We start from the raw sequence: 144,179 nt of genomic DNA, 5'->3' as shown, positions 1-144,179 counted from the left end.
AGCCCCTCAGCAAAGCATAGAAGTGGGGGACCCTTCTGAGATGAGAAACCCATTTATTTCTCTGGGGTTTATTTCTAAGTAAAAATATATAGGATTGGGACCAAGGACCCCATGCTAGGAAGTTCTGAAGAAGGATCCTGAAGGAAATCCTAAAAACCCTTTCCACCCAGCATCAGGAAAACATTGTTCTGATGTAGACTGCTCTTGAACATGGAGGTTCTACATCTGAGCCAAACTGTCAGTGAATATGGAAAGTTCATTTGTCCATACTTAAGAAATGAAGTCTTCATACTCACAAGCAGTTTGGCTCTCATGTAGAACCTCCATGTTCAAGGGCAGTCTACATCACAATAATGGTGTGTTGGCACTGAGTGGGAATAGTTTCTGGATTTCCTTCCTGCACTTCTTTGTAGCTTTCTGAAAGCATGTAGCTGAGCACTGTGAGAAAGAGGGTGTTGGGCTGGAGTGCACATGCCTTTTCCAGCAGCATTTTGATAACTGAATTTGCAATTCTACAGTACATGCACGCCCAGAAGGAAGTAAATTCCATTGAACTCAGTGGGACTTGCTTCCAAATAATGAGGGAACAGTTAAACAATCTTTGAAAAATGGTGTTGGGGGAGGGGAGGGGAGGATAATGGAAAGTCCCTTTTAAAAATGTGAGTGGAAACCCAGCACCCAGCCTGATCTCAAAGAATCTGACATTAGCCATAGCATTCCACAGGGCATAAGATCTGTTAGTATATATAAAACAAAAATGAGGAAAATTACTCAAAGTAATCTTACTGAAATTAAAATAACCTGTTCAGGAAAGCCTAATGTCCTTTTAATTTCAGAGAGGCTACTTTGAGTAAGCCATTATCCTATCAGCCATTAACCATTAATTGGAGGCCTGAGGCTTAAAAGGGAGAAATATAGTAACACAGGGACATAGGGAACTGCCATATACTGCGTCAGACCCTTGGTCCATCTAGCTCAGTATTGTCTACACAGACTGGCAGTGGCATCTCCAAGGTTGCAGGCAGAAATCTCTCTTAGCCCCATCTGGAGATGCCAAGGAGGGAATTGGGAACCTTCCTTCATGCAAGCTCTGTCTATACTCAGAGGCTATGTCACTTGTATACAACTTTTAAAATATACTACTTTCAAAACAGAAGGAAAAGAGACAAACACTAATTGCACCCCCAGGCCCCAATAAAGACAAGACACATATAGTTGGATGAACTAGGGCCACTTTATTAATTTAGATAACATTCATCCTGCAGTGACAATTCAGAGTGCAGTTACCCCAACTAAGGGCCAGCCTCACAAGGACGACCGCCCAACCCCGGGCGACAGACTGGGTGTTAATTCCGACTGGAATGAATCTGGACCTCATAACAGCCACGGGGTGAAACCCCACTAAGGGGAGGTCTGGCAGCCCCACCCACCCAGGCCACAAAACACAGAGTGGTGGGTGCCAGCCTGTCCCCGAGTAGGGGTGGATCCCTGCCCAAGGGCCACAAAATTTGCAAGGGCTGTTCCTCGGCTTGCCTACTCACCAGAAACGGTCCTCCAATCAAACACCAATTAATACATTTCAACTAAACCGCACTCATCAGCAAGTGACCAATCAAAAGGTGACAACCCTAAATCAGTTTCAGTGAGAAGTGGGCGGAAAAAAGGCCACACCAAGGCCAATCAGGTGTGATCCATACAATTCCTACTTGGCCCCAGATTGGTGACCGGACTTCCCTCACTGAAATAGGTGTGAGGGAAGGCTGCTCAGTCCAGGAAACTGAAAATGAGTGCTGTGGAGCTGGCTTCTCAAAACACCTCTCCAGATTCCCTACTGGCTGGCCCGTTTCACGTCATGGGTTTTAAACATGGTGGCCTCCATACTTGCCTCAAGGGGACGAAAGCACAACCCCGTCCCCAGAGATCACATAAAAGTGGCAGGGAGCAGCATAGGCATCATTAAAACATGCCACAACTTTATTAAATGAAGAGCCAGGGCCAGAAGAGCTCATATCAGCTCCTGCTGTGCTCAACTGTAGCCACAGAACAGGTCTGGAATGCTGAGGGGAGGGCTGCTGCTCAAGTCCTGTGTGTCCTGAGTGAAGCAAGGAGAAAAAGAAGGAGATATAAGGGATCATATCGGTTTCCATCCCTTAAAAGAACGGGGGTTTCAAGAGTGTGGGGTGTGAAGCACTAGCGGAGCTAGACCAGGGGTGGCCCATGTCTGGCTATGGCGGTGGCCTCGCTCACCTCACCCTCCACATCTGATGTCAGATGCAGGGTTAGCCCATTTGTGCGTCTCCATTCGGGAGTTAGATCCAGGCCAGTGCTGCATTCACAGCACAGTCAAGAGTGGCTCTTCCCTGCCTTAAAGGCAAGGAGAGAAGCTTCTGGCTGCACTGCAAGTGCAGCGCTGGCCATCCAACTCCCAAATGGGGCTGTGCAGCCCCATTTGGGAGCTAGATCAGGGCCAGCGCTGCATTCACAGGAAAGAGCCTTTCAGGCAGGGAAGAACCACTCCTGACTGTGCTGCGAATGCAGTGCCAGTCATTTAACACCCGAAAGGAGTCCCACGACCCCGCTCAGGAGCTAATCCAGCACCCCCCCGTGTCTGACATTAGACACGGGGGCATGTTGGGGCCGCGAGGCAGGGCCCCTGAGGGGCAGTGGCCCAGGTTCTTTGAACCTGGTTGCCCAACGGTGGCTACGCTCCTGGTGTGAAGGAACAAGGCCTAAACCTCTTCATTTTGTACAGAAAATGAATGCAATGCAGTCCTATTTTGTAAATACTTTGCTCCCTGTGTTAAGAAGGGTCACAAGTTCACAGCTCCTGCAAACCTCTTCTGTTGTACATAAGTTTGATGTTGCCATTGCCTTGCTGTACAGGAGGTCAAAAGTTCACAGCTCCTCCTTAGCAGTTTCATGTGATGTGACAGTGATGCAATGGACTGGATTGATTCTGGGGGGAAGGGGAGGATTGATTTCATTGGTTATGTTTTGAAAAATGGAGGGAATGTAAGTTATGCTGATTGGTTTATTTAAAAAAATTCTTGAGGGAAGACAAGTATATAAGGACTCTGGCTTCAGCAGAGTTTTAGTGTTGAAAGGGTTCCATTCAGAAAAGAGACAGATTCAGAAGACTTGTTTTGGTCTGTCTGGAGTGTGCAGTGTCAGAGGAGAGCAGTCAAGTTCAAGTACCAAAAGGAGTGCAGAACTGAAGAATCCAAGGAAAGGGATTGCTAACAGACTGAGGAAATCCGTACTGGGGCTAAAAAGAGCTAGGAAATCACTGACAGAGAGTGAAATCTCTTTGGAGAACTGGAACACTCACCAGTGAAAAGAACCAGCCTGGGTTGAACCCCAGGACTGTGAAGGACTTGAGGCTGCACAAGGGACAAGCCAGGTTTCTGCAAAAGCTGAGGTAACTACAGAGAAATCTGGGTTAGGGACCAGTATTCAATAAGTCAGTTGGATGCGCTTTCCCTACCATTTTATTTCTGCCTGTTTTAAATTGACTATTGACTAAGAAAAAAATATTGTTGTATTTAAAGATTAGAAGGCTCTGTCTGACCCCCCCACCCCACCCCATGCCTAAAGCCTTTCCACTCTACTGGGTTTTTGTTTCACTGCAAAGGTTGAAGGCCAGTAGACACAGCCCAAGAAAAGTAAAGTCTACTTGGTGGCAGCAGTTATGAGAAGAAATTATGGGGTTGGTTTAGTCTGCTCCGTGACAAGTGTTAGCAACAAGGTGGGATAAGCAAGATTCCTCCACAGGGGGCTTTTGCTCTCTAGGGGGTCATAAAACATAGAGGTGATTCTTACAATCAACAAAAAGTGGGCTAAGGGAGCCTAGCCCGCTTTTTGTTGATTGTCTGCTGCCATGGGAGCCACACGGCTCTCAGCAGCAAACTCCCCTAATTCCCCCTCCCCTTAGCCGAGGTTAGCGGAGCGAGTGCTCTGCTAACCCCGTCTTCTTAATTGTGTGTTGCCGTGGCAACTCATGAGGAGACCCCCAGCGGGGAGGCTAAATGCAGCCTCCCAGCTTGAGGGTCTCTCCAGCATGCTTTGCCCGCTCCCAAACCCCATCTCGCAAACCCCACCTCGGCAGTTCCCACTGATCGTGGGAACCACCTCATAGTATGAGTCACTACATATGGTAAAAAGGTGCAATTCAGAGGATTAAGGCCTACCATTTCAGTCAGATTGGTTTAAGGCCTAACACTACCTCAGGAGACAGCATTGTTGATAATACCATCCTGAAAGATATTAAATCAAGCAGGAGAACTGTGAGGTTTTTGGAAACTGTGATGTTTGTGGGGCTCCATTGACCCACACTTTGCCTTGGTCTTTCAGCTGGACATAGGGGCTGGGGAGAGATGCATCCTGGCAGACATTTAACAGGTGCAGCTTCCCTAATCATTTCCTCGAGATGCCCCTGATGAATTTCTGCCTGATGCATCTCTGATCAAGGCAAAGTGTGGGTGCATGGAGCCTCATTTCTAAAGCCATCATCATATACCAGACTGTACAAAGTCTTTAGAGCTTATATGGCGCTGAAGTTAAGATGGGCGCCTACCTTAACTTATTTTCCTTCTTTTTAGAGCACGAGTGAAAATGTGATGCATCTTAACTCTCATCTTAAACCGAAAGTTTTTGTATTACTGAATATATATAATACATAATGGAAAAGATAATCTTTTGTTTTTAATGTCAGTCTTTGATGATTCAACCGCCTGATTATTGTAGCTTACACTTCTGTTGATTTTCATCATCTTAAACTGGTTTATCCTCCAGGGCATCACAGTCTAGACTGATAAGTTTGCCACTAGTGCATAATTTGTGAGAAGAGGTGCTAACAGAAAGTCACCTGGAAATCAGCTGCCTGCTCCCCTCCCCAAGCTAGCTGATACTTCTGTGTTTATTCAGTGTGGGAGAGGAAGTACTCTGTGGATGCTCCAAAGCACACATCCTGAAACACTTTGCATGTTACTGGATCAAGTCCTGGCATTGAGAAGTTGCAGAGTTAGGTTTGGTTGGAAATACAGCTCCAGCAGCACCGACTCTTTACACCTTCTATCCTATTGACCACTAAGAGCATTGGGAATAGAGATAGTCAGCATGGGTCTTCCTCTTTGTTTTCCTCTCTCTTGTTGACCCATTTGCATCCTATAAGTTCCACTAAGCTAAAGCTCAGGTTAAGCCTGCCTTTCCTTTTACCATCTCTGTCCACTTGGTGTGTTTGAAGCTCTGGGTACTGAAAGTTAACACTACAATTAAAAAGTCACTGTGGGTACTCCAAGATGTGAGATGGCATGATCCATCCTCTGCATAGCATCCCTCCAGAGGCTGTTGCTGGTGTATATCTTATGTTTCTTTTTTTAGAGTGTGAGCCATTTGGGGCCATTTTATTTATTTATATCTATGTAAACAGCTTTGGGAACTTTTGTTAAAAAGTGGTATATAAATCTTTGTATTTGTATGGGAGATCCATGTTAGGATTTCCCACAGTATATTTACAATGAACAGCAGTCATTCGGTGATGAAGGAGGTGGGGAATTGATCAGGACTTCAGTGCTGGGGGAGGATTTTAAAAATATCTTTCCCCATGCTGTTTTCCTGATTAAAATGCCCCCTTACAGCTATTTTTCCCACAGGAGACAACTTACAGTTACTAATACGTTACCCATAAATTTTATGATTAGAAGTTTTGGTTGTAATAGCAGGGACGTTTTAATTTAGAAAACAAAGGGAAAGAGACCCTCCAGCACTGCAGACTTTATCCTGTTTTCTCCACCTAACAGCTTTTTTTTTTTTTAAGTGGGAGATCCTAATCATAGATCTCCTGTCATGTCTATTTCTCATCCCATGCCTGTTACCAGGTCACTGAAAAGCAGCCCCAGCATAGCTACACCTCTGGAATATAATTGATAGATCATTGGAATTGTTCTTCTTCATTCAGTGGACAGGGATGATGATGCATGAGAGAACAGGATGAATGTTGTAAAAATTTGGGCATTTCCCAACTCCCAAGTCTTTGAGTAATGTTTATGAGGGCTAGTTGGTCTGTAATTATATATTTACCTGTGTCATACCCAGTACGCTGTTGTGTTAACTCTTCCATGTGTCAGCAGAATGTAATGTGTTAATTAAAGTGTGTAATGGCTGTGTGTGTGTGTGTGTGTGTGTGTGTGTGTGTGTGTTTTGCAGGGGGGGGAGTCCTAGGGGAAAGAGTGCATGGCATATATCAAAGGAAAAATAAACCTTTGATCTGTTGATTTTGAGAAATATGTTGCTTGCTGTGCTACAGCCCAGCATCTTCAAAGGACTTTCTCTCAGCAGAAATTTGGAGCTGTTACTAGTAAGAGGTTAATGATAACTGATTAAGGAAGGCAGGACTGCAATTTGTAGAGTACATATAAAGGGTTGTATCCAGTGTCTAGTTATATGTGTGGTTTTATTTCCCCAACCCACAAAATGGTGGTTGCTTCTTTCCTTGCTACTCCTGTCTCTTAGGTCTCTTAGTCCCAGAGCTGTATTGCCTTCTAGGACGTCTCTATGGCTCAATGGCTGTGCACATGGTTTGCACATGGAAAGTAAGTTCATTCTCCAGCATCTGCACCTAAGATTGATCCTGGGTAGGGGGGCAGGAGATCAGTGTAGACTAGGCCATGAGTTCCCAACCATGGATTCCTAGAGGCCTTGGACCACTTTGGCGGGATGATGGGAGTTGTAGTCCAACAACATTTGGGGCCCCAGGGTTGGGAACTCCTGGACTTCATAATACTTGAATAGATGGACCAATGTTCTTACTCAGAATGAAGCAGCCTGATATATGTTCTTAATACAAACTGCTGGTTTGTATTACCTTTAAAGCCCTGAATGACTTAGGTCGAGTTATCCTAGAGAGTGCCTTCTTCTGCACGATCCCCACTGCACATTAAGGTCATCTGAGGAGGTCTGTCTCCAGTTACCACCAGTTCATCTGCTGGTGACTCAAAGGAGGCCCTTCTTTGTAGCTGCTCCTGGGTTGTGGAATTAACTCCTGGTAGAAATCCGTAATCTGAGTTTATTACTGGCCTTTAGGAGAGCCCTTAAAATCTATTTGTTTGGCTGGCTTTGCAGGGTTTTAAAACTGTTGCAAATGTTCGGTCTGGTTCTCCAGGGCTTTTAACTGTTTCAATGTTTTAACTGTTAATTGGTTTTATGCTGTTTTTAAAGTTTTGATTTTAACTGTTAATTGATTTTAATTGTTTTTGTTTTGATGTAAACTGCCCTGAGCCATTTTTGGAAGGGTGGTATGTAAATCAAATAGGTAAGTAAATAAATAAATAAATAAATAAGGAGAAGCTGAAATAGTCCAGACCTGAATCTTGGCCAGGAAAACTCAGCAGAAGCACTTTCACTTGTGTTTTGGTTTTTAAAAATATTTGCTGTAGCAATGCTACAGTTTAAACTCCACCTCTGCCCTCCTCTTCACTTGTATATGTCATGGCTATGTTAAGATTCTCAAACCAATATGCGGCAAGGAAGTTTGTCTCCTTTGGGTGTTGTTAACTGTCTTCAAGATGGACAAAGTGGACTTTGAAGGGAGCAATGCTTTCAAAGAGTAAAAGCAAGCAAATAATTATTTTTATATATAAAAACAATAAGCTGTGCAAAAGATATTTTGAACTAAATAAAGGGATTCTAACTCACCTTTGGGGAATAAACTATTATTCAGTATAATTTGTGACAAGAAAAATATCTTTGCAAGTTTTCACACAAACTATGTTGCACTGTACAAAACCAGAAGTAACTGTTCTTATCAGCCTAACTTGATCTTAAATCTTATAAGCAACAGTTTTGTCCGCATGAAGATGAATTGCAATAAGGGTAAGAACAGGAGTGTGTGATAGATAGATAGAGAGATAGACAGATAGCCTGGACAATTTCAGCTTCTCTTTATGAGCATATATAAAGCTGTCCATCTGTTTAAATCAGGTAATGAAAGCACTTCCTTTCCACTTGTCCATTGTCCATTCCACGGAGAACGACTGCTTCCTCTTTAGAAAGCAGAGCAGAGAGATCAAAATATCTTCACAGAGCTTCACCAGATGTAAATTGATGCTCCTGTGAGGAAGAAGTGTGAAATGTGCACCTGTACAAGGGAGTGTGTGGCCAATAGAGAAGACAGGTATCTGTTTGTAGAATTCAAAAGGAAAAACAACCCCAAATAATGAAGCATGCTTCACATGCTTGAATCTGTTCTCCACTAAGTCTTAGCATGGTATATCCTGTCCATACTTGCTCTCTGTTTGTGGTACAAAGATTATGCACAGTGCAGAGAAAGTGGTCAGTGATAACTTTGTCTCCCTAATAATAGATAACTGAAGATTTATTCTAACATGCAGCTGAACACATTTTGGGCAGTGCAAAAACAACAGCAGTGCAATGGAAACTATGTTTTTGTGCAGTTGAGCATAACAAGAAAGTAGGTTGTTTCTTAAAAAGAAATAGAGGAGAAAAGAAAAAGAGAAAAAGAAACAGAACATAAAAATGCATAGTGGCTCCCACAGCTCCCCATACTGTGGAAAGTTCCATGCACGTTGTAATGGAACATGCGTACAGTAGTGCATGAGCGCTCTTTGTGCAGATGCAAAAATTGCACAGCATGACAGTGAAGCCATTATATATAATGGCCACTCTGTGCAAATTTGCATTTGCTCAAAGAGTTCTCTTGCATTACTGTACGCATGTTCTGTTACAACATGCCCGGAACTTTGCACAGTACATGAGCCACCATTTCCTTTCAATCATCATAATCTTATATGATATTAACAGTATATCAAAGCCTTCCTTTATTCTTTCCCATTCTTTGAAAGGGGCTTTCATTTTTCTTACTTCCTCTTTTGTCTTCCTCCTTCCTTCCCTTTTCCTCTCTCCCTGTTTCTTTCTTTTTCTGTCCATTCTCATTTCCCCTTCCTTTCTTTCTGTTTGAAAATTCTTGTGCTGTAGGAAACAAACCTAAGAATAAGCTTTGAGGGCCATCCAATGAAATTGATTGGCAGGAGAATAAGGGTAGGCTAAAGAAAACACTTCTTCATACAATGCATCATTAAATTATTGAATTAACTGCCAAAGATGTCACGGTGGTCACTAGTTTAGGTGTCTTTCAAAGGTGAATAGCCAAATTCATGGATAGTAGTCCTGAGTGGAATCTATATGAAATCTCCATGTTCAAAGTCAATTTGCCATGGAGTACAAGCTATTGGGGGACACTGGGGCAAAAAAACGGACTTTAAGCCTGTGATCTTCACTATTTTTCAAGCAGGGGGCACTTTGGCAAACACACAGACACAAACACACCTTGAATGGGAGAGCCAAAGCATAGCTTTGCATGGTGGGGATGTCATCTTCACATGGTTCCAGGGGGACTGTGCAGAATATTCAACTTTGGCCAATGCATCACACAGATTATTCAGGGGCCACCAGTGGCCCCCAGGCCTTACAGTGAAAAAGACTGCTTTATGCAGTCCTTCCTGGAAGCATCTGATTAGTTACTATGGGAAGGAGAATGCTGGAATAGATGGACTTTTGGTCTTTTCGATTGTGGGTTGAATTGCAGAGACCCTGCTTTGTAGCAGAGGAGGAGGGTGGGGGATGCAAGCAATTTTCATTTTATGAATAAAGTCCTGGCACTGGCAAATATGCTGAGTTTAGCTGACAAATCCATGTGGCTTCCTTCCCTTCAAACTGTATAATTCCTATCTTGGACAGGGAAATTATGTCCTCATCTTTGAATATGAGATGTGCACAGCAATGCAAATTTTTGAGGCATCTCTTGCAAAAGAAACTACCCATGGACATGAAGGTAACTGTTTCTCTTCTCTGTGTATTTTGGTGCAGCTTCAGGGAATCAGTGGCAAGGCACATCTTGTGATAAAGATGGTGTGAGTGGGCAGGAAATCATGACAAAGCCTTTACAACACAGTCTGAACTTGTGGTTTGGATGAAACCTCTTGGAAGCTTTAATATCTGCATCTAGTCCCTTAATGTACCCAAGTTACCAAATGTATCCAGATGTTTCTCATGAAAGGGCTAAATATGAGAAGTATGTGGGAAGAGGCGCAACTAGGTAGTTTTGGTGCCCGGACCTGAAGGGCTTCAGAGCCCCGCCCCCATGCTGTGAGTTAAAATTGAGAAGTTAATTTTTTAAAAAGAATTAAACCTATACCTGCCTCCAAAGACCCAGGGGGGGTCTCCTGCCACCACCCCATCCTGCCGCTGCCCCGTGGCGCTCAACGGCAGCACCAAAAACTTCAAGGATTCTAGCTGTGTCATGTGCGCAGGTGTGGGGTGAGCCGAGCAGGCCTCCCCCACCCACGTGGTGGAGGTGGCATTGGCGGGCGGAGTGGAAGAGGCCACTGGGATGAACGGTCAAACCCAGTGGCCACTCCCGCTCCACCTTCTGATGACTGCTTGGCTCACCCCCACACCCTGGCCACACACATGGCATGGCTAGAATGCTTGAAGTTTTTGGCTGCGGTTTGGTGCCGTGTGGCAGCAGCACGGTGAGGTGGCGGCAGGACCTTGGAGGCCATGGACCGGGTCCCCAAGGTCCAGGGTAAGAGTGCCTCTATATGCGGGACACCATGGATTGATTGATTGATTAATCACATTTTAAGACCATCCAAAATGCGAGTTCTCTGGGTGGTTTACAAGATGGTAAAAACCAATAAAAATATTAACACATTAAAATTTTAAATGTTAAAACTATTAAAACACAATTAAAACAGTTAAAACAATGTGTAATGAAAAGCCTGGGTGAACAAATGCATCTTGACTGACTTCTTTAAAATTGTAAGAGATGGGGAGGCTCTTATTTCAGCAGGAAGTGTGTTCCAAAGCCTCAGGGCAGCAACAGAAAAGGCCCGTCCCTGAGTAGCCACCAGATGAGCTGCTGGCAATTGCAGACAAACCTCTCCAGATGATCTCAATGAGCAAAGAAGGCGTTCTCTTAAATACCCGGGGCACAAGCTGTTTAGGACTTTATAGGTTATAACCAAAACCTTGTACTTTGCCCAGACACCAGTGTAGATCTTTTAAGATGGGAGTGATATGGTCTCTCTGAGATGACCCAGAGACCAATCAGGCTGCTGCTAACTGCAGTTTCCGGACTATGTACAAAGGCAGCCCTACATAGAGTGCATTTCAGTAGTCAAGTTTGGAGGTGATCAGCAGATGTACTACTGTTCTGAGGTCATTTATCTCAAGAAATGGATGCAGCTGGCGTATCAGCCAAAGCTGATAAAAGGCACCTCTGGCCACTGCCTCAACCTGGGACACCAGGGAGAGCTTTGTGTCCAGAAGCACTCCCAGACTCTGTACCTGTTCCTTCTGGGGAAGTGTGACCCCATCCAGAACTGGCAGATCAAAATCATCTCCTGAGTTCAGACCCCACACAATAAGTACCTCCGTCTTATCTGAATTCAGCCTCAGCTTGTTACCTCTCGTCCAGCCCATCACTGCCTCCAGGCAGGCATTTAGGGAGGTTATGCCTTCTCCTGATGATGCTGACATGGAGAAATAGATATGGGTGTCATCAGCATACTAATAACACCCTGCAACAAATCTCCTGATGATCTTTCCCAGCGGTTTCATGTAGATGTTAAACAACATTGGAGACAATACAAAGCCCTGATGGACACCATATCGAAGTACATTTTTTGAAGAATAACAGTCTCTGAGGGACACCATCTGGAATCTGCCCGAGAGATAAGAGTGGAACCACTGCAAAGCAGTGCCTCCCACCCCCAACCCCCTAAGAGTCTCCAGAAGGATACTATGGTCAGTAGTATCGAAAGCCGCTGAGAAGTCCAAAAGGACAAACAGAGTCCTTCCTCTGTCAATTCCCAATTAGAGATCATCTAATTGCAGTAGTCAATTACTTCCTCTGTCAATTCCCAATTAGAGATCATCCATCAGGCCGACCAAGGCAGTCTCCACCCCATAGCCTACCCAAAAGCCGGTCTGAAACGGGTCTAGATAATCAGTTTCATCCAAGACTGCCTGGAGTTGGGAGGCCACCACCCTCTCAATTACCTTGCCCCACCACGGAAGGTTGGAGACGGGCCTATAGTTGCTCAACTCTGAGGAATCCAAGGCAGGCTTCTTCAGAAGTGGTCTAATAATTGCCTCCTTAAGGCAAGGAGGCATCCTGCCCTCCCTCAGAGAAGCATTTATGATCTCTACTAGGCCTTCTACAACAACCTCCCTGCCAGATTGTATTAGCCATGTCGGGCAAGGGTCAAGAGAACCAGTGGTAGACTGCATCGCTCCAAGCAGCTTGTCCACATCCTCACGAGTCACAAACAGAAACTGATCCAGCCTAACCACATAGGAGTAGTTACTGGACACCTCTGATCCAGACATTGCAGTAATTGTGGGGTCTAAATCCAAGTTGGCCTGAACACGAGAGATTTTTATCCTGTATTAGGCAATTAGGTGTATTTAGACTGTATTAGGTAGGGTTGTATTTCTTCTCTTTTGATTTGTACCAAATCTGAATCAACCCTATTTTGTATTTTGTCCAAAATTAAGCCTTCCGAATCACCCCAGTTTTGTTTTGTATCCAAATCTGAATCTGAATTAATTCAGATTAAAAATGGGTCACATGGTCAAAAGAGTGGGTGGGGGTTATAGTGCCCAATGAGTGGAAGCTACCAGAAAAATTTCAAAGGAATTGGGCAAACTGCTGATTTTGGGTGAATTTTTGAAGTTTGCGCATCTTTCAGATTTTCCCCATAGGGTATAATGGAGGTTTCAGGAAAAGTATAGTTTTATGTGGGGGCAGGGGAACTGTGGCCCAGAGTGGAGTGTGGTGGGTGGTAGTGCCCAGTTGATACAAGGAAGCTACCACATTTTTTTCAGAGGAATTTGTCAAAGGGCTGATTTTTAAAGAATTAATGAAGTTACACATCTTTCAGATCTTCCTCGTAGGGTATAATGGAGGTTTCTGCAGTCCCATAACTCCACTTGAGGGGCATTGGGGTGGCCCAGAGCAAGTGGAAGTGTAGTGCACATAGGGTGCCAACCACCCACATGGGTTGCCAACCCATGAAGTACAGGGTTTTTTTGTTCTAGAGGTGTTCTAAGAGTAGATTCTCTTGTAGCATATGAGAATGGATTCATGGTTTTTCATTAAAAATCTCATTTGCTACCAGAGAATCTAAACTCAACACCTCAGAAACAACAAAGCCCAGTACTCCAATGGGCTAGCAATCCAGGAGGGTGGTTGGCACCCTCTGTGGACTACACCACCACTCACTTCGGGCCATCCCAGTGCCCCCCCAGGTGGAGTTATGGGGCTGCTGAAACCTCCATTATTCCCTATGGGAAAAAATCTTAAAGATGCGTAAACCTCAAAAATTCCTAAGAAATCAGCCCTTTGTCCTATTTGGAATCTGGGTGCACCACCCTTGGGGCACTGCCACCCAACCCACAGTTTTGCCCCTGAAGCCCCACATAAGCAAGTTGAAAGAGTGAAGAGAATGATGAACAACGACACTTAATTTTTTGGCACAGTTATTTGAGAATTTTGCAGCGGGCGTGATCCTGTCCCTGTGGCACTAGCACAGCAGCACAACCCATTTGTGGATTCAAGCAATCTTTCAATAAAAACACTCCCTCCCCATGGAACAGTGACCACAGGTTATTTGAGATAGCAAGATAGACCAACGAGCCAGCGTGGTGTAGTGGTTAGAGTGCCGGACTAGGACCAGAGAGACCCGAGTTCAAATTCCCATTCAGCCATGGTACTAGCTGGGTGACTCTGGGCCATTCACTTCTCTCAGCCTAACCTACTTCACAGGGTTGTTGTGAGGAGAAACCTAAGTATGTAGTACACTGCTCTGGGCTCCTTGGAGGAAGAGCGGAATATAAAATGTAAAAAAATACATAGAAATAAAATAAAACTGCCTTGGTACAATGGAACAGCTTCAAATGTTCATTTAACTGAAGTGGAGTGAGCTGTAGCCCAAACAAATCAGCCTACTGCTCAGAATTGTTGAGATTTATCATCACTGCATTTAAGAAAGTGCAAAACCATGCATCATGGTTACAAGAAAGAGAGACGTAACTAAGATTCCTGGGGATGTCAATAAATTGGGATATTCCCCACCCCCCTCCTTTTGTCTCCTGTAGTCCCATGTGGATGACCTGTCCCTGCAATGGCAAAAGTTGTGAAACACTGGCTTAGACATCATGTCCCACCAAATTACAAATTACATTAGACTGCTCATCTTGGGCAACAAAACTTAGACACCACTATAACTCATAAAAATCAGAAGAAAAACAAAAAAGCTCTTCAAAAGACCCCTGAACAAGTCAAGAGATCCTTTCTAAACCTTTGGAAAGAATAACCTGTGTAACTTCAGAACTTTCCTAACCAGCTTCTCGAAAAGCTTCTCCACACAATTTATACCATGGCTCTTAGCAAGAGCTTTGGAATTGCATTGAGCTCCCAAAGATATTTGGATATTTCTGTCTCAAAATGCTGTCTTCCAAATCCCTTTGCAAGGTCAGTTTGCATTTCAATCACACTGAATACAACACATACTTAACTAAACCATTCAAGCTCAAAAGCTTTTTGCATATCTTATCTTCTGCTAATCACTCAGTGCCTCAGCTGGAGAGGGAGAGTCAGAGAAGTCAATTTCAATTGCAATGCTTTTCCAAAGAACAAAGCATTCTGTCCGAAACACAGTCATTTTGGTTTGGAAACAAAAATCTCTGTTTTTTAATTCTTGATTTTGTTTTGGTTACAAAACCTCCAAAATTGCCATTTTCGGGCACAAAACAGTTTGTACCCAAATCAAAATGCACAAGCCTAGTATTCGGCAATGAAACAACAATAAAGGTAATTCATATGACCCTCTGCTGGGCCAGAATGGGTGGGCAGAAGGGGGGAAGGCAGGAGAGCACCTACCTTCCCCAAGACGATCTAGCGGTGATCACAGCTGCATGGCCTGCACACCTACACAACTGGACCTGTTGCAAGCTGCATGGAATTCTGGAGACTGGGAGAATGCATCCTGGCCTCCAGATGTCCCACAATGCACTGCACAATGAGCGCAGTGCATTGAGGGATTCCGCCATGAGTTGGGCACTCTAGACACTCTATGTCTGCTTGGGCTGCATGCAGTTAGGATGAGAAAAGTATAGGTACCAAAGTAGTTCTTTGGTGTGGTTGCTGTTTCTTGCTGCACTTGTAGCTGCCCATTTCTTTTGAAGCTGCTGTTTCAAGTGGAGTGACCATTTCAAGTAGGCTGCCCCCCCTTTAGATTTAATAACACAGTAATGGCCTGTAAACACAATACCACTCACTTATTGAAACCATATTCACCAAGGCTGAGCTCCCACATGGGGGAGGGCATATGTGTTCAATTGCCGCAAACCCTTGGTAAATATGTTTTTAATAAGGCACTGGTATTATTTAATGCTTGGGGAGTAACAACTACTGAAACCCAGAGCCAAGACTGAACACTAATAAGATGGGGTTTTGAAGATTACACAAAGCAGTTCATTCCTTTGCAGCTGAAATGACCCCACCCTGGGTTTATTTTAAGTCCTGTGGCTCATCAGAGCTTAGCCTGGGATCAGCACTGGAACATGTGAAGCAATCACAATACCAGAGAGGGCTTCTAAGCTCTGTTCCTGGAGGCCCAAGTGCCTTCTGTGGCCAAAGATACCAGCATACCTGCCTTGGTGACCTCTTGATTGGATTAGACCAAGTCTGGTTGCTTTTGAAAAGTATTCTGAAAATGCAACTGGTCATATGAATGCCATTGGTCTGTCCATCTAGCTCAGTTTGCAGAGGCTAGCTCTCTAGGGTTACATGCAGGGGTCTTTCTCAGCCCTATTTAGGATGGCAGTGACTGAACTTAAAACTGTTTACATGCAGAGCAACATAAGCTTTACCATTGAATTACAGCCTCTCCCATAAATGCAGTCCCTTCCCTAAATGGTCCAAGGTGCCACAGGTTTTAACAAGATCTAGCAGAACAGAACATGTAGATGCTCTGCTCTGAGAGTTTCATTGGCTCCCTACTAGTTTTTACTGAGTTCAAAATGCTGATCTTGACCTTTAAAGTCTAGTGTGTGGTCTGTGGCAGAACCTAAAAAAAAATCAAAATCATCCCATATGTATCCCCTTGGACTCTGAGATATTTCAATGTGCTCCAGCTCTAGGCCTCTTTGAGCTACATGGTGAAGTGGAGTAGGGACTTCTCCATGGTAGCTCCCTCCTGCTGGAAGTTACTCCCTGCTTTGGGATGCTTATCTTGATGGTTCTTTGTGGACTTTTAAAAGGCTAGTAAAGAGGTTCTTATCTGAGAAGACTGTTAATGCATGCGTGTGGTGTTTGCTGGACTGGTGGAGTTCTTTCTATGCTTTTTGAATTTTTTATGAAGATTATTTACGATATATTTGTTTGCTGCCATCAGAGCCTACTGTTAACTAGTCTGGTGGGATATAAACAAAGATAAACAAAAAGAGAAAGCATGTGCAGAGAGCATTTCCCTTACCAATAAATAACCAGAACCTGCTTTACATGTTCTTGTAATTAAAGGGCATTATTTCCATGTCGAAGCAAACCTGACATCCTGAGTTCCTTTCTCCTATCTCATGAATACCTGTAGAAAATTACATTCTGCATAGCACCCTGCCAGTCCAAGAGTGGGGCATGTGCGTTGGTTCCATGAGATTCCAAAGCCCATCCATGCTGCCAGTGAAGGCGGAGAGGCTTTGTGGCTAATAAAGATTGAGTCCTTGTTGTAGCAAGTGTTTTGGGGGGGTTCAAAAGTGCCTTCAAGCAATTTGGGGTTTGTTTTTTCCGAAATTTCCCGGAGGTTCAATTTGCTCACTCCTCTTGCTTATTCTTGGTGATTTTAAGGGATTTCAGGTGATTTTTGGTAATTTTTTGGTATTTTTTCCTTTGGGTTTTTGGTCTTTTTGCAACCGCAGTTCCTCTAACCCCCTGATTCCCGTTGATTTCAATTGCTCGCCAACCATGACTTTACCAATGGCGAGGCTTTTCCAGAACAGAACCCTCGCAGTTGTACTCTGGTGCAAATTTGGAATAATGAACTCACTAGAGCAGGCCTGCTCAACTTTGGGCCCTCAGCTGTTTTGGGACTACAACTCCCATAATCACCAGCCTCAGTGGCTAATAGCCAAGGACTATGGGAACTGTAGGCCAACATCTGCAGGAGAGCCAAAGTTGAACAGGCCTGCACTAGAGCAGTAGACACAATTGCTCCTAAGCATCCTCTCTGACCTACTTCAGAATTAGCCCCATTGGTATTCAGAAGAATTACGGGAGCTAAAGTGGCGAGGTTGATGACTAGAGCCCAAATGGAGAAAGTCTCAACTTGAATCCTCCAAGTCAAAGCACAGAGCATATCTGAAGATCTATGCTGTGGCAATACGTGTGACAAGAAGCAATTCTTTTTGGTTCACATTGCATTCGCAAGTTCACATCCAGTGGAGTTGTCTAGGGTTGTGAGAAGGCCTAGGGTTGTGAGAAGGTTTAGGGTTGTGAGAAGGCCCCCTTCTCCTTATATCCTTATTTAGAACCACTGGTTACCTGCAGTGATGCTTTTAATTATTTTTTCTCTTTGACAAAATCTCTCGTATTTGAGCTGAAATGGATTCTACAATTAGGGCAGAGTCTGTTATGAAGGTATCTAGCAAGTCTTATGTGGTCAGACTGGATCGCTTTCAGTTGATTTAACTTTCAGAGAATTTCAGGAGAAATCAGGGACATTGGATAAAGAATTAGAAACCCAATATAAGGAACTCAAAGAGGTTAAATACAACGAATTTATTAGAGATCTAAGGGATTATGAAAATGATCGAGTGTATTAATGGCAGAAAGAAAAGAACAGTCGGAGTAGCTAAAGGAAATCAGTTTTATCTTACTTCAGATATGAGTACAGATATGGAAGACCCTGTGGAAGACAATGAGGCACATAATTCTATGGGCAATGATAGACCACGGCATCAGGATAATAGATTCTCCAGACCATTTTTAGGCAAACCCAGAGCCAGGATACAAGACAAAGGACTCAGAATGAAGGAGTACAGAACATTCTACAAACAGAGAATGCCACGATAGTCCAGTTATCAATTAAAGGATGTGGAAATTGAAGTCTTGAACAAGGACTTATCATTTATCCCTACGCCTAGAAACAATTCATTTGACACTGTGTTGGAACTTCAACAATTGTTTCGTAAAATCAGATTGAAGGATTTTTAAAAGAATAACCCACGATCACGCTCCAGAAATAATGGATTTCAAACCTATATCCACTTTTAATCCTTCAACGAATAATGCACATATTAAAGTTTTTCAAGATATAGTCATGGGGGAGGTTTGGTTTCAAAATTAGGGGACCATAATTATAGGACATGGTACAATCTTACTAGAGAGAAAAGGGCAGTGTTGAATCACCTCAACAGGAGGACATTATTTTCAAACCAGCAGACAAAGGAGGTACATTGGTGATTTCTCTTTCACCTCCATTGAGAAACCTTCAGCACATTCAACTTCTTCCAACTTCTATAGAGACTATTTTAGTATCATGTTATATATATATATGTGATTGTGATGGTAACAATTGAGTTTTTAACATCCTATCTGGGCTGTGTCCCTTGGATATCCAACTAATTGGATAGTTAAATCTTATTTTCATTGTAATTAAAGGAGATACACACACAGAGTAAGACACATCTGTTTTCTCAGGCTTTAAATTAGAATTAATTTTAAATGGTTTAACTCTTTTTATCTTGTGAACTTACTTTGTTTCACTCTGAGAGTAGTTTTTAATTGTTTTGTTTAAACTGTTTGTTTTATTTTTTTATATTGTAATTTGGATTGTGTACACTGCCTGGACCACCTTAAGTGGTGCAGCGGGGAAATGCTTGACTAATAAGCAGAAGGTTGCCAGTTCGAATCCCCGCTGGTATGTTTCCCAGACTATGGGAAACACCTTTATCGGGCAGCAGCAATATAGGAAGATGCTGAAAGGCATCATCTCATACTGTGTGGGAGGAGGCAATGGTAAACCTCTCCTGTATTCTACCAAAGACAACCACATGGCTCTGTGGGCACCAGGAGTCGAAATTGACTTGATGGCACACTTTACCTTTACGCTGCCTGGAGATGTATATGTCATTTTATATGGTATATAAAAATGATAGATAAAAAATAAATAAATAAATAAATAAATAGTAGCCATGGAGTCTCTGCTTTTCCTAGCAGCGTGGATGGGCTATGGAGTTGCACAGAATCACCGCGTGCACCCCACTCTGGGATCAGTGGGCTGCTGCCTGCACAGAATGTAAGCTCAAGTTCTATCTGCTCAGCTTATGAGGCAGCTTTGATTCTCTGTCTTATGTCATTCAGGCCCAACGTATCTCAGGCCCAATTTAAACATGCTTCTGCCACACAAAAAGCATTTCTCTTTATATTTAGTCCATGTGGTCATCATCATGTTTTAGGCCAGCTCATTCTCAAGCATTGTTTGTATGCTGTTGATCTGGTGCCCCATTGGATGCCAGCCTGATGTGCAGATATAGCATGCAGATGGGCATGCAAATGAATACCCTTTTAGTGTGGTGGTGGTGGTGGTGATGTGGAGCATCTACACTGGAGGCCTTTCACGTAGCAATGTGTCATAGGTTGCTCGTAGAGGGCTCTTTCTTATAGCTGCTTTAGCCTGGCATTGAAAAGTGCTACAAGTCTGTCTACATACCGCTGTATAAGTGCAGCTGTGTCCTAAACTGGAATGCTAACACTCTTCCACTGTAACAGAGCAAATCTTCTCTCCATTCCACACCTGGATCAATAACATTCTAAACTTGAGGATCCACCCTGCTCTGCATCTGTTCAGTCTACTGTTTGACTAGATCCTACACACAAACTGTATACACATAGGCTCTATTGTGAACTCTGCTTTTTGGCCAGGGAATAGAAGCTTAGTTATTTCCTTTTGCCATTAAGACAAAGAAAAGAGAAAAGAGGATTTTTCTTCCCACCAAAAGGCTTAGGTCATAAAATGAAACAGCCTTTAAGAATGGAAACTATTCTTTCTCTGGTTTGAATACTGGTCCATATTACCATATCATTTGCAGGCTCTGAAGACCCTTACTGTGCTGCTGGTTCTTTAACTCAATTGTGGGATGCAGATGGCCGGGTGCTTCAGAAAGCTAGTGGACCTTATTCAGCAGACAACAAAATTTGATGAATAAAAACTGCTATCAAATTTTTAGACCAAGGTCCGCAAAGGTCTTCCTAAATGTACATTCCAAACTCAAATAAGCTCAAGATTTCCACTTCCTGCATAATGTTTGCAGTTCACATTACGATTGCAAGATATGATCAGAAAATTTGTCTTTTATAATAATCTGGCCTAATTATGAAGCAATGTAAGAAGTGATATAAACATAACCTTTTGAACCTCATATTAATTTGTCTAAATAAAAAAACGTACATAGAATTTACCTTAAATAGTTAGGACAGGAGGTTTCAGCTTGTTAACATATGTCCTGTAGTTGGAGAATAATGCAGATTAGCTCATCTATAGATAGAATGTAGCACTTTTCCAGATACAGGTTCATTCATCATTTTAATTTTCTGGTGCATAGTTCTGTTGAGAAAAGTGAAGATGATGCATTAACAGAACTGCACAACTTGAGAATGCACAACTTGGGAGCTCACAGGGTAAATGCAGCCCACCAGCTATGGACAGTGATTCAGCAGGGCTTTAATAAAGCCAAGCTGGGATTGCAGAAGGAAGGAAGGAAGGGCGGGGAGTGGGGGAGTTTGCATCAAGCAGTTGTAAGACCACAATGGTTAGTTTACTACATTCAGTTTGATGCCTCATAAGTTATGCAGACCTGCATTAAAAGTTGAGGAGCTGTTTAAAACAAATTGGGAACAGACAATGGCTGACATGTGGTGCAGCCTTCATGGGGATGGGAGGATATTATGGCACTGCTGCTGTGGGCACAAAAGCAGTGGTGCCACTGGGGAGGATGGCGGTTTCACTATCAGCATTACCATAGTTCCCCCCCACTTGCCACAATGGGAGAAACTACGGTAACACTATTGACACAACTGATGTCTAGTGCTTCCATGTCACAGCAGCAGTGCCACAATACCCTCTTGTCCCCATTGAGGCTGCACATCAAGTCAGCGACTTACGTTTTGCAATAATCTGCTTGAATTGAGTTGGTGCAGTGCCTTTTGTGGTAATTGCACAAACCACCAAAAGTACAGGGCTGAGGCAGCCTTACGGATATTTTGCTGGTTAAGAGGCAGTCTTGGAGGAAATAGAAGACAATAATTCAGTGGAAGGGGAAACTGCTCTGGGCTAGGTATCTGTGCTCAGCAGTGGGTCTAGCATACTACACTCAGGGGCCTTCAGTATGATAGGAACATAGGAGCATAGGAAGCTGCCATATACTAAGTCAGACCATTGGTCTATCTAGCTCAGTATAGTCTTCACAGACTGGCAGGAGCTTCTCCAAGGTTGCAGGCAGGAATCTCTCTCTGCCCTATCTTGGAGATGCCAGGGAGGGAACTTGGAACCTTCTGCTCTTCCCAGTGGCTCCATCCCTGAGGGAATATCTTACAGCACTCACACTTCTAGTCTCCCATTCATATGCAACCAGGGTGGACCTTGCTTAGCTAAAGGGACAATTCATGATTGGGTGGGGTGCGGGAGGCAAGGTTAAGCCTACCTTCCCTACAGACAATCCTAGACTGGCCTCAATCGTGCTGTTCTGTCACACACATGATCACTGCAGCAGCAACCAGCAAGGTGTTGCTGAGGCTGGGGGAACCCCACAATGCACTGCGTGATGAGCAGGATGCATTGGGGGATTCCCTGGGGGACAAGTGCTCTAGGCACCCATCTCTGTGTCAATGCAGGTTGCAAGCCCTTGCTTGCAACCCATGCTTGCTCTGTTAAAGCCAGGTTTGGAGCAGGATGTGGATCCTGGTGGTTCTCATGGGCAGCCAAACCCAGGCTTGTCTGCCTAAGCCTGGGCTTGGCTGCTTGTGAAAACAGCCTCCCGTTGAATGTATCCTGCAAAATGGCACAAGACATGTAAGGACCCCTGTTAAGGGCCGACAGGGTGTTCATGCATTCTCAGTGTACAGCATTCACCCCACTGTCATGAACACTAGACTAAAAATGCAGTCACCATCACCACATGATGCCTTCTCATGCATCTAGGCACTATGATAAATTTTGAATTCTTTATTGGAATTTAGAAGAGCCCTAAAGACCTACCTGTTCGGCCTGGCCTTCCAGTGCTCTTAAATTGTTTTAAAGGGTCTTTGATGTTTGTGAACCACCCTGAGCTATTTTGTAAGGGCAGTCTAAAAATCAATCAAACAAACAAACAAATAAATAAATATGATAGCTCATGCATTTGCACCAATAGCAAGAATAGCTCTGCAGGACCTCTTTCTTTTCTGGCTTTGCATCCTTCAGTTTTGGCAGCACACCAAGATGGTACTAGTCAGTCTGGACCACTAACATTCTGTCCAGATGGTAGCCCTATCAGGTAAGCATAAATGTTCATTAGGGGTACTACTGCCCACATGTTCTGGAACAAAAGCAAAGTTCCTGTCTGGACAAAGATATGAGAGATGGAAAATATAAACTTAGGCTTCCTAGTGAAGACATATTTCTTCAGGCAACTCCCCTATGAAGTATTTCAGTCAGTGTTGAATTAACATTTCCTTCTTGGGGCTATCATGATATCTGCCAGGATTCCTGCAGCCATAGGTTCTGAACCCAGCTATAAGACACCAGGAATACTCCTGTTGAACTTAGATATTATTTGAATTTTTTTTTAAAAATGACAAGGGAATTTCCGAAGAATTATGTGGCCTTTTGAATGTGCTAGGATCCTTTGTTGTTGAAGCTCTTCTGTTATTTCCTGCTAACTGAGCAAAGAGGCACCTTTTAAAAGTAGCGATTCTCTTTAATTAGCATGGGGAGAGCAACTGGCCTTAATCATCCCCAACACAGCATCCCTCCAGTGGCTGTTGCTGGTGTCTGTCTTGTGTGTTTGCTTGTTTTTTAGATTGTGAGCCCTTTGGGGTTAGGGAGCCGTTTTAAAAATTTATTAATTTATATCTATGGAAACCACTTTGGGAACTTTTGTTGAAAAGTGGTAGATAAATATCCATCATATTTGTAATCCTCTCCTCAGTCCTCTTCTCCAATTGAACTAGCATATCTGCTAGCCACCTGATTGATCTCAGTTTTCAAATGTATTTGGATTTTTATGGAATCATATGAGTGATTGCAATCATGGAGACAAACAGAAGCCTTCCTCACAGGGTATGATCCACACTGTCTACAGAGTAGGCTCAGCTAAGAATGTTATGCCAAAGACCACCTAGTGAACTTGTTTCCTCCAACACTTTAAAATAAAAAATTGACAAGCTTGCAATACCACAATTCTCATATGCAGAATCAGTACTTGAATGTGCCCCTCCCCACTATTACACAATACTGAAAGCTCTACTCTACCTTCTGGATCCTGTATAAATTTTTTCTGCAATTGCCCGTCCTCTATCAATGTAAAAGCCAGGTTCTTTAGGTTATACTAGAAAAAAGTAATTATTCAACAATAATTTTTCAGCAGTTCAAAATATACACAGCATAAGAACAGCCCTGCTGGACTAGGCCCAAGGTCCATCTAGTTCAGCATCCTATCTCTCACAGTGGCCTATCAGATACCTCTGGGAAGCCCACAAATGGTAGATGAAGGCATGCCCTCTCTGATGTTGTTTCCACTGGTATTTAGAGGCATCTTGCCTTTGAGGCTGGCGGTGGCCTAGTAGCTACTGACAGACCTGGCCATCACCATATCCCGTGACAGAGAGTTCGACATTAATTATGTGCTGCATGAAGAAGTACTTCCTTTTGTCAGTCCTTCCAATCAGTATCATGGGATGACACCTGGTTCTAGTTTTGTGAGAGAGGGAATAAACATTCTCTCTTCCACGACATGCATAATTTTATAGACCTTTATCATATCTCCCTAATTCAGCTTTTTTCTGAACTAGCCTGTTCTCAAATTGAAGGTGCTCTTGGCCACTGATCATCTTGGTTGCACTCTTCTGCACTTTTCCCAGTTCTATAATGCCCTTTTTGAGATACAGTGACCAGAACTGTACACAGCACTCCAAATGTGGCCATGCTATAGATCTGTATAAAGGCGTTATAGTATTAGCAGTTTTATTTTCAATCCCCTTCCTAATGATTCCTAGCATGGAATTGGCCTTTTTCACAGTTGCCACATGCTGAGTCATCCAGAACCCCAAGATCCTTGAACTGATTAGTCACCAACAGTTGAGACCCCAACAGTGTATATGTGAAGCTGGGTCTTTTTGTCCCCATGTGCATCATTTTACACTTATTTAACTACATTTGCCATTTTTTTGCCTACTCACCTGGTTTGGAGTGATCCTTGGGAACTCCTCATAATCTGATTTCACTACCCTAAATAGTTTTGTGTCATCTGCTAACTGGGCAAAGAGGCATCGTTTACCATGGTGATTCTCTTTATTTAGCAGGGGGAGAGTAACTGGCCCTATCCACTCCCAGCACAGTACCTCCAGTGACTGTTGCTGGTGTGTGTCTTATGTTTCTTTTTTAGATTGTGAGCCCTTTGGGGACAGGGAGCCATCTTATTTGTTTGTTATTTTTCTTTGTAAACCGCCCTGACCCATTTTTGGAAGGGCGGTATAGAAATTGAATTAATAATCATCATCATCATCATCATCATCATCATCATCATCATCATCTGCTAATTTGGCCACCTTGCTGCTTACCCCAACTTCTAGATCATTTATTAACAAGTTAAAGAGCACTGGTCCCAGTACAGATCCCTGGGAGACCCCACTTCTTCCCTCCCTCCATTGTGAAAGCTGTCTGTCTATTCACACCCTCTGTTTCCTGTTCTTTAACCAGTTACCAATACAGACATTAACCTTCCCCATTACAGTATGGAATGGATGGTTGTGTAGTGCACAGTGTGTTAGTATTCATTGATAGTAGGGACTATGCATCTGTTCTTCACTATAAAATGTAACTTCTAGAGATTCTGGGGAGTCAACCGAATTATACATTTAGTGTGAGTTGCTGGAGTTAACAAGGAATCCTCAAAAGGCAAAAAGAGGGACCAAAGAGAGATAGTAATTCAGCAGGAATAGGTGAAATAAAATAGTCCATCATAAATAGAGACAGTTTGAGAATATGGTGAGTTTCATGGCTGGGCATGTCTTTAAACGGGGAGAAGTCATAGCTCAGTGGTAGAGCACATTACATGCAATGTTAATGGAACTGCCCCGGGGAGATTGGTAAACACCCCAAAAACTGTGTTCAGGCTTTGTGTGGGGAAATTAGCTCAGAGTGGAGCAGTTCCATGTCAGAATAAATGTAATGCAAAGTGTTGGTTACAGGAAAATGACTGGCTGAGAAAAAGATGTTCAAAAACAGAGGTTTTATTTGAGGGTAAGGGGTATAATGGAATAAGAGAGTCACTATGAGTAATATTATTACCAACAATACACTACAAGATTAACCATACAATTGCTAAGAAGAAATGTAGCTTAATGTCCAAATTAAAGCTTCTAGGCTGACCAGAGAAAGGAGGCTCAGAGGAACAGGCTCTTGTATTTAAAAAGAGAGAGACAGGGATAGAGGGAGCCCAGATGGGGACACAACAGTTATCATACAACCTCGTTTCTTCCTTCAGTAGCAGATGAACCCTTGTGGCTCGGGAGCGATTGGTGGACCTCTTTCCTTGGGGGTAGACCAAGGAGCAGCAAGTAGCAAAGAATCAAGGGAATTAGATAGCAGGGATGGATCCAAAAGGCGTCTGTTCTCGTGAAGCCAGCTCCCGGTGTTAGCGAGGAGGACAGTGCAGATCGGATCTGGCAATGGAAACAATCTAGGACCTGGAATCAAGGGTGGCCCACAGAGCAAAACACAGCAAAGTAGTATAGCATGTGTCCGCTGCAGCATCAAAGTAATGGGTGACTCCACAAGGTGGTAACCAAGTGTGGGTAGCACTGGGGACCAAGGGGAGCACACTGGCTCATGAATCCAGGGGCAGATATAGCCCAAAATGTGTCCTGAAGAGACATTTTTTACTTTTCCTTTTTTTTACATTTTTTATATTCCAGTTGATCTTTCTTGGCTAGGAAAGTTTCAGGGAATCTCAAAAGATCCCATTGTTTTGTCTGTTGTGCTGCACTACTACACAATGTGTGCATAGGATAATGCAAATGGAGTGGTTGGAACATGAAAAAAAATGGGACCTCTTTTCAGTTGGAACCCCCAAGTACACTAATCAGCATTTTAATGGGTACATCTCTGAGTTCCTATTGCCCACTCCAACCTTCTTTTGCTGAGGGAATGTGCATTTGGGAAGCCATATCTGACTTCCTTGCTGAGATAATTGGCTTTTAGCTTGTTTGAGGCATCTATGGAGGGAAGGTAAACCGAAGGAGGCTCAATTGTGCAGAGAGACCTTGAATGGAGAGTCAACGTTGTGAGTTAACTTCAGGATTCTACTCAGGTATCCCAGCATGGGGAAGGCGCGAGGTGAGCTCCCTTTCAATTTGGCTCTTTTGCAGCTGCTAAATCTAGGAGTAACTGTCCCACTGCCTACTGAGTGACTGTTCCCCAATATGCCAACAAACAGAGAACTCATGATGCTGTGAGGCTCCTGAGCATGTCCAAAGTGAGACCCATATGCTGGCAGTTTCAAACACAGGCAGAGAGGCTTCTGGGAGCCAGAAGAAAAGCAGTACTAGTAACTGCAAAGACCCTGGAGGGCTGCTGCCAGTTAGTATAAACAGTACTGAGTCTGATGGGCCTGTGGTCTGAATCTGTGGAGCTTCAGTCCACATTCACCGGACAGCATTCTGTGCATTAGAGTGCATTCACCCACTCATGAAGGAGAACCATTACAGACACGATTGTAGAACAAGACATCATTTAGTAACCCACTCCCAGATTGGATCAGCTGGCAAACAGAAATATATACTGCAAAGCAGTGTTGAAAAATCCTCAGAATCACTAGTGAATCTGTTGGATAATTTCCCCCCTAACCCAAATAGAGTTATCCAGAATGGATTACATGCTCCAGTCACCACATGTCCTGAAGTCTACTGGCTTTTTAGACCACACTCTGGTTACCTGCCAGAATGTGGCTTTACTGGTTGGGCTAATAAAAAGAATGGCTAGTTGACAACTGCACATATCTTTAAAAATCCTTAGTGTAATATTTCCAACATCTCCCTCCCCCTGCCACTCCAGTTTTTAGAAAACTGAAATGTGATAGTACATCGTGAACAATTAAAATGGCTTCCCCTTGGAGTGTCAGGCAGCAAGAGAACAGGCCTCAGTGTAGATTAGATTGGCTAAGAAAAATGATGAGGTCTTTGCCTTTTTGTACCAAGGTCAGCTTTGGTTTGCTCTGTCAGGAAGAACACTGAATTCAGCAAATGTTCTCTGGCTCATCCACCAACAAATGTCTCAGCTTCACAATCATTTCATTATTAAATTTGCGTCTTCACCAGTGGGCCTTTAAATCAGAGTAAAGGTTCCAGTCTGATGCCACTGCAGCTCAACTCAGGCTCCTATTCTTGCTTCTCTCAGAACACCCTAACATGGTAACTTCTCGCATATGTGAGGCGATATATACCTGTGGGCTGCAGGTATATATATATATATATATACTTCAAATTGCAGATATGGGCTCACAGGACTGAATGCTCCTCCATACAATGGCTGACATGTATGCACCCTTATGAGGTCAGAGCAAGGCTTGACCCACAGGGCAGCAAGTGAGGAAGGGGATGTAGACATGATTTTTGCTTCTCTCCCCTGCCCGCAAAGCCTTGTTCAAGGCATATTTGTAGAAATATGTTCCTCAGGGCTGCACATCCCTTAGGAACATATTCCTACAAGCAAACTGGGCTTTTGTGGGGAGGGGAGAAAAGTGAAAAGTGTACCCACATGTGCTAGTTTACTTGCTCCTTATGTAAGGTGCTTAGCATGTAATCCAGTGTATATAGGGTTCTAGCCTAATCTTCTTCATGACATGTTACTTTTCTTTGTGGATGGATTAAAAAAAAAGTAGGAACATTCCACCATGAGAGCCTCCACCTTGAATATGAAGTGGTACAGCCCCCAGTCACAGGTTTATTACCTCACTGAGAACTAGGCCTTAGACGTATCTACTAGCAAAGAAATATTGCTGAGGGTCAGCTTGTGCTGTCAGAAGGGGCCAGCCATTGTTTTAAAGAATGTATTTCACACAGGCCAGATGTTAAAATAATCTTCCTTGCCTGCGCCGTCTCCCCAATTTTTAATTGATCTCAGTATTTGTCTGAGCTCCCCAAGAAAGGACTGGAGGACTTTTCTCATATTAATGAATCCCAGAGCAGTCCTTTCATTCCTACAGCTGGAGAGTGTTACTAACTGTTATGGTTTCTTAATCAGCAAAACTCCCTTGTCCCATCTCCTCCACATTTAAAGGGGACTTGGTGTTGCTGGTTGTCTTTCTCCCTTTCCTTTTTGTACCCCCTTCACTTCCATCATTTCTATTCTGTCTGACCCTTGCTTGAATAACACTTATGTTCCCCATCTCTGTCCAACTGTATTCTTGTTGGTCAGTGTGCAAAGGGGGAAATACAGTTGGGAAATCAAATGCTTGGAGCAGCTGGTTAATATGCCTAGAGATCCATATATCAGGTGGTATGATAGATAGATAGATAGATAGATAGATAGATAGATAGATAGATAGATTCCCTGTGTTGCTTGCTTGATAATTTCCATTTTTGCCTTTGGTTTTTATTTTGTTATGTTCCAAGGTTTCTATTGTTATTTTGTTCTATTCCTAGGTTCCTAACAACCTGTGACCTCATTCCAACCTCTGATTTGTTTACATACTCAACAAATGATTAGATGTTTTTAAAAGTTGAGCTTTCTAACTTTATAAGATTAGAATGTTGGGACTTAATGTGATACATTCCTTCTGTACAATGGAACAAGAGGGTATCCTTGAACAGGTTGCTCCCCCTACTCACTCCATGAGACAGAGCCAATCAGGTTAAAGATCTTTCCCCCTATACCTGGGAGTTATTTGCACATGGCTTCGTGCTGAGGGGGTAAATGTTGAGTGAAGCCACTTTGAAGTACACTCAAGGCATTGAGGGAAGCAGCCCCTCCCCTCTGCTCTTGGGTTTGCTTTTTAATGCAAATTCAGATGTTTTTCTTCTAGCCAATGGTGGTGGCAGGACGGGGAGAGTACTGAAAAGCTACATCTGCATTTGTAAAGAGAGTTTCCTTCTGATCATGCTAATGATTCTATGTCCGTGCCTCTCCCTATTTACTCCAGCGTCTTCAGAAAAAGTAGCTTAAAAAACCAGCATTTAAAAAAAACCAGAAATACCTTGAGATAAGCTAGAATTCTCAAGACAAAGCCCAACTTGTGTGTGGAGTGGGTCCAAGGACCTTGAAGGGACTTCGGGGTAAATTTGGCTGGTGTGTGAACACACACAATCTCTCCCAAAGGAGATTTGGGATAGAAGCCCTGTGTGTAAAGCCTCCAGGGGAAAGCTGGTCATGCCTCTCTAATGGATGTAGACAACAATAAGGTATAAAACATCAAACACAAGCAAACAGCCAAATATAATCAAACAAGTAACGAAGAAAAAAAAAAACCCACCCTGGAATATAGTGGTAATTGAAGAAGAAAAAAAGTAGGAGAACAAAGCCTACCCAGAAAAGACCCACCCAAAAGTAGAGGACTCAGCAGAAACCCACTTAAGGAACACTTCAGGTAAGGATGACCAGAGATTGCTAGATTCTTTATTACCTAGCATGGTAGATAGAGCTGCTGCTAGCCAATATACTGCTGTAAAGAATTTGTCAAAATCTCTTTTTCTTTAGCCAAGGAAGGACTCTGCTTCTTTTTTGTCTTCTCTTTGGAAAAATTCCCAAGTGGACACATATGCTATAGCTCAATTCTCTTTCAGTTTCAAATCTAGTTGAAACTAGTAAAGTATATTGTCTATAGTAGAATTTGGTTTGCATATCTGTGAGTTCTATGGTCAGGCCCTGCACATAGTTCTACTGGACACCCAAGGAGTGCTTAGATGCTACACCCTGCTGAACAACAAATATTGATTTATTCATTCATTTATTTTCAGTCATTGTATCCCACTCTTCCATCTTAAAAATCATCAAAGCAGCTAACAAACATTCATAAAACATCAGTAAGTACAATCAGAATTAATTAAAACACAAACATAAAACAGCATTTGTTGTGGATCCTTGACTTAGAAAGTTTTCCTGCAATTAGGAGGCATTTAATTATTCTTCTCTTGGTAGCATCTACATTTTAAATAGCATTAAAATGGAAACATTAGGCCACCCTCAGTGCCAGGATGATACAACAAGATACAGGATATATTTAACAAAGATAAAAACTCGATCCAACTGAAAGCAACAGCTAATCCTAAATATAAAGACAGCGGCTGACATGATGTGCACACTAAAAGAGCTGAAGATGCAGCATTACGGCACCTATCCCCATTCACAACAATGGGGAAACATACAGCAACACAGCTTGTGCAGCTGCTGGTTTTTAAAAGAGTCATGACTATCTTTTGGCTTCACGGCAGTCCTGCCCTGGAAGCTTATGACGCCATGACTGTGCATATCATGCTAACCAATCTTCTCGAAAAATGGTTCCCTTTCCTAACAAAAGCAGATCTGGCAGACTAGAAATAAAAATGATGAACCAGGTGTTCTGAAATAGCTACTTAGTGACACTGTTCACACAGCCAAAGATGGGGTAGGAGAAGTGTCCTAGCCCTGTTTGGGAGTTGTGCATGCTCCCAATTTTCAGTTGTGTGGGAGCAAACAACTAAGTAGGAGGAGGGAGACAACAGCTGAGTAGGACAGCATCGTCCTACTTATCTTTCATACCCAGTATTTTACCAGGGTAGGAGGACAAGCTGTCCTACCTAGCTCCTGTCTCTCACACAATCACTTCTCCCTCCTCCCACTTGGTTCTTTGCTCCAACACAACCAAAAATCGGGAGCATACACAGTGCCCAAACCTGGGTAGGACACTTGTCCCATCACATTTTTGGTTGTGCAAAACAACCTCACTGACTAGGCCTGTTCAACTTGGGCCCTCCTGCAGTTGTTGGCATACAACTCCCATAATCTCTGGATTTGGCCATTATGGCTGGGGATTATGGGAGTTGTAGTCCAAAAACAGCTGGAGGAACCAAAGCCGAGCAGGCCTGTGACTATAATTTGAGTTATAGCTCCCCTTTAATATTATGTATGCACTCAGCCTTCAGTCAAGATGTCAAAAAAATCTGTACCATCACATCTAACCTCATCAATTGCTATGCTTATGAGCATAAATATTGTATTATTAAAATGTTCAAAATCAAGTTTTCAAAATTTGAGGACAGCTCAGAACTTAAAATGTTCCATTAAAATATCTGAACTCCTGCTGAAGTAAGTAACAATTTTGACTACCCATTGGAAGGCAAGCAAAGATGGAGCCAGGCAGATCCTCCCCAGGACAGATACCAAAAATGTATTTATGATGGCTGTGTTAAAGCAAAGGGGTTCCTTTCTTTTTGTCTGAAGCCCTTGCCAGGATAAAGATACTCCTACAGTGAAAAAGGGTATCCTTGAATCAATTTTTAAAATGAGTCTTTTTCATGAAGGGTTGACACACAGGAAATCAGCAATCATATAAAATTTATATCCACAGCTGGACAGGGAATTTCCCACTAGTCTTTTCCACCAACTGGTCATCCAGTTTGTCACTCTCACAGGTATAACTTGTATCTTTTCAATGCTATATGAATCCACCATTAATCTCTAATTGAAACTCATTCCTTAGAAAATCTCCACATCCCTGGCTCACCAGACCCGATTCAGACATTATGACATATGAGTGTGTCTGTGCACTCATACATGTGTGTTTGTGTGAATGACTATACCTGTGTTCATTTTAAAAATGATACAGGCCATTCAAATGCATTATACAGATAGGAAATGTACTTCTGTACCTGCGATCAACATAACATGTGACTGTATTTCTGTACAGATCTGTACATGTACAATGTACACTCGTATGAGTGTTGCATATGTGTGTGAATGAGCCTCCTATTTTATTTGTTTCTGCTAGTTCAGTTGTTCTTGCCTTCTTAATTGTCCAACTACCTTGTGTCACTCTCTTCTTTAGCAAAAACTCTCTAAATTCTTTACTGACTGAGAATGATTCCTCATTGGCTGATGAAGACATTCTATTAAAACCAGTGGCCATAGAGTTAACTGTATTATAAAGCTCATATTGGATGTTCCATTGACATCCACTGCACTTAGCCCAAGGAAGTGCTCAACATCCAGAGCAATACACTGCATGTGGGAGGACTGCACTAGTGCAAAGCTGTACTAGTGCAAAGCTGTACACTAGTGCAAAGCTACTTGTGCTATTTCTGGAGCCTGCTTTCCAGGCTAGTGTTATGCAACCACAAGTCAGACTAGTTTGCACAAACATTACACTGCTGCAGCATGCCTCATTTGTTTTAATGGGAACGTTTGTGAGAGAGCACCATAGTGCATTTCTGCAAATCCTCGTTTTAGCGTAATGGAGCCATCCTCTTGCACTCATGCAACTTTGCTTGTTTTGCAAGCAGTTAATTGTTTTGGATGTCAACTAGTGCATGGGTTCTCAGCCTTGGGTCCCCAGATGTTCTTGGACTTCAACTCCCATAATCCCCAACAAAAGGCCATTGGGGCTGGGGATTATGGGAGATGAAGTCCAATAACATCTGGAGACCCAAGGCTGAGAATCCCTGAACGAGTGTGTTTAGAAGTGTGGTATAAATATCTCATGTAAGCCATTGGCCCTGAAATTATCTGTTTATGAACCTTTGGAAAACTCCTTGCCATGTCACACTGACATCATTTTTTTATTTTTGACCTCATCAAAACCGCCTAGAGATACACATATCAGGTGGTATACAAATATGGTAAATAAAATAATAAATAAAATGCAAAACATTCTTTAACACATGCAGACATTCCTCTAACACACACAAACTGCAGCTGCCACAAGCTTTTGCGGCAATGAACCACAATTAGTTTCTGCTCACACTTGGTTACTCTTAGAGTTCCTACCACTTAACTGCCCTGCCCATAGTTGGCAACCTCATCCTTTTGTCTGTCTTTAGTTGCTGTATTTCATCTGTGCTGTAGTAATTAAAAGCAGAATATTTTGTTTAAAGAGGGTAGCGATATCTGTCTCAGTCCTACACATTCTCACTGCTGCAAGGGAGTTGCATTGATATTCCTCACTCCAAGACCAACAATCAGGATGCCGTGTAATGTGCCACCACTATTTCTGTAGTGAAAGAAGTCCTTTGTGCAATTTAGCAGGACAATGCAAGAGTGGGAGAACTGGTAGATAAGCACCAATGGCTGCTTTGGATTGGGGCCAGATCCCAGAACCCTCCCAAGAGACAAGATAGGGTCTGTACATTTATCCTATGAACTGTTGCTTCAATCAAAGATGCTTTACAGTCAGTCCATTTAATTGCCTTTTGTTGAGCGGTACTATCATCTTCCGCATATATTAATAGGCAAGCAGTCAATTATCAAAAAGTATGGCCACATGGGCTAATGATGCACTATTACATTTTCCCAAAGAAAATCTTGGCAGAAAGATAGGGAATTGTTCGACTGATCCCAGCACCAACCGTTAGAACAAATGAAGATGCACACAACTACAGTACTGGGGTGGACAGAGCCTTACATTATTCTTCACTGTTCTATCAAGATATGCACAAAAACATGGGTTTGGGAGGAAAAGAAGTGGTTGTTAACAGGAGAGGCAGAATTAAGCTCAACCATATACAAACCTAATGACACTAAACTAAATTGAAGATTAGATCCCGGCTGATAAAAAAAGAGGATTTGTTCAGTATACAATGAAATTCTACCCTTTTCAGCATTAATTGCACACACATTGCTCTTTGCCTGTTGAACTGCTTTCGATGATTCATGCTGTTTGGTTGCCCACTTGACATTTCCAAACCCAGTCTTACAAAAACAGCATTTTAGAAATTAGTTTCCTCCTGGGTTGGGGAGATGTGTTTTGAGTCAATGATAAATCCTTCTTGGTTTGTGGAAAGGTCAAAGCAGTAAAGCCAAATTGTTTTTAAGAAAAATATATGCTTATTTTATTAACAGAGGGAGATGAAAATTTATGAGGGTGAAATTCACACTGGTTATTTAAAGGATTCTGAAATAACAGCTTCCCACCCACTCACATGGGAGGGGGAAAAACAGTGCTAGGAAAGAAAAGATACACTTTCAGGCTTCAGAGGGTTTCAAAAATTTGTGTGCAAAAGGACAACAAAGCTCATGTAATCAGAGTGTAATGGATAGTAGTTAGTTCAAGCATAAGACTAGTGTTTTGCTTACCTCTGAGACCATTAAAAAGATGACTAGATAGTGATTACTGGGTCTACTAATCACCCATTACAAACTTTTAAAAAGTATTTTAAAAAAGACTTTTTAAAAAGGGAGGGAGGGAGGAATGAGGCCTGTTAATTTAGTTTGCTTTGCTATTCCTACCATCTCAAGATATTTCTCCACAGCTGGTTTAATGGTCCAAAACTTCCAGTTCTTAACAAACAACTTCTTTACCTAGGGAAGAAGACTTCCTTCCAAAATTGGAAGGCCTGTCCAAATGAAGAGAACAGAAAGGAACACAAACGCTGGCAAAAGAAATGCAAGGTGGCAATAAGGGAGGCAAAAAGAGAGTTTGAGGAACATTTAGCCAAAAGTATCAAGGGGAAGAACAAAAACTTCTTTAAGTACATCAGAAGCAGGAAACCTGCCAGGGAGGTGGTTGGGCCATTAGACAATGAGGGAGTGAAAGGGATTATTAAGGAGGATATGGAGGTTGCAGAGAAGCTAAATGAGTTCTTTGCATCTGTCTTCATGGCAGAGGATACTGAGCACATACCTGTTCCTGAACCAGGCTTTTTAGGGATGGAGGCTAAAGAACTGAGTCAGATAGAAGTGACAAGAGATGATGTTCTAAACTGTCTGGAAAAACTGAAAGCTAACAAATCACCAGGGCCGGATGGCATCCATCCAAGAGTCCTCAAAGAACTCAAATGTGAAATTGCCGACCTCCTTGCTAAAATTTTCAACTTATCCCTGAAATCGGGCTCTGTACCAGAGGACTGGAGAGTAGCAAATGTAACACCGATTTTCAAAAAGGGATCCAGGGGCGATCCGGGAAATTACAGGCCAGTTAGCCTAACATCCGTTCCAGGCAAATTGATGGAAAGCATCCTCAAGGATAAAATTGTAAAGCACCTAGAAGAACAGGCCCTGCTGGGAGTGAGCCAGCATGGCTTCCGCAAAGGTAAATCTTGCCTTACCAACCTTTTGGACTTCTTTGAGGGTGTCAACGAGTGTGTGGATCAAGGTGATCCAGTTGACATTGTATACCTGGACTTCCAAAAAGCTTTTGACAAAGTTCCTCATCAAAGACTCCTGAGGAAACTTAGCAGTCATGGGATAAGGGGACAGGTACATGTGTGGATTGCTAACTGGCTGAAAGACAGGAAACAGAGGTTAGGTATAAATGGAGAGTTTTCACAATGGAGGGAAGTAAGAAGTGAGGTCCCCCAGGGATCTGTACTGGGACCGGTGCTTTTTAATTTATTCATAAGTGATTTAGATGCAGGGGTAAGTATCGAGGTGGCCAAATTCGCAGATGATACCAAACTCTTCTGGATAGTGAAATCTAAAACAGATTGTGAGGAGCTCCAAAAGGATCTCTCGACTGGGGGAGTGGGCGACAAAATGGCAAATGCGGTTCAATGTTAGCAAGTGTAAGGTGATGTACATTGGGACAAAAAACCCCAACTTCGTTTATATGCTGATGGGATCCGAGCTGTCGGTGACTGACCAGGAGAGGGATCTTGGGGTCGTGGTGGACAGCTCATTGAAAGTGTCGACTCAATGTGCAGCAGCTGTGAAAAAGGCCAATTCCATGCTAGGGATCATTAGGAAGGGGGTTGAAAATAAAACGGCTAATATTATAATGCCCTTATACAAAACTATGGTGTGACTACACTTGGAGTACTGCATACAATTCTGGTCACCACATCTTAAAAAGAACATTGTAGAACTGGAAAAGGTACAGAAGAGGGCAAGCAAGATGATCAGGGGCCTAGAGCACCTTTCTTATGAGGCAAGACTACAACACCTGGAGCTTTTTAGTTTACAAAAAAGACGACTGCGGGGAGACATGATAGAGGTCTATAAAATCATGCATGGTATGGAGAAAGTGGAGAGAGAAATTCTTTTCCCTCTCACACAACACTAGAATCAGGGGTCACTCCATGAAATTGATTGCCAGGAGGTCTATGACCAACAAACGGAAGTACTTTTTCACACAACGCGTGATCCACTTGTGGAACTCTCTGCCACAGGATGTGGACAGCCAACAACCTGGATGACTTTAAGAGGGGTTTGGATGACTTCATGGAGGAGAGGTCTATCAATGGCTACCAGTGGGAAGGCTGTGGGCCACCTCCAGTCTCAAAGGCAGGATTCCTCTGAGTACCAGTTGCAGGTAAGCAATGGCAGGAGAGAGGGCACACCCTCAACTCCTGCCTGTGGCTTCCAGCAGCATCTGGTGGGCCACTATGCGAAACGGGATGCTGGACTAGATGGGCCTTGGGCCTGATGTTCTTATGTTCTTGACATCTATCTGCTACAGCCTGACTAATAATTTAATCAAGCACCTTTCTCAATGTACATCCTAATCTGTCATCTTTCTCACTACACAATGAGGTCATTCACACAATTGAAAACTGTGTCTTACCCAGCTTTGGAAGCTGTAAAGATAAAGTGTATCATTGAGTTGGTTTCAACTCCCAGCGACCACAGAGGCCTGTGGTTGTCTTTGGAGAGGTTTACGATTGCCTCCTCCTGCGCAGTGTGTGATGATGCCTTTCATCATCTTCCTATATCGCTGCTGCCCAATATAGGTGTTTTCCATAGTCTGGGGAAAATGCCAGCGGGGATTCAAATCGGCAACCTCTGGCTTGCTAATCAAGTCATTTCCCTGCTGTGCCATTAGGTGGCTACTTGGGAGCTGTATGTGGTTCCGATTTTCAGTTATATGGGTGTAAACAACTAGGTAGTAGGAGGGAGAAGTGATTGTGTGGAATCAAGGTAGGAAGAAAAGATGGGCCATGCCTGACTTCGTCTTCAGGACTCGCTCCTGAAGCCAGAACAGGCATCGAAGATTGCCTTTTGATGGTGATGTGCTATTTGGCTCTAAAATAGATGGAACAATGGGAGAAGGTTCACAAACTTTGCAAGGCCCGTTCCATGAGTTTCCAATCAATCCAAGCTCAATCCAAGCAAACTAAGCCCTACAAGTAGAATAGACCTGCCACTTCTAAGCCGTCATCCTATTCTCAAAACTTGGGTAGTTCCTTTCACAACCAGTGACAAAACACTTACAGAAAGCCTAACCAGTTCTCCAATCAGAAGCAAAACTAGACCAGATCCAAGACCATTTATTACACTAAATGTGCCTGACATTCTCACCTTAGGGATTGGTTCGTGATTCTGACCTTACCTGGATGCCTGGGAGGATATCATATCTGACCAGTGGGCAAAGAATATCCTCCCCAAGCATCTCATGTCTGCCCTACTCCCCCAACAGTAACCTTCTTGGAGAAGATGGATGTTCTCAAAAAGGATGCCATAGAGCTGGTGCTGCCATGTTCAACCATAGGCTTCTATTCCCCGAGGTTTACTATCCCCACACATGACGGGGGACTATGTCCCATCCTCAATCTATGCAGTTTGAATCTCTGACACCCGTACAAATTTTTTTGTATGCGCACTGTAAGAGACATCATGACCCTCCTGTCCAAAAACACTTGGTTTGTCTCCATAGACCTCAAAGACGCCTACTATCAGATCTCAATCCATCCTCAGCATCACAAATTCCTCCACTTCCAGATAGGACTGAACACATACCAGTTCAAAGCCCTGCCATTTGGACTTGCTTTTGCTCTCTGTGTTTTCACCAAATGTATGACTATTGTCATACCATACCTTCAAGAGAGAGATATGTTTGCAATTACCATTCAGCAAAGATAATCAAAACAATGCTGGTCCTTAATGACCTCAGCAACCTCAGTGTTACCCAACACGAGACTGAGGATGTGCATTCTCCAGTGGTGGTTCATTGACCACTTCAATCTACAATCAGATCTCCAGTCAAAAGCTCTGCTTCTGCTGAAGTCCATTTGGGCATCTTCCAGATGGTGGACCCTTCAAAGACACCTGGAGAGGGGAACTCCTTTTGATTCTCGCCTCTCACTCAGGACTATCACCTTGGAGGCTGAGTGGGGAGCTGACTTCTCTTCCCTAGAGCTCAGGGAACTTTGATCCCATTCCAAGGCAGCCCATTACATCAATTACCTGGAACTCCTTGCAATCTTAAAAGCCCTGAAGGGATTTCTGCCTCACATTCGCCGCTGCCAGGTATAGATCCAGACGGACAATACCATTGTGAAGGTTTATGTGAACAGGCAGGGAAGGACAGGCTACAGATCTCTCTTGGTCCTAGTCCTCCAATTGTGGGAATGGGCTTTCTTCCATAGAATGGAGCTCTCCGTGATACACATCCAGGGGCATGGAAATGTGCTCAGAGACACCTTTAGCAGGAGGACTGCAGATTCTCACGATTGGCAGATTGACAGGGACTGCTTACAGGGTCTTTTTCATCGTTGAGGCACTCTAGGGGTGGACCTCTTCACCTCACAGGACAATCACCAATGTCCTCGCTTTTGCACCAGGGAAGGCAAAGGGAAAGACTCCTTTGCCCTTGACTGGAGCACCTGGCTCCTCTACAGGTTTCCACCCATTCCTCTTCTTCCAAGAATAATACAAAAGATAAGGCGAGAACCCTTACAGGTCTTGGATGGAGCACATTATTCCTATCGTGTTGTGTTCACTGGTTCTCTGCTTGCCTGGGGGTATTTCAAGGTCTTAGTTATTTCCTTTAAAGCCATGAATGGGTTATACATCTCTCTATGGATCCTAGATATCTCTAGAATTATATATCTCCCATATAATTCTACATTCTTTTTACGATTGTCAGAAAAGGCTTGGATCTGGACGGCAAGATCTGCTGAAGTTTGCCTTGGTGAGCATACAAGATAGGATGGTTTTTAGGGCAGCTGCCAGATTTTGGAACTTCTTCCCCCTGGAAGTTGTTCCCTTTTAGCCTTAATATTGCATTTATTGCTATCTTTCTTTATTATATTTTTAAGTGTGTTAGCAACTTTGAGGTCTCGAGGCAAAAAAAGATTCTAAAGTTACTTCCCAATTGTGGACCTCGCTTCACTATGTGATTCACCAAAGGAAGAGCCTATCTTTTGCAAGTTGTATCAATAACTTGTTTTTACTGCAATTTGGTGGATTGGGCTTGCTTGATACTTTAATGATTTCAGTCTGCCTTGAAATATTCAGCCATAAGAAATCCTCAAGCTTATCTGTAATGCAGACTGAAGTCTGCCAATACACTGGAATGGTCCAGGTCACATAGTATATACTAACAGTTGTAAGGTGGCTGAAGAATGCTTTGCTAAATGATTTTGCTAAATGATTTTGCAGTACTTTAAAGTGCAAAAGCCCTCTTCTATTAAAGTCCGATGTTGCTCAGTCTGGGGTGGGATGGGGAGAACTACAAATCCTAACTTATTAGTTATGAACTTCTGGAGACAAAGACATTTTTTGTACTGTATAGCATGAACCTAGAGCACCTGATGTTTGAGGCAAAAGAACAAAAGAGAACATTTATAGGAGTCTGACATGACTTTTGAAGGGAAAACGACAACATAATATTACCTGGTTTTAACTAGCTCCATCTACAGGTCACTATCTGCAATTGTGTTTGAGGGAACCTGGAAGTGCAACAATGATGTGTGTAGTTGAGTGAACTCTCTGTAATCACCTAGTGTACATGTTCAAAAATACATGTACGTAAGATTGTACTGTGTGACAACACATTATTTCCTATACCTAAGTGTTTTCTCTGTAGGAAGCCCATAATACATGTAGCAGCTCTGTGAGCTTCTTGGCTGAAGCAGGAGTTTGGACTTCATCTCTTCAATTTATTGGTTTTTTCAAAATACCATTAATGAAAAGAAAAGTACTAGGTTTCTTAATGTTTATTGTACAAAACCAACCTTTCTGTACATACAGTTTGTAAATACATGGTTTTCACCGCTATATACAAGGGAAAGACAAGTTTAATGTATCTTGATGCACAATACCCACACATTCACGCCTAGTGGGGAGACAGTTTTTGGACAATGCTTAGGATTCGGTAAAAGGTGTTTTAAAATAGTGAGCAACTATTTCAGCTGCTGGCCATTTCGGCAAAAGTCTTCTACAGTGTAGTGATTGCTGTGCCTTGGTCCTTCACTTCCCAAAGTCACCATCTGCATTTTAATAGCCATATTTTGCATTCAGATGAGTTCTGCCATCACCACTTTGACCTGGTTCAACAAAGAGGAAAAGTGATGTATGTACTTCTTCCCACATCAAGAAGAGAAAATGTATCTACAGAGAAACAAGTGAACAGGTAGCAAGACACAGTCGCCTACTTAGGCTTTGCATACTGCAAAACTAGTTTCCTGTTAATAAGTACTTATTCACAGTGTGGAAGTGAAGCAAGCACAGTGCAAAAACCTTCCTGACACAGGGCCTCTACGGAGCCCAGTATTCGAGCTAGGCTACAGGTCAGACCGCTGAAAGTTTCTTTTCAAAGAAGCTTGCTGGACATCATCTAGATATGATTGTTCCATATTGAATGAACCAGGTATGGTTCATTCAATATAAAACAATCACACCTAGATGATGTCCAGAGTGTACAGAGTTATCTGACAAAGGTTCTGCAGTTAGGGAATTTTAAGGATCAGTAACTTGTTAATTCATTTATTCATCAAGATTTCTACACCACTTTTGTGAAGTATCCAAAGTGGATACTTATGTATCCAACATAAAAGCTTAAAGAATAGAACAGGAAGAAAGAGTTAAATTGGCAGCTTTAGAATCCCAAGGGTGTTTATTGAGAATGGTGCTATTAAACCATTTGTAATTGCATCTGAACTGGTTGATGATCCAAAAAAGAATCATGAGTTGTGATGGGACAACTTCCGATAATGCTAACTCAAAACCACTTCACACATTATATGTTTGGTGTACTCTTACAACGTTTGAAAACATACATCTTAAAACTATATAAGTATGAATGAGGTAAACATATGTATACTACAGACACACTCATTTGATTCAAAACCAGGCCTGAAGTCAGACTAATAAAGGACGGCAATTGCCTTAGTTACCCTGATCAACTATCTACCTTGGGTGGTAAGGGGCGGGTGGGGGGGGGGAATGACCTCATTGATGCTCTTGGCCCTTGTGGCTGCTTTTGATACTAGGGATGTGCACGGAACCAGTTTGGAGGCCCTCTATGGGCCTTTGAACTGGTTCAAATGCCGGCGGTTCGGCTGGTTCAAAGGCTGGGGGCATACCTTTAAGGGTGGGGGAGGGTGCCTTTACCTCTCCCGCCGCATTTCCCCTGCTAGCGCTCCATTCAAAAAGTGTCCATCGGGACAGCAGCATACCTCCCTGCCGCCCTGGTATCCTCTAGGGACGTGCATGGACCTGTACGGCATTATATTCTTAGCATGCCAAACAGGTTCAGAACCCCCGCGTTCAAACCGGTTTGAATGCACGGGGTGTGTGTGTGTGGTATTAGATGGGGGTGGGTGAACTCCTCCCCCACCGTGGTCCCCCCTCCAGCGCTCTGTGTATAAATAGTCCAGTGGGACGGCACTGTATTTACATGGTGTATAAATCGTCTGTGCACACGCATGGCACTTCCAGTCAGTGATAACAACAGGGTGTCGAGGTACACCGCTGCCCTGCTGGACTACTGATACACAGAGCGCCAGAGGGGGAAGCGCAGTGCAGGGGGGAGGGAGGATTGCACCTTCCCCCTTCCTTAAAGCCACCCCTGCCCCACCATCGGCTCAAAGGGAGCTGGTTCCATGCACATCCCTAGTGTCCTCTTTGGACGGAAGTGATTGGCGTGTGCATGTTCACCGGGTACGTCTGGCCAATGAGGAGACCAGGGCAGAAGGGAGGTATGCTGTCGCCCCAACGGGCACTTTTTGAATGGAGTGCTGGCAGGGGAAATGCGGTGGGAAAGGTAAAGGCACTGTCTCCCATCCTTAAAAAGGTATGCCACCCCCTCAAAGCTCCCCCCGCCAGTTCCGTGCACATCCCTATTTGATAGCAGTGGCTATGATTCCCATCTGGTATGCTTAGCTAGGAGAGGAGTTGGAAGGACTGTTTCACCATGGTTCTACTCTTGCCTGTCGGGTAGATCAGAGGTGGTGGTGTCTGGGGAGGGAGGGCAAGGATGGAGACTGTTACTCTATTTTGTAGGATTGGATGTACTGAAAGCTGCAAGGTTCAATCTCATATCCCATCCCTTTTTTATATCTTCATGAGCCAATGGGGAGAGACCACTTGGAGGTTTGGGTGGTATTGGATGTGAGCTCTTGAAGGGTGCTCTCTGTCACTCTTAGGAACATAGGAAACTGCCATATACTGAGTCAGACCATTGGTCTATCTAGCTCAGTATTGTCTTCACAGACTGGCAGTGACTTCTCCAAGGTTGCAGGCAGGAATCTCTCTCAGCCCTCTCTTGGAGAAGCCAGGGAGGGAACTTTGAAACCTTCTGCTCTTCCCAGAGCGGCTTCATCCCCTGAGGGGAATATCTTGCAGTGCTCACACATCAAGTCTCCCATTCAGATGCAACCAGGGCAGACCCTGCTTAGCTATGGGGACAAGTCATGCTTGCTACCACAAGACCAGCTCTCCTCTCTGTTGCTGCCTTTGTTCTTTGGCACAGTGTGCAGTAATGCTGCTGCGGCCAAAGGTAAAGCATACTTTGAACCAAATGGTAATCCAGTGTGGCGGAGGAAAGTCATGTGAGATAAAGAGCTAGGGAGGAGGGGTTAGGAGAAGGGAGACATCGCTGGGGAGGCAGCAGTAGTAGTATCATAGAGGAGAGTTCTGGGATCTGGATGACAAAGCCATGCTTTATTCAGACAGCCCAAGCTTAGATTCTTACTTTGCAAAAAAAAATTTCCCATCTGTTATAAGCTGCCTGAATATACTTGGGTAACTTGTAGCTGAACATAGGACCACTCCCAATAACAGTTTGTTTGTTCTGTTTCAAGTAGGTGGGATTAGAAAGTGAATGTTACAGTAGTAGCCAGGCCAGACTATACTGTACCATACGGAAAGTTACATTTCATCTCTAGGTTCCCATTAAGAGCACACACACACACAACTCAGCAAAACAGGTCCACTAGTTCCCATGGACTTAAAGCATATCAGATCAGTTTTGATAAAGGAGACTAAGGACAACACATTACCTTCAGGTGGCATCCACACACAGTAGTCGGGGTCATTTTCTGGATATTTTGAGGACAGTGTTTGTTGAACCTACAGGATAGAATTAAATTATTTAGACAGTGAGACAAAAAGACAGACAGACACTAAAAGAATAAAAGAGTCCCTTCATAACTGGTGAGTATCAGGCACAAGTGAATAAGCCAAAGGCAATGACAGTGATTAGAGAGTCCTAAACTAACTACTCCCCATCAAGTCCACACAATTTACAGAGACAGCATTAGGCCAGTTCACATGAAATTCCAAACTATGGAATTAATGTGAGCAAGCCTTGTGTGCACTGCTTCTTCCTCTTGTGTTCTCTGATTCTCTACCTGACTTCCTGGTTCATGGTAAACTATAGTCTGCTGTTCCAAATCTAGGGAAGTTACGGTTTGGGGAAGCCATAGCTTGCAAGAAAATTAAACTGAGAGCAGTCCTTAGCAACATATTTATGCAAGTGTATAGGGTTTTTGGAGGGAAGGGAGAAAAGTGAAAATTGTTCTCCCCGACTGCTGTGCAATGTGTCATCGTTTCTGGTGACTTCTTTAAGCAGCTCTAACATTCCTGACACAGCAGCACAGCTGAGAACTGTGTCTTGTATAGCAGCTGTAGGCTACAAGACCAGCTTGACACAATGAAGACATGACTGTCAATATATTTTCTCTCTACATAAGCATGGTATACTGTAAGTCAGTGATTCCCAGCCAGGGGTATGTGTCTCTCTAGGGGTACTTGAAGGGCTCCTAGGGGGTCCACAGAGCCCTCCTGCTTCCCCACAGCACTGCTGCATTACTGCCTGAGGATCAGAGGATTGTCTGCCTGAAGCAGCTGAGACCTCCACAATGTGTTCTCCGCAGGAGGGGAAGTGGGTTGTGTTGGGGAGAATCAGGCAACATTCCTATCTCCCTCTCTGCTCCCAAATGATTAGCTATATACTGAGGCTCAGCCCATTCCTCCCTTAACCTAACTGACAGGGTCAGCAGCCAGGGAAATGCTGTCGCTGAGCATCAGCCACAGCATCACTAAAAGTTTCTAGGGCGGGTACCTAAGCTGCAGCTTTGCAAGAGAAGGGGCAGGCTTGTTTTAAAAGTTCGGGAAACCGGCTGTAAGCCGTGGAGAGTGTATTCCCATTTATTTGCTTTAGTTCTCAGAACTCACCTTGCTCCCACCATGAGCTCTCTTGTTCTTGGGTTCCTCTGCAGGCTTTTCACATCCTACTTCAGATGCTTGGAAAAAAGAACAATCACCAGTAAGTCATTTTCTTACTCATTATTTAGGAAAACCAGTTAAATGAATGTGCACCGTGAGGAAGTGACCGGTAAAGAAGCTGTTTCATGAAAGCTTGTAAGCTCCCCTGTCCCCAACCACATGGAGGGTTTACATCCAAAGTGTACACATGCCAGAAATGTAGTGCGAGAAGGAGGCAGTACTGCCACACTGTCTTTTACTCTCTCAGAACCAATGCTTTAAAGGTACCGAAATTGGCTGTGCACTACTGAATGAAGCATCACTATTTCCTCTCCAAAACACACACACACACACACACACACACACACACACACACACACACACACTTACACTTCTATACACATCGATTAAAGGCATATTTACATCTCATCTATTCTTCTTAGTTTTGCAATCAAGTTCTATTTTTGAATGAAAAGGATCTAAAGTGTTTAAACAGAATCAGCATTAAACATAAAATCCCTCCCCCCGTTTGTCTAAAATTCAAAGAAACATAGGAAGCTGCCTTATACCGAATCAGTCCACTGGTTCATCTAGCACAGTATTGTCTACAAAGACTGGCAGTAGCTTTCCAAGGTTCCAAGAAGCCTTGGAAAATCCTATCTAGAGATGCCAGAGATTGAACCTGGACCTTTTGCATGCAAAGCATATGCTATGGCCCCATCTCCAAATATAAAGGAGGGAACTGACTTTGCCTTGTTCTTTAAAGAATTTGTTTAGAGATGTGAAGGAATGAGACCTGAACGTTGTGTGTGTGTGTGTGTGTGTGTGTGTGTGTGTATGTATACACACACACACACACACACACACACGTATATATTTTATTTTATTTTATTTACTACATTTCTATACCACCTTTCTGCCTTGACAAAGGCACTCAAAGTGGTTTACAATATTAAAAGGTGTGCCTTGGAATGTGTGTTCCAGCGCCCAGCTGATTGGTTGGGTAGCAGATGGGCCTAATTGGCTGAGGTGCACCCAGGAGGATTGGTTGCCGCGGCAGCGGCAGGCCTGGACACAGAGGCCAGCGGCAGGTCCTGCCCAGCCGTGGAGGCAAGGCCCAGGAGCGGGGGGGGAGTGGGGGGGAGCAGAAGTGGCAGTGGGGAGGAGAGGTGGCTGGGCCTGGAAGTGGAGACTGGGGCAGAAGGTGGTTGGGAAGAGGTAACTGCTGGCCCCAAAGAGCGCACAGATGCTCTGTGCGGGGTTGGCTAGTACTATTTAATTTTCAGAGGGAAAGGGGAGTTTGAATCAATTTGCTATATTTTTTTTTAAATAAAGGGAACGTGAGTTTGTTTTGATTGGTTTGTTTGGAAAGTCTGGAGAGAAAAGGGTGAATAAAAGGAAGCTTGACGGCGGCAGAGAAGTCAGGAGGAGCAAGGAGTAAGAGTCAGAGAGACATCTCAGAGACAGGAGCAGAGCTGGAACCATGAAGAGACAAGCAGACTGCAGAAGAAAGCTGACCAGGGGCAGTCAGAGGCAGAGAGCTTGAAATCGCTGAGCTGGAATCACTGCAGCATAGCAGAGGCAGAAACTACTAGGTTGTAGTAGTCAAGAAGCCAGGTCTACTGCGGGGAAAGAGGGAAGCTTTGGGATAAGCTATTCTTTGCACTACTTTGAGACTGTTTCTGGGCCTAGTTTGCATAGGCTATTGGACTTCGCTATTTCAATGCTTTTCTTGTACTTTTGCGCAACTGAACATTTTTTCTATTTTTACTCAATATTACTGCACTATTATAAAACTAAGAAGATTTTGAACCAAGTAAAACTTTTCCCTGTTTTCTGGAACTGTTTCAATAGTGTCTCTATTAATTTTTCTATCCCATGCCTACTTGCCTAAATGGCCTTTTTGAAAAGCTAAGGGACTTAGGCTTCATTGCCTAAGAGGCTTCATTGCTAAGGGGTGGGGGTGGGGGATAGAACCAGTCAAAAGAATTCTAGCTGGAGGAGTCAGTTGTTTATGTGCAGGGCCCACTGAGATTGTACTCTACACAATAGCATTTTACCAAAAGGCATATATCACAACATGATTAAAATTTTATTCAAGAATTGGGAGTTTTTAAAAAAGCTCTCCATCACAAAAGTTTAAATACACATACAATCTGAGACTACTGCCTTCCTATATTATAATATGTTATAGTGTTGAAGCTTTGTCCTTTTAACTACCAATGGGATTATCCATTTTTACTTCCAAATGAAGAGAACAGAAAGGAACAAACTCTGGCAAAAGAAATGCAAGGAGATAATAAGGGATGCAAAACGTTTGAGGAGCATATAGCTAGAAGTGTCAAGGGGAATAACAAAAACTTATTTAAATATATCAGAAGCAGAAAACCTGCCAGGGAGGCAGTTGGACCCTTAAATGATGGGGGTGTGAAAGGAGGATAAGGAGATTGCAGAGAAGCTGAATAGGTTCTTTGCATCTGTCTTCATGGTGGAGGACACTGACCATATACCTGCTCTGGAACTGAGCTTCTCAGACATCAGGGTTGAAGTACTGGGCCAATATAAGGTGACGAGAGAGGATGTTCTAAACTTTCCTGAAAAACTTTCTTGAAAATTTAACACATTGTCAGGGCCAGATGTCATCCACCCAAGAGTTCTGAAGGAATTCAAATGTAAAATTGCTGATCTGCTAGCAAAAATATGTAAATTGTCCCTACAGTCAGGCTCTGTACCCGAGGACTGGAAAGTAGCTAATGTAACTCCTGTTTTCTAAAAGGGATCCCGGGGGATCTGGGAAACTACAGGCCAGTTAGCTTAGCGTCTGTGCTTGGTAAATTGATGGAGAGCATACTTAAGGAGAAACCTGTTAATCATATAGAAGAACAGGCCTTGCTGAACCAGCATGACTTCTGCAAGGACCAGTCTTGCCTCACTAACCTTTTGGAGTCCTTTGAGAGTGTCAACAGGCATGTGGATAAAGGTGATCCAGTTGACATAGTATACTTGGACTTCCAAAAAGCTTTTGACAAAGTTCCCCACCAAAGGCTCTTGAGTAAATTTAGCAGTCTTGAGTTAAGGGGACAGGTTCATGTGTGGATTGGTAACTGATTGAAGGACAGGAAACAGGGGGTAGGAATAAATGGACAGTTTTCACAATGGAAGGAAGAAAGAAGTGGGGTCCACCAAGGATCTGTACTGGGACCAGTCTCTTTAACGTATTCATAAATTATCTAGAAGTTAGGGTAAGCAGCAAACTGGCCAAATGTGTAGACGACATTAAACTATATAGAGTAGTGAAATCCACAACAGATTGTGAGGAGCTCCAAAAGGATCTCTCAAATGGGTGAGTGGGCAACAAAATGGCAAATGCAGTTCATTGTAAGCAAGTGTAAAGTGATGCATATTGGGGCAAAAAAAATCCAACTTCACATATACATTGATGGGGTCTGAGCTGTCAGTAACTGACTAGGCGAGAGATCTTGGGGTCGTAGTGGACACTTTATTGAAAGTGTCAACTTGGTGTGCGGCAGCTGTGAAAAAGGCAAATTCCATGCTAGGGATTATTAGGAAGAGGACTGAAAATAAAAATGCCAATATCACAATACCCTTATAAAAATCTATGGTGTGGCCACATTTGGAGTACTGCGTACAGTTTTCATCACCATATCTTAAGGAGGACATTGTAGAACTGGAAAAGACGCAGAAGAGAGCAACCAAGATGGTCCTTATGAAGCAAAGCTACAGCACCTGGGGCTGTTTAGTATGGAAAAGAGGAAACTACAGGGAAACATGGTAGAGGTGTATAAAATTAAGCATGGAGTAGAGAGAGTGGACAAAGAGAATTTTTTCTCCCTTTCTCAAAACACTAGACCAGGGGTTGTCCCATGAAACTGAAGGCCGGGAAATTTAGGACCAACAAAATGAAATACTTTCCCACACAGTGCATAATTAATCTAGAGAATTCTTTGCCATTGGTTGGGGTGATGGCCACTAGCTTGGATGGCTTTAACAGGAGCTTGGACAAGTTCATGGAGGATACGTCTATCAATGGCTACTAGTCTGGTGGTCCAGCGTTGGAGGCAAGATGCCTCTGAATACCAGTTGCAGGGGAACAGCAGGAGAGAGGGCGGGCCCTCACCTCCTGCCTGTGGGCTTCTCAGAGGTATCAGGTGGGCCACTGTGTGAAACAGGATCTGGACTAGAAAGGCTTTCGACCTGATCCAGCAGGGCTATTCCTATGTTAGTGGCTACAGGATCAGGTTGCTCAAGGGATCAGTGTCTCTCCAACACTGCTCACCTTGTGGCTTTTTTGGCAGTTTTTTTACTGACGAGATGCCCTCTGGTGCTATTGCATCTTTATTCAAAGGTTCTAACTGTGTCTCAGTTCCTGAAAAAGCAAAGTAGAACTGAAGTTTAACTAATCAGATCTGTTAAAGAGTACAGGGCTAGTATATTAAAACCTAAGCAAATTCTATGAAATCAGTTTTAACACACTGCTTTATAGTCCAGCTTCTCCACAATGCTGCAAAATGTCACAGGGCATTACAGGTGTTCAGGGTGTCCTGCAACATCTCTTGCTTGGAGCTGCAAGGCAGAGGGCAACCTACAAATCCTATGCAAATATTGCATTCGGTCCTATCTAGTGCAAGCAGAGAGCTCATTCATGGAAAGATTACTATAGAGTCATAATAGAGCCCTGTTCCCTTCAGCATGTACAGAGGCACCACACCAGGTTGTCACAGCAAATGCGAAGTCTCTCAGATCTTGCAGTAGCATAGTACAGTCCCCGTGCACATGCAGAAAGCGACTGGGAGAAACAGGGCTCCATCAGACCATAAGGCAACACCCCCACACCCCGACAGGCACTGTACCCACAAATTGAACTCAAGGTTAATTATTTAAGAAATTTTACTGAGCAATGTATGCCAATGACTTGCACTAGATTATGACGGTACAATCACTAATTTATGTAATGTCCAGGGTGGGGTGGGGAAGAAACGTTTATACAGACCACCATCTTGTTAAGGTTGGACTCAGTCACATCCCACCTTCGCAGGGGCAAGGGGCCCATTAGAATGGTCAGTCCGAGAAGGTTATTGGATCCGATAGGATTCCAAGAAGCCTTGGAGGGATTTAGTGTTGGCTCTGCTGGTGATCATGTTGATGCCCTGGTGGAGAACTGGAACAGCAAGCTCACCAGGGCAACAGACATGATCGCACCTAAGTGTCCTCTCCGACCCACTTCAAAATTGGCCCCTTGGTATACGGAAGAACTACAGGGGCTGAAGCAGTGAGGTAGAAGACTGGAGCGCAAGTGGAGAAAGACTCGACTCGAATCTGACAGATTACAACATAGAGTACATTTGAAGATCTATGCTCTGACAATATGGGCGGCAAAGAAGCGAACTTTACTGTTTGTATTGCATCTGCAGATTCACGTCTGACGGAGTTGTTCAGGGTTGTGAGAAGGCTAGTGAGTGCCCATCCTCCCTTGAATCAGAATTTGGAACCATCAATTACCCGCTGTGAAGTGTTTAATGATTTCTTTGTGGATAAAATCTCTCATATTCGGGCCGACTTGGGTTCAAACTCCACAATTACTGCAATGTCTGAATCGGAGGTGTCCAGCGACTCCTCTTATGTGGTTAGCCTGGATCAGTTTCAGTTTGTGACTCGTGAGGATGTGGACAAGCTGCTTGGAGCGATGTGGCCTACCACCTGTTCTCTTGACCCTTGCCCGACTTGGCTAATACTATCTGGCAGGGAGATTGTTGTAGAAGGCCTGGTAGAGATCATAAATGCTTCTCCGAGGGAGAGCAGGATGCCTCCTTGCCTTAAGGAGGCAATTATTAGACCACTTCTGAAGAAGCCTGCCTCGGATTCCTCAGAGTTGAGCAACTATAGGCCTGTCTCCAACCTTCCGTGGCTGGGCAAGGTAACTGAGAGGGTGGTGGCCTCCCAACTCCAGGCAGTCTTGGATGAAACTGATTATCTAGACCCGTTTCAGACCGGCTTTCGGGTGGGCTATGGGGTGGAGACTGCCTTGGTCGGCCTGATGGATGATCTCTAATTGGGAATTGACAGGGGAAGTGTGACTCTGTTGGTCCTTTTGGAACTCTCGGCAGCTTTCAGTAATATCCACTATAGTATCCTTCTGGAGCCTCTGAGGGGGAGGGGGGTGGGAGGCACTGCTTTGCAGTGGTTGCACTCTTATCTCTCGGGCAGATTCCAGATGATTTCCAGATTATTTCTCTCAGGGACTGTTCTTAAAAAACTGAACTTTGGTATGGTGTCCATCAGGGCTCCATACTGTCTAGTGATGTGCATGGTCCGGAGCAGTCCGGACCAGCACCAAAGGGGAGCCTATCTTTTAGGGCGGGGAGGGCTTGTTTACCCCTCCCGCGCCTCTTTGCCCCCGCCAGTGGCCGTAATCTATTGTAAAATTGGGGCGCTGGAAACCAGCCGCCTCAGCCGCCGCCGCTTCCGCCGCGCCCCCCGCGAGCAGATTAGAGAAAAAAAGGCTACTGCCTACAAGGAAAGGCTACTGCCGCCCGGCTTCTTCCCGGCGGGTAGACCGGGCCTCCGGCAAAAGCTCTATAGGATAAAGAGCTCTAGCGCGCGTGCGCATGTGCCCAAGGCCCCGGTTGGGCCGGAGGCTTCGATAAGAGAGGAGCTCTGTTCGCGAGCTCCTCTCTAAGTTCTTCTAACTTGGTGAGCACTCGTGGGGGGGTGGCGGGTGGCGGGTGGGGGGGCGGCAGGGCGGCAGTAGCCTTTCCTTGTAGGCAGTAGCCTTTTTTTCTCTAATCTGCTCGCGGGGGGGGGGGGGCGTGGCGGAAGCGGCGGTGGCTGGTTTCCAGCGCCCCAATTTTACAGTAGATTACGGCCACTGGCGGGGGCAAAGAGGCGCGGGAGGGGTAAACAAGCCCTCCCGCCCTTAAAGCAATACCCCCCCACCCGGACCCGGACCAACCAGGGCAGAACCGGTCCGGCAGTTCGGCCATTCTATAGAATGGCCGCCGGACCGGTTCGGACACACCCCTAATACTGTCTCTGATGTTGTTTAACATCTACATGAAACCGCTGGGAGAGATCATCAGGAGATATGGTGCAGGGTGTTATCAGTATGCTGATGACACCCAAATCTATTTCTCCATGTCAGCATCATCAGGAGAAGGCATAACCTCCCTAAATGCCTGCCTGGAGGCAGTGATGGGCTGCATGAGAGGTAGTAAGCTGAGACTGAATCCAGATAAGACGGAGGTACTTATTGTACAGGGTCGGAACTTGGGAGATGGTTTTGATCTGCCAGTCCTGGATGAGGTCACACTTCCCCTGAAGAAACAGGTACACAGTCTGGGGGTGCTTCTGGACACAAACCTCTCCCTGGTGTCCCAGGTTGAGGCAGTGGCCAGAGGTGCCTTTTCTCAGCTTCAGCCGATATACCAGCTGCATTCATTTCTTGAGTTAAATGACCTCAGAACAGTAGTGCATCCGCTGGTCACCTCCAGACTTGACTACTGCAATGCACTCTATGTGGGGCTGCCTTTCTATGTAGCCCGGAAACTGCAGTTAGTCCAGAATGCGGCGGCCAGACTGGTCTCTGGGTCATCTTGGAAAGACCATATCACTCCTATCTTAAAACATCTACACTGGCTGCCGGTAAGTTTGCAGGCAAGTACAAGGTTTTGGTTATAACCTATGAAGCCCTAAACAGTTTGGGGCCTGGGTATTTAAGAGAACATCTACTTTGCTATGAACCACACCACCCATTGAGATCATCTGGAGAGGTTCGTCTGCAGTTGCCACTGGCTCATCTGGTGACTACTCAGGGACGGGCCTTCTCCATTGCTGCCCGAAAGGCTTTGGAACACATTTCCTGCTGAAATAAGAGCCTCCTCATCACTTAAAATTTTTTAAAGGGCAGTCAAGACGCATTTGTTCACCCAGGCTTTTAATTAGATACTGTTTTAATTATGTTTTAGTAGTTTTAACTTTTAATTTTAATTGTTGAAATGTTTTAATCTTTTATTGGCTGTTTTTATTGTTTTGTAAACCACCCAGAGAACTTGCGTTTTGAGCAGTATAGAAATGTATAAAAATAAATAAATAAATATATATATATATTTCTTTGCAACTGAGTAAGAAACAGTTTGCTGACTGGTGAATTTAAATGACCGTTACATGCAACATTCCCACTCACAATAAATGCAATTTAAAACTAAAAGAACTGAAATGCAGCAAAACTACTTTATGATCTATATACTAATAGCAACTAATTATTTGAGGGATGGAGTAGAGCAGCCAAAGGTCCTTCATTAGCAGAGACCTCCTAAGCTTTTTGCAATGGTGGTAATGGGCATTCTTTAGTGCACAGGCAACATTTGTGCATTAGCCACAGAGAACATTCTCAGCAGATAAGATTTGCACACACAGACTAGATATTGGCCACCAGGGGACTAAGGGAGCTGGTTAAGTTAGGCTGGGAAGGAGACAACTTCTGCAACCTAGTTCCTTTCCTTCCAACAAATCAATCTGTTCCAAACTTAGAACGTTTAGATACGAGAGAAAGTTTTCCACATGCAATGTGCAGCTCTGTAAAAGACCTTTGCAGTGCTCTTAAATCAATCTTGCCTGAGATTTTTTAAGTTAGTAGTGGGCGATCTTACAGTCCCATTCCTACTTTTTGAGCCTCAAATAATTAAAATGAAGATGAACAGAAGACAAAAGATTGCAATTTACCCTCATGGTTGAATTCCATATCTTTGCTGCTGTGGGAATAAGAATCAGCAGGGAGATTCTTTTGTTTAAGTGTTCCTTGTGCTGCAGTTTCCATCTTTGAGTTGTGTGCTCCTTGATTTCCAGTCTTCATCTTGGTTACTGTCATCAATGCCTCTTCTTCTTCTTCTTCTTCTTCTTCTTCTTCTTCCTCCTCCTCCTCCTCCTCCTCCGGTCCCTCATCTTTCATATTTAATAGGTTTGCTGGGATATCTGGACGCTTCACAGGCAACTTCTATGTGGCAAACAGAGATAGTAATGGAAGTAGGTAAATAGAATATTCTGTGCTATGCAACAGTGCACTTTTGGAAGAGCAGTGAACCTGAAGAGTCTGTTTTTGTTTTTACGAGTTTGTAAACTCCTAAAAAGTCATCTTATTTATTTATTAAGCCATCTTATTTATTTATTATTTCTCTGTGTAAGCCATTTTTGGAAGGGCAGTATAGAAATTGAATTAATAATAATAATAATAATAATAAATAAATAAACAAGATAAGGTACCTAGCATGTCCAGTCAAAGGCTGGACAATTCCTATAGGAGGGACACATTTTTGATGGAAATAAAACAATATTATTCATGTGCTTAAACATATAGTTAACACAACACAAGGTTAACATTGACAGGCCTGGAGGCTTGCAACCCACAAGGCAGACAGAAGTGATGTGATTTATCTCCCTTTGATTCCATAGACCACAAACAAGCTTCTAAATACAACCGAGCATGCCTTCAGTGGCTCTGCAAGGCAAGATTCAATCCTACGGCTTCCCTCCCAACCCGCTTCCAGCTTACCCCTACAGTCCCAGTTTTCAGTCTAAATTTGCTGCCTCCTTTCATGGCACCAAACAGTGGTAAGGTTAGCTTTTTAGTCTTCTTTTCTGCTTCCAGATCTTGACTCTCAAGCCTATGGAAGATATTAGAGGGTGGGGGGAGCCAGACAAAGCACACAGCAAAGTTTAGTAACAGACCTTAAGAGCTAGTGCATTGCAGTAGTTCACATGCTGGTCCTTCATGTGGAGATCCACGTTCAAATTCCTACTAAGTTTATGCAGCTCAGAGTGGCCTTGGGCAAGGTTCTCTATTGCTCAAGCCTGGTGCAGGTCCAATACAGTCCACCAGGAACACAGCCCAGGTCTGAACACACCCTCCTTTCCCTCTGCAGCATGAACTCCCACCCCTACCATTAAGGCTAATGTTAGTTAGCACTGTCATTAACCATGATTAATGGTTAAAAGCTTCGGAGTGCTCCTGGACCCAAAGCTCTCCCTGATTTCTCAGGTTGAGGCAGTGGCCAGGAGTGCTTTTTATCAGATTTGGCTGATACAGCAGCTACAACATAACCCCTGCTAACTTGGCAAAGAGGCACCTTTTAATGTGTTGATTCTCTTTATTTAGCAGGGGGAGAGTAACTGGCCCTTTCCACCCCCAGCACAGTACCTCCAGTGACTGTTGCTGGTGTCTGTCTTATGTTTCTTTTTAGACTGCGAGCCCTTTGGGGACAGGGATCCATCTTATTTATGTATTATTTCTCTGTGTAAACCACCCTGAGCCATTTTTGGAGGGGCAGTAACAGAAATCCAATAAAATAAATAAATAAATCCATCCATCCATCCAAGGAGGTAAATGCAAAGGGAAAGTGTGCCATTGAGTAGGTGTTGACTCCTGGTGACCACAGAGCCCTGTGGTTGTCTTTGGTAGAATAGAATACAGGAGGGGTTTACCATTGCTATCTCCCGTGCAGTAGGAGACGATGCCTTTTAGCATCTTCCTATATCACTGCTGCTCAATACAGGTGTTTCCCACTAGCAGAGATTCAAACCGGCAACCTCTGGCTTGCTAGTCAAGTCATTTCCCCACTGCGGAGTTAAATGACCTTAACACAGTGGTACATATGCTGGTAACCTCCAGGCTTGGCTATTGCAATGTGCTCTATGTGGGGCTGCCTTCATATTTTGTCTGTAAATTACAATTGGTACAGAATGCGGCAGCCAGATTGGTCTCTGGGACAACTCGAAGGGACCATATAACACTGATTCTAAAAGAACTGCACTGGCTGCTGATATGTTTCCGGGTGAAATACAAAGTGGAGAGGAGAGCTGGTCTTGTGGTAGCAAGCATGACTTGTCCCCATAGCTAAGCAGGGTCTGCCCTGGTTGCATATGAATGGGAGACTTGATGTGTTAGCACTGTAAGATATTCCCCTCAGAGGATGGAGCCGCTCTGGGAAGAGCAGAAGGTTTCAAAGTTCCCTCCCTGGCTTCTCCAGGAGAGGGCTGAGAGAGATTCCTGCCTGCAACCTTGGAGAAGTCACTGCCAGTCTGTGAAGACAATACTGAGCTAGATAGACCAATGGTCTGACTCAGTATATGGCAGTTTCATATGTTCCTAAAGTGCTGGGTATTACCTATAAAGCCCTTAATGGCTTGGGTCCAGGATATTTAAGAGAGTATCTACTTTGTCATAACCCTGCCGCCTGTTACGATCTTCTGGAGAGGTCCATTTACAGTTGTCACCGGCTTGTTAGGTGGCAACCCAGGACTGGGCTTTCTCTGTGGCTGCCCCAGGGCTTTGGAATATGTTCCCTGTTGAAATAAGAGCATATGCTTCTCTGTTTGTTTTCAGGAAGACCCTCAAGACTCACCTGTTCTCACAGGCTTTTAATTAGAATTAATTTTAATAACTTTTTTCTGCCACTGCTGTTTTTCTGCCACTGCTTTAATTGTTTTGTATGTTAATCTGTGCTGATTTTAAATATTGTTTTAATTTTTTTAGACTGCCTAGAGATGTAAACCACCCAGGGACGTGAGTTTGGGGGGGGGGTATATAAAATATGTTAAATAAAATAAAAAACCTATCAGGCAGTATAGAAATATGATCAACTAACTGACCTAGTGCAGAGCATCTGCACCCCAAGTTCTCCCTATCCCTCTGCCATCCTCATTTCATACCCCCAGGCAGCCGGCCGGCCTGGCTGCCGCTTCTCCCCCTGCCAGGCGGCCGGCTGGTGTGGCCAGCAGTTTCTTTCTGCCTGTCCCTGTTGCAAATTGGTAGCTTACTCGGGAACTCACGCGAGAGCTGCCACGCATGGGATTAGCGACGGGTACATTTAGGAGAATGTGTGTGTGTGTCTGTGTGTGTATTTATATATATATATATATAAAACTAAATGCCAAACAAGGTTCAATGGGAGATGAAACAGTTCTTTTGAAATGAGAGTATTCATATCTATTGTCACCCCTTTGCTCCATTCCATGTACATTTCGTAGTTAAAATGCCAGAGGAGTCTATTTCTCAAAGACACCACCACCAAGGACCACCAATTACTGCTCTGTACAATTGAGACTCACTGGGATTTCAGCTCAGGCATTGATGCAGGTGTAACGATCTTAATTAACCCTTTCAATCGCTGCTGTTCTTTTCTCAGTTCAAAGGTTCGCAAGTGAAGCTTTTTACGTGCCACGCTGTCTAAGGTACTTCCTGATTTAATTTCAGTCATGAATTCATCCAAGGAATCATTTGCAGCTGACTGAGGCTGAGCTATAAGAAATGATATAGAAAAATAATGTCAAATAAAAGTATTTATGGATAAAATTTACTAGACCAGAAGACATCAATGGATGGCAAGACAACATTTTGAGCTGGACATTATTAACTAGAAGTATTTTGAAGACGTCATTGGCTGACATCTTGACTAATGAAGCGTGGGACTGTGGAGACATGACTGGGGCCCATGGGTAACTCTCCAAACACATCTACATGCATGTGCATGCTGTTGCACATGCAGGAACAATATTTGCCCATGCTCTGGAAGAGAGGAAACAAGTTGTTGCTCTACAGGCTTTCACCATCTTTAAAAATAATTAAATCATAATTTCTTTGTAGATTTATTACAGGCCTTGTAATGCATAGCTTTATCATTTTAAATAAGAGATATAGCTGTAAATTAAAGCAATCTGCTGCACCTACCTTATAAAGAAATATTAGATTAAATAAATGCACTGACGGGGAATAATTTATACATCCTCTGCATACTCACTTTCTCAAATCAGAACATGCATTGTAAAAACACAAGTGGCATGGGGTTCTCATTAAAATCCTCTCTCTTTCTCCATAACAAAGAAAGAAGGGGTGCTTATCGAGTCTGCAGATGATATGAAGCTGAGGGGGATATGCACGCACACATACATTCTGCTCCCCCCCCCCGGCATACTACTCACCCCCATCTTTCGATCAAGAGTGTGGACTTACCTGCCCTTGAAGATTTCAGCTTCTCTGCTATTTCAGCAAGCTCCCTCTCAGCTGCATTTAATTTCACAACCTACAGAAAGAGATAGTTGCAGAGATGTATGCTTCTATGATGGCTTTTCAAAAATATCTGAAAATAAAAATGCAGCTGTATTTTTGCCCCACTATGCCAAATGCAAGGGAAAGGCAGAATATAGAAACAAGAGACATTTATTGCTATTTCTCAAATTTGTGTGGCACTTTAGCCCCACTGTGTATGCTTTTACCCTCTGTACTCTCCTAACAGGAGGTCACTATCCTCCTGACAAAGTGGACTCTAGCCCACAGAAGCGTTTCATTTTGTATTCCCTGTATCGCTTATTCTTTACAGTGGAACAAGACGTTTTGTAGTTTTGGCTACAATAGATCGATATAGCTGCCTCTCTAAAATCCATCACTAAACAGACAAAGCAGAGTCCTCATTTTGTCCTCTTTAGCAGCACATTTATGATGGATGGATGATTTACCTAAATATTATTAAGTTGTAAATTATCCATCAGAAATGAACTGCTATACAGAAGAAAATGAGAACTTTTGTTACTTTTAAGTTAGGTGACTACATTTATTCTGGCAAGATCTGCCACCCTTCTCCTGGGCCTGCCAATCTGCCAGATTTTGTACTGACTTTGGAGAGGACCAGAAGGCAGTGACTGGCTGCCTTCTGAGCCCCTTTGAGGTTCAAACACAAGGCCTAAGTGATCCCTGCCCATTCTTCAGGCTCTTCCCTTCCCCTTCTCCTAGTGCAAGGCCAGTTAGATCTGGCCTTGCACTAGGCAGCAAGACATCTCATGGATTTCTAAGCTCTCTCCATAGGTCAGGGACTTGGATGAGTTGCAACATTTGCCCATGAAATTGCACTGAGTGCTGGAAGCACTTAAAGCACACGCAGAGTTCAGTGTGATGTAATCATCAAAACCCTACATCTCTGCCACAAGAGAGGACCAGCACAAATTTTAGCTGGCTGTGAAGGCCAGCCAGTATTTGTGGTTCTTGGCTGAAGTTGTTCATACCAGTGTGTCATAAGTTTCTGGCTTCTCATCTATTTTCCCAGCTTTCTTCATTCTGTTCAGCCGCTTCTGCTCAATAACTCCTGTCCGATCAAGGAATGTATCATCATCACTATCGTAGAAGTCTTCCTCTTCCCAATTTTTTGCTCTTCTTTTTCGGGATACTAAGAAGAATGAAGACAACATTTACTTATTTATTCGTTCGATTTTTAGACTGCCCTTACAAAATAGCTCAGGGTGGTTCACAAACATCAAAGACACTTTAAAAGAATTTAAGAGCACTGGAAGACCAGGCTGAACAGGTAGGTCTTTAGGGCTCTCCTAAATTCCAATAAAGAATTCAAATTATGGATGTCTGCAGGGAGCGCATTCCACAGTCCAGGAGCGGCTACAGAGAAGGCCCGCCTCTGAGTCGTCACCAGACAAGCTGGTGGCAACTGGAACTGGACCTCTTCAGATGATCTTAGCATGCGGTGGGGATCAGACCGAAGGAGGCGCTCTCTAAGGTAACCTGGACCTAAGCCGTTCAGGGCTTTAAAGGTAATAACCAGCCCTTTGTATTTTGCTTGGAAACATATCGGCAGCCAGTGCAGCTGTTTCAAAACAGGCATAATATGGTCTCTCCGGGTTGCCCCGGAGACCAGCCATACTGCCGCATTTTGAACTAACTGAAGTTTCCGAACTACGTACAAAGGCAGCCCCATGTAGAGCATATTACAGTAGTCAAGCCTGGAGGTTACCAAGAGATTTACCACTGTTTTGAGGTCACTGATCTTGAGAAAGGGGCGCAGATGGTGTATCAGCCGGAACTGATAGAAGGCACTCCTGGCCAGCGCCTCAACCTGAGAAACCAGGAAGAGGTGTGAATCCAGAAGTACTCCCAGACTGCGAACCTGTTCCTTTTGGGGAAGTGTGACCCCATCTAGAACAGGTAGATCAAAATCGTCTCTGGAGTTCTGACCATGCACAATAAGTACCTCCGTCTTATCTGGATTCAGCTTCAGTTTATTCTCTCTCATCCAGCCCATTACTGCTTCCAGGCAGGCATTTAGGGAGGATATGCCAGCTCCTGAAGAAGTTGACATGGAGAAGTAGATCTGGGTGTCACCAGCGTACTGTAACACCCAGCTCCAAATCCCCTGATGATCTCTCCCAGCAGTTTCATGTAGATGTTAAAAAGCACTGGAGTACGGAGCCTTGAGGGACACCATACTTAAGCTCAGATTTCGAAGAGCAACAATCTCCAATCGAAACCATCTGGAATCTGTCTGAGAGGTAGGAGGAGAACCACTATAAAACAGTGCCTCCCACCCCCAACTTCACAACAAAGCATTTGCCCAGTTAATCTACCTGCTTCTTGCCGTAGCACACCCCGAGCGTCCAGTATCCTGCAAGCTTCTAGAGCACACTGGATCATGGTTTCTTTTTTCTTCCCTGAGTGAATAGCCTCTGCCACAAGCTGTTTTCCTGAAGCATCATCTATAGGCAACCTGATCAGTTCAGAAGATACAGTACAAAGCAGGTCAATAATAGCCTCTGTTTCATTGACTATAAAACATCTCAACATTAGTTTTGTAAAAGTCAAGAAACATGCCATTTTAATTGGCTAAGCTTAAAACAGGACAGTTAGGAGTAGGGGCTTTTAAAAAACGTTTTCAACAGCATCAAGAAACATCATTCCCTTCTCAGTTATTTTTTGTCAAGTCAAAAGAAGGAGACATTGTTTGCCTATTCAGAGCAAGGACAATACTTTCTGAATTGGCTTTGTTAACTCTCAGTGACACTTATGTGGTCAGATTTGACTGGATACATAGTGTTTTCTCATTCCCAACATGATCCTCATTTGGTTGGGATTGTCCATGTGACCAACAGAGAAAAAAGATGCAGTTGTGAGAAGGGGGGAAAATGGTATCAGATCAGAATGCCACCCAACTGAACCTCTGAAACAGAGGCAATGCACATGCATCCCTGAAATATGAATACTATTACTACTGTTAAAATGTTGAATGGCAGTGGCATATAAATACTGGGTGGCATCCAGAATTTCAGCACAACACTACTGATGGAAGGTCCTTCCGTAAATAGGAGAGTTGTGCTTGGAGTTGATCTCCAAGTTCATGGAAGGAGCTTCTACTGGAAGTACTGTGCCATGCTGCAGGTCTGGATGCTGTCCACAGAACTGAAATGGCATAAGCCAAGCACACATTTCTCTTTTTCAAAAGGTTCAAATTGCACAGTCCTTTCAAAATTATTTTTCCATTCTTAATGCTCTCAGTGTAGGGACAAATGCAGTCAATATCAGTGTCTGATAGGACAGAAGAGTGTGGACAATAAATGGAGTTGTGATCAATACTAGGGATGTGCTTGAAATGCGATTTGGCTTCTGAATAGCAGCACAATCCCTTTAAAACTGAGGGCTTAACCACAGTCCTTTAACACAGAGGATTGCTTCCGCATGTGCAGAGGCCATGTGCATGCTGGTGCTGCGCTACCGACGGTGCGGGCCATAGCTGGGGAGGGGGGGGGCACTGTGACCACAGCAATGGCAGTGAGTGAAGGAGGAGCAGGGATGGACCAGCTCCCCTCCATATTAAAGGGACTGTGGAAGCCCTCATTTTTAAAGCAATTGTGCTGCAATTCGGAAGCCAAATTGCATATCGCACACATCCCTAATCAATACAATTCGATTTCAGTGCTCAAATCCAATTTTAGATGTACCACTTTCCTCAGTCACTCTAGCAGACATGAAGACATAACTGTCAAAAGTTACTGCATAACATACATACTTCACCCTACAAAGCCAGGTACCAGTTCCATGGGCATCAAATTCATATTCTAATTCTTCACCTAGAAAGAAGACAAAGGGGGAAGAGCCACTTTACTTACACACATTAGCAGAAATCACTTTTCTCCAGTGAAATGGACAGCCTAAATTACATCAAATAGCTGGACTTCTTCAAAAAGTATTTCATGACTTGATTTAAAATTAAATGCAAACTTAAAGTTGAAATAACTGTAACTGCTGAAATAAGAGCCTCCTCATCTCTGACAACTTACACATCTATTCACCCAGGCTTTTAACTAAATATAGTTTTAATAGTTTTAACACTGTTTAAAATGTTTTAAGGTTTGAATTGTAATGTTTTAATTTTTGTTATTTATTTTAACTAATGTTTTAACTTTTTCTGTTTGTTTGCTTTGTTGTAAATCACCTAGAGATGTGAGTTTGGGGCAGTAGAAAAATATGTTAAATAAATAAAATAAAGTGCCTGAGGCATTAATGATTCCAAATATAGTAGACTAGCCTCAAAACACTACCTAAACAAGCTGCTATGAATTTATATTGAAGAATTTATCAAATAATTTCAAATTCTTGAAATTATCTACTATCAGCACCACAAATATTCACACAGAGATCTGAACTTGTGAAATTATTCAAGCAGATCTCTCTGTTCAGATGCTTTCAGAGAAATCTACATTAGTTAATATATAATGCTGGATCAAAGTTTTATGAACAACCCAGACATTTCCAAGACGTTCTATGGCTCTAAGGATATCGCCCTGAGATGGAAGTTTTGGGGCAGTATACAAATTTGACAAATAATAAATGGATAATGTAGCAGCTAATATTGGCTATGTTAAATGGAGCTTTAATTAACAAACTATTTCAATCTGGGCCACGTTGTGGCTATCAGTGGTCTTGTCATTACCACTGAAGCTGAATGGTTTTGTTACTCACACATTATAAATTAATTATTATTTAAAATATTTATACCCTGCCCCTCCAATGCACTACTGCTCAGGGCGGCTCACAACAATTAGACAGACACAGATACAATAAGAGTAATAAAATTAACTAATTTTTTTAAAAGTCAGATTAAAAACCACAATTATTACGTTCAAATTAAAACTGAAAATTATAAAAAGCTAAAGAAGCTAAAGAACCTACCAGATATAACAAAACAATAATGGAGCATTAAAAAGCCTCCTTAAAAAGGTGCATTCTGAGATGTTTTTTAAAAACATTGAGGGAGGGAGCATGGTGAAGATCTTTGTTACTGTTTTAGAGTTGCAGCAGCTTGTAGAACAATCAAAGTTTCATTACAGTATAAAATCCCATGATCTACAAACATCCTCATGTAAAAAAGAGGACTTGCATACTGAAGTTATTTAACTCAAATGGGCTGGATCCTAAGTTGTACAAACAGAAGGTGCTTCCATTTGCATGGGGGTGGTGGTGTACTTTGCCAGTCTCTCTTTTCCTCTGCAGCCCCTTAACTCCCAAGGGTCCTGTTAGTAGACCCTCTGAAACAGAATGGCACGTGGTATGGGAAGGTGCAGGAGGAGGGAAATAATCAAAAATGACCTCTCCCCCTTTTACAAATGGAAGTTCCTTCTGTTTGCATAAATATTTTTGATCCAGATCAAAGTATTGGGCGATTGATTACATTCTGGCTATGACTGCAGGTGTGGAAAGGCCAAGAGTTGCCACTGGCCAACAGTGATGACTTTCACAGGGACAGATCCCTTCAACAGGATACAGCTATGCAAAATCTTTCCGACTACCTGCTGTGCATATGAAGTACTAATCTCTCTACCATGTTGCCCGTTTTCTCATTCTTGCTGCAAAAGGGGGTAGGGGATGACTGTAGGTAACAGAGAGAAGAAACTGAAAGATCTATCTGCATACTATCCTCCCAGTGCTGGAAATGATTGACTATCAAGTACTGGTAGGAAGAACCAAATTTATATTCCTGTTATTTCTTTACACTTCCGTCATTACTGTGCAATGCCAACATTCAACAGCATAGTATCTACTAAGGTCACTAAAGCACTGTAATACTATTACTACAAATATTTATATACCACTCTTCAACAAATTTTTCAAAGCAGTTTACACAGAAAAATAAATATTGGGTATCTTTTTCAGGAGGAATTCTAGAAGACGGACAACCTCAGCATGACTAGACATCACAGGTGATCTGCTCAGCAGACAAAGACCATAGGTAACACACATACCTTCTCTGTCAAAAAAACCTTGCAATGCCTTCTTGGGGTCTTTCAAATAAAAGGCTTCAGGCTCCTCTTGAAACTCAATGGCAATTGGGTTTTCTTCACCCTCCTCTTCCTCTGCATCTTCCCCTGGAAGATAAATGCAGGTATAATTAGGAACAAGTGTTGGGAATGGAGGACAGTTGCATAGAGCCCTTTAAAATACTGTAGCCAAAATAAAATATTACTGCATGACAACTGAATTTGAAAGCCAAGCAGATGTTCCTCCTCAGGTTCACTTGTGAGGTTCTATACTTACACACCATGAGCACAATCTATTCCCATAAAGCTTTGGGGAGGAAATGGATGGCTGGTTAAGTGCATAGGAGGCATGCCTAACCTCAAATCACAACTAATGGCTGGTACTCCAGAGAGGGTATGTGCCCAATAACCACTGGGAAGTAAGGGAAGAGGGCCCTCTTGAACCCTATATCAACCTGCTCCAACAGAGAGGAAACTAGGCCTGCATATCATGACATTATAGTTGCATCAAAATAAAAGGGAGATGAAAGTATTTAGGATCATGATTTTTAGGACAGCATTACTGTCCTAAAGTCCCAGTTTTCTTTATTCTGTCAGCTACCTCAAAAACTGAAGTGTAAGAGTAATTTCAAATAAATTATGTGGAACAGAAGTTAATGAAATGTGCTAAAACTGAAATACTGAATTTCCTGTGGTATAAAGGATTGTGGGTGATGTTTCTTTTTTAAAGAAGCAATTATATCACAGAGACTAAACATGATGTATTTGTTGGATGTCTGAAAACTCCATACATTCAATTTCAAAATCACAAATCAGATTCTAAGAACTTAAAAATTAATATTTTATATGCCTCTGTTTTTTAGTACAACTTGGCATAATTTGTAAATAAATGGCCACATTTATAGAGATATTTCATAATTTAAAAATATTTTCTAAACAAAAATTTAAAGAAACAACATATAGCAACTACACTATTCATTCTGGAGTTAAAGCACTTGGTTACCATAGGTGAGCACCTGGAATTTATTTAATACACAGTTGAGCTAAACTGAAGACATCTACAAATTGCTGTGCCATGAGAAATTCATTTGTAGCTTCCCTGGGCTTTCTTCCATATTGCCCTGGTCTAGTACCTTAGCACAGAAGGCCATGCACGTGTCCAGATGTTTCCCACTCAGTTCCTACAATTGTACAGATTTACATTATGACTATACTTTTTTTTTTTAATGTTGGGAGCATGAAAAATGTCAAATAGAATATGATTTAGGAGGGTATCAGACTAGTCTTACCTATGTGTCTATAGGTAACAGACATATGCACAAAGTCTTGAGACAGTCTTTATCTTGGTGTGCAATAACTAAAGAAAATGCTATAAATTACTGTGGTCCATCACAGATATTTGGTATTTCCCTTGTATCATGATTTTTGCAATAATGTTTACAATGCTTCTTCATGTTCAATGTATTAAGCTTGTTTTCTTGCTTTATGGTGGATTTTGTAAAATGGCAAAATACTGAATTATAGTAAACAGACTTGACATGGTATGCAATAAGCCCATTGCTGAGTAAACATAGAACTCACATAAAACTTCACTACAATTCAAGTCTAAGGTAAAAATGCAGAGGAGGTTTCATGGACACCCCACAAGTTTCAAAAGTTGTAGATAAAGTTTAGAATCATTTCCACAATACAATATACCTTACCCATTCCCCAGGAACAACTCAAATCAGTAATCCGACTGTTTTCGTTGCTCTGTTCACCCTTTTGCTTTCGATCTTCTTCATCAGAATCATCGCCCAGCATTGTTTTTTCCAACTTGGCTTGTTGCTGCTTACGCAGTTCTTTCAACTGGGTTACAGTCAGTTCTGATTCAGGCTCTTGATCCTCTTCTGGGCCCTGCAGAGTAAATAACAGCCTTCAAAATGGCACACTCTTGGGAGATATGATTTTGATAGTCTTGTCAAAGAGACTTACTGTACTTACCTGAATCCAAGATTAGGTTTTTTCCAAGTTCTTTGATATTAGAATTCAGGAGGTCATCTTAAATTCAGAGTTCAGTTCTTTTTGAGTAAATGCAGATATAAGTGTATTTAACCTCTACTTTTTAAGGGGGTCATCTTCAATTCAGTTAAATATGGTACTCAGAAGTTGCTTACTTACACAGAAGCAAGCATACAAAGCATTATAGCCAGTGTTCCTTAAATGTAAAATTGTAGGCACACACCAGCTGCTAGAAAGGCTGTTTACTTCTTTTTTTAACTTAAATTGGATGCTTTAAAATAGTGTATACTTCTCTGCTAAAATGAAAAATTAAGTTTGCTTCTATTACAACAAATTTCTATTTCCATTTGAAAACATGTGAGAATGTGGGCTGAAGACACATGCTTTTATGACAAATGCAACTGAGATGCAAGAATCTCCTAGGAGCTTTGAGAAATGCAGAGCTCTTGCTTTAACTTGCCTGATTTTAAACAGGCACAACTTCTATTATTTTCTGCCTGCTTCCTTACATGCCTTTTAAAGGTTACAAGCAGGGAAATAATCAGCTTGCATATATTCCCTGAGCTCAACATAGAAGAGTCTCTGTTCATCAACATTTGTCACTTCTGCTAGTCAGACCTTTCCATTTGTAGGTGCAACGCAGCACCTTTCATCTGAATGGTAAAACGTTTAGCAAATAGCAGATAGCATTGCTATTTAGAAACATACTACCATGATATTGCCTCGACAATGCATATGCCAGTTAAATACTCAAAATAGGCTGAGATTCTAATCTAATTCTGAGATTAAAGTGTGCTTGGAATTACACAGCACATCCCTTGTACAGTCAATCACAGGCTGACTGTACAACATGATTGACCTAGAACATAATTGCCACACTTAGTCAGATCAACATCCTTCCTTTTAACAGCCAGGAAAGTCTCCTAGACTGGAAAAGGAACAATCCTTTCAATTTTCTGAAAAGCTGAATCACTACTATTGTTGAACTGAAAATTGAGCAAAGCACCTTTTTCATGGTGGAGACACTTGTCTATTGTCATGTATATGTGAAATACATTATGCTAAACCCTCCTGAATGAATGAATAAAATAAATGAAGCCTATAGGTAACAAACCCAAAGGGCCAATGCATTTCATCTACAAAGCAGGATCATCAGCATAGCTCTTCCTTTGTGGGTAATAGCTCCTTCAATATATTTAACTCCCATAGAACACTTCAGCCAATGTGGATCCTTTTCCAGTCTACCTGCATGAGAAGATAACTGTGTAGCCCAACATAGACTGCAATCTGTTTGATTGGTGTCCTATTTTGAACATGAATGTCTCAGAGGAAAAAAATTATTTTCCTTCTAGGCTCTCTGACATATCCCTGGCTATATGTGACAGCAAAATACACTCATAAGTTTTGCTACATGGGGAAGTACCTCTTTTGGTTGCCACATATAACAGCACCCAACTGATAGAGACGACAGTTATAATCTGCACTTAGATCTACTACTAAACTAGCACTTTCCATTAACGTTCGTATGTGTTGCTAAAAGCATCACTTAGCCTGTAAAAGGTAGTATTTGTATTACTGAGTGATAACAAAGGGAAGGTAGTCATTTAAATACCAACATACATTCTAATGGATATATCTGTTCCATTCATATCCCAACACAAATTTGCAGAGACAAAACAAAAGCCAGTATAGGTGAACCACAGCACTCTGAAACAGCAGAGGAATCAGATTCAAACTAAGCCTGTTTCCTAGAGCAAAAGGCTTCCAGAAAAGTCGTTTTTTGTCCTTGACAGCGACGAATGAATGACCAAAAGTTATGTAGCACCTATGAACGGCCAGCCCAACAGATAAGACTCTCTCTGGGGCAGGTCCTCCACAGGCGAAATCGGCTCTCTCACCTGCAAGACAAAGAGACGACTGCTGCCCCCGAAGCGCAGGACGTGGCCCACCCGTACGCGGCAGTAGGTGCGGGGCGGGATCCGCGCTTTGTTGAGGAACGTGCCGTGTGCGCTGTCCAGGTCGTAGACGTAGAGGCCAGGCTCGGGGCCCTTCTCAGTCTCTTGGGCTTGCTCGTCGTCTCCTGCGGCACGGGGCGGGCGGTGCTGGAGCACAGCGTGGTGCCGAGACACCGACGGGTGCGCCTGGGAGAGGTCGCAGCCAGGAGCACGCCCCACCAGCCACCAGCTCCGGCCCGCGAGACTTAGGCTACCCACTACCGCGCCGCCCTTCACCGTCTCCAGGCTGTAGCCAGAAGAGCCTTCCTCTTGTGCGGGGCAGCCTCCCCAGGGCGGCTCCTGGTACCTAAGGGGCAGCTCAGGTAGGCAGGGGCCTGGAGCAGGCCCTCGCGGGAGCTTCGGAACCAAGACTGGAGCCGCCGCCGCTCCCTCAGTCTCCTTCCCCCGCGATGGCGGAGGAGGAACCATAGTAGACGGGAGGATCGGCTTCTTAAAATTCTCCGTCATTTTGCTCTCCTCCGCGGACTCCGCCATCTTTGTGCGTCCCTTGTCCAAACTGGGTCCCCTCGGAAACCGCTTCCCCCGGCAGTTTGGTTCCGGGAAGCGAGTTGCTGGCTAGAAGGGCTAGGCCTCACTCCGGTCCCACACAGGGCTAAGTGAGAGCAGATGGGGCAAGAGCAACCCTGATGGGGGCGCAGAAGGCGTGCTAGCCTGTTGCGGCAAAAGCAACCGCGGGGTACCTTAAAGATCTGTGATAGGAAGAGCGGAGGCGAGGCGGTGCTCCGCACTCCCCAAGAACGGCGAGGGAGGGAAGCGGAGCGCCGCCACCCGCGAAGGGCTCCCCGGCTACAGGTTTGTCAAAGGGGGGGGGGGATCTTTCTCCTACCGAGTGAAGAGGGAGCGGGTGCTGCTTTTCGCTGGCCAAGGAAGACCCCTGATGATGTCGGGGATCCGAAGCCCCACCACATCTTTTCCTCGAGAGAGTCTTTGGCCAGGGAGTCTGGCGCGCCTGTAAGGGTGCATACGTACGAGGGCACCTTCTTTTGCCTTCTCCGGTGCAAGAATTCCCACCCTGGCCCACCAGGGCAAATGATCACTTCGCTTCGCACATCTTTTTGGAGCCTTAACAATCTTACTGCCCCACACTGTGCTCATGTTTGCTCGGGACGGAAGGAAATCCCATTGAGTTCAATGAGACTTACTCCCAAGCAAGTGTGCAGAGTACGGCGGCGGCGACGCACCGTGTTTAGTTGGTAGTAAATCCCATTAAGTTTAGTGCGGTTTACTCAGGTAAACAGAATTGCAGCGAGAGTCCCTCTTTTAACCTGTTAGAGGTTTCAATCAAATGGAAAAGAAAGCACTTGTGCTGCACAGGAGAGCCGCCTAAGCTGGTTTCACTGCTGAACAGATACGATCAGGTTAATTTTCTCACGAGCGGTATTGAAAGGCTAATCCTTTCAATCTTTAATCCTTCCTATTTTATTTACAGAGGAGCTGTTGGTACAGAATGGCTTGCTTAAAAAACTACATGGAATTTGTTCTTGAACATGTTTAAGAAGTCCCGGACTTCTATGTGAGTTCATGTAAGGAGACCCTGTCCACCTAATGGTACAGCGGGGAAGTACCGTTACTTGCCTAGGGAGCAAGAGGTTTCTGTTTCAAATTTCCGCTCGTATGTTTCCCAGACTATGGAAATATAGGAAACGCCTATATCGGGCAGCAGTGATATAGGAAGATTCTGAAAGGTTTCCTCTCATACTGTGTGGGAGATGGCAATGGTAAACCTCTCCTGTATTCTACCAAAGAAAACCACAGGGCCCTGGGGGTGCCAGGAATTGATACTGACTTGATGGCACAACTTTGCTTTTAAGGAGACCCTGCTCCAAGTTTTCCTGGTGAGATTAGGCAAGTGGTGACTGGAGATAGGATATCTTTGGTTATTATTATTATTATTATTTACATTTATATCCCGCTCTTCCTCCAAGGAGCCCAGAGCGGTGTACTACACACTTGAGTTTCTCTTTCACAACAACTGATGAGATTAGATTGAAGTAGGTTAGGTTGAGAGTGAAGTGACTGGCCCAGAGTCACCCAGCTAGTTTTATGGCTGAATGGGGATTTGAACTCCGGTCTCCCCGGTCCTAGTCCGGCACTCTAACCACTACACCACGCTGGCTCACATATCCACGCTGGCTCACATACCATGTGAGTATGTTATGGCATCTTGTATTTGGAATGTCCTCCCTAGAGAAGCTCTCCTGGTGCCATCTCTGATGTTGTTTTGGCACCAAAGCCTTTCCTATTTGTCCAAGCCTTTCAACATAAGTAGTAGCTGTTTTTTTAAATTAGCATTTTATGGTTCTCCTGGATGTTTATCACTTGGAGATGGCTGCCGTTTCTGTGATTTTTATATTATGTAGTTAGTTTAGTTTATTACAGCCACAGACCAGATTAACTATTACATATTTTTACATATTTTACATGATTTATTGTATTGTATTGTATTATTCAGGAGCTTAATATGGAAGTGGGGCTTGCAAATTTTCAAAATGAATAAAGAGTAAGTGTGTCTGGGATTGCAACCCTAGTGAGGCTGTGAGCAGTATTGAGAAACAACTCTATGGGCTCCATCCCATGATTTAGTTGTTTTCCCCAGTAAACAAAACATTGAGCCAATTCAGACATTTGTTTCTGAGATGTTGAGCTCCTCTGAAATGTCATTATTGCCTCAGTTTTCAATTGGGAACCACTTGAGAAATAATCTGTGGTTTGAAGAAGGCAACTTTCCATACCAGAGAGAACACTTCAAAAATGGTATATCCCTGGAGACAAAGTAAATGTTTTTGCACATTAGGGTTATCTCACACAACTGGCTGTGCATGAGAAGCTGTGATAGTAAAGTCCATGTCAGGATTTTACTGCCTAAGAAATAAATGTCTGAGTTGGGACCTCTATACTGCAGTTGATGTTACATTACTGATAACATTCTTGTGCTTATGCATAGTTTAAATGGTTTATATACTGATTCCTTTCAGTTCAGAACTGAAGCTGTGGTAGAGTGTGGAACTACACACACAGAAAAGTAGGGAGAAAATATTTCATCCATGTGGACAAAATCAGAAAGACAGCATGGAGGAAATATGAAGGTAAGACTGACAATGTTGTGTTTGCATTGTTGCATACTCTCTCATATTCCTTAAGATTGTCCTGGATAATGGATAAATCTGTTGAAGGTTACAAGTTCGATCCTGACCAGGGGCTCAAGGTTGACTCAGCCTTCCATCCTTCCGAGATCGGTAAAATGAGTACCCAGAATGTTGGGGGGCAATATGCTAAAATCATTGTAAACCGCTTAGAGAGCTTCCAGCTATAGAGCGTTATATAAATGTAAATGCTATTGCTATACTGTCCAGACTTGTCTTCAACACTGATGATTCAAAATTAATCTGCACTGGAATTTTCTCCTTCCCATTTAGGTTCTTCTCTTCCACAGAGGAGATTGTATCCTAATCTGTCTAGTGGGACTATCTTATGCACATGTACTTGAAAGTAAATGCCATTGAACAAGAGTGAGGTTTTCTTCTAAGTAAGCATGAGATTGGGCTGTAAGATAGATGAATATTTTGAAGAGAAACCAGTCATGTAAATTATTGATCATTTGGCCATTAACAGCTTGATATCCATTGTATGTTAAATCTGTTTCTCTTTCTTATGACTGCTACACATTTGTGTGCCTGCTGCTTTCTCTAGAAAGCATAAGAGCCATATTTGCTTTTGTAAAACTATACATACTTTGCATGTAAGTGCTATGTGAAGCCACAATGGTCGCTGAGTTCCTTACAGAGTTTATAGGCAGTGTTCATCCACTACAGAAGAGAGGAGAATAGAATAGTGCTCTTAGATTACAGGGAGTGCTGTGTCTATGGTCTGCAGGTATGAACTTATTAATTTGCATAGTATATGCAGTATTGACAGATATGTATTTACTAATTTGCACACTATATGGTATTTGTCTTTAGTATAATATGATATGATATGATATGATATGATAAATAATAAATAGTACACTCATAGTATGACTTTGGACACCTTTTCCCAGGTTGAATGCCTTCTGTAAAACTGAGTAATAGTGACCTAATTCACAGAGTTGTGAGGGTGAGAACAGTTTAGATTGTAAAGCGTGTTGCAAATGAGAGCCAGCGTGGTGTAGTGGTTAGAGTGCTGGACTAGGACCGGGGAGACCCGAGTTCAGATCCCCATTCAACCATGATATTAGCTGGATGACTCTGGGCCAGTCACTTCTCTCTCAACCTAACCTACTTCACAGGATTTTTGTGAGAAGACACTCAAGTATGTAGTACACCGCTCTGGGCTCCTTGGAGGAAGAGTGGGATATAAATGTAATAAATAAAAAAAATAAAATTAAATTAAAAAATGATGATGGTATGCAATTATCTTTGGGACCAAAGAGCAACAGTAGCAAAATAACTTGATGAGGCCCCACTAAAACACACAAAGTCAAGCTTTCAGGTTCATCTTGAATTTTTTACAGGCTGATGTTAAGCAAATAAATCGCGTACATTTTTAAAAATTGAAGAGGGGAGAGGGATGGGAAGGATGAAAAGACTAAGCTCCAGTTTATAATAGTCTTAAGAGGGAATGGGTGAGGTGTTGCACAAGATGTGCAGTACAATTCTGTGCACGTTTACTTGGAAGTAATTCCCACTGAGTTCACTGGGGCTTACTTGTAACTAAGTATGTATAGGATTGCAGCCTTAAGGTTAGGCCATGCTTGGTGCAAAAAATACCTCGGGTGCCACTAAAGGCTATTAGGTCAAACAAGTAATGACTGCTATTCCTTTGAAAAAAATAAAAGTTAGCAATTATTTGGATCTGTCTCTAGCACTAAATGGATCACACAAGTCCGTTGCAAGGTGAAGGGCTTAATTCTCGGCTGTCTTCCCCCTCCCCCTGTTTTTCCTAGGGACAGCGACTGTATAATTGCTTTCACAATGTCACTCAACTGCTCTTATGAAGACTGCATTACTGCGTGCTGCCTTCAGCTGTGAATGAGAACTCTTGATAACATTGTTTTGGATTTTTCTTCTGTGCTTCAAACCAGATCAACAAGTTTTGTCTCCTTCAGTGGCAAAGGAGAGCTGGAGAGTCACTATCTTGCTGGGAGAGTCTCTTTATGAGCTTGATGTCTGAACTCTTTTTAGTGCAATAGACCTTTTTCGGAAAAGATGCTGCGCTACTGGGGTGAGATCCCCGTCTCAGCCATTCAGGCCAACCGCAGCTCCTTTGACTTGCTTCAGCGGGAATTTCGCACCGTGGAGGTCCAGGACCCTCCCCTGCATCAGCCTTCCGCCAACAAGCCCAGGCCTACCACCATGCTGGACATCCCCTCAGAGCCATGTAGCCTCACCATTCACACCATCCAGCTCATCCAACACAACAGACGACTGCGCAGTCTCATTGCTATGGCTCAGAATCAGAACCAGCAGCAAGCGGAGGGTATAAAACTGGAAGAGAGTGAGCCTTTGCCAACCTGTCCTGGTTCCCCGCCTCTCCCGGATGACTTGCTTCCTTTGGATAGTAAAATGCCCAAAATGCCATTTCAGTTGCGGCACAGTGACCCAGAGAGTGACTTTTACAGGTATGTGGTGGGGCTGTTTGGGGTTAATGATCTGCTGTGTTTGGCTGGGGCCACACAGAGCAGTCGTGGGCATGCTTATTCAAAAGTAAGTCCCATAAAAGTTTCTAGTGGAGATAAATCTGCCATATGAAGAGCCCCAATAATTGATCCATTATACCTGCATGTGCACACCCACATACAGTGAGGCTGTTCTCACGCACAGCCTAACTCAGACTAGGGAAGCCCAGCCTGGGTTAGGCTGTATGTGAGCTGCCGGGATCAGGCCCAATCCCAGAGGGGCAGTGCCGCCTACCCCAGGTTTTTACCCCAGCTTTTCGCTGGGGTTAAGGACACCAGTGTGCCCTTGATCCCAGCTCTGGGATTGTGTGTTTGCTCGGGCTGCATTCAGCCTGAGCAGACACAGAGATGGGTGCCTAGAGTGCCCGTCTCCTGCAGGATCCCATCAATGAACCGTGTTTGTGGCGTGGTGCATTGTGGGCTATCCAGGGACTGGGGAAACTTCATCCCAGCCTATGGAGCTCCGCACTGCATGGTTCAGCGCAGATCATGTGGGAGCTCAGTCCGCACTCCCAGCAACATTTCTGTGATTGATGGGGGCGGGGGAAGGTGAGTTGGACCAGCCTCTCCACTGCCCACCATGTGAATGACCCCAGAGTCTTGTAACCTGTGATAAACGAAAATTCTCTTTTAAAATGCCTCTTCTTTTCCTCCTTGGGTATGGAGAGGAACTCTTTAAGTATAACGAACAGAGATGAGTGGATAAGAGTGGGGAGGCTGCCCATTCACTCTTCCAGGTGATTCAGGAGTTTCCAAAGAACTAGGAAAAAGGAATGTTTCCCCTTGTTTTTCTGCACCAGTGGGCTTAGTTTTGATCTAGCTCTTCAGTCTGTCTGCTCAGGACATCTTCTTTGATTGTATTTCACTTTGGTGAACTTTCCAGGCTGGAAGCCAGATTTGCTAATTTCACTAGATAACTTTAGCAAACAGGGACACCTGCACAGTAGGAGGGAGGAGGTAAGTTTCCTTGTATGCTGTGACATCTGTTCTAGCACTGTGCAGGTATTGTACATAAGCCATAAAATGTACCTCAGGATCCACTGTGCCAATGTATAGGATTCTGAATTGCAGTCCTTGCCTCATCTAGTTGTTCTTTTAAAAGCTCAAAGAACAATAAGGCTACACTCTCCTCCTCCAACATTTTAATTACTGTTTACATAGGAAGCTGCCATATACTGAGTCAGACCATTGGTCCATCTAGCTCAGTACTGTCTACATAGACTGGCAGCAGCTTCTACTGGTTGCAGGCAGGAGTCTCTCTCAGCCCTGTCTTGGAGATGCCAGGGAGGGAACCTAGAACTTAAGATGCTTTCCCCAGAGTGGCCCCATCCCTTAAGGGGAATATCCTAGACAGTTCACATGTCTCCCATTCAAATGCAAACCAAGGTGGACCCTGCTTAGCAAAGGGGACAATTCATGCTTGCTACCACAAGACCAGCTCTCCGCCCATGAGAGTTTACCTACTTCCCAGGAAGCATGCCTAGGATTGTAGCCTGAAAGTGACAATGGTCTATGGAGAGGAGAGGGCATTTCTTTGGGGCTGGCATACACTCCAAGTGCCCCACTGACTCAGCAGGGATAAGGCCTATTTTTTGGCCAATACCCTAAGTTAAAAATTCTGGGTCCGTTAACAGAGCAGGGGGAAGGGGATTGACCAGTAACAGTAACAAACTGCTTTCATTGATATTTGTAATAATAATTTTAATGTAATAGTTAATGTGCTGAAAATTGACCTTGGTCCCCACGCACCAAGTCATGGTTGGGCATTTGAGTTGTACACCCCTGTTTTAAAAAGTAAATAGTAAATGAAATGTTGGAGGAGGAGAGATAGCCTTAGTGCTTTTTGAGCATTCTTTGAGCTTTTTTTTTTTTTTTTTTTAAGAGTGTGCTTCTTGCTGTGTACTGGAGTGCTTACCCAGCCTCATTTAAAAACAAACATAAGCACAGCCCTGCTGGATCAGGCCCCAAGGCCCATCTAGTCCAGCATCCTGTTTCACACAGTGGCCCTCCAGATGCCTCCAGGGAGCCCACAGGCAGGAGTTGAGGGCAGGTGCCTCAAACAAATTACAGCCATCCCTAGCTGCAAAGCTACACTCTATGTTGCATTCCTCATGCTGTGTTGAGAAGAGTACAGCAGTTTAGGTATAATCTGTTTATTCTGATCACTTAGATTTACAAAAGTTAAGGTAAAGTTGTGACCTCAAGCCAGTGTCAACTCCTGGCGCCCACAGAGCCCTGTGGCTGTCTTTGGTAGAGTTCAGGAGGGGCTTAGCATTGCCTCCTCCCATGCAGTATGAGATGCCTTTCAGCACTTTCCTGTACCACTGCTGCCTGATATAGTACCAGCAGGGATTTGAACTGGCAACCTCTTGCTCGCTGGGCCCGCTGCCCCTGTTAATTCTGGATACTTTGCTGCGTTCTTTCAAGTCATAGGACAGCCTGTATTAGAAAGGCCTGTTGTTTTGTCTCAGGGAGTTGTTTTCTCGTGGATTAGTGTTCCCTCTAATCTTAATGTGTGGAGGACAATGTTCCCTCTAATCTTTTTTTCATTTGTGTACAGAATGAGTTTTATTCGGGGTGTGTGCATGTGCATTCAGAGTGGGGGCCTTCCTGATTCAAACTGAGCAGGATCTAAAATTAACTGAGTGGACATATGAAAACAACAAAACGCTTGAGCATGCCTTAGAGGGAACACTGGTGGAGAATATAATATTCTCCATTCTGAGGCTAATATTGTAAATAAGGTTTCCACCCCTTGCTCTCTGGACACTGTGCATGGGCTTTTGTATCTCCCACTGAATCAAGGGACCAGGCAGCTGTAGGGATCCCCTCTCCAGTCCTGTCATCTTTCTCACTCCTTCATCTGTAGTGGTGAACAGGGTTTCAGGCATGCCACACAGCTAGTGAAGGAAAAAGAAAATGGGTGTGGGTGGAGGGGAAGCATGGGACCAGGGAGGGAATGGACCAGAGAGGTTTTGGCTTTCTTGTCTTCTGTTCAGCAGGCAATTTATTTATTTTTATTTATTTACCATATTTTTATACTGCCCAAAACTTGTGTCTCTCAGTTTAAAGGCCTCTGTCTGGTATCTGGGTTGCAAGGTGGCTATGCTAATGGCCAGGCCTGCTCAGGTATTATGAGCAACGCTTTGCTAGAAACTCTCCATTTGACATGAGTGCTAATGGTTAAAGCCCAGCGGATGAGTGCTGCTGCTTTTCCACAGGCCACAGGGTGTGCCCAGGAGAAATGCGTCCCGGCAGCCCAGCTGATTGGCTGGGCTGCAGGGGGCGCCTGATTGGCTGGCAGCACACCCAGGAGAATTTGCTTGCTGGGCGGCTGCGGAGGCAAGGCGGCGGGCCCAGGGCCGCGGTGGCGGAGCCCAGTGAGGCGGTGGGCCCAGCAAGGTGGCGGTGGCCCCGGCCGTGAGGTGGGGCGAGGCGAGGCGGCGGGCCCAGCGCGATGGCGGCGGGCCAGGCCGTGGTGGCGGGGCCCAGCGAGGTGGGGCAAGGCGGAGGGGCCCAGCGAGGTGGCGGGGCCGGGCCCGGTCGCGGAAGCGAGGCGGCGGGACTGGCCGGGCTGGGCCCGGCCGCGGAGGCAAGGTGGCGGGCCTGATGGCGGCACTCTGGGGCCGGCCACGGCATCGGTGGCGGCACTCTGGGCCGGCCAGGCCTGCTGGCGGCGGCCGCCACACTCTGCTCCGCCGGAGACGGGGGGGCGGGAGGAGAGAGAGAGGTAGCCTGGCCTCGCCGGGCCCGGCCGCGGAAGCGAGGCGGCGGGACTGGCCAGGCCCAGCCGCGGAGGCGAGGCGGTGGCGGTTGCACTCAGCCCCCGCAGGGCGGCGGCGGCCGCACGGGTCAGCTAGTAAGGAAATAAAACACAGAGGTGTGTCCAGGATTATTAGAAGGGCTGTTGGTACAGCTGGGCCAACATCAGAAAAAGGAGGGGAAAAGTGTCTCTATTTCTCGAATCGTGTCACTACCATGATCTGTAACTAATTCAATCTTGTTTTTAATTTACTGGAATCATTCTTTATTTTATTTGGAAGGACAATTTTGTCAAATGATGGAATTATTTTGCACTTCGTTTGTTAGAAAATACAGCTCAGCAGCTAATGTTTCATAAAATTGAAGCAATTTTGAGAAGGCAATCTGTGTCCCCAAACGTGCTCCGAGCTTAGTGTTCGCCTTCAGAAAGGTCTATCATTTCAGCCCATTATTTTACTTGAATGAACTTCAGCTGTTTCTGTGCATATGAAACGTGCTCAGATCCCTTCACCTTAACATGCTAGTTAAACAGGAAATGATCCACCAGGTTATTCCCACTTATAACAGGAAAGGCCTTGTGTTGTGTCAAGGAAGTTTCTCATCCCTTCAGATGGGGGCATTTCACTGCTGGAGGCCTGTCGTTTTCAGTGATCAAAACAGAAAATGTCCCAGTTTATGATGCCTGAACCCTCATTAACCCTGAAAGCCAAGTTTGATTTATCTGGCTTGACAGATTTTGCTACTACTATGAATAGAAAGAAAGTCTGTACATTGCAGACTCGGGAGGCAATAGGTGTCAGCCCAGAACTTTCTAGTATGTTCCCAACTAGTCAAACACCCACTATCTGGAATTCTCTCTTTGCCTTTCATTGTAATCCTCGGTAAATTGTAGTTTTGTTGATCAAAACCTAGAGATGTGAACTGGAAACTAGAGCTGCCAATTAACTACACATTTTTAGGCTATGTACAACTCTAGGTTATTCTTATTGGCTGCTAGTCTGGTGACTATAGGCCACCTCCAGCCTCAAAGGCACGATACTTCTAAATATCATTGCAGGGGAGCAACAGCAGGAGAGAGGGTATGCCCTCACCTCTTGCCTGTGGGCTTCCCAGAGGCATCTGGTGGGCCATTGTGTGAAATAGGATGCTGGACTAAATAGGCCTTGGGCCTGATCCAGCAGGTCTGTTCTTATGTTCGTATTTTATGAAGCTATGAGGCTTGCAGCAATTCGTGCTGGCCATCTGCTTTTCGGCAGGCATATTTGAACTGACACATAGAATAGTTCAGAACACTATTTTAGAATTTCATTTCATTGCTTTAAAATAACAATGAAGGAACTCTGTTGTTTTATATTTAATCTTCAGTAGGATAGATGCTCCTGTAGAGTCATCTTGTCATTTTGATGAATGTATGCTTTCGAGTAGCTCAGCCAAATATTTTGGGCTGGTCAAATACCTTAGCAGCTATATTTTAAAAAACAGACAAACATTTGGCTCTCTGAATGTTTTGAATGTCTCCCAAGCCATTTCAGGTAATAAGCTTGCATAGTACAGATTTTCAGTGTGAACAGATAAGTTTCCATCCAACTCTAGGCAGACGGCTTGACCTTGAGGCTAGCTCTGCCAGCCTGTAAATGTTTAGGATGTGGCATGTGAGAAATCTTGGCCACTACATCACCTCAAATTGCAAAGCTGCTCTAGTGACTTGGATATTACGCAGAAGTGTAATAATCTTTTTATTTTAACAGCTAAAATGGCTTTGCTCTAGAAATACTTTGGATTGAGATGTACAAATAATTCATTGCCTTAGGCTCTTGATCTGTGCAGATCACAACTCCCTTAAATAGCTGGACATTTTTACCTCAGTGTAATTAATTTGAGTGTCTTTCCTTGAGGTAATGTTGTTACAGCTATCTATGGTATGGCAAAGCAAACGTTTTACTTTGAACGCTGTGAAAATTGCTGCGTATTTTTACTTCAAGAAAACTAACTTTCAAGTAAGACCATGTTTTTCTCAGTGTAGATATGCTGTAGCCACCTAATGATGCAGTGGGGAAGTAACTTGCTTAGGGAGCAAGAGGTTGTTGGTTCAAATCCCCGCTGGTATGGGAAACACCTATATCGGGCAGTAGCAATATAGGAAGATGTTGAAAGGCATCATCTCATACTGCACAGGAGATGGCAGTGGTAAACCCCTCCTGTATTCTACCAAAGAAAACCACAGGGCTCTGTGGTTGCCAGGAGTCGACACTGACTCCACAGCACAACTTTACAACTTTAGATGAGCTTGTAAGAAAAGTTATTTCCTTGATTTCACGCAAGCTGTCTCAATACAAATATGAATACGATAAATATTTATATACCGCTTTTCAATAAAATTCCCAAAGTGATATAAGTTTTACATAGATATAAATAAATAAGATGGATCCCTGTCCCGAAAGGGCTCACAACCTTAAAAAGAAACATAAGATAGACACCAGCAACAGCCACTGGAAGGGTGCTGTGCTGGGGATGGATAGGGCCAGTTGCTCTCCCCCTGCTAAATAAAGGGAATCACCACTTTTAAAAGGTGCTTCTTTGCTCAGTTAGCAGGGGACAAGCTAACCAAGACATTAGGCCTATGTGAAATCTTTGTCACGCATCATGCTAGTACTCAGTAATATCTTCCTCTATTTTCACTGAGGCCTTTGTATGCTGTCTTTCTGCTTTCAGAGGCAAAGGGGAACCAGTAACTGAGCTGAGTTGGACCTCTTGCCGCCAGCTTCTTTACCAGTCGATAGCCACCATTTTGGCTCATGCAGGCTTTGAGTGTGCCAATGAAAATGTCTTGGAGACTCTGACAGACATAGCTCATGAATACTGCTTGAAGTTCACTAAGCTCCTGCGTTTTGCTGTGGACCGAGAAGCTCGGCTTGGACAGACCCCTTTCCCAGATGTCATGGAACAGGTGTTCCATGAAGTGGGCATTGGTAGTGTGCTCTCTCTGCAGAAGTTCTGGCAACACCGGATTAAAGATTATCACAGCTATATGCTACAGGTGAGAACAGAAGGAAAGGGTCTGGTCTGAGCGAAGTAGTTAAGTGAATTCTCATGAGAACTGTGGTAAACGGAAACTTGGTATGAATTTTCTACCTGTAGTGCATTTAAAACTGTTCAGTGTTCAGCCACTCTTCCTGCTCCTTAAAGGTAAGCCCCTGCCACTGAACCAGCTGAACGCTGGACCATGCACATCTCTACTTGGGTATGGCTACTTTGTACATTTGTTAGAACTGCTCTCCATAAGGGTAATGGAGGTAAGTAGGGGCTGGTCTTGGATGGCAGTGGAGTGTCGGGCCCATACCCAGCTGTCGCTGGCAGTGTGTGCAGCAGGGACTACGCTGTGGTGGGCCTGGGTGTTGCTGATCCAGGTCCAAAGAGGAGAGCTGGTCTTGTGGTAGCAAGCATGACTTGTCCCCTTAGCTAAGCAGGGTCTTCCCTGGTTGCATATGAATGGTAGACTTGATGTGTGAGCACTGGGAGATATTCCCTTTAGGGAATGGAGCCACTCTGGGAAGAGCAGAAGGTTCCAAGTTCCCTCCCTGACATCTCCAAGATAGGGCTGAGAGAGACTCCTGTCTGAAATCTTGGAGAAACCGTTGCCAGTCTGTGTAGACTGTGTAGACAGACTGAGCTAGATGGACTCAGTATATGGCAGCTTCCTATGTTCCTCCTCATTACGTCAAGTCAGAGAGGGACTTTCCTACAGATTGAAACATCCTCTTTTCAGAGGTTCAGGGCGATTATGTATTTCCATTGTAGTTTTGTGAGAACATCCGTCCTTGCACAGTCTGTTGCTGCCATTCACTTTCCACTGTCTCTGCACAAGACTGCTGATGGCTATCTCCATCTCCTCCCTGCCAAATGATTACTGACAGGTCAGCAAGCAACTCTCTGAAGAGTATGAAAAGCTTGTCAATCCTGAGAAAGCAGCAGAGGACACAAAACCTGTGAAGATCAAGGAGGAGCCAGTCAGTGACATCACATTTCCCATGAGTGAGGAGCTGGAGGGGGATCTAGCATCTGGGGACCAGTCTTTGCCTGTGGGAGTACTTGGAGCTCAGAGTGAGCGCTTTTCAGCTCACCTGGAAGCAGAAGGGTCTCCACAAGCTTCAGGTACGTAGTATCCTCACCAGAAAGGTGCTTTAAGTAATAAAATAGTAGTGTTGGTACTTGCTGCATAGCATGGCTTGCTTACTCTAAATTCTTCAGATCTATCAGCACTATTACATAGGCACCGTCTTTAACAGTGCTGATGGATCTGGTGGACATATGATCTACCATCTGTCACATTTTCAATTGTCCAGAATTTTTTTTTGGTGTGCTTTAAAAAAAAAAAGTGGGTGATGTAAAGTTAGAGAATGAAGCAACGCCTGTAACAAACTGCTGGAAAAATTGCTACAGTAGTCATAGAAATTGCTGCTGAGATTGTTGTGTGAACTGACCCTTATGTGCCTGAGAATTCCAGCTTTCATAAAAACATATTGTCTGTTTCTAGCTAGTTCAAAAATAGGATATTGCTCTTTTCAAAGGGTAAGTAAACACAAAGCAAAGTCCCATTCTTACAAAGCCCATCTTATTTTTCCGAGAGTGTGATTTGTCCCGTCCCCCACCACCCCTCCACATGTGAGATCATGGTTGCAAATTGACAATATCTCAAAAGAAATGCAACATGTCTACTAGCTGTATTTGACATATGCCATTTTTGTGTAAACAGTATGCAACATAAATTAACTTAATGTTTCCAATATGGCATTAAATCCCATGGTATTCTTTGTGGGACTTGAAAAGGCCAGCTGGCCTTCGGCTTTTGAAAAAAACCCATATGTTCAAATAATTAGATAGTTGAGATTTCTACTTCCTGTTAGAGAGTCAAGGGGAAAAGCTGATGGTAAGGAACTGAAGGTTCAAACTATGTGGGACTTTTCACTTCAGATAAATATAAACAGTTATGTATTGTCTGCCAGCAAGTGCTTAGTTGGTTATGTGACAAAGGCTGCTGTGTCCTTTGTATTCTGTGAATATTGTCATTGGAACTTGGATGTATTCATAAGTACCTGTATGTTTGGCTGTTTTTAAGCAGAGGGCTCACGGACTGAATAAACTCTTGAGATGGATTTTTTCCTGCTTCCAAAAGCTCTCCTTTCAGGCCAAGGCATAATAGTGAATGTGGGTGGAGAGGCTTGTTGGTATAAAAATGTCCAGCTCTTCAGCAACTATATATTTTAAAACCTCTTCCCTCTGCCACCAAGGGATTGTTTTTTTGTGGGGGGGAGGGGTTAAATTTTTTATCTGCTGAACTTCTCCACGAAACATTCCTTATTGTAGAAAGCAATAAGGGCTTTCTGCATAAGCAACGGCTTTCTACAATAAGGAATGTTTCATCTATAAGCCCAGTTTTAAAACGACAGCAACAAAGCCTTCAAGGTCTCTTCTGTTAACCTTAATCTTAACTGCATGTATAGCAAAGAAAGCCTGAATCTCAGCCTCTATTATCACTACTACTACTTCTTCTTCTTTAAAAAGTCCGGCCTTTGAAAATACAAATCTGTTTGATGTTCTGCTAGAACTCATTGTTTTTCTACAATGCCTCTGAAATGTGAAATGCTCTTATTCTGGGGGAAAGGATGCAGCAAGCTATTCCTAGATCATTTGGGGATGCAAGTGATTCATTTAAGAAGTTCGATATGAGTGTTTTAGTGCTTGAGACCAAGAGGCTAACATTCTGGCAGTATACTAAGTGTGCTATGCTTCTCTGAGAGTGGATTCATGTTTACTAATTACAAATGAAGACATTTTGTTCCTTCTTGACAACGGTTGTTTTCTTCACAAGGGCCTCTGTGTGCTGGCAGTACATGAGTGTCCCACTCATTGTAGTTTTATGCAATGAGTTAAAGAGAGAGGACTTAGGGAAAAATGCTTTTAGAGGTTTTCCCTCTGAGTATTCCATTTGTTTCCCCATCTGTAGCCAACCCCTCTTGAGTACACTGGTTTAGTATGGTTCACTTTTCTCCCTCTTTAGTATTCGTTGACCTTCTTTGTAATGATCAAAAAGGGTGTGTGGCAGGGTATGAAATCTCTCCTCTATATGTGAGGATTCCTGGGTAGGCTGCCACCATCTGCTTTTTTAATATGAGCAAATTCACCCTTCCAAGGGAATATTCTGAGAGAGAAAAGTGGAAAACCCCTTTCTATAAGAAAGGCTTTAGCAGTCTTAGGCCTTCAGGAGTGTGTGACTAGGGCAGGACCCAATAAGGAGTGACACTCTTTAACAACAAGGATTTATTAATAATTGGATGAAAAGGGAAATTATAGCGGAATCAACAATTGCTGCTTCCATTCAAGCAAAACCCTTCTCCAGGAACTACACGAACCATGCAGCCAGATCCAAGCACTTAAACAAAAATAAATTCCCTGGCGTGTCTAGCTGAACTGGTCCCTATCCTTCCTACTTACTTCCAGGTAATGAACTCCCAGTTCATTCCCAGTCCAAGGCTGTTAGACCCCTTTTTTCCTATAATAGTTGCTGATCAGACCTCACTCCAAGGCCTCCAGGGAAGAAGTGATCTCCAACACACCCCTCCCTCCTCTATGGGCTGTTATCCAGTCTATAGACCCTGCCCCTCACTCTGGATTGGGCTACAGGGATTTGATTCTCCTGGGCTTTCTTCCTTATTTGGAGAGGCCTACCCTCCAAGCAGTTACTCTAATTGAAGCCTAGTCCTCCCTGAAGTCTAACTATCGCTACACTCTTTTGGAAATTAATTCAAATTTCCATATAAAGTATGTCAGTGTGGAAGATACTCAACATGTAAACAGTGTTTATATGCCATTTCTCTGATCCTCAGATTTTCTCCCACCCCACCCCCGACTGGCTAGTTCACTAGTTGCCCTACTTCCCCCATCCCTCTGCCAATATTCATATCTATATTGTGTCTTTTGCTCATTGATTTAGTAAGCTCTCTGCCTCCAGGTGGTGAGGTGAACACTTCCCCTCTTTGGAATTTGGCCCCGGTGAAGATGGAGCCTCAGGAGAGTGAGGAGGGCAACGTCCATGGGCACCATGGCGTCTTGGGCAGTGATGTGTTTGAGGAGCCAATGTCAGGCATAAGTGAAGCTGGCATGCCACAGAGCAATGACTCGGAAAGCAGTTATGGGTCTCATTCTGCGGATAGCCTAATGGGGTCTTCACCAGTCTTCAACCAGCGCAGCAAGAAGAAGATGAAGAAAATGTAAATTTGGCCTGTTGGTCGTGACAGTATGGACTGATTCAACAAACAGCCCAGAACAACACTGGACTCCAAGCAAGAAGTCAGCCTGTGAGTTGATGGAGTCATTGATTGAATTTTTTATGTGGTGTTTTGTCCTTTACTCTGCCTGCCTGTAATCTGCCTTGAATATGAATATGCTTTATGCTCCCCATTTGCTAGATTACCAGGCAGCTTAAAGTGAACCTGTACTGCATCAAACCTAGTCCTATCTTCAGGTGGCTGGGCAAAGGGCAAAGATTAGATTGTGACCCTTGCTGAAGTGACTGCAAGAGCAGTCACTCTTGCCCAAAGCTAGTTGTGGTAGTAAAATAATGCTAGTTCATTTCATTGGAATTCCACATGGAAAGTTGCTACTCCACTGAGTTCTCAGCAAATTAAACATGGATTCTTATCACAACTTGAAGCAAGATAACTTCTATATTGGTACTTGGTTTCCTTTGAATAAAGATAATAATTCCATTAGTTCTATGACTACAATGATTGGTTGATCGAATCTTGAATCTGTAAGATTTGTATTTTTTTTAATGGAAAAAATGGAAGGGACATGAATTCCTGTTTAATCTGTGTTGGAAACCACAATCTATCCAAGAACTGAACTAGAATGTGTAGATTTTCTGTTTGAACTAGCCTGAATTTGTATTTTAGAAAAATGAGCGCATGGTTTAGTATTTCTGTTTGCCTTTATAATGGTCACTGTTACTCTTCTTATTTGTATTTTTGTTCCTAATCATGTTTTGTTTCATTGTGCAGGAGGCAGATAAATAAAACTTGACTTGCATGCAGGTCTGTGTACATTCTTCCCTCTAAAAAATATGTCTGAAACAAGGTAACCTAAACTCTGCACCAATAAGAGTTGAATTCCGTAAACTATATTAATTATGCAACAAATGCAATTGTTTTGCATTTTTAATCCTGCTTCTGCTCGTCATTGGAATGGTCAATAAAGTGTACAGGGTACTGGTCCATTCCAGACAACTGGCAATCTTTACCACCTTAATTATGTTGTGGCCACCCTGGTTACCACATTGTCCCTGGAGTTATCCATCCAGAATTATGTGAAATCAAGGCCTGTGTCTGATTCAACTTTATTAAACAATCAATTGATGCCTGAACTCTGAGTGAACTAAACTATTGTATGAGACAGGCAAGAATGGCTTATCCTCTGTTCGAGGTTTTACAGCCTTGAAAGACACAAGGGATACACTCGTATTTCCTCTGAATCAGTATTTACAATGGTATTCCTGGTCTGTGTTCTGAGGCTGTACAACTCTAAAGAGTGTCTGAGATAAACTTGCATTTCCTCTTCCTCTCTTCACAACCTTTTTGCTTTTGGGGACACTTGATCTGTGAATCTTTGTATCTACTGTCAAACACTTTAGGATGTTGCAAATTTGAACACACACATGCTGTTAAGCAGACGTCTCTCACATATAGGATTTAGTATTTTCTCTTGCCTTACTAACAATCACTGGAGCCAGAGGCTCCCCCATGTCTGGTTACACAAAAGCCAGAAGTCTGCCAATTTCAGAGATTCAGATTTGTTTTTGGAATGTCTGTACAACAGCTTCTTCCTGGTAACAGCTAATGACAACAGGAGATGGAATTCAGATCCTGCTATAACAGCAATTGACACTTTAGAGATTCATGACATCTTGAATGAACTTGATGCCAGATCAAAAGGAGCAGACTGTATAAAAGAAGCCACCTCAGACATGGCCAGTCAGTAAGCTTTGTCCAACAAGCAGAGCTGCTCATTCCTGAAATTGTTGCTAAAACCGCAAGGCTGAAGCAAAAGTTTTTCCTAGACAAGAAATCCCATGGGGCTAGAGATCATAGTAATTTCTATCCAGCAATATCCAGCATGATCTGTGAATCTTTGTATCTACTGTCAAACACTTTAGGATGTTGCAAATTACTGACCTTACATACTGACCTTACATGCATCCACACACACATGATAGTTAGGAAGACTGCTTTGTTATTACTAGTAGCTATGATTGATTGTTTTTATTTCCTGCCCAGTTAAATTGATGCTGTTGCTCTGACAATCTTTTATACTCAAAAAAGCCCATTGAATTATGTAAGAGTATTTGGTCTTCTTTCTAGCTTCTAGCCTAGAACATACATGGTCACCGTATAAAGAACTGGTCACTTGGTTACACTGGTGAAACAAGCCTGATTTCCTATGCTAGCTCCGTATACAAATCAGGGTTGGCTCACAACAATGACTGGAAAATTTAAAGAATGTCAGAACAGATTCTCAGGATGTTGAATTCTGAATTTGTGTTATGTTTCCCTAGTACCTCAAAACTTGCACAGCCTTGTATATATGGAGGCGGGTCTCACAATCAACGAGACCTGCCTCCAGAGGGTTAGCGGGGAGAGCAGGCTTAGCCCGCTCTCCCCACAGACAACCAGCCAGTCTGCTCGGGGCGGCCAGATCGGCCGCCCACACGACTGCTGTCTCCATTACAGAGCCGGCTGGGGTTGGGAGGATTGGAAGCCATGCGGCCCCTGGACGTTCCAGTATGCTCTGCGCAAGTGCGCAAGGTATGCTGAAGAGACCCTCGAGCTGGGAGGCTGATTTTAAGCCTCCTGGTCGGGGGTCTACTTGTGAGTTGCCGTGGTGCAGAGCTGCGCCGCAGCAACACACGAGCGTAAAGCCCGGGTTAGCGGAGCACTCACTCCGCTAACCTGGGCTTAGGGGAGGGATACTTAAGCAGGTGACCTGCTTGAAAGCAACCGGGCTTGCCTGCGAGTCTGGTGGTTCTCACGGTAGCCAGAAAGTGGGCTAGGTTTCCTTAGCCTGCTTTTTGGCGATCGTAAGAATTGCCTCATGGCGAGGTTCAGACACAACATAAAAGTATGGTTTGTGCTAAGCAAATTAAAAATCTCTACCATGGTTGCAGCTAGCAAGTCATGGTTTTAAACTATGTGAGGATGTTCTCACGCGCAGTCTAACCTGGGCTAGGGATGCCCAGTCTGGGTCATGCTGTGCGTGAGAACTGCCGGGATTGTGCCCAATCCTAGTGGGGCAGCACTGCCTAGCCCTGCTGTTAACCCTGGCTGTTAGCCAAGGTTAAGGGAGGGAGTGCTGGTCTTGTGGTAGCAAGCATGACTTGTCCCCTTAGCTAAGCAGGGTCCACCCTGGTTGCATATGAATGGGAGACGATTTGTGAGCACTGTAAGATAGTTCTCTTAGGGGATGGACCCGCTCTGGAAGGAGCAGAAGGTTTCAAGTTCCCTCCCTGGCTTCTCTAAGACAGGGCTGAGAGAGATTCCTGCCTGCAACCTTGGAGAAGCCACTGCCAGTCTGTGTAGACAATACTGAGCTAGATAGACCAATGGTCTGACTCAGTTTATGTCATCTTCCTACCCTTGGCTAACTACTCGTATGTTTGCTGGGGTTGTATTTAGCCCCAGAGAACACAGTGATGGGGGGCCTAGCTTACCTGTCTCTTGGGGGAATCCCCCCAGTGTCACACATTGCATTCATGGAGGCTGGAAAACAAGCCCCAGCCCCAGATCCCTTGACCCTGCTCCGTGCTTGTGTGGGAGTGCACTTCCACTACCAATCCCTCGATTATCTGTGATAGTGAGAGTCACCCCTGAGTCTGCTTCACGCCTTCCTCCACGGTGCAACAGCCTCTTGAAGCAGAAGAATGACCTTAATTGTGATTTATCATTGATCTGTGAATTCACGCATAAGGCAAACCACAGTTAGCATAAACTGTGGTTTGCAAAACACCTGTGGTTTTAGATCCTGGTTTCTTGGTCCCAAGCAAATCATGGCTTGTGGATAGGCTCATGTTCAGATGTAGCATAAAACTATAGCTCAGCTGAACAACCTATAGTTTTGTGTTAAGACTCAATGGCCTCTTAATATTTTGTACCAGTTTAGACTATACCCTTCAGATTTTATTGAACGATTTTTACATCTTAAATAACTGGTTAGAAGCATTGAAAGGTAAGATGTTCATAGCTGATGTGATAAAAGATTTTCAAATATTTTATTGTCAGACTTGTTTGTATATATTTATATACTTTACATTTACACCAATGGGATCTGAGCTGTCGGTGACTGACCAGGAGAGAGATCTTGGGGTTGTGGTGGGACAACTTGTTGAAAATGTTGACTCCCTGTGTGCGGCATCTGTGAAAAAGGCAAATCCCATTCTAGGGATCATTATTAAGGACAGTGTAGAACTAGAAAAGGTACAGAAGAGAGCAACCATGATGAACGGGGCCTGGAGCATCTTATGAGGTAGGCAACAGCATCTGAGCACAGAGCCAGCATAGCATAGTGGTTAGAGTGGTGGACTAGGACCAGGAAGACCTGAGTTCAAATCCCCATCCAACCATGAAACTCACTGGGTGACTCTGGGCCGGTCATGTATCTCTCAGCCTAACCTACCTCACAGGGTTGTGAGGATAAAAATAACCATGTACTCCACTCTGAGCTCCTCAGAGGAAGAGTGGGATATAAATGTAAATAATAAATAAAATCTGGGGCTTCTTAGTATGGAAAAGAAGTGACTATGGGGAGACAAGATAGAGGTCTATAAAATTATGCATAAAGTAGAAAAAGTGGACAGAGATAATTCCCCCCCCCCCAATAACACTAGAATCAGGTATCATCCCATGAAACTGAAGGCTGGGAAATTTAGGACCAAAAAAAGGAAGTACTTTTTCACACAGCACACAATCTATGGAATTCTCTGACACGGGATGTGGTGATGGCCACCAGCTTGGATGGCTTTAAAATGGGCTTGGACATGGATGGCAGGTCTATCAATGGCTACTAGTTCGTGGCTATAGGTCACCTCCAGCCTCAGAGGCAAGTTGCCTCTCAATACCAGTTGCAGGGGAACAACAGCAAGAGAGAGGGCATGCCTTCACCTCCTGCCTGTGGGCTTCCCAGAGGCATCTGGTGGGCTACTGTGTGAAACAGGATGCTGGACTAGATGGGCCTTGGGCCTGCTAAAGAAGGGCTGTTCTAATGTTCTTATATAATAAAAGCTGTGATTCTTTTTTCTCTTTTTTTTAATGCTTCTAGAAAAATCCTGTGGGCATGAGGATTTCAGACAATTTTTCACGCTACTTGTGTTTTAAAACATGGTTAGTATTTAAAAACAGAATTGAAAAGTGGGAACCTTGCTGTTGTTTTTTTTAAAAATGGCAAACTCTTAGTTAATTAAAAACAACAACACACCAGTAAATATGCACCTGTGATACTGTGAACATAGTTAATATCCTTGGATTCTGGAACATTTGAATTCAAAGGTAATTTTATTTATTTATTTGTTTGTTTGTTTATTTATTTATTTATTTGACATTTTTAATACCACCCAAAACTTACGTCTCTGGGTGGTTTGCGTTTTAAAAAGTAGTAATCAGGGTAGGCAGATAAGTTGCAATCATAGGATATGTCAGAGAACAACAGGAATCTCACTGAAACATTGTGCTGAAGTTACACTACCATCATCTTGGTAGCCCCCCAGAATTCCTAAATTGCAGAAATTCCAGCTGCTACTCTTCTAAAAGGAGGTTCACTTGCTGATTATCTCTCACCAAAATAATTTATCTCCTTTGTCGTTCAGAACAGGTGATGCTGTTCCTCAAATTTCTGTATTGACTTCTCATCTCCTTCCATATCCAGTGGATTCATCCTACAGTAATCCCTCAACCTACGAACTACTCAACTTACGTTGTTTTCGAGTTATGAGCGACAAAAAGACCGGAAGTAGTTGCTTACCGGAAGTAGTTGCTTACTCGACCTATGAATGTTTAGATGCGGCTTCCTCGAATTACGAGTGCTTTGAGACTTCCGTGGTGCGCTCTTCGACTTACGAAAATTTCAACCTCCGAACGTGCGTTCGGAATGGATTATTTACGTAAGTCGAGGGACCACTGTATAACCTTCAGCTCCCCCAAAGTCTTCTGCTCTCTTAAAATGACTTTGTCCAGGGGTTCTCAAACTTGGGGCTGCAGGTGTTGTGGACTTCAACTCTCATAATCCCCAGCCACAATGGCATTATGGGAGTTGAGTTGAAGTCCCAACATCTGGGGACCCAAGTTTGAGAACTCCTAACTTTGTTGATTCACCCTTGCTGCTCTGCATGCCTTGAATAGCCAAGTCTAGCTCAACCAGGCACATGATGTTTGACATGCCTTTCACAGGCTCTTTACTGCCCCAGGCATCGCTGCAAGCAATGATAAACAATTGATATCATGGTTAATGAGGGGCTCTACAGCAGGGCTGCACAACTTTAGCCCTCCAGCAGTTTTTGGACTATAACTCTCATAATCCCCAGCCACAGTGACCAATAGTCAGAGATTATGGGACCTGTAGGTCAACATCTTCATGAGGGCCAAAATTGTTCAGGCCTACTCTACAGCTTGTCAAGACTGTGGTCCATCTCCTGTTGCCACTGGTACATCTGGTGGTGACTTTGAACCGGGCCTTTTCTGTAGCTGCTCCTGGCCTATGGAATGCACTCCTGGCAGATATCCGCAGTTTAGGCTCACTGTCGGCCTTTAAGAGAGCCCTAAATCTTTCTTGTTTGGCTTGGCCTTCCAAGATTTGTAAATTGTTTTTAAAAGTATTTTAATTAGTTTAAAATGGTTTTTAAAATTGTGTTTGAATTGTTTTTATATTGTTTTTAGCACTGTGTTTCAAATGGAGTGTGTTTTAGGTCTTTCTAAATTTGCTGTACACCACCCAGAGCCTTTGGATGAGGCAGTTTATAAATGTAATAAATAAATAACCAACACATGCCTTCTTCAGGACTTGTCCATATCTGCACTACAGACCTGTATCAGTTTTATACTACTTTTACATGTCATAGTTTCCTCCAAATCCTGGGAATTGTTATTTTTTGAGGCAGTGGGAATTATTTCTTAGTTATCCGTAAGCCTCCATTCACAGAACTACAATTTCCATGGTTCCCTAGGAAGAGGTTTGAGGTACGTGCCCCTCGGAATAGAGGGGTAAGGTGGAGGTTTCTGGCTACGGCTTGTCATGCTAAAAATACTGCTGTAGCTTTTTTGGCATTTCTGGATCTCTGTGTAAGTCTGTAGGGCAGATATGCCCTATGCCTTCAGTTCTTGCTTATTGTTCTTTTTCCTGTCATAGCTACCCATATAAAACACGCTTTTCAACTAGCCAAGTTCGTATACCTCAGTTTTACATTTAAATACAGTGGAAAATTCAACCTCTATTGATTCTAAAATGTAGCTGCTGTGTAAGTGGGAGATACAATATTGATTCTCTTTTTCAAAGGGCTGTTTATGCTGAGAGATTGGAAATGCATCAGCCCAGCTTGTATATTGTTTTTTAAAATGATGCTAAAGTAAAACCTTTACCTCCCTTCCTCCCCTCTGCTAAGTGCCATTTCTGACATTTGTATGCTTGGTGCTTCTTTTGTTTTTGCACATGGAAGCTTTTAAATTATTTGCAATGTTCCATAAATTGCCAGTGGCATTTATCATGAGCAAAAGTGACATTTCAAGCCTGATTTAGCAAGTCCCAGGGGATGATTTTTAGGGAACAAGCTAGAATTCGCTTAGTTGATCATATAGGTAAAAAGCTTTAACCAATAGTACTTGAGAAAGATAGCTTGCTTTACATACTTAATCCAAAAGTTATGCTATCTTTACGACTTTGCCCATGTGGTAAAGGGGTTATAGAATCCACCTCGCATGTTACCCTTCATTGTGATTTTTATAGTGAACCCCGTTTAAGACTTATATCTCCCATGTTAGATAACTTGCCTGGCTGGTCTGATGAAATTTATTTAAATTATCTTTTAACTAATGTGGATAATGATACTATCTCTGTCATGGTCAGATTCTGTTATATTATTTATAAAATGCGTACTATTTTATTGTAAGTGTTTGCTGGTCAATGACTGAATAAACTTATTTTTCTTTCTTTCTTCTACTTAATCCAAAAAATAATCCTGTATACCCTACAGCTGTTGTGTTAGTGCCATGGACCAAAGAAGAACTGCAGGATATAGATTTGCAAGCTATGTGGTCATCTGTAGCACCCTAGGCTATAGAATCATTCACTAGTGTATAACAACAACAAAAATATTTATATATGGCTTTTCAACAAAAGTTTCCAAAGCAGTTTACATAGGGAAATAATAAACAAATAAGATGGATCTCTGTCCCCAAAGGGCTCACAATCTAAAAAGCTCATAAGGCCCAAATCTTTTCGAGCTGTATAGGTAAAAAGCAGCACATTTTGACTAGGATCCCAATAGGAAACTGGTGCAAGCTTTAGATTATAAATCTAATGAGTTGTCATTGGTATATCCCCTTCAGCAGAACGGCTTTCTGAGATTTTTTTATTAGCTGTAACCTCCAAAGAGTCTTCAAGGGCAGCCTTCGACTCATTACAATAGTCATGCTGAGGTTGTGAAGATAAGAATCTAGGGAGCTGCCTTATACCGAGTCAGACCACTGGTGCATATAGCTCAGTATTGTCCATGCTGCCTGGCAGCAGATCTCCAAGCAGGGGAGTAACAAGACTGGAGTGGGCCCAGAGACAAAATTTTAAAATGGGCCCCTTGCTGAGATACATACACACACACACACACACACACACACACACACACACACTTCACAATATAAAGTCATGTGACTTGCCTCTGGGGGGCCCCTCGAGGTGTGGGGGCCCCCAGGCCTCCCTTTGCCTAATAGTAGTTACGCCCCTGTCTCCAAGGTTTCAGGAAGGAGTCTCCAAGCATTACCTGAAGATGCCAGGGAGTGAACTTGGGACCTTCAGCATGCAAGAATGCAGATGCTCTTCCACTGAGCTTTGGCCCCATCCCCTAAGAGGAATATCTTATATAGCTCACAAGTAGTCCCTCATCTAAATGTAAATCAAGGTAGACCTTGCTTAGCAAAGAGGATAATTCATGCTTGCTAGCACAAGACCGGCTCTTGTTCACAAGATGAGAATAAGGGTCCAACAATGTAGCTTTTGAGCTAGGTGGTTGATAAATAAATGTATGTAAACCATATGTTGCTTACCAGGGGCATAACTATAATAGGGCAAGGGAAGACAGTTGTTTGGGGGCCAACTGCCTTGCCCCCCCCGAGGCAAGTCACATGACTGACTCACCCAGTCGCGCACCCACCTGGGCTTCCTTCAGTTGTATTCCTCCTCCAAAATTGATGTGAGTGTTAAGATCTGGAGCTACCAGAACAACATGTCTTTCTCTAGTACAATTAAATGACTTGCATCATCCACAATTTACAAAACCTTAAAAAAAAAATTAGAATGATGTTCTATTGTGCCACATAGGATAGACAGACAGACAGACAGACAGACAGACAGATAGAAATTTCACTATGCTTTTTGTTACCACTATTCAGCCTCATTTAAGATTTCTTTACTTCATGAGCTGAGCTTCAGTGGGGGGCCCCATTTTAAAATCTTGTCTCTGGGCCCACTCCAACCTTGCTACGCTTCTGTTGCTTACCTTTCCAGTGTTTAAGGCAATGTACAGTGACAAATAGAAATAACGCAGCCCTGTTTGCCTACAGCCTTTCCGTTGGTGTCATGCCCCAAAGCAGAACTGGAGAAGTTGCTGAACAATAATCCTAAACTTTATTTCTGTAGTAGTGCAAAGTAGTGCTTTGCAGAGTTAATACCAAGCAAACAAACAAAAAATGCCAGGTCCCTGATTTGAGGAGTGAATGCTCTAGAGCAGGCCTGCTCAACTTTGGCCCTCCAGCTGTTTTTGGACTCCAACTCCCATAATCCCCAGACACAGTGCCTAATAGCCAGGGATTATGGGAGTTGTAGGCTAACATCTGCAGGAGGGCCAAAGTTGAGCAGCCCTGCTCTAGAGATAACAACACAGGGAGGGATTTGGATGCAGAGAAAGTGGAACTATTGCTGCAAGCTGGTGATCCAAGGGCCGCTATTGAGCTACTACTGTCTTAGGGCTGCAAAACATGGTAGACAGATAAGGCTGGGATGTAAATGAGAAGCATTCTACATTCTCTGGGTCACAAGGTTTCCAAGCCATTATTGCTTCTTCTGAGACCTCAATGCCAGGAAGAATTCCGTGAAGACCTCTTCAGGTTTTTTTAGTTGGGTGAGGGACATTTTGTCAACAGTGGCCAACATGTAATGCCATGCTGGTGTTGTCCATCAGCCAGCATGGGACAGGCAGCCCCGTGGTGTTGCTCAAGTGGACAGTTGTGTAACTTCTTAAAACTGTGCACCTGCAGTTGTGTTGCACCACAGTGGGCATGCATTTTTAAGTATGCTTGCTTAAGCAACTTCCTTGAGGGTGCCTGTCTCGTCCACAGGAGCCCCAGTTGATGGGCAGTGCTGGTGTTTATTGCCCATCGTGTTGGCCAATATCAACAGCTATGAAAAGAGAAGAAAGCCAACTAAGAACACATTTTTCTAGCGCTCATAGACATCTATGACCTCATGTAAAAATTCAGGACACACTCTGGGCCTTAGTGACAATTTAGTACCAATCATACTTGCCTGGAGTTCCAAGGTGATCCCAATCCCTTCTTGTTCAACTTTACACAGGTTACATAGGAAGTTGCCTTATACCAAGTCAGAACATTGGTCCATCTAGCTCAGTATTGCCCATGCTGACTGGCTATGGCTATTTTCCTGCTTCTCCTGGAGATGTCAGGAATTGAAATATTTTCCTGCTTCTCCTGGAGATGTCAGGAATTGAGCCTGGGACCTTCTGCACACAAAGCATGTGCTCTTCCACTGAGTTGTGCCCCATTGGGTAGAGCACCTTACCTTAGACTGGAAGGCTGGAGGCAGCTGTTGGCTGAGGAATCTGAGTTAAGAGTTTGAGGCTATTCTCACAACCTCCCAAAAGTGGGCTAAGAGAGCCCAGCCCACTTTTAGGAGGTCATGTGCTGCAACAGGAGCCACATGGCTCCCTGGCAGCAAACGTCCTTAATTGCCCCCACCCTTAAACAAGGTAAGTTAACCCTGTTTGTTTGATCGTGGGTTGAGATGGTGCAGCTCCGTGTCGCAGCAACTCACGAGGAGAGACTACCACAGGCCTCCCATGTTGGGGGTCCTCCCAGCATGCTCTGTGCACTTGCACGGGGGATCCTGGGACTTCCAGGGGCCAGGCAGTTCCCAATCCCCGCTGCCCCTCCCAGCTCTGTGACAAAGCCGGTAACTGTGTGGGAGGCCGGTCCAAGGTTTAGAGTCAGCGGTCCAAGGTTTTAGCCACAAGGTGCGGCGAGCGGCGACACCAGCTGCTAGTGCCCTAGAAGAGTGTTGGATACAGTCCAAGCTCGAATCGGGTGTCAGGGCCGATGCCTTGGCAATCTTGTTTATGCCTTGGCGGAGCTTGGGGAGTTCTGGGGGAACTAGCTTGACCAGTTCCTTCGCCCATAAAAGCGATGCTCAAGCGAAAATAGAGTTAGTGGTAGCCATTTTAATTGCTGATGCAGAGGCATCATGAACCTTCCTTAGAAGCGTATCGCAGCGCCTATCCTCCTGAGATTTTAGTTGTTCTTGCCCTTCGGCCAGCACCAAGGCGCCCGAGGCCATTTGTGCCATGGGGGATCTACCTTAGGGACATTCAATAACTTGGTCACTTCCGTGGGCAAGTTGTAATGCTTTTTAGGGAGGTTGCCCACAGGTCTGGTAGAAGCAGGGCACTGCCACTCCGCGCACATAACTTTATTAAACAGTGGGGGGAAGGGCACCACTGGCACAGGAGGTTCGGATGGCGGAAATACCTGGAGGTCCAGGGTATCTGATGGGTGGGTGGGTGGGTGGGGGAGCCGTAACATCATTGATGGTGCGTCTGGCTTTTGACAGGAGAACTTCAAAATCTGTTGAAGAAAAAAGTCTAACAGAGTTAGAAATAGGAGGAGGCACTTCTTCTTCGGAAAGTTCGCCATCCTCCTTAGCAGAATCTATGGGACCAATAGGGTCCAGAGGGATGTAGTTTCCCGTGTCACTCCCCGAAGGTATATTGGGAACATCTGGGCCAGGTGAAACGGGTAATTGGGGAGGAGGGGGAAAGGAGGCGAGGTCTGCAGGAAGGGGATGTGGGGAGGGTCTTTTGTCCCCATGTCTTTTACGTCTCCTGGGAGGAGGTGAAGGAGAAGAAGAGGAAGAGGAGACCCTGCTCCTTCTTTTATGCCTGTGTGCTAGGCGCCTGGGCATGAACAAACCCCTTTCAGCCAGTGGGATAGCCCTATGGCAGGGGCTGGAGTCAGGGGAGGAGGAGGAGAGTCTGTCCGCCCCCCTGTTTCTATGGGGATGCCTGCCCCTCGATGATGAAGGGGCTAAGGGGTGAGGTTGATCTTTCCCCGGAATCCCAAACCCAGAAATCGGAGCCGCAGGTGGCTCAAGAGTAAACTCCCTCCTAAAAAATTCTCGAAGCCACTGGGTGGCCTTAGGGGAGAAAGGATCCTTACTTACAGGAGCAATAGGAGGATCCGGTCCAGCGGGGGTGTGTGTGTGTTCCGACAGTGGGGAAGGACTGCGCGGGCAAGCCGCTTCCTCCTCAACCACTGAGCCCTCTTGGGGCAGAGGCATGGTTGCCAGGATAGTGCCCACCGGGCTCCGGTCAACCACCTCCAAAGCGGGTCTTTTCAGTTTGGCCGTTGCTGCAGGCTTGGCGCCATTTTCCCCCACTTTCGATTTCGAGCGCCTGCAAACCGCTTGAATCAGTAGCCTCTCACTTAAGCGTTTTCCCGCCTCCGCCTTAAAATACGATTCTTTTGACTTCTTTTTGCGCTTTTTGGGAGGATCCCCAATATGCTTGGTCTTCTTGTGCACCTTAGAAGGCAGGGGATCAGGAGCTTGTGCAACTGCAGCTCCGGACGCTGAGGCACGGGCGGGAGGAAGCGCCGCCGCAGAGCAGAGCTTAGCGAGCGCAGTTTGCAAGATGCAAGAAGAGGAATCTAAGCTACCCAGGACCTGCGGTAGCGGGGTTCCCTCCGAGAGGGACCCCTGGAGCAACTCCTCGGCATGTGCCAGCTCCATAGGCAAGGCAAACAAGAAACAATAACTGGTGCGATAATTTGGAAAACTGCCAATTAAACCGAATCGGAAAGGAAAAAGAATGCAATTTATAACTCACAATCTGTAGCCAAATGAAGCATGACTCTCTTCCCCCCCTCGCACAATTGAGATATAGAGAGAAGAAACAGTAGAAAGAATACTCGGAGTAGTAGTAGCAAAAAAACTAGCAGAGCTCTCTCCTACGTCCTGTCCCGAGCGAGACAGAACTGGAACTGGGGCTAGGAGGCGGATCCGCCTACTTACAAGTCACATGGTCCAGTTCTGTCTCTGGGCATGCGCAGTCCGATACCCTCACTGAGGATCTCCTACTCAGGGGAAAAAGCCTGTTTTCTGGAATAGAAGCATTAACAGCCCCAGTCAACAAGGGTGTCACCCTCTTCCAGATGCCTTATTCAGCCAGAATAAACCTGGGCTTTATTTGCTAATGGTGGCCTCTTTTCCTCCAAGTGCATCAGCCACATCAAGGTATATGTAAGATACTAACTAGAATTTCTTAGTAAAAGTAGGACCAGCTTAGCCTCAAAAAAACCCCATTTCAGACTCTGCTCCTCCAACAAATTTCCAACATGGTGGTGTTTTGTCTTAACTTTATAACTTCATCTCTGAAACCAGAGTTTATTATAAATGATCTCCCGTGTTCATGTTCATCCACATCAGTTTCTCAAATTGTCACCTCTAAAGAGGCTTTTATTTAAGAGGTGACTTTAGAGGTGTTTTTATTGGTGTCACTGCATTGTTGTCTTGGTTTTATACGAGCCACAATTCAGTGCTCAGTTACATGCTCATGAATGAAGTGTAGCTGCATTTAACCTTGCACTGAATTATGCCAATAGTGTTTAGTGTTATTACCCACACAAGGTTTTCAGGATGGAGTTATTTAGAAACCTATGTAAATAAGTCCTCAGCTCTAAGCGTACTTATTCATGAGGTATGTTTTGCTGAACTCAATTGAACTTCTCAGTAGATAGGTTTAGGATTAAGGTGTCAATCATGGGGGAAATTGCTACAAGATTCAGTTCTATGGAGATTTGGACACCAATGCAGGAACAGTGATTGCTGGGGGCTTAGCTATCTGATTGACAAATCAATTCTGAACTACTATCAAAGTGGTTTACTCAATCCAGGCTAACTCCACACAGCATGAAAGGGTGGTATCCTTACTGCAGAGGGGAGAACAGGCTTGCTGGGTTGGGCATTTTATTGGAAAGAAGGAAGGAAGGAAAGGCTCCGTCACTGAGAACAGGCCTTCAAAAGTAAAGAAGGAAAACCAAGGATTCACAAAAAACCAATTTATTCATACAAAATGAAACAAAACTAACATTTGGAAAAGGTCACAAAGTGGTATGGGAAAGGGACTTGTCTTGGGGATGGTGGAGTTGTAACTCAATGGCAGAACATCAGCTTTGCATGCAGCAGGTCCCAGGTTAGTCATGCCAAGTTAGTCATGACCAACTTGTCCTATTAATCTCAATGGTATTCCCATCAAGTAATTTAGTCCAGATGTCAGCCCTTGTATTTGAGTGCTGGAAAAATGTGACATCTACTGTAAGGGAAGATGGTTGCATCCCCTGCAATAAATTAGCAAAGAATGAACATTTATTGCAAGAATATATGGTCAGGTCCTTGATCTCCTCGGTCTCATGGAGATGAACCTTGATTTTAGCCCTAGTCAACTTAGGCAACTAATATGAAAAAGACTACATTAAATTAAATTTGGAGCTGATATTTCTTGAAACTGGGGTGAAATTGTTACTTTGGCCACACAGTGGTGCTAGTGATACAGATTAGAACAAATTGAAGACAGCATTCCTAGCAGGTATTTCTGTGTGCGTGTATGTGTGTCTTCATTTTTAATTACAAAGAAGCCATTTTCAATGGAGGTTTTAAATTAAGGATTAGAATTGGTTCCACTTGTTACTATGGAAACATCCTATAGAATGAGAAGGCTGTCTTATATTATTGATACTGATGAAGTTTCCTCAAGGACCTCCCCTGCACTGGATTCCTATCATTACTATAGATGAGGAGAAGGTGCAATCAGTGTGAAGAAAATGTGAGGGTCAATTCATACTTTGGTTGTACAGTTATGCTTTTGTTGGGTCTTTTAGGTTGGTCTTACTGGTGGGCCATGCAGCTTTTGCGGCATGGTGAACCATCTTATCAACACAGTGGCTGACCTCCAGAGCAGCCTACCAGTACCTCTCCTGGAATTTGTACCTGCATGGCAGAGAGCTTCTCCACTGCGTCTGCCTCAGGTGCTCAGCAACGAGGAGTGAATTTTGACAATTCATTCTAGAAGTGGCCTGTGTCACCTGAAAATATGTCCCTATGCACCGTGCAGCCCTCAAAGGCATTTTTAAAGGTGACATACAGTGCTTGCCCCCTCCCTGCTGTGTGTGCAGCTGCAGCACAGATAGGAAAGCTCTCCATCACATGGACCGGCTTCCAGATGTGCGACCAGTAGGCTGCTCTGGATGTCTGCCAGTGCAACAGCACCTCTTCATCTCCTGCCTCAACCTGCATCTCAGCCATGAAACTTACTGGGTGACTCTGGGCCAGTCATGTCTCTCTCAGCCTAACCTACCTCACAGGGTTGTTGTGAGGATAAAAATAGCCATGTACATGGCTCTGAGCTCCTCGGAGGAAGAGCAGGATATAAGTGTAAAAATTAAATTACATTAAATTAAAATTAATCAGGTAAAGTGGTGGAGCGAGGACACTAGCAGCCCCTGACCATCCCACCACGAGTGCCCCCCTGGCCAAACCATGCCCCCTGCATCTGATGTCAGATGCACCTGCATCTGACATCAGATATAAGGGGTGGGCCACGTTAGCAAATGGGGCTGCATGCCCCATTGACACCTCTCCCTGCTTGGAAAAGCAGAGAGACGCATTCCCAGCCAGGCTGGGAGACCAGCACCGACTGAAGCTTTTCAAAAACGGTTTGCTAACATGGCCACGCCCCCTGCATCTGACATAAGATGCAGAGGGTGTGGTGGGGTGCCAGGCACAACCCCTAAGCATAGCAGCCCAGGTTCTTTGAACACACCCCGCCCACCCAGGTGCAATGGTAGCTCCGCCTGAATAATTTAGTGTTCTCCCTTTCCGGCCTTTAGCTGTCTCTGGAAGTCCCAGCTGTTCCAGGAGGCCTAGGTTAGATAGAGGAAGGACTGTGTTTTTATTTTGGTGGAGAGATGTTGCTGTTTCAGGATGCAATGCCCACAGTTTTAGCATTTATATTTATTCTATGGAGTTGTCTTAAACTGATGCTGTGAGCTGTACTAAGCAATTGTGGGAATGTGGGATATAAACCAAACCAAACTAAACCAAACCAAACCAATCTAATCTTTATTACGGTCATAGACTAGCACAAAGTATAAAACAAGGTTGATTTCAAACAGTAAAAGAGGGTGTGTTTGTGGGGTAGGTTTTTTTTGGGGGGGGCATAATAGACATAGGAGACATAAAAGTCATGGGAGATAAACTGCAAAACTGCAAATACTAAACTGGAAGCCTTGTAGCTATAAAATTATAAAATTGCAAAAAATGTAAGGGCTGTGAGAGTATGGAGCCATAAAAGCACAAAAGGCATAGAAGGCATAAAACTGCAGGACTTCAAAACAATGAAGCTATCAAATTGTAAAAATACAAAATGATAAAAACTGTATTGATTAAAACAGTAAAAGTGAGGTATGGACAATAGTGCAGGATGGCTGGAGGAATGCAAGTCTTTCAAGAGTTGCACTGGGCTGGCAGGTGACAAGCACGTTGGAGCTATGCTGGAGATTGGGGGTCAGGTTATAGCTGTTAGCTCCCTTCGCCCGCTTTCCAGTGATTGTGAGAATAGCATCCTTATGTGATAGCGGGCTTAGTGTCAGAAAGCAGGAAGGAGATGTAAAATTGGCTCATACGTCCTGGATACTTGTCTAGCAATGGTAAGATGAGGGAGGAGTGAATGTCTCTGTATTATGAACAGTGCACAAGGACATGCTCAGTTGTTTCAATCTGCCTGGAGTTGCAGGGGCATTGTTGCTCTGAGAGTGGAATATTTCTGTAACAGTCTTCAAGCTGTTAATGGCTGAGGGGTGGGTATGGCAGCGTGCTAGGGTAAAGGCCCTCCTGTGCTTGGGGACTTCTGATTGTGTAACGTGTGCTGCTGGGGAGAAAGAGTATCCAAGTCCTTCATTGATGAGAAAGTTCAGGGCCCTATTTAGATCAATTTGGTGCTCTATGTTGCTTATGTGCTGTTTGATGAAAGCTTTGGCCTGGTTGTAGCCCATGTTAAGTAAGATGGAGGTGGAGAGGCCCAAATATGCTATTTTTGTCTCAGCTGTCCATTTCCAGTTGGATTGGAAGTCATCTCCTAGGGGGCAAGATTTAGTGGGCAGAACGATAGTCTGAGCCAGTAGCTGAGTATGGCCACCCACACTCTAGCCTCCACTTTGATTAGGCCTGTCTCCAGATGCAGGGTGGCATTAGAGACACATCTTGGGAGTTGGAGAGCTGCACACAGGAACTTGGATTGCACAAGTTCCAATGGGGTGAAGTTGGAGAAGGGGCCCAGCTGGGCTAGAGAAGCTGAGATAATGGCTTGGATTCAAGCAGTTTAAGGGCTGCGGGTATGTAATGGTCTCCTCTCGCCTGTAGGAATTTAAGGATGGTGCAGGAGCTCCTCTGTGCATTTTGGGCGACATCGTCCATGTGGGCTTTCCGAGAGCTGGCAGAGTGAAGGACTGCCCCCAGATAATTGAAACATGCAAGCTGTTTGATTTTTGTGTCCATCTATCCACCAAGAGTGCATCTTGGGCCTTTTGGAAGGTGGGATAGAAATATTCTAAATAGATAAAATGCACAAAACTGGTTACCTTTTCAAAAGGTGCCTCTTGGGGGTGAAGAGGAACCTTTTAAAATGCTAACTTTCATAAATTTAGCAGGGGGAGAGCAACCGTCCCTATCCAGCCACTGCACAGTATCCCTCCAGTGGCTGCTGGTAGTGCCTGTTGTGTGTGTTGTGTGTGGTGTTCCTTTTAGATTTTGAGCCCCTTGGGGACAGGGAACCATCTTATTCCTTTTGCTATGGAAACCACTTGGATAATGTTTTTTGTAGTTGAAAGTGATATACAATATTCTAATAATAATGATAATAATAATAAATAATGTGAAGCCACAATGATTGTCTGAATGCTGAATTCTGTACCCAATACCAGTTTCCTTATTTGTGCTATACAACTACAGAATTGTCAAATACTTATGGGCCAAGGCTATAGATATGCTATATGGCTAATCTTGATGTTCGCATGCAATAGACTCTATCTGCATTGCTGGAAGACAGCAGATTGATGTTACAGGAGGTGGGAGGATCCTGAGATAAAGTTCTTAAATGAGAAATTCTATGAAATAGGTCAAGGGGGCAGGGCCAAACCTTTCCCCGACACTATGCTGATGCTAATGTTTGTGATGGCTGGGATCCAAAGAGGTACTTCTTGCATTTCCAAGAGCTTGTGCATGCCTAATAGGATTTTAAAAAAACCCTTCAAACAGCAGGCCTTCATGGCATATCATAAACTTTAGAAACTCCTCTCAGTTTCAGCAGTATTATGATGTGATCTGGAGGGTTACTGTTAGAACCACACATATCCAAAGCTGCCATGGAAATGCAGAACTAGTTTCATTGGTTCTTTGGATCCCAGCAAGGATCTGCATTGGAAGAAAGTGGGGAGTGACTATGAGGCTCTTTGAGAATGACACTGCCTGGTATATTCTGTATGGGCTTTTGCAGGCATGAGTTCATGAGTTGCTTTTTAAAGGTTCCAGAGTAGTTAGTTATGAGCCCTTATGGACAGGCCAGACACTTATGCAGATGTTTGTAGAGTTTCATTCTCCCTCTTGGTGAGGTTTGGCCACACACTGAGCACAGCCCTCCAGTATTTTTACAGCACTACCTGCTGGCCAGCACTCACAAACACTACTTTTAAGTAGTAATGAAAAGGAATGAATTTGCAAGTGTTGGCCAGCAGGTGGCGCTGTTAAAATAGTGCAAGGGCTGTACTCAGCATGTGGCCAAGGCACTGCCATTTGCTAGGAGGGAGCATGAGAATCTACAAAATTCTATGCAAGTATCTGGCCTGTGTGCAAAGGCCTGTCAGTAACGACTGTGGAAGCATTAAAAAGTCCACAATAAAGATACATCTGCAAAAGCCTTATGTATGTGTAAGCATATATATGTGTGGAGAGGGGCAATTGGCAGGAGGAGGGGGTTCATTCAGTGTTGAAAGAGGATATAGGAGAGACTCCCAATTTCAGTCTAATATTGATTTATAGTTAGATTTTTATACCACTTTCATTAAAGCAATCTCACGGCGATTGAACAATCTCATTATCATCTACTACTACTACTTATATACCGCCGTTGGGATCTCTCTCTCTCTCTCTCTGCTGCCATGATACCTTTCTTTCCTCTTGCTTTCAGGCCAGAAAATATTGTCCACACCAATAAGGTCACAATTTCTCTTGGGGATAAAATGTCCAGCAAAGCTGTTCACTAGTTTAGTGGAACACACAGAACTGTGCAACTAAGGAAAGCACTAGATGATGAAAAAAGTACTAGATTGTAAGCAAAACATCATGAAGAATTCTAAAATGACAATGGAATCCATAGATTTGCAGCAGCAGCACCAACAACAGCAACAACAACAAGAAGAACTGAAAACGATAGTACAGAAATGAATGGGAAATGTGGTAATGCTCACAAATCACAAGCTGCAGCCAGAGATGCATCGAAGAAAGGCAAGATGATTGTTTTTCTCTATCACTGCATTAGGATTCCCCAACTCAGGCTGGGCACAGCATGAAGCCTATTGGTGGATGTGTTAGGAAAGCAGAGGTCATGACTGCAGCCCTTGAAACTTCATTGCCTGGGCCTGAGGACATTGTTCACACTGTAATGAAAGAAAACAAGCAAATTGCCTTCTCAATTGGATAAGCAGGATACCAGACAGCATACACAGAATCTGTGGTTACACAGAATCCCAGAGGGAGTGGGAAGAGGGGACAGGAAGCTTTCCTTTGCTGATGCTCTGATTATTAAATGCTGCTTTCAAGGGAATCTTCTGTGGAGAAAATGCTCCTCATTTGCTTTGGGCCTCCCTTACAATAGTTAAAGAAATGAGCCTCTTGAGTCACAGCCTGGTTTCTGTTCTGATATTGAAGGAATGTTGGGGGGCGGGGCGGGTGGGAATATTTAAAAGTGACTAAAAGTAAGAGGGGTTATGGATGAGAGAGTGGAAAGATGTATTTTTAATTTACCTGAAAAATTTGCAATTTGGTATTGTCTTATCTGGTTAAACCATCTCTCGTACCCATTGTTTCCCACCTCTGGTGCCTTATTTTTCTGTGACAGAATCAAAGGTTTTCCAGAATCACTGTGTGGAGTTCACACACCAGTTATGAAACCGAGTCATTCATTGAATTAATTTCACGTGTGCACACTCAGAGGCTTGAAATCGGCCTGTCTGCCTCATTTGGGAGGAAGTGGGACCAAGTAAGGGACTCATTCGCTGTCTTCTCCACATCCCTCCTGCAGTCAGTCAGTGGCAGTGAGTGCTTTCAGTTCAGCCGTGGCACGCCTGTCGCCAGTGTGTCTGCCCTGAGTGAGCCCTGCCCCATCCAGAGCCATTCCCATAATTTGGGAGGTAGGAGAGCTCCCACCGCTGTCCCTGCTCTGCCATCACTCAGCAGCAGCATTAAATTTTTTTTAAAAGGATTTACAAACAGGTAAAAAAGCGGGAGAAATTGAGTCCTGAATGGGGCGAGCATTTCCCCGCAGGAAGTAAGGACATCCCGTGTAGTGTGCGACAGTTGGCAACCCTACTTAACATGTAGCTCTGATACTGAAAGCAGCTTCTGGGTCTGAATCCTCAGTGAGTCCTGTTTCAGATTATGTCTTGGTCGCTTGCTTCTCACCTGAGGAAGAGATAAGGTCCGGGTGGCTTTGGATGTTACATACAAGTGACTACAAAAATGGGAGAGGCCTCTCGCTTTTTTTGCACTTCCTGTGTAAAATGCAAAGTGAAAACTTTTGCTTCTTCCCCACAATGTGTCAGATGTGTATGGATCTTTCATTGTGAACACAGTTTTTTAAGTCCTCAAATTGAACCTTCAAAAATGGAACTTTCCACTACTCTCACTTCAAAACATAAGTTTGAGCAGATGCAGAAATTCTTTCTTTAATGTAAGCTCCCAGTGAAACACTTTTTTGGAAGTTACTGTGCACTGTGAAGTAATATGGCCAGACCACTTGCTCAAGCAGCCTTTTGTTAAATGGCTGATGTCCAAACTAGCACTGTGTTGCCACAAAAATATTTCCCATTGCATTGTGTGTGTGTGTGTGTGTGTGGTGATGTTCAGCAATCTCCCCTTTCTCCTGCAGCCACCCATATAACCTGAAAATAAGTCAGGTTATCTATCCCAACCCTCAGGGATATATTTTTTTGGAGATTCAGAGGGCTGCAGAAGGAAGGGAGCCCAACAAAAATTACCCGCTTCCTTGTGCAAAGAAAAGTTTTCTTGGCCAATATCTTCTCTATTTGTGTTAGTTCTCTCTTTTGTTCTTGCTGTCCCTAATCCATAACTAAAACTCATCCATGTTCATAAATATGCTCTGGAAGTCTTTTTGTGTTGAATACTACAATTCCCAGAGGGCAATGTGATAAGGCACATGGGTGTGGCTCCATGAGTGTTCATACACCAACATTATGAGATGGAAGAAAACTCTTGGGGAAATATGGTATTCGTCCCTCTGCCCTGCAGAGTTCAAAATATGAGCTTTTTCTAAGAGATCTCATGGAAAGTTCATAATTACCAAGCTGTTATTGAACTGAGCTAAGGAGAGTTTACCCATCACTAATAATCACATCTCATACCATGAGGATATTTTTAAGTGAAATAGTCACCACACAAGTGGCACATGGTAAAATCAGCTGGTGGTGGCCATTACATAAAAAGTATTGGCTCTGTGGCTCTGCTCACACAGTATAGCATCAAACCTCACTGATTTCCAGCATTTGACAGTCTAATGTGTTTTCATACAAAGATGAGTGACACAACCATTTATCCTCAACAAATCCTATCTTGTAGCTAAAGGGGAAACATTACAAAGAAATGTAAAACTACAAATCCTTCCAAAGAAAATAGCTTGCTTTAATTGTTTTTAATCCAAATGGCTCTTGTCGCCTATAGGGATGTGCAAACCAGCTTGAACCCAAGCCCCCGCCGCATGAGCTGGCTCGATGGTATACTTGTAACGTGGAATCCAGCAAGGATTCCCCTTTACAAGCAAAGGGGTGGTGGGAGTGGGCAGGAAAAAGTTATTTCTTCCTTTTCACCTTGAAAAATTCCTGCTGCATGGTGGGATGGCAGCAGTGGCGGCTGCAGAGGTGGAGATGGTGGCGGTGGGGAGTCCTTTCACCATCCTGCTTGCCTCCTAAATGACAGCCCTGGCTGGCTGTGGCCTGTTTCAGTCAGTGGTCTGTTTTTGTGGTCTGTGCGCACAGAGGCCTGAAATGGGCCACAGCTGGCCAGGACTGACATTTGTGAGGCAGGCAGGAGGGTGGAAGGAGCCCTCACTGCCTCCTCCACCATCCAGGGGACAGCAGAGCGAAGCGGTGAGCCCATTTCGGGCCTCTGTGCGTGCACAGAGAGGCCCAAAATGGCCCACAGACAGCCAGGGCTGTTTTTTGGGAGGGAGGTGGGAGGGTGGAAGGAGCCCCCACCGCTGCCATCCCTGCCGCTGCGCCTGCTGCGCAGTGGTGATTTTTCAAGGCGAAAAGAAAGAAACAGCTTTTCCTTGCCCCCATGCCCTCCGCAGCCATTTATTTGTAAAGGGGAATCCTTGCTGGATGCCCCTTTACAAGTATAGCCATAGAGCCCCTCAAATGGCTCAACAGTGAAGCTGGACCGGGCCAGTCTCAATTGAGCCCCTGGACTGGCCCGGCCAGCTAGTTCCGTGCACATCCCTAGTAGCGTAAAGTGCCAGCAGTTTTGCCTGACTTGATTTCGACTGTTGCTGCTGTTGTTTTTAATTTGGGGTGAGTTTTTAGCTTTTGTATAAATGAGCAATGCAAAATAGGTCAGCAGGGGATAATAGAGTTTTTTCATTGTTGCAACCTGTTCCAATACAATTCCTTCGCCTTTCCTTTAAACGCCTTGTAATTGGTTTGAATTCTCCAGGCTTTTGCGTCCTTAAATGATTGCAGTTTGAGTTTTAAATATGAATTTTCTCACATAGCTTCCCCTCGTTTAGAATTCTTTTAGTGTGAAGTGGGTCTGATCCTGTTAAATTCCAAGCAGACGTGCAACTTATGAGTGGGAAATGATACAAACACAACCCAAAAGACAGCAGCATGCCTTACCTCTGTCAACAAACACATCACCTTTTGCTTTCTCATCTTTGCCCTGTTCAGTCTACACTCCCCCTATGTCTGTAGTCAATTTGTCCACATGAACAGATCTAAGAACCACCAGTCAAAACTGACAACATTGGTTTAGAGAGATCTTTGGTCTGACTCCGTGGGCAGCTTCACACAATCTGCCACAATTCTGGTTCCTGGGAACCTCCCGAGGGTCGTGTGCTCCCAGTGGGCATGTCATCTGAACTTGCCAGTGTCTGGTTGCTGAGCTGGGCTGCCGACATTCTCTGTCCAGCATCAAACCCCTGCAGACTTGGCAAAGAGGCACCTTTTAACATGGTGATTCTCTTTATTTAGCAGGGGGAGAGTAACGGGCCCTATCCACCCCCAGCATAGTACCTCCAGTGACTGTTGCTGGTATCTACCTTATGTTAGATTGTGAGCTCTTTGGGGACAGGGATCCATCTTATTATTATTCCTCTGTGTAAACCGCCCTGAGCCATTTTTGGAAGGGCGGTATAGAAATGGAATGAATGAATGAATGATAGAGTGAACATTGGCAGCCCCTCTTGGGAGTTGGACTTTGGTGTGTCCAAACAATACATCCACTAGGAGCTCATTCTCCTGGAACTGGACTTGTGGAGGACCATGTGAAGCCACCCTCTTTATAGTGCTGCTCTTTATAACCTTCTTTATAGGCTGCTCTTTATAGGCTGCTCTTTATAACCTTCATCCCACAAAGGTTTTTTGTAAGAGATTGATGCACTCATTGGCAGGGATACTTGGACTATTAGCTTGATACCCTGTAGAAGAAGTGAAGATATACCCAGTTTCTCCTGTTTGTGGGTAGAAGATTAATTATGTTAACTTCAGTGAGAAATGAAGTAGAAGTATATAGTTTTGATTTTCCCCATGTGTATTGAAAGCTTACAACAGAATAAGCAAAAGTTGGCTTGTGTCTCCAGACATCCATGTGGGGCAGTTGAGACTGCCTTGGTTTGCCTGAGGATAATAATCTCCAATTGGTAATCAACAGAGGGAGTGTGACTCTGCTGATCCTTTTGGATCTCTCAGCGGCTTTCAATACTATCGACCATGATATTCTTTTGCTTTGCTTGAGGGAGGGGGGATTGGGTGGCACTGTTTTACGGTAGGGAAACCTCTGCCCCATGCAACTCTGGTTCCGCATTACATGCATATTCGGCCAGTGTGTGCTTGTGAATTCAGAATGGTTTCTGTGCATGCATTCCTGATTTAACGTGAGCGAAATCTAAAATTAACTGAGCAGACATCATCCCCAGCCATAGGGGCCAATAGTCAGGGATGATGAGTCATAGTTCAACAGTAGCCAGAGGGCTGATGTGCATCTCTACAACACCAAATATTTACATACCACTTTTCAACAAAAGTTTCCAAGCAGTTTACATAGAGAAATAATACATAAACTAGCTGACCCCGCACAGAGCATCAGTGCAGTTGTGCAGTGAGCCTGTGGCATCCCCCCGCAGCACTCTCGCTCGTCTGCTTCCCCCCGCAGCTCACTTGCTCGCCCCCGCAGTGTGCTCGCTCACCCCGCAGCATGCTCACTCCCCCGCAGCGCGCTCATTCCCCCACAGCATGCTCGCTCCCCCTGCAGCACGCTCGCCTCCCCCGCAGCTCTCCCACTCACCCCCGCAGCGCACTCGCTCGCCTCCGCAGCGCACTCGTTCGCTCCCCCCGCAGCTCTCCCGCTTGCCCCCGCAGCTCACTTGCTTGCCGACCGCAGCACATTCGCTTGCTCCCCCCCACAGCGCGTGCGCTCCCTCCCTCCCCCGCAGCACGCTCGCTCCCTCCCCCGCAGCACGCTCACTCGCTCGCTCCCCCGCAGCACGCTCGCTCGCTCCCCCGCAGCACGCTCGCTCGCTCCCTCTGCAGCGCACTTGCTCCTCCTGCAGCTCGCTCGCTCCCACCCGCTTGCCCCCTGCAGCTTGCTTGCTCGCTCCCTGCAGCTCGCTTGCTCACCCACTGCAGCTCGCTTGCTTGCTCACCCCCTGCAGTTTGCTCGCTCGCTTGCTCCCCTCCCGCAGCTCTCTTGCTCGCTCTCTCTCCCCCCGCAGCTCTCTTGCTCGCTTGCTCTCTCCCCCCGCAGCTCTCTTGCTCTCTCTCTCTCCCCCCCGCAGCTCTCTGGCTCACTCACTCTCCCCCCGCAGCTGTCTCTCTCACTCTCCCCCCGCAGCTGTCTCTCTCTCTCTCTTCCCCCACAGATGGCTCGCTCGCTCTCCCCCTCGCAGCTCGCTTGCTCGCACTCCCCCCTCAACTCGCTCGCTTGCTCTTTCTCTCTCTCCAACCCACAGCTCTCTCCCGCCTGCAGCTCTCCCCATTGGGCAGGACAGGTCCAGGCCATCCCGCCGCCGCCTCCCACCTCCTCCTCCTGGCTGGTAGGGCTTTGCCTGCCATCTGCCCACCTCCTCGCCACCACCATCATTTCTTCCCACCACCGGGAGCAGCAGCAGTGGTTGACTGGGCTGTTCCTCTCTGCTGCCACCACCATGGCTGCTCGTTCCCCTCAGGCCGCTGACAGGCCTGGGCCCATCCCTTGCCTGCCTGCCTCCCTCTGACAATGGCCTCGGTAGCCCCAAACAGCAGAGGTGGTTGACTGGGTTCTTCCTTGCTCCTAGTGCTGCCATGTCCACTCATTCCCCTCAGGCTGCTGACAGGCTTGGGCCCATCCCTTGCTCTTCCTTCTGTCTCTCTCCCCCCTTCTTTTTCTCTCTTTCTCTCTCCCCCACTCACTCTTTCCCTCTGTCTTTCTTCTCCTCCCTTTTTTCTTTCTTTCTCTTTCCCTCCCCGAGTTAACAGATTTTGTTCATCTTGTTTCCTCATCCTCCTTCATGACCCATCTTTTTGCAGACCCCTGCCTGCTATCCTTTTATATATATAGATTCCTCTCCTCTACAGTCAAGAACATCTTCCGACCAGTAACAGTTGCATTCCAACTGACCTTAAACATCACAGGCTCCTCCTCCTTATCTGCACAGGGAATCCCAACTGCCCAATCACCACAGTGCCACAGGCTCCTCCTCCCTATCTGCATATGAAATCCCCACTGCCCAATCACCATGGTGCTTCTGCTCTCACAGGCTCCTTCCCTCTATCTGCATATGGAATCCCCATTGCCCAATCAGGTGCTCCTGCTTGCAAACTCTGTCAGCCAATTGCCTCCTTTCTACCACATCCCCACGCATGGCCCATCTTGGAGAATTAATAATATAGATAAGTAAGATGGATCCCTGTCCCCAAAGGGCTCATAATCTAAGCTCTGTTCCAGACAATACCTTTTCCCCTTCTTCCATGCTCCTTATCTTCTTATCTATGTGCACTGACTAACAACCATTGTTCTTTTCAAGTATCATTGCAGAGCCACCTTTTTCCCCCTTTTCAGGTTGAGGGGCTTGGATGAAAAGTAGGATCCCCTCCCCACCATAAAACCAAGGTCTTCTGGTGGCGCAGTGGTAAAACTGCCGCCCTGTAACCAGAAGGTTACAAGTTCAATCCTGACCAGGGGCTCAAGGTTGACTCAGCCTTCCATCCTTCCGAGGTCGGTAAAATGAGTACCCAGAATGTTGGGGGCAATATGCTAAATCATTGTAAACCGCTTAGAGAGCCCCGGCTATAAAGCGGTATATAAATGTAAGTGCTATTGCTATTGCTATTGCTATTCTTGAATACTTCAGGGAGGTTTCTTTGGTCTGCAGGGATCTGTTCCTGCCTCCATCTGTTTCTCTACCTACCACAGCTGCATATCCACTCTACTGCAATCTACATGAAAGAGACTGATTATATATCAGAGTTGGAGTATCAATACATCAAAAAAGGAGGAACAAACAAGTTAAACCTACCAGCTACTATTGTAATGGGAGAGATTGGAATGCTGACATATTTGTCTAATTTTCTGTATAATCATGAACATTTGCAGAATAAAAAGGGTAAATTCAGATGGATATCAGATTGCTTTACAGGTCCTCACCTGATTCTTTACAGCTTGAGGAGAGCTGTGGTAAGATTCTCAAATTAAGAACTAAGCTTATTGGAATTAACTTTCATATAAAGCCCCTTGTAATCAATTTTTGACGTCTTATTCTTTGTCTATGATTTGTTTGGGAATTAGGGAATTGCCAACTCAAAATTTCTCAACTGAAGAAGAAGAAACTGTGATATCTTTTTGGTGAAATCTTAAGTGGCAGTCTATATTATGAATAGAGGGACAGTTTATAATCCTTTCTAATAGGAAAGGCAAATTGAGATAAAGGAATAGAAGCTAGGCATCAGGCAAGCTCCTTAAAGACCACACAAGTTCCAGAACCAATTATTTGATGTTTTGGCTGGAAATGACATCAAAGGGATTCCAAATTTTCTAGTTTCTGGCCCCAGGTACTGACTCAATACCAGGACCAAGATTCAAGTGAAAAGTAGAGCTGGTGTCACCACCACACTGATAGCACCACACCTCTGATCTCCAGATCTTCCCCAAGGGTTTCACACAGTCATTAAGGCAGGTTCACACGGTCCACTGCAAGTAACAAAGGTGGTGAAATGTTGGGAACTGACAGCATGTACTGCCAGCGAGCATGTTGTGCAAACTCACCCAAGTCCTGTTACTGGGTCCTCTGCCTGACATTCTCCTGATTTCTGCCCAACTTCCATAAACAAGATATGAAGTCAGGCAGAGAATCCTGGCAGAATGTTGAGTGGAGGACTCGGGACCTGGACGGGTCCGTATGACACTCCCAACAGGAGTGCACGCTGCAGGTTCCTGACATTTCATTAACATTTCCCTGCCTTCCTTACTTGTGGCGGATTGTGTGAACACACCTGGAGTCATGGATAGGCAACAGGTCTACCCATGACTTTGGCTGATTTCTGTCCTTTCAGAGGCTGCTCTACTTCTTATACCGTGGTCTAGAGGCAAGTAGTATATTTGCTACACAATCTTACTTTGTGGGTGATCAGGCCCCATAAAATAGGTACTGTCTATTAGTCAGGTTTAACAATTATGGAGCACATATAATAATTATATTGGGAGTATGATCTGTACAAAATCAAACAAGAGATGTGACATTATAGTGTGGAATATTTTTCTCACAACTTTTGATAGCTATGTTTGTTCATTACAATACAGATAAAATAGTGGCAAAACCTGTTGCCATATCCTGATAAACATCTGGTAGTGTTATCAGGGGCTGGGGAAAAGTTCATTATTTGGTCCTTGGATGCCAATTGATCATCTTATTTTAAACAAAACTGGAGATAAGATGTGTTAGTGTGGCACTAAGCTCTCATGAAACTGAAGGAAAAAGAGATCACGCAACCTATAAAAGAGTGTTTGAAGGATTGGGATAGGACAAATTCATGGCTATGTGGAGCCTATTCATGGGAATAACAGCATGAAGGATGAGAATTTGACAGTTGAAAGTTTTCCTTTTTGTAGATTGAAACAAGTAATATTAAGTATTTTAGAGGCCTGTTTAAGAACTATTAAAACCATTTAAGAACTATTCTCTTTTAACATTTTGTAGGTATTAGTAAATTTGGAACTATATTTTGTTAGTGGCTGACAGGAAAAGCAAGGGCGCGCCAGTGCAGTCAGAAAGCAATTTAATAGAACTTCTGATCTAGCTGCACTGATGCAATGGGAAAGTGGCTGTATTTGATACCCTCCCCTTCTCCCAGGAGCCCTCTGTGCCACTCAAAAATATGTCCCCAAGGGTTGTACAGCTCCCAGAGACCTATTTTTGGGTGGCACAGAGGGCTTCCTGGGGAATGGGAAGATGCCAAAAATTGCCGCTTCCCTGCTGCACTGGTGCTGTTAGGATGTTTTGTTAGCTTGCTCTCTTGCTGCACTAGTGCTTCCTTGCTCTGTATGTCCCTTAAGTAATGATAATGAAAATGGTAATTATATGGGTTCTGCTTTGATAGTTATGTATAATTAATAAAATGATTTTTAAAAATGACACAACCCCACTTTCTATGACAGGCTGAAGAAGAAGTACCTTGGAACCACCTAAGCCAGCACTCTTGTATCCCTTTGAATCCCAAAGCTAGTTTAAGAGCTTTGCCAATGGTTACAAAAGGCCAAAATAATGAATAGAGTTGTACTTATCTGGCCACACACCATCCAGTAGGGCCATCAAAGCAACCTCAGTCTTAAAACTATGCCTACAGCCTGGCTGAAGTGGGAAGTAAGGGGAAAACTATATTTCCTACTGGAGAAACCAGCAACATGAATAATTAAGGAAGCAATATGATGTATTTACTGTTTGTGTGTGCGTACAAAGTCTGTTGAAAGTCCCATGTTTAATATAGATAATCAACAGACACACATGTGCTGCTCTGCTTTAAGATGCTCTTCATCACTAATTAATAACTTAAGCACAATTATGTTTGCTGGATAAGATTCCATCATTTCCTCTAACAATCCAATTTTATTTTATTCATTCATTCATTCATTCATTCATTCATTTATCAAATTTGTATGCCATCCCAAACTTCTGTCTGTGGGCAGCTTACAACAACATCCAGTACTAAATTTGTATCCACTGCTAACATTGTGTTTCTTCATAGCTTGAAAAAATAGGAGGATTCTATTATAAATATATAAATTTCTTTAAAAAGATAATGCTAATGCATATCAGCAACAATAAACATAATAACAAAGTCTTCATAGTAATGGTGATTACTTACATTTGTACTCCAATTTGCTACTTCCCTCTGACATATTTGCATTTTTTATGAAGATAGGAACTAATTTGTTCATTTGATAGATTTTTCAACCCTCAGACTTTTAACGCCTAATTCTGCCAACATACTTTTTAATAGAACTATATTGGTATGGTAGGTGTGGTGTTTTTGGTTAATCCATTCCTTGATCCAGGCCGGCTTTTGAATGGGGGCTTTAGTTACTTGTATTCCAGTCCTAGAGTAGAGGCTGGGCTATCAAACAGGCAGGAGCAAGAGCACTGAAGGCAGATTGCACTTGCCTCTCTGTATACAGTGGTCCCTCTACTTACGAAATTAATCCGTTCTGAATGCACATTTGTAAGTCGAAAAGTTCGTAAGTCGAAAAGCGGTTTCCCATAGGAATGCATTGGGAACGGATTAATGCGTTCCGGAGCCTAGAAAAAAGACCCAGACCCCCAGTAAGGCTTGCAAACTGCACAGGAACATTTCTTTTCAAGAATAAACAGGCAGTAAACAGGCAGGCAAGTCAAGGAAACCGCATGTAAAATTCGTAAGTCGAGGAAACCCCATCTAAAAATTTGTAAGTCGAAAAAACCGCATCTAAAACCAGATCTAAAACTGCCGTTTGTAACTCGAAAAATACTTATGTTGAGTAGTTCGTAAGTCGAGGGACCACTGTATATCTATTTCATTAAACTGTTAATAGTCCTGATTCCACTCCACTGCCTTGTCCTTGCATACCACAACTCTTTCCCTTGGATTCTACAGTAGGGACTAAAAATGTTGGAAGGATCCAGTAGTTATGCATTAGGAACAGCATGCTCTATGTATGCACAAACAGGACAGAACGGGGTGCTGGAAATAAGAGGAACCTTGCCCATGGGTGGCACCTATCTTTGCCTGTGGGTGTGCACCTGTTTATCTGTGTCTGTCCATATTTTCTGGAGGCATCACTGAGTGTGGGCAAACAGGAAGCAATTCCAGAGGGATCAAAGTCTGTAGAGTGTGGTTCATCACAAAGCTTTGTCCACCTGGCTTCAATTCACCATGGCTCTTTTCTATCCCTGGGGCTACAAGAGTCTGAAGCTTGAGTCACACTGATGAATGCTGAACATAGGAATGTAGGAAGCTACCTTATACAGAGTCAGATCATTGGTCCATCTAGATCAATGTCTACAATGACTGGCAGCAGCTCTCCAAGATTTCAGGCAGGAGTCTTTCCCAGTCTTACCTGGGCGCTTTCCTGGGTGCCTGCTACAACAGTGGTAAACAGATAGCCACCGTGGTGTAGTGGTTAGAGTGCTGGACTAGGACTGGGAAGTCCCGAGTTCAAATCCCCATTCAGCCATGAAACTAGCTGGATGACTCTGGGCCAGTCACTTCTCTCTCAGCCTAACCTACTTCACAGGGTTGTTGTGAAAGAGAAACTCAAGTATGTAGTACACCGCTCTGGGCTCCTTGGAGGAAGAGCAGGATATACATGTAAATCATCATCATCATCATCATCATCCCCCAGTGAGGCACTACCTTGACGTTGTTGTGGGGCTTGTGTGCTCTGATGAAGGTGAGAGCTATGCCAGAGGTCCAACCATACTGGACAGTTCTCACCAGAGGAGCCAGACAAAGAGTGCCTCTCCCATCAACAATATGGTGAGAGGTAACTTTAATAAATCTATACCGGATCGGTCGTCGCCCGGGTCAACAAGGACCGCACCAGGTGCTATAGTCCCTGGACATTTGGTGGCAAGTGGGCTACAGGACTCAGGATCTTCAGTTGAGCAACCAGGGCTGGAGACAGCAAAGCTACTGGAAGAAACGTCGCTTAACCGAAAAAAATATACAAAAAATGCCAACAAGGAAATCCTTGAAGAGCACCTCAACACCATAGGGGCCACAGAAATGACCATCAGCCAATTACAAAAAGCAGCTTTACTGGGAACAGCCTATATTCTGCGACGATATCTATAACCATTGACAATAAAATTCTGGCATCCCAGGTCCTTGGGAAGGACTCGATGTCTGGATAAAACAAACCAGTCAATAACACCTGTCTGACTGTGTAAACAAGAAATAATAATAAAATAATAATAATAATCCAAAAATACCACCTAGATTCAAGGAAAATTAGAGAAGTCCTGGAAATAATAAAGCAGCAAATAACAGCAGTGTCAAAGAAGATTAGCAGATACGAAGCCAGAATTACACAACACAGGCAGAATCTCCAATTCCAGTCGAATCAGAGACGTTTCTACCAAAGCATAGAAGGAGAAACTGCAAGAAACCTAGAAACACCAAATAAAGAAGAAACAGTGCAATTCCGGGGAAAATTATGGGACAATCCAATAGATTATAATAAAAAAGCAGGCTGGATGAAAGAGGTCAAAAAATGTAACCAACAAATGCAAGATCTAATAACACCAGAATTAATAAGTGAAAGAGCAAAGAAAATTAAAAATTGGACTGCTCCAGGCGACGATGAACTACACGGCTTTTGGCTTAAGCACCTAACAAGCCATCATAAACAACTATCAAAACAGTTCAATCACATTTTGCAAGGAGGTGATATTGAACAATGGCTAACAACTGGGAAAACTCATCTCATAATGAAAGACCCAGCAAAAGGTGCAGTTCCAAGGAATTATAGACCGATAACCTGCCTGCCAACCATGTTCAAATTATTAACTGGAATAATAGCAGATGAAGTGATAAAACACTTATTAACTAACAAACAGCTTCCAGTTGAACAGAAAGGAAATTGTCTGAACACCAGAGGCACAAAAGACCAGCTGCTGATTGACAAAATGATTTTAGAAAATTGCAAGAGAAGACAAACCAATCTAAGTGTTGCATGGATTGACTACAAGAAAGCCTTCAATTCATTGCCTCACACATGGATACTAAAATGTTTAGAACCAACTGGTGTCAGCAAAAACATTCAGATATTTATAAAAAAAGCAATGAGCATGTGGAGTACACAGTTAACAATCAATGGCGAGACACTTGGACAGGTTAGAATTAGAAGACGTATTTTCCAAGGGGACTCACTATCCCCTCTGTTGTTTGTAATTGCCATGACCCCACTTTCACAAATACTAAACAAAACAGGCCTTGGATACCAAACATCTAAAACATCAAGTAAAATCAACCATCTGCTGTACATGGACGATCTGAAGTTGTATGAAAAGTCCCAGTCAGAAATTGAATCACTGCTAAACACTGTCCATATATTCAGTAGTGATATAGCAGTGGAGTTTGGACTAGACAAGTGTGCTGCATTAATAATGAACAGAGGAAAAATAAGAAAAACAGAAGGAATAGAACTGCCCAATGGAAGCAAGATCAAGAACCTGGAAGAGAAAGAACATTACAAATACTTGGGCATTCTCCAGACTGATAACATTGCACACACTGAAGTTAAAAGAAAAATTGGAAGTGAATACATCAGGAGAGTTAGAAAAATCCTCAAGTCCAAACTCAGTGGCAGGAACAACATACAAGCCATAAACACCTGGGCTATACCTGTTATCAGATAAACTGCAGGAATAATAGACTGGACCCAGGCAGAGCTAGAGACGCTAGATCGTAAGACCAGGAAAATCATGACCATCAATCATGCTCTGCACCCCCGCAGTGATGTCGATAGGCTATACCTCCCTCGCGGCTCAGGTGGAAGAGGAATGCTGCAAGTCCGTCAAACAGTAGAGGAGGAGAAAAGAGGCCTTGAAGAATATATCAAGGACAGTGAAGAAGATGCATTTCAAATGGTCAAGAACGAGAAACTATTCAACACCAATGAAACAAAGCAGGCCTACAAGAAAGAGCAAATCAAGAACCGAGCAGAAAAATGGAAAAATAAGCCACTGCATGGTCAATATTTGCACAATATAAGTGGAAAGTCAGACATCAGCAAGACCTGGCAATGGCTTAAGAATGGCAACTTGAAGAAAGAAACAGAGGGTTTAATACTGGCTGCACAAGAACAGGCACTAAGAACAAATGCAATAAGAGCAAAAGTTGAAAAATCCACCACAAACAGCAAGTGCCGCCTTTGTAAAGAAGCAGATGAAACCGTGGACCACCTAATCAGCTGCTGTAAAAAGATCGCACAGACTGACTACAAACAAAGGCATGACAAAGTAGCAGGGATGATACACTGGAACATCTGCAAAAAATACAAGCTACCTGTAGCCAAACATTGGTGGGACCATACAATTGAAAAAGTGGTCGAAAATGAAGATGTAAAAATATTATGGGACTCCGACTACAAACCCACAAACATCTGCCACACAATACACCATATATAACTGTAGCCGAGAAGAAAGAAAAACAAGTCAAAATAATCGACATAGCAATACCAGGGGATAGCAGAATAGAAGAAAAAAATAGAAAAAATCACCAAAAACAAAGATCTACAAATTGAAATTGAAAGGCTGTGGCAGAAAAAGACCAAAGTAATCCCAGTGGTAATTGGCGCCCTAGTGCAGTTCCAAAAGACCCTGAAGAGCACCTCAACACCATAAGGGCCACAGAAATCACCACCAGCCAATTACAAAAAGCAACTTTACTGGGAACAGCCTATATTCTGCGATGATATCTATAACAAGAGCAACAACGCTGACAATAAAATTCAGCCATCCCAGGTCCTTGGGAAGGACTTGATGTCTGGATAAAACAAACCAGTCAGTAACACCTGTCTGACTGTATAAATAATTAATAATAATAATAAATGCTTTGGCTTTGCAGATCACATTGTAAATAGAGGGAATTATTCTGCAATGTCATCCTGCAACAGGATAACGATAGAGCTATTTTTGTGTGTGATACATGTGTGATGTTATAGGACTGTAACCCAGCAATTAAACCCAAAAGAAGGCATCGGAAATGTGAACAGCACCTTGATGATGAAACACAGGCGGTATGAAAGCACACTTGGCGGACATATGGTGACAATGTTGTAGCAGGGAATCTGGAAAGCATCCTGGAGATGCCAGGGATTGAACCTGGGATCTTCTGCATGCAATATACATGTGCTATCACTGAGCTATGGCTCCCATCCCATGTGTCTTGCATTGACTCTGTTTATGTGTGTGTGTAATGGTAGTTTACAACTGAGAAAGAAAGAACATGGGGGACAATAGGGGAGAGACCAGTTTTGCTGATTTCCTTCTTCTTCTGCAGCCCCCTGTGCCTTCTGAAAATACCTTCTTGAGAGTTTCACATCTCTAAAGAAGATATTTTCAGGAGGAACAGTGGGCTTTGTGCAACATTAGTCTGTATGTCAGCCAGTGTTCAGTACTGAGGCATAGATTATATTAATTCTTGGTCTCCTGTCTGGACTAGCAAAAGTCAGCATGCAGACCTTCCCAGGCACTGCAAAGCCTGCAGATTTCAGATATACTGAATAAGCACCGCTGACACTGGGGGGAAAAAACCCTCAATCTGAAAGCATCCTATGGGTTGCCTCTTCAATCTAGCAGATTTTATTGAGATAAGCAATAAGGACAATGAGTACTGTGTGAGATTATTCCTGAATCACTGAAGCAAGAAGAGCTTGCTTGAGGACACTGCTTCTTAAAGCATACTGTATGATGCTGGCTGATGAACACAGAACCTGACTGATCCTGTCCATGGATTTACAGTCTTTGAAAGGAATGTGAGAGTTATTGAATGCTTTCAACTCTACACAGCATAGTTAACCTTTTTCAGAGCTTGACTAGAAGTGAAGTGTGAAAATCAAACACCCAGAAGGATGGAGCAGCCTGCGTGAGTACTGTAATACTAAGCGCAAGCTAGAAAAGCATTCCCTTTGACTACCACAGGGGGCAATAGAGAGCATTCTGTTTCAAACAAACAAACAAACAGAAGATGGTGCTAGTCTGATTGTGAGAGCCAGGGACACAACAATGAGAACCTTAAGGCCTGCTGCTTATCAGCACAAGGACCAAGAATGGTTTAAAAGCTGCCAGTTTTCTATGCTACCAGAAACAGAGTACACACATTTATTTATTTATTTTTAAAATGATATCACTCCTTTCCAAGGGCATAGGAAGTTTGGAGTGGGCCCTGGGACAGAAAGTAAAGATGGGCCCCTACCCCCACCTGCTTCTTCAGACTGGTGCAAGGGAGAGAGTAAAGAGCAAGCTGTCACCCAGCCAGTACCCTCCCTTCCGGGTCCCAGGGACATTTGTCCCACCTTGGTCAATTGTAGCGATGCCTCTGCTCCTTTCTGTCAATATGGAATGCTCAAGATGGCATTTATCAATTCAATAATTTTTGCCTTAAAAGTATTGTGTATGCATGTGAGAGATTGGCCTCAGCTGGCCCTAGTGTGGTAAACAATGTGGGTATGAGGTGGGAACAGAAGAACAGAGAGAGAGACACCAGTAAAATAGAGAAAAACAAGAACAGGTTTACCATAATAAACCTGTTTGTTCCTATACAGTTTTTGCAACAAGAACCATACAGGAACAAACAGGGGAACAATCAGTTAGGCAAGAGTACAATTTACAAGTATAAAACAAACAAGCTTGCCAGCCTTCTCCTCTAAGACCTAGCAGGGTCCAGTAGGCCCAATTCCTGCACTGCCACTTCTCCCAGAAGTTTCAGCACAACTAGTGGTGTGCACAAACGCTTTGGTGCTGAACCGGTTCACCTTGAACTAGGCCAGTTTGGAGGTTCGATTGTGGACTGAACTGGGGGCATGATAGAAGAACCAAACCCAGTTCAGGCAATCCAGTTCCGCACCAAACAGGTGGCAGTGGCAACAGAGGTAGTGAAGTGGCCTTACTGGTCAAGTGCACTGCCCACACCTCCACTCACCCCCCCCAAGCAGCCCATAACTAAACTGTGCATGCTCCTCAGTCCTTTATTAAACTGCTTGTTTGGCGGCTATTCAGTTCTGGAATGGCATCTGCGCGTGGTCAGAGGCCAAAACCGAACCGCAGCTGAGCGGGTGGCTTGGTAAAGGAGGGAGGAGTGTCTACAGTTTAGCTATGGGCTGTGCTGGGAGTTGGGATCGGTGGCATGAGCAGCCTGCTTGGCCAGTAAGCAGACCATTTTACTACCTCACTAGTTGCAACCCCTTCACGGAGGCCAGGATCCCCTCCCCTATACTTGTAAAGGGGAATCCTCCCTGGATTCCCCTTTACAAGTATCAGTCACTGAACCACCAAACCAGTTTGATGGTTCCATGGACCAGATCTGCCGGTTGGTTTTGTTGGAAGTTAAGGACTTTGCACTGTCTCTTGCCTCAGACAGTGGAGGACAGACTAGTAAGTCAGAGGGCTAGAGGGTCAAGACATTGGTCATCCCTTCTCCACTGCTCTGACACTATCCCTTTGAAATGTAGATTGCTAATCTCAGGGACTAACTTCCTTCCTCTCTCTCTCTTCCCTACCTGCCCTTCTACCTTGCAACATGGCAAGCCTCTCTCCCTGCACCATATGTGCAGAGAAGATGCAGAATCCATCTGCATCCAGCTAGATAGATAGATTAGAGATCCTAACTCCTCACTTTCCTATCTAGAATGAAGTTCCTCAATAAATGCCTTATATATTGCTTTGAAACTATGAATTGGCTCCAAGTTACTTTACTCTCAGCACACACGCACGCCTCACTAAACTACCGCTGTGTCGTGCCTCTGTGCACTCTGCTCTAATGAGAAAGGGATTCTCTCACCACAGAGAATTTCCAACAGGTTTGACCAAACCGTTTTGGCAGGACGCCAAACTCAATTCAAATTTGAGCCAAACTGCAATTCAAGCGGGCACAGAACCGGCCACAGCTGCACCAGTCTTTTTCTCTCCCACCCTATCGTGGCTGCCTCTTCCTCTCTTCTTACTGTGACTTTAAATTCAGCTGAATAGGCTGGTCATCTGTGAACACACTTGGCAAATAATGGTTTAAAGCCACGGTGAGAGTTTAGAGAGGAAGGGTGGTGGGGGCCGGGGCGGGGGTGGGGAAAGAGGTGCAGCTGCAGCCAGTTCTGCCTCCCAGTTCTGCCCCCTCAGTCCCAGTTTCACCAGCTGCACCTGAAGAAGAGACCCAGGCAATGGACTCTTTAATCTCTTTCCCAGTATGAACAGCAATGTAGGCATTGGCAGGGCCCTTCATTTTGGCATCCCAGTAGTGCTGCTGAGGTACACAACAGGGTTCTCCAACAGAGACTCTGTTGCTGTTCAGATTGGGCTGATACTGAAAAACAAAAACAAAAACCCAAAACTCTTACTGGTGTAAACGCTGGCAAATAAACATAGAGGTGCACCTATAATTTTGGAGCCTGGACCTAAAGGCCTTTGAGCCTCCACCCCTGGCCTCTGCAAGATAGGCATCAGCACCACCACCCCGTCCCCACACACGGTGGCACATGCAGTATTTTTAACACCTGGGTTCTTGAGGGCCGAAACAGCAACTGAAATGAATGTAAGAATTTAAAACAAGTACATGTATGCAAATATGCATTAGCAGAAACATTTCAACAAATAACATAACACACTCCCATCCCACATATTTCCCCCTTCTGTGTTTGGTTTAATGATAAATCATATGATTAGAAGCTCCCCCCCCCCCGCCCCATGAGTATGGGTGAACAATGCACCAGGGGCCCAGCATGTGCATCCTTGTTTTTAATCACATGGTGAGTGGGGCTGATGGACAATGTTCTCTGATCTGGTCCAATGTAAAGAAACAGACACACGAGGAAAAGGAAGGGAGAGGGGAAAGACAATAGAGGAAAAAGTGACACCTAGTTAAAATCTCAGCAAATCCAGCTCTTGCGATACTGGCTAGAGAGACTCGAGCCGGAGAGGAGCAATTTTTTAGTCATAATAAAACCTATAAAGCTGTGTGTGTGCAGCACAGGCAAGTATGTGAATAAGAGAGAGAGAGAGAGGGTGGGGGCTATGAAGAGGTAAGATGGGGAATGGGTCTCCGAGGGAGTGCCAGAGGGCAGCAAACACCAAAGGAAAACATATCTCGAGTAATATACGGACAAAGCAGGAAAGTGCAGCCCCTGAGAGGTGGTCATCTCACTCCATTCAAGGAGAAAAAATTAATGTAATTCCGGAGAGAAAACTGCTGAGATGAAAGTAGTAGTAGTAGTAGTAGTAGTGAATAATTTAAAGCCTCTAACCTGATGAACGTGGAGGTGGGGGATCAGCTTTGTAAAGGAGGGTTAGGAGGAGGAGAGGGAGGAAGAGATGTTGCCAGTGGCAAGTACACATGAAGGAGGACCACCAGTCTTGCTCAGGACATCAGGACCCTCAAGAAAGAAGAGCATTCTCTTTCTCCCTCAGAGCACACCCCTGCCTGCTTCATCCTTCATATGTGTGGAGTTTGGTGCACTTGTCTACCCCTTCTCCCCCGCCCCACCCTCTGCACTGGTTATTGTTGCCATGATTCCGCTTTTGCTGCTTCTGCCAGCAAGAGGACAAAGGCACATTAACATACGTTGGCAAATGAGCTTGATAAATGGGACCAGAGGGGAAAGAAGGGGAGATGTGTCAGGCAAGCTGCAACAGAAGCAGAGAAGAAGGACTGGCCTTAGGGGAGGGCAGAGGATGCCCCTTGATTTACTCCCAGACGGCTGCTCTGGACGGAGCCTTGCTGCTGTGGAGTGGCTTCACCCTCACTTGTCGCTGCTGTTGCTGCGGCGGTGGAACCTTGCTGCTGCTCGCTCCCTCACCTCACAGCAACTTCTGCTCCCTCTCGCTGCAGCTCGCATGTCATCAAGCACGTGACATATGAGCGAGCATGTCAGATCATATGCTCGCTTGCTTTCCCCCACCGCCCACAGATGCCCATGCATGAAGCTGGGCCTAGGCTGTAAATAGCTGCAGGTGGGGGTAGGCAAGCAGCTACTGCTCCCCCTGCATGAGAGAGAGATTGGGCTAGGCTGCCAGGGGCCCTGCTGTGGGCCTTGCGATGCACATGGCTGCCCAGCTGCAGAGGCACAGTGTGGGCCACCTTTGTCAACACCACAGCAGGTGGTGTCTCAGGGGGACATTTGGAGGCTGCCCCCAAGTGAAGAAATGGACCTTGGGCCGGAGGTCTGGTCCATAGAGAGAGAATCCATGAATAAACAGATTAAAACTTATAGAAGTTCCCATCCCACCAAACCCAAGGATACATTACACATTTCACCTTACAATACATTACAGTATCAAAGAATGGTTGAGGAAGAATTGTTGAGGAAGAATACAGAAGGTACAACAAAGAAAATGTTCACTTTGCACTCAAGACTGGGGGAGTGAGAATTAAGGATCCCTGTGTCATAACATGGGGAAAAGTAACTGAGCTTCATAATAATGGCATGGGGGAGGTGAGGGAGAGGCAGTTTTGGGGATCAGGGTCTCTGATGGGGCCTGGATGTGTAAGGCTGCCAACTTGGATGGATGCCCTTCCCAAAGCTTTCTTTACTAACTCCCCTCCAGACACTGTTCAGATGTGACCATTGTAGAATTCTAGCGCTGGAAGGGACCTCAGAGGTCTTCTAGTCCAATCCACTGCTCAGGGCAGGAAATTGCTCTACACACCACCCCTAACAGAAGGCGGTCCAACCTCTGCCTGAGAAGCTGCAGTGAAGGGGAACCTACCACTGGGCAGGCCAGGCCATTCCATTGTTGAACATTCCTCTAAAGCAGAGACAGCTGTAACTGGAGACAGAAGGTGGATGCTTGGAGTCTCACTAATTGGTGCAAGGAAGCTCATGCTTTGCTTTCCTCTGTGTTAGATTGCTTGTGACTTTCTAAAGGTTCATTGCCTTGGCACCTTTCTGTTTGCTTGATTTACCTGGGGAGTGAAACAGTTTAGTAGCAACTGATATGTTATTGAAACATGCCCTAGATTACTGTAATGCTTCTATTTTTGTCAGAAAGTTAAATAATGCAGACTCTCTTGATAGCAAGGGACATGCCCCTGAAAGTTGTGGTTACTGACATTTATACTCTGCCAGAATGCATTCATTCCTGCTTCGGCTCTGATTAGGATTTTGAAGAAAAACCTGGCTATTTCTTTCTAAGAGGTTTGACAGGCATCGAGGGATGTGTGAGAGACACCACAGGAACCTGTGGTTTGCGGAGTGCTTTCTAATATTCCACGAGGGACCATAACTACTGCTGTGCAAGTGGGTCATATATCTGGATTTAAGGTGGCTTGCCGGCTGCACAACACCCTTTTCTTTTTGCTGTTGAATATTATTTGAAAGAGAAGGAGGAAAACAGAAGAGAGAGGAGGGAAGATGGAGAAAGACAGAAGAAGAGAATGGGAAGAACAGCAAGTAAGGGTGTAGCTAGGGGAGAGGGGGCCCATGAGCGACCCCTCTGTCTGGCGGCCCCTTAAGTGAGGGAGAGAATACAGAAAATAGGGAGGGGTGGAGCTGGGGGCCCTCAGGAGCTGGGGGCCTGGGTTCTTTTAACCTTTTGCTCAATTATAGTTATACCCCTGATAGTAAGAAAGCCAGGAATATTCCGTTTAAAAAAATTACAAGTGGGTCCCATATTGCAGGTTGGGGTTGAAAAGGTTGAAGACTACTGACCTGCATGATGGGGGAAGTTACTCAAAGCAGTCCCACTGAAATTAAAAGGACAAGTTAGGCAGTGTCTAATGTGTTCTTTTAATTCCAATGGGACTACTTTGAGTAATTCCCCCCATCATGTCAGCCTCTATCGTAAAACTGGAGTAAGAGATACTGGCCTGTATGATGAGGAAAATTACTCAAAGCAGTCCCCTTGCAGTCAGAAGGACAAGTTAGGTCGTGCCTAACTTCTTCTTTTAATTGTAATAGACTACTGAGTAGTTTTCCTCATCATGACAGCCACTATTGTAAAACTCTGGAGGAATATATTGTGGAGTAAGAGATACTGGCCTACATGATGAGGAAAATTACTCAAAGCAGTCCTGTTGAAATTAAAACCGGACTGCTTTCAGTAATTTCCCTCATCATGTCAGCCACTGTTTTGACCTGTGTGTGCATAACAAGGACTTTCAGGTGAGGACAGCTTGTTTATTGATGGTTCTGCTCTGACAAGACCCGTTATTCTATTTTCGTTTGGGATCTACAATTCTATAGGTTATATCAACCACCAAAGCTTGCAAAGCACTAGCACACATAATTACCTTAAAGTGATCTTGAGTGTGGTTGGGAAAAGGTTGTGGCATAAAAACGGAGATCTATACTTTAAGGGGATCTGTAGAGTAGAAATAGTCAAGAAGTCATACATGGTCACGGTCCAGGTAAGAGACCACACGCGTGCACACTGGAGCCTGCACTGCTAGTCTGAAGGTGTGAAAAAGCACTGCAACAGCCATACTCGGCTTCTTCTTCTTTATTCTCCGGCTGAGTGAGCCGTGATGGATGGCCAAGGTGATGCCATGTCACTGGGACAAGGCTGAGGCTACATGCTGTGCGAGCCACCCAACTGTGCTGCTGAAGGCGCGAGAAAGTGCAGGGTAAAGAGGCACTACCCAACTGCACTCACGCCCACACACAGCTCACCCGGGGCTCCCTCCTTCTCACCCACACTGTCAAATCGCATGAGACTGGGAGTGGAGACGTGATGTGCAGGCACAAGCTGGGGGTGGCGGCAGTAGCAGCAGCAGCAAGCAACACGAAGCCTTAACTTACAGGCTACAAAAATGTCACTACAGATCTGCTACGTGTCCTTCCATACTTCCTGTGTTGTGACACCGCAGTCCCTGCACTGTCAGCAAGGTGGCTTTCACATTTCCGATGCCTTCTTTTGGATTTTATCTTTGCGATATAGTGCTGCAACATTGCATGTGCATTGCAAAAGTAGCTGTATTTTCCTGTTGTAGGAGTTGAGATTCTGGGGGTTGTTTTCAATATGATCCTGCCCAGCTGAAGTAGTTTACTGCTGTTGTAGTGGGTAATCTGGAAAGTGCCCTGGAGTGCTTCCAAGAGTCTCTGGGAGATCATTGCTGGTTCCAGGAAAATCTCTGGGACAATCTTGGAGGTTAGCAACCCTGTTTGGTTCCCGGGGCCAGAGTTTCTTATCTCTACCCTACCAATATCTTATACCATTTATGTAAGAGTCAGCCAATCCTGGCCACAGCTGATGCCTACTCTTGGTAGGTATAAATTCTGCTCCTACTCAACATATAGTTGATCTCTATTTGTGAGCCTGTTAGTCTTTCAGCAGCCACCCTCATATGCAAAGATTTTTCAAGAATAGCTGCTGAAAGACCCACGTCGTTGAGACCCTGGGATAGTTTGTGCAATTGAACCAAGAGTACTAGCATATGATTTTGCAGTGCGATTGAATACCAGCCAAACCGAGGCTATGGACACCTTTTTAGCCTACATTCCTTAAGGAAAGTAAGCTCATGTGATCACCTGGCATTCTCTCTGTGTGTGTGTGTCCCTATCAACTTCACAATGCCTGAACCAATATGAACCCAATTAGGTGCAGTTGTGTAGGGACACATAGGGACGCCTCAATGGCATAGTTTGCGATGATGTAATCCACCACAGTTCAAAAATGGCGGATTCATAAACAGTTTGAGGCATAACTGTGCTAACTTATGAACCGCCTAACCAATTTGAACCTAATTTGCTACAGCTGTAGGGACACATACGGACTGCTCAAGGACGCAGTTTGTAATGATGTCATCTACCCCAATTCATGATGGCAGATGAATGAATGTTTGAGGTAAAAGTGGGAACCAAATTTGTACAGATTTGGACAAATTTGTCCACCCCTACTAACTTGGCAAAGAGGCATCTTTTTAATGTGGTGATTCTCTTTATTTAGCAGGGAGAGAGTAACTGGCCCTATCCACCCCCAGCACAGTACCTCCAGTGACTGTTGCTGGTGTCTATCCTATGTTTCTTTTTAGATTGTGATCCCTTTGGGGACAGGGATCCATCTTATTTATTTATTATTACTCTGTGTAAACCGCCCTGAGCCATTTTTTGGAAGGGCGGTATAGAAATTGAACGAACAAACAAACAAACAAACAAACAGATTTGGGAAAGTTGTAGGAACACATAGGGACACCTCAACAGTGTAGTTTGTGATGACGTCATCCACTCCAATTCAAGATGGCGGATGAGCAAACATTTGAGGAACAAGTGGGCTAACTTGGGAAATGCCTAACTGATTTGAACCAAATTTGGTACAGTGAGTGATACATAGGGACACCTCAATGGCATAGTTTGTGAGGATGTCATCCACCCCCATTCAAGATGGCGGACATGTGAACTTTTAAGGCTGAAGTGGGCTAACTTGTGAGGATGGTAATTATCAGTTAAGATTATTCTGAAAGAAAAGTAGGCAGATTAATACTTACCAGAACAACTTGTCTTTAGATGTATCGCTAAATCTGGGAAGCTCCATCTGCAGTTGTCACCAGGTCATCTGTAGTGAATTGCAGTTGGGCCTTCTCAATTGCTGCCCATGAGCTTTGGCACACACTCCCTGCAGAGATGAAGAGTTTAACCTCTCTGCCCATTTTTTAAAAGAACCTTTAAGACATACTTCTAAAATCAGGCATTTGATGTTTACTTGTTTTGATTATATTCTTTAATTGTTGGTTTTCTTTTATGTTATTGTTATGCGAAGGTAGAAATAGAACAAAGGAAGGAAGGAATTGCAACCTTCTCTTTACTAATGTAATGGGTTTCCCAGTTTCTGCCTCACGCAGAGGCCCCCAAAGGCAGAAGGTTAGTCTTATTAACTGTTGATTCAAACCTAGGCCTACCTGTGTATTGTTTAACATATTAGCCAATGGGTTCTACCAATTACCCTCCCAGAAAGGCTCCTCGAACAGACGGTCATTCAGAGAAAAGTAAACAATAATAGTTAGGCAACCCCACATCTCTCTTGCACTGGCTGAAAATCCAGGGAGTTTCATTAATGAATCTAAGCCTCTTAAACTCTGGCCTTAATCTACTTGTCTGTGTCCCATGAACATAAGCTTAGCCGTAGTTATTCCTGTCTTTCTGTTATATTGCTTTTCACACAGGAACGAGCTGTGACTTTTACTTTAATAAGCTCATCAACTGGGGGCAACATGAAATGAAGATCTCAGAGACTGTCAGAGAGGTTGCTGCTCCACTTCACTTAGATCCATCTGTCAGCTCCCATTGTATGCAAGGGGCCCTTGCTCAAGCGGCAGCCCCCAACTTCTCCCCCGCCCCATTAGCTTCCCTTTCTTGAGTATAAATGAAAAGAGACATCTAATTTGTGAGTGAAAAGGTTTGTCATTTCTTAGGGGGATCCAGGCATGCAAAATACAATTAACACCTCCCAAGATCGTTTTGCAGAGGTGCAGCAGTGGCTGACGGGGAAAATGAAATGAAAATAAATAAAAATCGGTTGTTCTAATGCCATAGCTCGAGTGGCAAGTGTAATCGTCTCCCCTATCTGAGGCTGGAATTGCTTTCCTGCAAGAGCTTTCATTATGAAAATGTGGCACTTCTCAACACCAGGATATTAAGGGAACAGATGCCCTCAGGGGCCTGAATTGTCTTAACAAGGAACAAACAATGCCGAATGTGGCTTTTATGTGCTTTATCCCCCAAGTTAACACCTGCTTTTACAGCAAACAAACCATTGTAATGTAAAGTATCACATGCTCCCGCCTATTGGAGCTGGGAAGCAGTTTCCTGGCATCTTTCTTCTTCTCTTGGAGAAGGAGCCATGATTTACCCATGGTGCCTTTTAGAAGCTAGCAGAATAGTCATATGGTTTCCCCACTTGCCTAAGGCCAGATGTTTCAGGGGCGGACAACTGGGTCCATTTCCTTTTGAGAAGACAGTACTAGAGATGGATGATACTTTTGTAATATGGGTTCATTTGCAAATATACAAGCTGAGTAGGCAAAGATGCAGAAAGGCAGTACTGTGGTAGTTCGTGTAGGGATGTGCGAGCTGGCTTGCATCGAGGCAGACTTGATATCAAGCCAGTTTGGGTCGGGTGGGCTGAGTTTGAACCAGACTGCCCCCTGGTTTGAAGAACTGGGTTGTGGGCTGGCTCAGGGGGTATACTTGCAAAGGGAAATCCGGCTAGGATTCCCCTTTACAAAAGGGGATTCCCTAAACTTAGAAGGGTAGGGTGGCGAAAGGGGAATATTTTCCTTTAGTTTCCTGCTGGCAGAGATGGTGGAGGTGGCTGTGGCAGTGGCGACATCAGAGGCAGTGGCAGGGCTCCTCCAACCCCCCTACTGGCCTCCCAAATGACAGGCCAGGCCAACTACAGTATATCCCCTGAGCTGGCCCGTGAGCCTGTCAAGGTCTTGACCGGACTGGGCTGAACGCTGTCGACATATAGTTTGACGAATGTTGTTTTTCAGCAGTGAGTAGCTGACTGACGATGTGATTTATTGTGCAAGCCACGAGAGCTCCCAGCTGGCAGGGATTTAAGGCTTATCAGCCCTCTGCAAGAGGCGTTTGCTTTTCCTAATAGTCTCCAATTGATCCCTGCGTCTCGTGACACGCCGCTGTTGGGGGGGTCAGCGGGGGTTGGCTGCATAGCTCTTCTTCCGATTGGTCTTTCACGATTTCTGCTGCCTCAGGTTGTTGTGCCTGCTCAGAGTCATTATCCACAGCTGTTTCATGAACACTGACAGCCGGGCTCTGCCCCTCAGACACTCCTGCATTGCCTGGAAAGTTGACAGCTTCCCCTTCCTCCTCGCTCTCGGAGATCGAGGGCGTGACACTGCCGGCTTGGCCAGCTCGATGGCCGGACCAGACTGGGCCAGACCTGGTTCGGTTTGCACAACCTATCAGCAACAATTCCCCTTAGACAAACAACATGCTCTTGGAGCACCCCAGCCAGCTGCAGAACTCAGGCTTCTGTTCTGTCTCCTTCATTAGGTCTTTTCATTGCATGCATGTACAATCTGTGCACAGCCTTTCACATGTTAAGTTCAATGCATATACAGCAATGTACATAATTTGTACCCAATGTTTGATGACAGGGATGACTCCAAGGGGTAGTGGGTACTCCCCTGCAAATATGTTCCACTTCTCCATCCAGCAGACTGGACCTTTACAGCAAAGAATCAGACAACACAGAGTAGGTTTTGTTCCTATAGCTTGAATTAATTATTTCGAAAGACCTCTGTTAAATGAAGCTTCATTCACTCACTCTTCTACACCAGAACAAGCAGCAAAAACCAGTGCAGCCCAGTAGGCAGGTGACTCCTTTAGCCTCCCAGGAGCCAGGTCAACCCTTAGCTGCCTTCCTAGCCAGGAACTGGGCTGAGTGAGAACATGGCCCGGTTCATACGTAACACCAAACTGGAGTCAAATGTGGTAGAGGTTGGAACTCCAGTACGTCCGAATGCATGAAACTGCGGTTTCGTTGCAAAAGCCACCTCCGGTTTGCCTTGACAAACCCCATTTTGAACCTTTGGTGTGCACACAGGTTTGCCACTGAGACCTGTTGTTTGGCTGCCTAGGCGTTACGTCCGACTCTGGATGCTGTCATAACTGCAGTTTAATGCCAATTCCAAACCTAAGTCATAGAGTTTGTGGTGCATACCTGCCAAGGAACGTGGCTCCTCCACACACACTGCAGCTTTTGCTGGCCGCCTCTTGGGGAACCATCCCCAGCCCCACCATCCTCCCCTTTCATCCCTGTTCTGCCTGGTAACATTGACTTGAGCGGGGAACTTTAAAGAGACACAACCCTCCTACTACTCCTTCTGCAAGCCGCTGTAAAGACCCCCCTACTGGATTCATGGGGAATTGAAAAATGAGAACGGTGTGCCATGGAGATACTGCCCGGGGCTGCATATGTCCCACCGCCACAGCCAAGCAGGTGGCCCTGAGTGCATAAACACAGGTGGGTGAGCAGCACACAGCGCAATACTGCAGCTGTGCACCCCAGCAGGGCCCCCTCAAATAGGCAGTGGCAATACATAAAGGCTGCCTGTTTGTTCCTAATTCAGCTATTCCCCTCACCGAAGAACCCATGGCGTTTTGTCACCCGCAGCCAACAAGGGCAGCTTAGCATAGGAAAGGAGTTCCCTGCACCAACAGCAGTAACTGTTGCCGGGACCATGAACAAATGGAAGGTGGAGGGAAGGGGGTACCAATGCACCCACAGCAAGGGCTCTCTTCTCCAGAGAAAGAGCGATTCACTGTTATGCTGCAAATTTATTAAGGCAACATAGCTTTGAGTAGAGTTAAAGGTAAAGTGTGCCATCAAGCCAGTTTTGACTCCTGGCACCCAGAGAGCCCTGTGGTTGTCTTTGGTAGAATACAGGAGAGGTTTACCATTGCTTCCTCCCACGTAGTATGAGATTATGCCTTTCAGCCTCTTCCGCTGCTGCCCGATATAGTACAAGTGGGGATTCGAACCGGCAACCTTCTGCTTGTTAGTCAAGCATTTCCCTGCTGCGCCATTAGGTGGCTTTGAGTCTTTGAGTCTGTGGCTTTGAGAGGTTAAGCAGTCATTGGCAGAAGGAGGCTGGCCAGTGAAGCTGGAGCTAGCTGAGCGTGAAGGACAGCCCTCCCTCAAGATCGTGGCCAATCGCAGCACCTCTGCTGATGTGCCGATGCTTTGCTCACAGCTGGACTATGCAGCTTGCTGGATCTGCCTCGGTGGCAGAGAAGGAGGGAGGGGCTCCCCTCTCCTGGGTCTGGAGTTTGGTGGACCGTGGTTTGACGAATGTCTGCGGTGTGATTTGGAGTTTCAAATTGAAACCGTGGGTCCACCAACCTCCAGTATTGTGTTATGTATGAACTGGGCCCATGTGTGTAGGGGGATGCTGGATCATCTACCCTGGAGATTTCAGATGGCCTGGTACTGACCTTTCTTCCTGCCCCAGTCTTGTGGATATGTTCTTGAACAGGAAGAGAAAACTAGCCTGGAAAGCAGACAGGGAGATTTGCTCTAATCCCCAAAGATGGTATTTTAAAAGAAGAATGTGGCCTATTTTCTGAATGAGTTTGAAAATGTCAAGCAAGCAAGCATTGACAATTTCAGTGCTTTTCATGAAACAAAATGCAAAAGCAAAAGCACACATTCCACCAGCATTCAACAAGACTTGCCGTGCATTGGCTATCATGGCTATTTTTAAAAGGAGGTCAAAGTTTCTTGATCTGAAGAAAGAAAATTTTGACAGATTTGCTTCATGTCACAACAGGCATATTCAGTTTCATGAATAATGTAAATAAACTAACAATATTAATTATCTTACCTTTATACGTATTTCATGTATAGTAAAACCCTTCATCCCCTAATAATGTTCTTTGCCACCCCTTTGCTCTAGTTGTTCTAGAGTTGCCTCTGTTAGAATCACCCGTTTGAGGGGTCCATTCCTTGAGTTCACTTTTAAAATGAATGCTTGTGCAAACATTCACACAAAAACTTGTATAGATGGGCAAAAGCAAGCCCATTTATAGATACATATACATTAAATGTATATGCAGTATATACATATATTCTGTACACAGTGCTATTTGCTATGTTCTAACTCCAACCTGTTTCTCTCTAGGCTCCAGGCAATGTGGTGTGTCTTAACTAGTAGCCGCTAGAAATCAGAGATCGAAAGTAATTAAGTTTCATTAGTGCCCATAGAGGATACATCTGAAGTTACTAGCAAAACCAAAAAGGAGAGAAAATGTCATCTCCTCCCTTGATGGCCATGAAACTATGCAGGATGCAACAGGAATGATATTCACTGGTCAGACCTCTGCTGGAGTATTGTGACAATTTTTGTTAGCATATTTAAGAACGATGTAAGCAAACTGGAAAGAATTTAGAGGAATGCAGCAAAAAGATAGCTCTTTCCTGGTTTATTGGGAGCTCGTGAGATATGAGCAAAGGCTAAGCCATTTAGCCTTTTGTTAGGCTAAAATACATTTGTTAGGTGGGTTAGCATATCCAGGCTTGGCTCAGCTAGTAATGAGAAAGTCCATTCCACTCCATCCACATGTGAAAAGCTGTGGGCAAGCCAGGCAGTTGCCCAGGGCACCTCCCTGAAGGGAAGTGGAAGTAGGGTAGAGACCTCCCTAATATGTTTTGCAGCTGGCTGGAAGAAAGAGTGCTGGGGATGGGTGTCTACGTGGATGCTGCTTGCTCTTTTGGGAACGATTCTGCTTTACAAATTAGCACTGTCTGTCTGTCTGTCTGTCTGTCCATCCACTCCTCCATGTTCATTGTGTATATTCATAAATAAACAGATAGAAAAATTAGTGGTTCACCAAAGTTTGAAACTGTCTGACTTGGAATACTAAATTTTCTGACTGATGGGTTCTCAAATTTGGGTTCCCAGATGTTGTTGGACCACAACTCTCACCAGCCACAGCCACAATAGCCTCTTGCTGGGGATGATGGGAGTTGTAGTCCAACAACTAGAGAGCTAGCGCGGGGTAGTGGCTAGAGTGCTGGACTAGGACCGGGGAGACCCAAGTTCAAATCCCCATTCAGCCATGAAACTAGCTGGGTGACTCTGGGCCGGTCACTTCTCTCTCTCAGCCTAACCTACTTCACAGGGTTGTTGTGAGGAGAAACTTAAGTATGTAGTACACCGCTTTGGACTCCTTGGAGGAAGAGCGGGATATAAAATGTAAATTAAACAAACAAACAAACAAACAACATCTGGGGACCCAAGTTTTAGAACCCCTGCTCTAACTTGTGATATTCAGCTGCATTGCGGAATCAGCACAATCTTTTGAAGACCCTCTTTGCACTCTAATTGCCAACTGAGATTCTGAGTTCCAACTGGAGACAGATAGGGAGACTGTTTCTTATATTTGAATGTGCAATACACAGAAAATGGACAACTAATATGTTCTATTGCTTGCCTATGGACTAAATGTATATATGTACAGCTCTTTAAGGCATACATTGCGGGCCGCTATTTTATTTCTTCTTCTCTGTTCCCACATAACCTCCTAAAGTCTCTCTCTGAAGCATATATCCTGGCTATGTTGATATAGAAGATGGAAATATTTCAGAATCTTGTGCAGTTTCTGCACAGATCACACAATTCTGTTGTGTCAGTGCAGCCTGGACTGATGACATCCGCTTCTTCCCACAAGACAACATTTTAAAAATATATTCTAAAGGTATAGTGCATAAAAAACCTATAATGGCACTCTTTTTTAGTTACATAACTCTTCACACCAGAATCTTCAACTTCTAGGCCATCTAATTCAATACCTTTAACCAGCATTTCAGTTTATTTTAAAGAATTAAAGAAAGGACGAAAAATCAATTTTCCTCTGTGACTATAACTTCTTTTCTGTAGATGAAGTTTGAGCTTAACACTGAAGTTTCTATTGTTGGCTGTATCTGGAGGGGATGGGAGGAGGGGAAAATGGTGAGGTTTCCAATTACAAATGTAATGACCTCCATAGAACAGAAAGCAATATCTGTCTGTAATGCAGACAGATTGGAATAGAAGGCGTAGAGGAGGAATAACAGAAAGGAGAGGATGACACACACAGACACAGAAGCATCTGACATTTATCCCCCAAAGATGCTCTGTCATTACTTGCTGAAAAACTTAATTTATGTGTTTGGAAGAAAAAAGAAAGAACAGAATGGAGAAAAATCCCTGGAGGGAGGGCAGGAAAAAATATTCTACCTCAATACCTCTTCACAAGTGCTGATAACTTTAGACAACAGGGCACCTTGTAAAGTTTAGGATGCTTAAAAAATCCCCAAACTATCAGCAGTATCTCCAAAGAGATACTGAATTCCGTTTTCAGCCACATGGCAGGCACATACAAGTGAATGGTTCCTAAAATCACAAGGGGCTACTGTGATTACAATTATAAATTTCACCAGAATCAGAGATCGGAATTTTCCTTATATTTTCCTCTGTATACCAAAAGCCCAAGCTCTTAGTTTCAAACTACAGATTAGTTTAAACATGTGCTTAATACTAATGTGCTTATTGGTTCTTAACTAAATAGCAGCCCAATTGGATCTCTGATGATCAGGGCCATGCTGTGGGGTTCACTGAAATTTAGTTGTGCTTGAATTTGTTTGTTTACTTAAGCAACAAATATAGTCATTACTCTGAAATTAAGGTTCTATGTATGTCTGTGTTGGGCCTGGATGGGGATGTGCATTGTGATTCGCTGGTGAATCGATTCGATTTGAATTGGGTTGATTTGAACAATTCATCCTCAAATTGAATCACCATTGGACTCAAGTGTTATTCTAGAGGTCAGATTGAATTGACCCAGATTTGAATTGAATCAATTTGATGATTGGAGTAGCCATTTTGTTTGCCCCTTCTAATGCTTCTGATTGGTTTTCTGGCACTGACTAGCAATTGGCTGGTCACCTCCTTGCTTCGTGGTTGGCTTGTTACCATTCAGATCTATGGCTGGCATAGGCAACTGTGCAACTGTTAGCTGGGGGGAGGGAGGGGGGAGGCAGAGGGAGGAAGTTTTACAGTGTATATAAGGGGACTCTCTGAGGCAGTCTGGCATTACCTTTGCTGTCTTTGGAAGAGGACCGGACTGTTGATCGCTGCCTGCCTGCCCTGCTCAGAGAGGAGTTGTCATTTTTCCTAAAATCACTATGCTGCTCAATCCCTGACTCTCTGAGCAGCTGAGGGCTGCTAGCACCTCTACTGCCATATGCCAGCAGCCAGATCTTTTTGTGAACTGCTGGAGAGACAGAGCCTGTGCCCTGTGCCTATCGCTCCCTCCCCCCACTTTTGCAGTAACAGCAGCTGTTTATTTTACATAGTACATAGTGACTTAACTAAGTGCTGTGGCTCTCCCCCCCTGCCCCCGCTTTTTATTTTCTCATTGTTTGGGGTTGCTGGGTGCCCATCCCCTGGTGCCTCTCTCACCACACAAACACACACACACCCCATTTGTCAAGTGTCAGTGTGTGCTGCTTGGCCTGATTGCCTGCAGTTCCTGGTCAGGCTCCAGTTGAAGATGCCAAAAGAAGACTACTTCAGACAGATAAGCCCTCTTCTTTTTACACACACACATGCACCCTTGCTAACTTGGCAAAGAGGCACCTTTTAACGTGGTGATTCTCTTTACTGAGCAGGGGGAGAGCAACTGGCCCTATCCACCCCCAGCACAGTACCTCCAGTGACTGTTGCTGGTGTCTTATCTTATGTTTCTTTTTAGATTGTGATCCCTTTGGGGACAGGGATCCATCTTATTTATTTATTATTTCTCTGTGTAAACAGCCCTGAGCCATTTTTGGAAGGGCGGTCTAGAAATCGAATGAATGAATGAATGAATGAACGAACTCACGCATGCGCGCGCACACACACACACACACGTACGTTTAGAGTATATTTTAAATAGGGATTAGTTCAGGGGAGGGAACCATAGGTAGGTACTAGGTCTATCAGGAGAGCTGGGAGCGTGACTTAGAGAGGCTATTCACCAATCCCCTCCCCCTTCCCTTAGATCCACCCCATTGTTGTTGTTGCATGTTATTTCACCCCCAAAGGCCTCCCCCCCAAATAAAGCCTACTCTCTCTTTCTTTCTTTCTTTCTTTCTTTCTTTCTTTCTTTCTTTCTTTCTTTCTTTCTTTCGCTGTTGTGTGTGTGCACTACAGTGCTAGCACTCTGTGTGTGGCACACACAGCATGAATATAGACCACCCCCTTACCTCTCACCCCTTGCTTAGGTACCCACCTTCTGCCTATGGAGGAGGTACTGACTGCCTTGGCTGCTGGCCCAGCCAGATCTGTCTCACCATCCCCCACCCCAATCTCCCTGGGCAGCGCAAGCCCCCAGCCTGATGAGAAGGAGGAGCAGGAGGAAGTAATTGCACTACCCATTCCTGGACCTTTTCAGCCCTGGAGCAATGGTGATTGTGGTGCCCTCTCCCAAGATCTAGCAGCTCCACCAAAAACAAAGTGGTCCAGGGCTGGTGAGCATGATGGTGAGAATGGTGTGGGATCACTTTGAGCTCTGTCTTGGTTACCCAACCCATGCTGTCTGCACCCCATTGCTGTCACCATTGGCCCCAAGCATCTTGGGACAATGGTGATGCTGTTGCACCTGCTATGGTGTCACCCGGGGATCCCCGTTCCTGCTGACAGCCATAGGCCTAGTGTGCCCTTGACTTGCAGAAGCAAGGCAGCCACTCCTGCCCCAAAGCAGGAAAAGCTTGATGCATGGTGGCTGCATTCATTGGGCAAGTGGTTTGTTCGTCCAAAACCACATCTGATAACCCGGGCCATTGAGGAGATTATGGCTTTGGATGACCAGCCGTTTCAGATGGTGGAGAATGCTGGCTTCCACTGGCTGCTCCAGCTGCTTGCTCCTGACTACAATTCTCCTCACGCAACATCTACAGCAGGCGGGTGGTGCCCTCCCGGGTGTGCAGGGAGGCAGTGTTGGGGCTTCTGCATGCAACCCACCAGTGTGTATTTCACTGCTGAATCCACCAGTATGCATTTCACTGCTGATCTGTGGACCAACCACAGTGGACTGTATACTGCTTTCCTGTCCCTAACTGTGCACTGGTCAGGGCTGGAGAGAGAGGGGACATCTGGCACTATGGGCATGGACATTGCCTCCCATGAAGTGTAGCCCCATTGGACAGTGCTGCATGTAGAGGCTATGGACACAGACCACATGGCAGTTGAGTTGTCAGGGCCCATGAACTGACAGGTGGATGCTTGGCTTTCTGGGGAGCCAGCCCTCCAGTGAGGCTTCATGGTAACTGACAATGCAGCTACCATGCCCAGCTATAGCCTGGGCTGCCAAGCAGAGTCGATTTGTGCACATCCGCTGTGTTGCACGCACTTGAACCTAATTGTGCAGGATGTCCTTGACCTCAAGGAGGTGAAGGTCAGGTGCGATAGGGGGCTCTTATACAAAGGCCCTGATGCTCCCATGGCCTTTTTTTTTTTTTTTTGGAGAAGTACCACAAGATAGCTTGCCATTTCCACTTGAGTGAAAATGCCAGGCACATGCTTGAGGAAAGGCAGCAGGAGCTGGGTCTACCTAAACACCTGATCCCCCAGAATGTTCCTACTCAGTGGGACCCCACCTTTCTCTTGGAGGAGCAAAAGGCAGCCCTCTACAGCCTGGCAAGGTGGCATGGCTTGGATGTGTGTGACTTGTCCAACCTGTACTGGAAGCTCATTTCTGAGGTTGTCTCGACGCTCGAGCCATTTTTTGTTGATATGAATAGCTTGTGTGCTGAAACAGCGATGCAGAGTCAGGCTTTGCCTGCTGCTCTTCTCCTTGAGAACATGATGGGCAAGCTCCAGTCCACACTGACCACTGGAAAAGCAATCTACCTGGCAGGTAAGCTGAGGACTAGAGTGCTGGATTGGCTCAGCAACCCCTTGGATGCATCGGTATGACATGTTCTGTTATGTCTATGTGATCCAAGGATGGAGGACAAAGCTGTCACACCTTTCCAGGTGGAAAGACCTCATGGTTTAACATATTAGGCATGCCAAGGAGAAGAGGCTGGCACGCAAGCAGGAAGGGTGGCTGGAGCACCTCAAAGTGCGCCGTCCACCTCCAGCAGCAACAGCACCACCTCTTCCTGCTCCAGTAGTGTGGTTTCACTCACAGTGCCGCCAGTGGAGCTGGTGGTTCTGCCTCTATGTTCCATTCAGTGGTACACAGAGGGCTATGTTCCATCCAGTGGTTCACAGAGGGCGTATTGCCTGGGGGGTGAGAGGAGCAATCACCCTCTCGATTGTGGTGTCGAGCAATCTGTTCTGCAGTACCTGCAGTAGCCAGTGGCAGGCCAAAAGATGGAGATGAGCCAGTTGGTGATGGCTGCTGGGCGGTTCCTCTCATGCCTACTGACCAGCATCCTGAGTGAGAGGTTGTTCTCCATGGCCAGAGATGTGGTGACACCACATTGCTTGCAGCTGGATGCTGGGTTGGTCAAGTAACTGGTCTTCCTGAAGGCCAACCTCCCCCTGCTGGGCTATTCCAAGCTCTCTGTGGAGGAGGGTGAGTGACCCATGGTCACCCCCCACCCACTGTGCGCAACAACAACCACTAGCGGCTTACCTTGGCCCAACACCAGATGTGTCCCAGTCTGCACATTAGTGCTGCTGACACACTCAGACACATATGCACCCATTTAACTGTCAGGCCAGGGAAGATGGGCTGGTGCCCTGAGGCCCAACACCAATCAGAGACCATGGTGGAGCAGGCAGGAGGTTTGATTTTGTGCATTGTTGTTACTCTTACCTTTGTTGTTGTTTTCTTCTAGATAGCACAGACATGAATGCACCATTACTATGACCAATGATGAGGTGGACTGGCAGGCTATCAGTCAGGGCCCAGGCAATCTGAGGCCATGGTACACTTTTATCTGCACACACAACACAAACATTCTTCTTCATGCCTACTTGGGTGCCTCTCCTTACATCAGGAGAGGCAAGGAGGTTTGATTCTGTGGTTTTATTTTCTCTGTGATTCAATGTGATTCATTTTGGGTGATCTCCTTTTGACTGTCTTCTGACAGTCATTTCAGAACAGAAATGTGTGTTCTGTTGGAAGGGGCAGCTTGTGGGTGCTGTGTGCTATGTTTCTCCCATAGGGGACTCTAAACACCGCATTGTCCCCCTTGGGTGGCTTCTGCAGGCACCACAGCAGGTTGCATAGTGGGGCATGATAGGTGCTACCTACCACCCAACCCCCAGAACAATAGGGCAATCAGGAGATTTCTTTAATGATTAAATATATATATATATATTTGTCAGGATCATTTCAGGCCATTGACTTACTGACCCACATAACATTCAATGTGAGGAGAGCAGGTCTACTGTGTAGTTTTCACAGAGGACTGCTCTACCCATTCAACCCAATTGAACCCAATCAGCTCTTCCCAGAAAAACAGTCCTTTAAACTGCAGTTTTTCTGGGGAGAGCTGGTCTACATATTGGGTTAAATGGGTAGATCAGTCCTTAGGGGGAAAAAAAAATTAGTAAACCTGCTCTCCCCACATTGAATGTTATTGTAAGCTACCCAGATACATGAGTTATGGGCATAATATAAATATGTTCAATCAATCAATCAATCAATCAATCAATCAATCTGGGTCAGTAGGTCAATGACTTGAAATGATCCTGACAATTTTTTTAAAAAAATTGCTACCCCCAGAGCAATTGCTCAGTCAGGCAATTTTTTTAAAAAAATGTCATATTATGTGGTGAAAGCAGTTCTACCAATAGGTTTTCTGGGAGGGCTGATCTACCCATTCAATCCAAGTGATAGACTTGCTCTCCCTAGAAAAAGTGGAGTTTGACAATTGTATTTCTTGGGAGAGCTGGTCTACCAGTTGGGTTTAATGGATAGAACAGTCTGAGAAACACAGCTGGTAGACGGGTTCTCCCTGGAAGGGAGATCTGATCTACCAATTGCTTTTCTTGGAGGCCTACCCATTAAACCCAATTGGTAGACCAGCTCTAGAAAGAAAAACAGCCCTCAAATTGCACTAATTTTCTGGGGAGCACTAGACTACCAATTGGGTTTAATGGGTAGACTTGCTCTCCATGAAAAACTCAAATTGATTTGTCAATTCATAAATCAATTTATTGAATCATATGGCAGGTGCCAGCTGATTTGATGATTCAATTTGAGATTTTGCTATTTGATTCGAGGTCAAATTGAATCACAAAATCCAATTCGGGCACACCTCTATTGCAGTATAACTTAATTTTTGCATTGAAGATTTTTGCTTGGTTTCCTGGAGACAGATAACCTGAAAACAGTGAAGCCATTCAATATAATCTTATTGACTTGTTTATCTGGCCACATAGCAACATTCCAGGTAAGCGTTTTGATTTCAAACTACCATGATCTCCCAAATTAGTTACTCAAGAACTTGTCTTTCAAAATTTAGTTGGTTTGAATGGTGGTTGAGCAGTCTTCAACCTGTTATTAGTGCCAGTATAATTAAGATAAATTGTTGTTTCAACATTCCAAAATTATAAGCCCTGAACATTCTGTTTCTCATAAAATCTATAATAGCCATCGTATCACTCTGTCATTTTGCACACAGCAACTAGGCGTCAAGAGACAGAACTCCTCCAAATTTGGTGCAAATCTGCTGCCAAGTAGCTGAGATAAAGTTTTATATTTCAGCTCCTAAAAAGAGGGGTCTGAATGTTGGCAAGTTTTTTGACCATAGATAATGTATCTTTAAAAACAATTAATATATTTTTAGTATTTTCCCTAAATCCAGCTCCTAGCTATCTTGCCGTGACAGTGGCGCTCTCCCCCAGCTTTCCCCACATGTTGCTGGCATGCACATAATCTCTGAGCATGTGCAGAGGCCAAGTGCACGATGGCACCGCACTGGGACAACTGTGGGGGAGCACCACCAGTACTCCAAGGTAGCTGGGAGGAGCACCACAATTAAGGAACTGGCAGCAAGCAGCGGAGGAACAGGTATGGACCTACTCCATGCAGCACATCCCAAGGGCCAGGGGATGTGCTGTGATTCAGCATCTGAATTGTCTTTTGTGTTTTGTGCACATCTCTAGCGCAGATCAATGATTCTGCCCACTGAGGGTTCTGAAGCCAGAGTTGGGAGGGGCAAGTCCTAGAAATTTCTCGCAAGTGACTTCCTGGTTCTGAATATAGGTGCCTGATGAGGAGAGTTTATGAGCACTCTTCTACAAACAAGGACACAGGGACACAGAAATACAAACCAGTTGTTAAGCAAGCAAAATTTGTGACATCACACAACATCATTACTGCTTATGTGGCACATCTGTTAAGGCATCAGCCTTAGGTCATGGGCATCTGTAGGACTTTTTTGGGGGGGATCCCCTTCCCTGGAAGTGGCATAATGGGGGCATCCTATACCCCCCTCCCTGGCAGTGGGGTAATAAGGTCAGCAGCGGGCTGTGTTCAAATAGTGATCATGACCCGCTCCATCCGTTTGTTTCTTTTAAAAACTTTTATTTTAATTTTAAATTTTAAATGTATTTCTAAATCACATTTTTTTTGGTGGGGGGGAATTAGAAAAATGCAAATGTTGCAACATGGACTGGAGAGATGAAACATAGGAGAACATAAGAGAAGAGCATTAGAAGATCCTGCTGGATTGGGCGAAGGCTTCTATAGTCCAGAATTCTGTTTCCACTGTGGCCAATAAATGCTTCTGGAAAGCTCCGAAGCAAACCATCAATGTGACTAACCCTTTCCAGCTACTTATTCCTAGCAACTAGTATTAGAGACATCTTATCACTGAAACTGGAGGTTGCATATAGATATCAAGACTAGTATGGAATGACACCACAAGGCATATACTCCTCTTTCCCCCCTCAGTCCCTATTTTCTAGTACCTGTTCTTGGGATGAATGTACCTGTCCATTCATCCCTCTT

At 44.3% G+C, this 144,179-nt stretch overlaps 2 protein-coding genes and 2 long non-coding RNA genes across 12 annotated transcripts; 2 read left to right on the top strand and 2 right to left on the bottom strand.

Moving 5' to 3' along the window:
• Positions 1-8,764: 8,764 nt before the first annotated feature.
• Positions 8,765-23,658, bottom strand: LOC128349511 (uncharacterized). Its single transcript, XR_008318837.1, has 3 exons — positions 23,589-23,658; positions 20,540-20,684; positions 8,765-8,985 (listed from the first exon to the last, which is right to left on the bottom strand). It is a non-coding gene; the product is annotated as an uncharacterized LOC128349511 (long non-coding RNA).
• A 16,723-nt stretch (positions 23,659-40,381) lies between these two features.
• SLC4A1AP (solute carrier family 4 member 1 adaptor protein) lies at positions 40,382-68,476 on the bottom strand. Its single transcript, XM_053305811.1, has 13 exons — positions 67,886-68,476; positions 65,690-65,882; positions 63,972-64,094; positions 61,739-61,799; positions 60,303-60,442; positions 58,956-59,116; positions 57,910-57,979; positions 57,009-57,198; positions 54,454-54,565; positions 53,628-53,898; positions 44,859-44,926; positions 43,682-43,751; positions 40,382-40,726 (listed from the first exon to the last, which is right to left on the bottom strand). Exons 1-13 carry the CDS (start codon positions 68,474-68,476, stop codon positions 40,677-40,679), a joined length of 2,100 nt encoding a protein of 699 aa, XP_053161786.1. The 3' UTR covers positions 40,382-40,676.
• On the top strand, positions 43,891-46,730 carry LOC128349507 (uncharacterized). The gene is made up of 2 exons (XR_008318836.1): positions 43,891-44,949; positions 46,224-46,730. It is a non-coding gene; the product is annotated as an uncharacterized LOC128349507 (long non-coding RNA).
• Positions 68,097-85,509, top strand: SUPT7L (SPT7 like, STAGA complex subunit gamma). 9 transcript variants are annotated; one of them, XM_053305886.1, is made up of 8 exons: positions 68,656-68,794; positions 69,432-69,515; positions 70,978-71,088; positions 71,419-71,528; positions 72,927-73,601; positions 80,133-80,457; positions 81,335-81,572; positions 84,412-85,509. In XM_053305886.1, exons 5-8 carry the CDS (start codon positions 73,189-73,191, stop codon positions 84,690-84,692), a joined length of 1,257 nt encoding a protein of 418 aa, XP_053161861.1. In that variant the 5' UTR covers positions 68,656-68,794; positions 69,432-69,515; positions 70,978-71,088; positions 71,419-71,528; positions 72,927-73,188; the 3' UTR covers positions 84,693-85,509. The 9 variants fall into 9 exon arrangements, with proteins under 9 accessions (XP_053161851.1, XP_053161833.1, XP_053161861.1 ...); XM_053305839.1 differs by lacking the exon at positions 69,432-69,515 and adding an exon at positions 71,795-71,875 and having other exon boundaries at positions 68,657-68,794; positions 71,419-71,443; XM_053305858.1 differs by lacking the exons at positions 68,656-68,794; positions 71,419-71,528 and adding an exon at positions 68,164-68,304.
• Positions 85,510-144,179: the final 58,670 nt, after the last annotated feature.

The sequence above is a fragment of the Hemicordylus capensis genome, chromosome 1 (assembly GCF_027244095.1).
Source record: "Hemicordylus capensis ecotype Gifberg chromosome 1, rHemCap1.1.pri, whole genome shotgun sequence".
NCBI classification, from domain to species: Eukaryota; Metazoa; Chordata; class Lepidosauria; order Squamata; family Cordylidae; genus Hemicordylus; species Hemicordylus capensis.
The sequence above is the reverse complement of the archived record's forward strand: the minus strand, read 5'-3'. Positions and strand labels throughout refer to the sequence as shown.

What these genes read in the sequence shown, in the direction of transcription:
- SLC4A1AP (XM_053305811.1), bottom strand. Translation starts at nt 68,476, where the DNA reads ATGGCGGAGTCCGCGGAGGAGAGCAAAATGACGGAGAATTTTAAGAAG. An exon ending in AGGTTTTTTTGACAGAGAAG is followed by an intron (nt 61,800 to 63,971) that starts GTATGTGTGTTA and finishes TCTTCTTTCTAG; the next exon opens with GTGAAGAATTAGAATATGAA. An exon ending in GAGCTCATGGTGGGAGCAAG is followed by an intron (nt 43,752 to 44,858) that starts GTGAGTTCTGAG and finishes TCTATCCTGTAG; the next exon opens with GTTCAACAAACACTGTCCTC.
- SUPT7L (XM_053305876.1), top strand. Translation starts at nt 73,189, where the DNA reads ATGCTGCGCTACTGGGGTGAGATCCCCGTCTCAGCCATTCAGGCCAAC. An exon ending in CCAGAGAGTGACTTTTACAG is followed by an intron (nt 73,602 to 80,132) that starts GTATGTGGTGGG and finishes TTCTGCTTTCAG; the next exon opens with AGGCAAAGGGGAACCAGTAA. An exon ending in ATCACAGCTATATGCTACAG is followed by an intron (nt 80,458 to 81,334) that starts GTGAGAACAGAA and finishes GATTACTGACAG; the next exon opens with GTCAGCAAGCAACTCTCTGA.